Here is a 144179-nt window from a genome sequence, read left to right as displayed (position 1 = left end):
AGTTATAGTGCGAAAACCAAGAAAATGCTTATTTGGGCCCTTTTTGGCCCCCAATTCCTAAAATGTTGGGATCAAAACTCCCAAAACCAATCTCAACCTTCCTTTTGTGGTCATAAACTTTGTGTTAAAATTTCATAGATTTCTATTTACTTTTACTAAAGTTAGAGTGCGAAAACTAAAAGTATTCGGACGACGCCAACGTGATAGCAATATACAACGAAAAATTAAAATGTTTGCGGTCGTATAAAAACTCAACACTGAGCAATGAACTGTCAAATGAGGTCAAGGTCAAAATAAAACCTGCGCGACCAACACCTAGATCATAAAAAAAATCATGAAAATAAGGTCACGCACGGTCAGATGACACCTGCCAGCTAGATATGTACATCTTCCAATCATTCCTTACACAAAATATAGACCTAATGCAAACAGTACAAGAAAAAAATGAGGTAAAAGTCAGATGACACCAGTCAGTTGGACATGTACACCTTAGTCATTCCATACACAAAATATACTAGGCCTATTGCTTATAGTATCTGAGATATGGACTCGACCACCAAAATTAACCTTACATGAGGTATCTATAAACAAAGTATGAAGCATACAGGTCTTCCACTTTCTAAAATATAAAGCTTAAGTTAGCTAATGCCGGCAGATTACTATCACTATGTCCAGCTTTCTGCAACTTAAGTTGCAGACTCGACAAAAATCCAAACACAAATACTACTTTGACCACTGAACCATGAAAATGAGTTAGACATGTTCATCTTACAATCATTCCATACACCAAATATAGTACCCGGTCACGACCACTTGTATTTTAGTCCATCTGATGCATTGAGCCTTTTAGAACTGATTTTTATAGTTCGTTTTTATGCTGTACTGTTACATCTTCGCTAGCCAAGGGTTACGATCCACTCCCGCTCTCTTCACCCTTGGCGGATTGAGAGAAAATTTCGGAGACACAAGGTAAGGATTTTTATTGGTTGCAGTCAAAACTCGCTGCATCAAATCAAAATGCGCATATAACATGATCACGTGTAAATGTAGAAAGTGTTTGTAAACAATTGCCACGTGTTTTTTGTGCAACAAGTCTTTACATTCCTAAACATACGACTATATTTAGTGCAAACTTGAATGTTTTTAATCAACAAATAGAAGTTCCTGTGTATGTTTCATGCACAAATGCATGAATGTTGACGTATGTTTTCATTTCCGGCTTTACCAAGTGTGTAGAATCTAGCCTACCGTGTTTTTACCTCCAAATTGAAGAGTTCAAGTGCTACCATTGGTCAAGAATAATGTATTCAGAATTGGCGTGATTTTTATCTTCCGATAGATGGCGCACCATTGTTATCACAAATGTTGGCTCAATCCGCCAAGGGTGAAGAGAGCGGGAGTGGATTGTAACCCTTGGCTAGCGAAGATGTACTGTTACAGCAGATTAGGAACCCCACTAGACAGATTAAACTCTCTCTTCAGGTTTATTTTCGAAATTTCATATTTCCTATTTATCATTTTTTTTGTGTCGGATAGCATTATTTTTGCAAAATCCTGCAAAATGAGGAGTGCTTCAGTTGGCCCCTTAACAAAAATGTGTACTAGTTCAGTGATAATGGTACCTATATATTTTTGCATTGCACAAGGTCATGTTGTTCTCGACTGTTCTAATCTATTGGATGTATACAGATTTATATTTAATGACTTGGACATTTTTTTTCCAATTGTTATTGGATTTGACTAAGCTCCAAGTAGCTGGGAGTACTCTCAAATCTGTTTTTATTTCTCGTGTTACTTGATTATGTGGTTTGTATCAATTTGACAATTCAAACTCTTTTCAATTGATTTTTTAGTCATGTTCAGTTACACCAGATATGTTCAGTTACTCCAGTCCCAGTAAACCTTGATAAACCCACCTCATTCTATGTGAAGCTGTCTTGGGTCAGGAATATGCAAGTATGTTGTTGTCAATTGAAGCTATATTTCATATTTGTTTTTAGTTTCTTGATTTGTACCTAAATCAGGCAGTTAGATTTCTCTCTTGAATTGTTTTATATTTGCCATTTCAAGTTTTTTTTGATAGCTTGCTATGCAATATGGATTATGTTTATTATTGAAAGCCATACAGTGACTTAAGTCGTTAACTTCTACAGCATTTGGTCTTTGATGAAGAAAAAAATCAATTTCTTTCGAGAATGGCAAACCGCCATTTATAGGAACTTTAAATAAAAGTATTACTGGTAAAGTATTTGACACATGAAATGAAACACCATATTTCCCATGATATTTAATAGTTTATGAAGTTTCCATAATAGTTTCTTCTGTGTGTTTGCCTTTGTCAGCGACTTGTCTGGATCGGGCTTTACGTTCCAGAATCCTTTTCCTGTCTTTATCAATCTTCAATTTGACAATTACTACCTACAAAATAATAATGCACAAATGTTTAAAACAAATATATATGTATTTTTTTTCATAAAGATGTTTTAAGAATCATCCATGCCAACAAAATAATATATTTAAATCAAGACCTGGAGAAAATATAAGTTATATATAGACAGGAGGATAAACAAAAGTTATTATAGCATATATAACTGCAGAATAAAGACATCTAGACAGAATCCAGCTGGTGCTAAATTCATATACATGCATTTAATAGCAAAATCAATACCAGTCAGCACTGTTAGCCACTAGTCTGAAGCCCCAGACTAGCAACATTTTATTCAGACCATTAAGGTGGTACCTAACACTACAGGGAGATAACTCTGTAAAATCAGCAGAACGTTTTAATGACGTTGTGTTGTTAAGGGAATATTAAGCTTCTCAATGATCAAAAGAAGTGTTCGTCAAACTGCTATATAACCAGTGTATTTTTTCTGATTAAACGGTTGGTTCAAATTTTTTGAAAATTTTATATTTTTGTCAAAGCATCAAAGTAAATATTTTGTCAAAATTTGAAGAAAAATAAACGAGCCAAATTAATTTTAGTTTAGGTGTTGGGTACCACCTTAAGTATTTGCAAAACTTTGTTTACACATAAGAAATTAAAACTGTTGGAATATTGTTCTTCAGACTAGTAATTGGAAGAGATTTTGGTGCAGACTGCAATACTGAACATACCATGAAAACAATGTATATTTTTTGACAGAATTACTGTCAATATGAATTACTGTCAATATCAAGTTAGGTGCATATATAAAACCGATTAGAAATAAGTATAATTTTTTTTTTTATTTGATTACCGGAAGGAAAGGAATCTTATTTTGAACATAAAATTTACCCCTTTAGATCAGTCACTCATTGGGAAAACCAGAAGTGATCTCTTTAAGTAACATTCCTTTGAAATAGGAACATAGTTCAACTTGGCATTTTTTTTTTTAAATATTAGGGATTCAAATCAACATGTTGATGAAGATGACAGTTGATCGAGGTGAGTGCATGGGAAGTTGTTACTGTAATACAATTAATTATTTAAATAAATGCAAAGATTAAATGTATTTGACTGTAAGGAACCCATCTAGATATGTTCAATATAGACAGGAGGGTTTACAAAAGTTTACTATAGCATGTATAACTACAGAGCAAAACCACAAAGATTGAACCCTGGTGCTAAACACATGCATTCAATTTAAAGGTAAAATTTGTGTTTTAAATCATTGCAGATAATTATACAATCATGATAATAAAGGCTTGGAAGAAGATCTGGTGGTCCTCTCCATTCAATATTTATATTGCAAAATATCCATATTGTGTCTATTTTTTTGCAAAACTTTGATGGTCAAATCTTTCAGTTCATAACTTTTTGTGATCTCTGTAAACTTTGGAGGTACTTTTAAGTTATACTATGGCTTGTTTTTCTAGTTTTGGAAGTTGTGTAAAGACAATAGGCTGTTCATTTCTCCAAAACCAGAATAAGGTACATTTTCACAGCAGACTTAAGCTTGTTTTATGTTCTGGTTAAGACATACTGTGGAATCATTTATTATCATAGGGATCAATTTTTGTAGCTATTTGATCAGCATATACAAGCCAACAAAACACTTGAACTTTGTTGAGACATTAAAAATTGTGTGTATAGTACTATAGAGCATAAGGATCTATCTTCCTTTAATCCAAATGGTGTGTTTAAATCATCAATAATTGTTTAAAGCAAATTTGTATTACAGTGTAAAGTATTGATGAACTGAGTTTGATACCATGATACAACTTTCTATGTTCTTATAAACACAGAAAATATTTGGGATTAAAATTAATTGCTGAGGAAGCTGACAGCTGATTGAGGGGAATGCATGGGTACTAAAATGTTACTGTATTTCAATTAAATATGTTTACAAAATGCAATGATTAAATGTATTTGACTGTAAGGAACCCATCTAGATACATAAAATATAGACAGGAGGGTTTACAAAAGTTTACTATAGCATGTATAACTACAGAGCAAAACCACAAAGATTGAACCCTGGTGCTAAACACATGCATTTTATATCAAAGGTAAAATTGTCAACTTCATATATTTTATACATGTATCATTGCAGTTATTAACTCTTTGAAAAAGTTTGATTAATGTGGAAATTTTTCAATTCTGGCAAGGGAAAAATAAATAATATTGATACAGCAGGGCTCTTGTTGTATGTTTTGGGTATACTGGGGATTCATTTATTATTTCGTGGGTACCAATTTTTTTTTTGGGGGGGAATTCAATTTCATGGTTTTGCCAAAGCCAATGAGAAATTAGTACCTAGTGACCTATTGGCATGTTGTGCTTTTACATTGGATTTTGTTTTTCAATTATGTCATATGGTGACATCAAATCAACAAACAATATAAACAGATGACACTCCCGTAGGCCTACAATACTTTTTTTTTTACTTCAGGCAGTCTTGAAAATCTTTGTGATTGAGTTTCATATATTCTGTAAATGCAAATATTTGGAAAATACTAAAATGCAGGCAATTTTTGATTACTGTTTGAAATATGTGTTTTTTATGGTTTTCAGTGAAAATTTAAAATACAATTGTCTATCAAACTTCTATTAATTTAATAAATGGTTCTTCACCAACTTAAATTAAAATTAATGATAGATTGTTGTTTTCTTTATATCATGCGGCAAATATTTCAAGCAAATTTACGACAATCCTTAAAGGTCTGGTGACTGCATTTGTACAGGGACCTAGAGAAGTTTTTGAAATTTTTTTTAAAAATATTTTAACAAATGCAATGTTTAAATGTATTTGAGTGTAAGGAACCCATCTAGATATGTAAAATATAGACAGGAGGGTTTACAAAAGTTTACTATAGCATGTATAACTACAGAGCAAAACCACAAAGATTGAACCCTGGTGCTAAACACATGCATTAATTATTCTACTTATTATGTCAGTTAACAGAAAATTGTTTCTGTATCCAATTTTTATATTTAAATTACAACGTTCCTGTGTACAACAGGTAATCCAGGACATCAAAGATATACATATTTCTTAAGCACCCACCCTGTTTTGATTACTTTCCAATCAGGTTTACAATACCCTTCGCATTTTCAATTTAATTTGGCTATCAAGATTATTTTAAATCAAATCTGAACTGTTAATGTCATTTATACAAAAAAGAATTCATTTGAGATATTTACAACTTCTAGTAATATCAGACTAATTGAACAAAGAGAAGACCCTGCTTCTTACTTGCAGTGAAAGTGTAACATCTTCAGCAGTACTCTCGTCCTGTTTCAATTTCAACTGATGTAAATTTATCATTTTTGATGATTAGTAGGTTGCACTTTGTAAATACAGCTGTTTCTCAAACCACGCCTCTTTTGGGGAGATTTAGAATATTCATAGAAAATTAATTTTGTTTACATACTGGTTCCCAGTTATGATCTCTGTGTTCCATCTCATAGAGACATAACTTGGAAATGTTACCAGTAAACATACATGTGCAATTGTTTATATTGAAATCTGTGGTAACCTTTTATTCGAGGTAGGGGAAGTTAAGAAAATTAGTGTTAGTTTAAACTGTGAGAAGTTCAGGGCATATAAACGTTGAAAATATGCCGCACAGCCCTATATTTTGACCTTTGAAAAAAATTGTAGTGCATATGAACTTTCAATTCTAGGATCAGATTTTATTCAAAACTTCATAGTAAAAGTGGTACAGTTTTAGCTGTAAAAGGAGTTCCTATGGGAAATTGCATTGTCAATATTTACAGAAATGCAACCTAGTATTATTTTTACCTTTGATGGGTCAATTCCTACATGGACAGAAGCTCCATTGGCTTTTTCTCTCTGAATTCTTTCAATGTATATCACAAACTTCTTTCTGTATACTTGAACAACTTTGCCAACTTGCTGTCCTTTATAATGACCTCTGACTACCTATAAAGTAATGTAATATATACATGTATGCATTATGAAAAGGCACATTTGTAGCAATAACTTTGTATGTGTCAGTAATGACAATTTTTACACAAAAAGCAACAATAAAATGTAATTTCCTCACCATTAATAAGAGGTTCTCAAAGTAGTATAAGGATCTTCATAAGTTGCATTGGAGGTCCAGAACGATTTAAAAAAATTATATTCCACTGCACTTTTCTGATTTTAGCATATACAAATATGGCATGACAAGAACTAGGTACAGACTTGGGGTAATTGTAATTGTAATCGTTAATCAGCTGTAATTGATTACAATTTTTCAAGTAATCATTGTAATCATTAATCAGCCAAAAATCTGATTACATGTAATTTAATTTAATCAATTACTTTTCAAAATACCCTGTAATCCTGATTACTTTTGGTTTACATTCTGATTACAATGAAAAAAAAATCTTAAACTGTGTTTATGGTCAATAAATGAACAATTTTGTTATTCTTATTTAATTAATATTTGCATGTTAAGATAGTTTTGTTTACTTTATAAAGCATGTTTATTAATTTGTATACTTCAAAAAAAATTAAACTGTTACAGTATTGAAAAGTCTTCATTTATAGCCCAAGAAGAGACATATGATACAATTAGTAAAATATATTGTACTGGCCTTAGTAAAAGATATTGTACATATATTCACAATTTAAAGATGTACATATATATTTGATAATAACTGTTATATTTAAGTAATATTATACTTTTCTTTAATCCTGAATTATGATCTTTTGTTAATATTGTGATTTTTGTCAACTTTGAATAGGAAACCAATTAAGGTTTGTTTTTATTGCAATTTCCAATTGAGTATAGCTGTAGGACAATGTAAATGATAAAAGATTAATCAGACATGTGAAAATTTATCTAATTAGCACAAACTAAATTAAAAGTTGGACAAATATCTTGTTCAAGATAAGCAAATTTTTGTATTTTCTTAAACTAGACATGTAAAATGCAATGATTTATAGGACTTGTATTTTGTTTACAATTTGATTAAACAATTCTATTAAAATTTTACATAGTTTTTAACTGGTAACTTTATTTCATCCATATTTTAACTTCTGTAAACTGCACCTTGAAATACATATAAAGTCTCAAAGAGGTCAGATGACAAACAGCAAACTCTTTATAATGCCATATTCAATTGAAGTCAAAATAATTCAGAGATCAATGCAGATAAAGTGTAATAGGTCATAACCAGTGACACAATGTTCATGTATGTATGTTGTGAACTTTTGTGGTTTATTAAATAGATGAAGTTTTAAGTTATCATTTTCTAATATATACAAAAAAAAATCCTTTCTAAATTGTGCTTTAGTTGTATCAAATGTTAATTCATTCATATCATTCAAAATGTTGTTTTTTTTAAATTCATTGTAATCAGATGTAATCGTGATTACTTTGCTAATGTAATCATTAATTTAATCAGGCACTTTCAGAAATGATGTAATCATTAATTTAATTTAATCGTACAAATGACAAAGTAATTTTAATTTAATCAATTACATTGAAAGTAATCGGACCCATCTCTGACTAGGTATAACTTTCTTTTATTCTCTTCATTTTTTCATCACTGTTGGCGTTTCATACTTTCCACACAGTAATACTTTCAATCTTCTATTGTAGTGACAACTTCTTTAATTGACAAAAAAACTCATTACATCTTCATTACATCTAAGAGTTTTTTAGTTTTAGTGACACAAAATGTTTTGATATATTGCACTTCAGTTCTGCCAATGCATTTAAACATTTTTAGTCTGTACTACATGTAGTATACATTTTGATGTGTCAACAACTATTTTTACGAAAACATGTGTGATGAATCTTGAATAGATGAAGTTAATGTCTATTTCTACTAGACCTCCTCCTCTGCATAGGAAGCAAATATTGGACTTACCTGAACCTCGTCATCTTTTCGAATAGGTACACTTCTGACATTGTATTTCTGTCTCAAGTCTTTTGACAGAGCAGAGCTCATGATCTTCCTCCTTACATGGGATGGTGCATTAAAATGGCGCTTCCTATTCTTCCTACGAGAGGACGACACCATTTTGTTGAACTTCATCTTGGCCTTTATATCTAAAAATATATATAAGATCATGACTACATAGAGCATCATAACACCAAAATTGAATTATTAGAGACTGAGCATTTTTTAAGTGTAATGGATCTCCCTTCCCCAAGACAGTTTAATGGTTGGTGAAAGTAAGCTTGATAACCACTCCTCACATTACGTATGATTTCGCTGAAAACTTTAATTTGTGACATAGCCTATTATATTTTCTCTTATCTTACAGCTTATTAGCTGCGGACCATAGAGCTACAGATTTTTCCTATTTCTAAAATTCGGAATTCCGACCCATGTTCAGGTCGCACTTATTTCCCCAAAAAATATTGTTTATAATCCATGCAAAACTTGTCAATATATATACATGTAGTTCGTTTCGTTAGACATTTTTCTAGGATATGACGTACCTATTTATGTTTGAATATTCATTTCCTTACCACAATTATCTAATATTAAAACCATTTGTTTACATTCTCCGCCTATTGAATCTTGTCGTGACGTCATAAAAAACAAGAAAAGATAACTCAAATATCCTTGATCTCCTATGTTGGAGGTGAGGAACGCCTATGAAAAACAAGAAAAGATAACTCTTATAGGAAAACATGTGTAAGCTTGTTCACTTATTTCTTAGCGAGAATCGAATGTTTTTAAGACTTTACAACATAATTCATACGAAATATTTTAATTGCAGGGAAGAATGATTATTTCTGTTAGCATTTAACTTTAATTAAAGTTAAAAAAGTCATGAAATTAAAATAAAAGACAACGTAAGCACAATAACACGTTTTTACGATAAGAGTTATCTTTTCTTGTTAATCGTGACTCACGAGGAGATTCAATAAGGCTGAAAAAAATAGGCGGAGAATGTATACAAATGGGATTAATTCGATAATAGTGGTAAGGAAATGAATATTCAAACATAAATAGGTACGTAATATCCTAGAAAAATGTCTAATGTAACTAACTATATATATTGACAAGCTTTGAATGGATTATAAACAATATTTTTTGGGGAAATAAGTGCGACCTGAACCTTGGTCGCAATTCCGAACGTTTAGAAAAAGGAAAAATCTGTAGGTCTATGGTCCGCAAATAGTAAAAAAATAACATAAGGACCTAAAAGCTACGGTTCCGCAGCTAACAGCTTACATACTAATATAATAAAGCAGCTGAGCATGTCCTTAGAGACTCATGTAAAAGACAATATTGTGTAGCCTAAGCACATTCTATTACTACAATGTTTGGGTCAGCAAATAATTGTTTTGATACAATGCATATGGTGTAAAGTCTAAACTTTAGACTTTTTAGTAAAGAAGTTAAGGTCTTGACATTCAGAAATTTAATCGAGAAAAGGCTGTCGGACGCAGAAATACATCATGTCTATACTTGCAAGTCCAGTCGAACTCGTCATGTTTCAGAACTTGTTCTTGACATAAATGTGTATTCATATAATTTACTAATTTTACTTCATTTTTACAGAAGTCAAACATTATACACTGCCTGGTCACCTGCATATTTCGAATGCCTAGTACGAAGGGCATGTTGTATATCGTTAATACTGTGCCAAGTCGCTCAACTAGAAGTTTACTGCAAGTTGTAAAGTTATTTGCAGTTTCTTCAAAAATTTCGTTACCCATAAAAACAAATATAGAATTATGAACACTATGTATAAAGCTTAGCCAATTTGATGGAGAGAGGTTTGAGAGTTTCTTTTATTTACTGTAAAAAGCAATTTAATTTTGCTAGATGATGAATGTGTTGATTAGAATAGGGCAGGATTTAAGTCTATGGTAAATATTTTCTACCTTTCACGTTATGGCCAAAACCGGAAAAGGAAGTTGTCTTTGTTCAAGTATGACTAATAACCAAATACTGTACTGTTGAGCAGTTTACAACCACGAACCTTTAGAACTGAAATACGTGATAATATTAGATTAGTCTTTCCAACCCTCTTATTCTGCTAACGTCTATTGATAAATAAAATTAACCATTCAGTTAATGATAAATGACGGTATGTCGTCATATTTAGGACATTCTATATTAAAGTCATTCAAAACTGTCAAAATTTACACAGGTTGAAGAAACACTTTATTATAAATATAAATGGAAAGAAACCTATGAGATAGGATATTGAAATGAAATGCAAGAAAATAGGTTTTAAAATTTGTTTTAATAAAATAAAACAAAAAATGTTGTCACCGACCTTGTTTTCTTGCAACAGGTAAAAAAATAAAATTTCTCTTTCATCCTTTCATAAAAAAATATCTTCTTCTTCTACTTTAGTTACGGAATACCATCAACTTTTTGAGGATAACTTTCTGGCGCATGCTTGTATGAGGTCGCTTTAAGTTAATTTCATTTTTTTTTTATTACTTTTATTTATTTATGAAATTTACATTTTTTTAAGTTTCAATTTTTACATTTTTTATATATATTTTTTTTATAACTAAAAGATAAAAACAATAAGCACATTTAGTTTAGATGAGAGTATGTTTTAAGGAGCACCTCATGAGTGAGTGCATCCTTAAAGTTGTCTGTAGAGGTTTGGTTTGAGATATCGGGTGGTAATTTGTTCCAATCTTTGATTGTTTGGCGGAAAAAAGAAAATTTAAAGGTGTCTTTATTACACTGAAGTTGTCTGTATGTCTGTTGATGGGTAGTTCTTGTTTTAAACTGGCTTTTTATGAGTATATCTTGCGATGGTATTGCAATTTCATTGTTGATGACTTTGTGCAACATTTGGAGTCTGGTTTTTAGTCTGCGTTCTTGTAAGGATTGCCATTTTAGATGTTCTATCATTTCAGATACACTGCTGGTATTGTGGTATCTGTTGCAAGTATATCTTGCAGCTCTTCTTTGTACTTGTTCCAACTTATATATATTTTCTGAGGTGTATGGATCCCAAACTGTACAGCAGTATTCTAGTTTTGGTCTAACTATTGTTTGGTAGGCTCTTTCCTTAACTAAGGCAGCAACCATTTGATTTTCTGGGGGGGGGGCTATGGTTTTTTTTGGAAAAAAAAGTTTGTTTCCAGTTTTTGGAGAAAAAAATAATTTGTTTTTGATTCTGAGAAAAAATTTGTTTGTTTCACCCTCAGCTGCCACTATATGTAATGCTAAAATTGAAAGAAAAAAATTGTTTTCGACTTGTCGCGAAAAAAATAGATTGTTTTTCGCCGCAGGCGAAAAAAAAAGTTTGCACAGAAAAAAAAACCATAGCCCCCCCAGAAAATCAAATGGTTGCTGCCTAATTTATAATTAATTTTTAGATTACGTCTGATGAATGCTAATGATTGGTTTGCTTTTGCTGCTGATTGTTGAATATGTTTGTTCCATTTGAGGTCTGAAGAAAGAGTAATGCCTAAATATTTTGCAGATTGAACTTGTTCTAAGATATGACCATGCATGTTGTAATAACAATGTTTTTTCTTTGTTGATACTCTAAGGATGTTACATTTGTCTGATTTGAGTTATCTCCCCTCAAATGAATAAGTTGACAATATGATTTGAACGAACACAAATAATTAGTTTTTTGATAAATCAGTCTGAATAATGCAATTAATCACACATTTTGTTTTATTGCAATCAACAGTATTATTTAGCCATCAACTGCTTATCTGTCTATATTTTGGCAATTTAAGGAAAGAACTAGACCTATTGTGAGCTTCTAGTTTATAATGCAAGATGAAGTCTACCAACTGTGCAAGGGCGGTACATATATAGCCAGTCAAAGTCGTTAAAAACTTCAATATATAATCTATAATTACCTAATGGTAAAAATGAAAATATTTAAAAGCCCATTAAGGGGCAAGCCTGGGCCGACCATGTAGGGGCTGTATAGCCAATTAAGGTTGTTATATGGCTTTTTATGTTTCTTTGGCACATATAGGATGTGGCTCTACTTAAACATCCCGTCAATGTGTTATTGTACTATGGTTAATTTGTGCATTCTTGTTTTTAAATTTTGCTAATAAGATTGGTCTATATGCCATTTTGAGATTCTTTGTTACATATTAGTTTGTTTTTATAGCGATTAAGATTATAACACAATGTTGACTGCTGTACCCCTATTTTTGACATTTTTACCTATTATGTTCGTTTGTTTTGTTCACATATATTTTTCAATATAATGGAGTTTGATGCGTCTGTCATACAAGTGAGAGGTTTAGCTATCTTTAATCAAAGTGCTGGATAGCACCTCTGGGAAGTTTGCAACTGTAGATGTGTATTATTTCAAATACGTATTTACATCACAGCTTTGATGTTTTAACTAAACCATTTTCTTTTCAGCAATTATCAATTAAATGCCTCGCTGAGCGCAGCCTGAAACAACCGCACAGGTTGAACCCTGAACAGTTGGGACCAATTTGGACACAATATACAAACTTGCTACTGACTGAATTTGGATTGTTATCAAACTTTTTACATAATAAAGGTTTCTGACACAAAAAAAATGTCAAGGTCTTACAAATCTATTGCACAATACTGTGCAATTAAAGATTTTTTCTTGAAACTTTATAAAAATTGAATTTTGAAAAAAAATTTGAACCCCTTAAAAATTGGAACCCCTAACACTTTTTGAATCCCTCCTTGGATCAATTACCCCCACCCTCGATCCCTGCCTTTCATTTGTAGTATGGAACCTTGTAGTACAATTTCAGAGAGATCCATACACTTAAACAAAAGTTATTTCTATGTCTGGAAACTAGATTTATGCTTGTTTTTAGCCCTAATTCCTGCATAAATGGAGCAGATTCCTAAACGGTTGGGACCATCATCCCCAACCTTCCTTTTGTGGTATTGAACTTTCTCATTTAATTTCAAAGAGATCCATTCAAGTCAAGTTATTATCCGGAAACAAATGTGTCTTCGGACCACACAGACGACGACATCATAGCATTATACAATAAAAAAAAAAGATCTGGAGAAAACTACAGACATTTAGCAGGAAAGTGGAAACTGGCAATATTAAGATCAGTCAAACACACTGAAGGGTAAAAACTAGCAACCTCAATGAGTTGACAGTCTAGAAATCAGTCTAGATAAACAAATTTAATCAATCAGCCTCTAGAGATACAGTTCTAATAGAAAACATTAACAAAATAAAAATGTTTAGTCAGCCCCTATGCCACTGAACAGAGTTGTTGTGTCTTATAGGATTGTTATTGTCATTGTTAGTCTAATAGAGTATATTTTAAAAGTAGGACTTCCTAAATCTGGAAAGATGTACAAATATATATCAGATGGATAAATTAAGAGTGGTGAATTATACTTACACGCTCATACTTAATTCTATAGAAGTGCACTTGTAAAGGACTCTTTTGAATGCTGAATAAAGTTTAAAATCATAGGCAGGGAATTTGCTATAAAACTTGCAATATCTTGAAAAACTCACAAATTGTTGAGAAACATCTTTTTGTGTTACAATTGCATCAAAGATTATTTTAATCCAGGTGTAATATGCAATTCCAAATTTATTCCCATAGAGACTGTTTTATTGAAAATAGGAGAATTTTTTTGGTCTTTTTATTTATGTTTAAGAAAGCATACCATGGGGAATATATTTTTGAAAGCAAATTCTTAATAGAAATTAACAGAATTGCATTACAATTTTTTACAGTTTTCGTGCTTCATAATGTAGATATGCATATAATTTTCACATCTTTTTATGGATGTGGTAGGATTTCATCAAAATTTAATATATAGGTATAATATGCTATTCCAAATTGATCCCTTTGCTAAACATAATCAAACTCCATTACGGAAATGGTCACAAAAAAAAAAACATTTAAAAAGTTGTATGGCTAGGATCTTAACCTACACTGAACATGACATCTAGAATTATTTTTGTTGTTAAACTTTCTTCATTTCCAAAATATCCATTGGCCAAATTTTTCAAAATGTTAAGTTTATTGGTAATACATGTCATCAAACCAGTAGTAATAACATTTTTAAATTAATGTACATTTCTCATGATTTCAGCTCCATTCTCCCAACCAAATAACAGGGCAACTCATAATATAAAGCAGAAATAAATAAATGGAATAAAGTCATTTTTCATATTTTATTGATGATTTAACATTGACCTGCATTAACTTTGACCAAAGCATGTGTTTGCATTTGACAGTATATAGTAAATCACCAAAGCACAATACATTATTTTGACAATGCTACATTTGATTTTCAGGAAAACAACTGTAATTTTTAATTTCTACTCATAGAGGCAAGATTAAAATAATAAGTAAAATCCACTCTTAAAACAGATATATTAATTATCTAGAAGTTGTATAAATCAGATGTGTGTCACTTGTTTATATCAATGCTTATTTTTTTAGACTTAATGTAAATATGCTGGCCTTTGGCTGTTTTCTGCTCTTTGGACAGGTTGTTGTCTCTTTGACACGTTCCCCATTTCCATTCTCAATTTTATATAAGAGCACATTTTTTTATTATGAAACTATCACAAGAGCTTTACTGATTTTTTTCATCAAAACACTTTTGTTTAATTGTTACATAGGCACATAAATAATTTCACTTGGGTCTTCTGTAAGGTAATTGTGCATTACTTTCCTTATTGCATACCAATATTTTTATATTTCATTAAGATGATGAATGTTTACCAGTATACAAAGATTTGAAAAACATTATTTTGCAAGAAGCATTCAAAACTGACAGACTAAGATCTGTCGAAAAAGGTTCCTACATGTATTTGTTACTACTTATATGGAAATTGTTTGTCTTGTAAATAGATTCACATCTAAACATAATAGTTATTTTCTGCTCAACTTGAAAATGTATTATTAAAGTTTGTCAAAAGGATTTTTTTCTTGTTTATTACAATATAATTTCACACAAAGCACAAGACATTACTCCTATTGGTCTTTCCTTAAAAATGCAGTTGGTCAAAACATGGATGTATAATATTTCGGGCATGTATTAAGGAGTAAAGCATATCTTGAATGTGAAAACATTTTTATGTTTAATAATGTTTCTAGATATAAAAACAAAAGTTAATCTAGGTTATGGTGTGACGTTGGTATAATAATATCTCTACATATCCCCAAAACTAAACAAAAAGATATCATTCCTACATATCCCCAACCATTCTAGATGATTTTTTTCTATGTAGCCAATGTATAATGTTTATTGCACTATTAAAAATTTAAGCATTTGTTTCTTAATATTGTTAAATGTTAATGAATTTAACCACATAATTGTAATAATAAATAAACAAATATAAATATAAAAAAAACACTAATTTTCATTCATTTCCAAAATACTTGAAACATGAACTTAATAACATAATACACTTATATCTAAACATGCATTATTAGTTTTAATCAGATTTTGAAAATTTGAAATTTTTTATTTTTGATTACAAATATTCAAACTTTTCCATTCAAGCAGTACAGTTAAATTGAATCGACTATTTAATATAAATTTTCATTAACATACTTTTTGGTACTAAAACAGCGTTTCGCTAATTTATATCTCAAGTGAAGCGAAAAGATGAAACTATTGAGACATTTTGTCTTCCTGAACAATTCACTGTTCAGAATCTACTTCTACCAATACGCGGCTACCTATAATTGTATACCTATAGTTTATATAGACTTTGGTAATAAAGATATATATTACCATCAATAAGTTGATTATTTTGCCACTTTTGGATGCACATTTAAAATTCAGATAAAAATTAGAATCAAAAGGACTATGGGTAAATCTTGCCATTATTCATCAATCATAATGCTTGGGTGTCTGTTTTATTTTTTTAAACTTGAATAATGATGAAAATTAGTGTTTCACAATTCATAAACAAATGTTTTACATATAAGCACTAATCATGTGAATAATAAATGTATTTTCTGTAATTGATCTGATGTCACATGTATAGGTACACGTTCTCCATGGCAGCCTTTCACAGGTATACAGATCTTTGCTACTAACATACTGTCACCAATCTTTTCATGCAGCATCTAGAAAAACAATATGGTAGTTAATATTTTTTTCTAAAAAAAATAACTAAACCACTGGCCTTGAAGTCTTTTTATAACACCTATTTTGAGTTTATTCTGTATTCAGATTAACTGTAATTCTATCAAGTGAAAAAATACCTGAAGCGGTGATTGTGTGGTAGGGTAAAAACGATTCAGATAAGTCAAGTTCCATGGTATAAACTGTTTTGATGGAGATAAGTTCATGTAGAGAAGACATAAAACAGTTAATTTTTAACCAAAATTTCACCTTTAAATCATCAGAAGATAAAATGGAGCTTCTTAATACTGGCATTTTCTATTTTCTGAGAGGATTGGAAAAAAATCATAAATAAACGTCACCTTAGCAAACTGTGGAGTAGGAAATGTAGAGAAATCTGCTCTGACTTGTCCTCCTGGTCTATTAGCAGCTTGTACTGTTGTTATATTGGCTTGTAACTGGAAACAAACAATGTTATAATTATTGCTCAGGTAAATACTCTGAAGGCATAAAACTTTGCTCAGTGCTCGGAGCACAAAAATCATGCTCGAAACATGAAATCCAGCAATTGGATTGGTTGATTTTCGAGTCTGAGTACAAAAATCATGCTCGAAAGTTTTATGACCGTGAGGCCAGGGGACATAATCTGAAGTCCACACTTCTGGTTAGAACAAAAAATATTGTAAACATAGCTATTTTTCAGAATTTTTTGCAATTAGCACTTTCAAGTCTACGTGCATCATTTTATTTTTTGGCAAAATTTGATCATGTTTTCTTTAAAAAAAAGATCTATTTTTTTTTACATGTTTGCAACAATTTGTACCTTTGGTAATTTTTCTACTTGTGAGAGTCATGTAAAGTACTAGGTCCAGTAAGGGCCCATTTTGGTCTCAAACTTTAGGTTCACCTGATGAAAGATTTTGTACACTTTTTAAACACTTAAGTGTATACTTCAGTCGATTCAATTAGTTTGTGTGAAAGATTTATGAAATCCGTCTAAAATTTAACTAAAATGCTAAAATTGTGAAGATTTCAGCAATTTAGCACAACTTAATGATGCTAGTACACAATATATGTGCATTGTATTGTCAAAACCGACAATATTTATGTAGCAGAAGTATTCTACTTTTCAATAAATTGCTAAAAGTTAATATTATAACAATTTTGTAAAACTGATATATTTTGGTGCCAAAAAGGGGTCTTACTGAACCTACTCCTCTGACAGTTAGCAAAAATAGTTGGTTACAGTATCTAAATAAATGGGGAATGTGTCAACGGGACACAGTTGATGCCCCCACTTGCATATATGTTACTAAGGGACATAACTCAAGAATGATAAAAATAACGCTACCCAAATTCTTCCTTGATCTGAGTTTTGTGGTAATAAGCATTGTGTATAAGTTTCATAATATTTGGGTAAGGCAAACTAAAGTTAGAGAACCGAAACAAATTTTGGGATGCTTAAATAGATCAGGATAAAACTTAATGCCCCTTCCGCTAAGGCTAGAGCATGAAAAAAGTAAAAAGAAATTCCAACTTAACAGCTTTATATAATGATGTTAAATTCAATTAATTTTCTCTTAGGATTTTAAAATGATACAATTCTGCCTAATGTTTTCTTTCTCAACATGCTATAATATTACCTCTTGCATCTTTTTCTCCAGTAACGTCAGTAATGTTGTTCTTGCTATCAATTCTTTTATAGGATCTACACTCTGTGATGCTGGTTCTAAACCTACAACAAAGTAATCAATGATATCAAAATATTTTTAAAATCATAATATTAAATTTATAGTTATAAACCTTTGCAGATGGACTTTGTGATTTAAAAAAAAATCATCCATAACTATAAAAACAATTGAAATGTTACAGAAAATTTGAAGACAATTTCTAATGTTTGAATTGGATTCATCTATCATCTTCAAATCAATAGTTATTTATAATAGTTCAAATCAATAGTTATTTATAATTAGATCTCTGACAATATATAACAAGAATGTGTCCAAAGTACACGGATGCCCCACTCGCACTTTCATTTTCTATGTTCAGTGGACCGTGAAATTGGGGTCAAGTCTTATTTGGCTTAAAAATTAGAAAAATCATCTCATAAGCAACAAGTGTACTAAGTTTCAAGTTGATTGGACTTCAGCTTCATCAAAAACTACCTTGACCAAAAACATAGACCTGGACAGACGAACGGAACCACAGACGGACGGACGGACGAACGGAGCCACAGACAAGAAAACATAATGCCCCTCTACTAGTTTAAACATATTTATTTATAGTGGATTGGGAAACAAGTTTTGCAACTTATACTAATCCCTTTCCACTTTGCAGGTGCGAGTTTTGCCTTGTAGCGGCATTAGCCTACTCTTTTTCGAAATCTACAAGGGTCGTAGGTGGGGCATAAAAATTGAATACATTTGAGAAAATATTTGTTTGACTTATGCATTCATTAATTTAAGCGTTGTAGATTAACTAAAATTAAAGTAAAGAAGATTATGTATCCATAGGTCACCATAACCTATATACCAGATGCAGAGCAGATAATGTAATGCCCCCTTTAACTATCAAAGTTGAGCATACACTATAATAGACAACTTTCGAGTTCGATGCATTTCCGTCAAAAACTCTGGTTTTAGTGAACGTCATTTGTGCGTTTAGGGGCGTCGTCACTTCCGTTTCAATGTTGAGCTAGTGGTTGGAAAACTATATAATTCTATATTGTACGAATTATTCAGCAAATTAAATTCTCAAAATTGACAATCAGCACTGCTGTCATTAGGGAATTGTCATTAAGTACCTACAGAACAACCATTATTTCTAGTTTATCCTGCACAACGACGATCACTAAGACGCTTGATGAACGTAAATAGTGCAGGGATACAGGCGATCCCCTCTATCTGGTAAATGACGTCATAAAGGCGCGCATAATTGACGAGTTTTTGCCGGTGACGGATGAACTCGAAAGTGGTCTATTGCATCTTGTGTACTTTAAAATTCAATATAAACATTTAAAATTTCCCATAGAATAGAAAAAAAACATACCAGGTTTACGCTTTGTAATATCAACCACTCTTGGATGTGAACACAAATTATTTACTTCCTGTAAAAAGAAATGAGGAGCAATCAAATTAGAATAATCATTTTGTGTTTAAAAAGTAAAATGCATAAATTCAACAATCATTTATTACTGTGAAGCATGACATATAATGCAATTTCTTATTAAAGTGTTAAAGACATTTTTTCCAGTTTTCTCAAACAATAGGAATATATAGCTAATTTTCTTACACCTAAACAGAATAAATTATAAAACCTGAATATTATATCAAGGAACTATTTTAGTTTGAAAATGCGTGCCTGAATAATGTGAAATAACTCTAAGGTAAACCTAATAACAAACTGAAAATAGATATAAATATACAGGGAATATCTGAAAAAACATATTTACATTTTGTAACTCTACTGTTTGTTTGACAAGATTCTTTAAATCAGCAGCACCAGGAAAGCCATCTGGGATCTCTCTAGGTTTATCTGGTTCCTTATGTCTATTCATCCATGGAGCTCGTTTTGGTACTCTCAAGGGAGGTAATTTAGCCATTTTCTCCTGTTGTAAAAAAATCATTTATATGTATTGTAACTGATTAAACCTTTTATTAGTCAACAGACTAATTCACAAAATTAAGGACCTTAAAGACAAAATACATTTTTTGTTTCGTTTTAATTCATAACATCTCAATATCCCCAATACTTTGAATTATGAAAATTTGACAAATGTATTTAAAGGAAAAATCTGTGAGTTAACAGGGAAGAGTAGTAGAATCTTTATTAATACATGTAGTACCTTCATTTGATCTGCTTGTAATCGTATATTCTCATTCTTTGTAAACTTTAATGCTTCTTTCAGAGTAACAATCTGCAATGGGAAATTTGAAAACACACATCAATATAATTTATATAAAATGGAATTCATTGTCTATGTTATTGACAGTTTATTATCAAAGCTCAGTTTTTTTTCTGTGTTAAGTCCAATGTTTTATAGCATGAAAACTAACAAAATAACATTCATCATTATATTACAATTATGTAATGTTAAGTTTACCTGTTGTTGAAGGACTGGTGATTCGTGGATAGCTGTTGGCATACCTCCCATTGGTGATAATGGACTAGTAGCTGAAAGAAAAACAAAGAAGGTGTATAATACTGTTAATCATGCTAAATATAAGCAAAATGAAAGAACAAATTTCAGACTGTGACAGGGATATTTCAAACAACTTCAAATATAAATATGTAATAGTTAGTCAAGACTAATATTTATGATAAACATGTATAAATTTTCTACCATTTAACCCCATTGATAACAACTTTTATTCACTCAAGAACAGTAATGATGATAATGTTACTTTAAAATTTATTTGATTTATTTTTTTGTGTGATTTTGTCCATCTCACATGGTCTGTAACATAAGGTTCTATATACAATACATGAAAAATAAAGTGATACATGTATCAAAAAATACCTGAAGCTTGTCTTGATATGCCCTCCAGCAATGACTTTTTGGACAACACTTTTAATCTTTCTTTCAGCTCATATTTCTCTTGTTCTAAAGCATCAATGTCTGCTTGTAATGAATCCAATGTTTCTTCATATTGCCTGCAAATATTGTAAAATTACATTTCAACTGCTATGTTTTTACGCATATCCTTGTACAATCTTTAAGACAAACTTTTTAAGCCTCAACATTACATAGGAAAATTGAAGTATATGTATTCAGTTAAGATTTAACCAATAAGCTTTTACTAACATGCAGAACGCATACTATGTATTATCTGGGGAAAAAACAATTTAAAAGTCTATTTTACTTTGTTCCCAATCCATATAACATGAGGAAACTTTTTATCAGAAATGATTTCAGTTTAATATTTTTGTACATTTCAAACTAGCTTTTTGACTGACATCATATTAGCAGCTGCAGCAATACAATAAAAAAGTTATCATACTTTTCTTTTTTCTTGAACTGTGCCAGCTGATCGTCCATTTTTCTTTGCATTTGGTCAGTACGGTCATCACTATCTCTTGTAGCATTTTCAACCTTTTTCTCTAACAATCCTAATCTGACTTGCTGACTGCTTAGTTCTTCTTGCTTTTGACAGAATAAAACATTAAATCATATAAGATGTTTCTCATCTCTTGTAAGGAATCTGTTTAAAAACTGTTCATCTTATCTTTTAAAAATTTCAAGATCACATAAGCAACTCTCAAGATTTGGACTTAGGTTAATTAAAAAACTATTGAAGGGTTTATATTACTGTGACTGATTGAGTATCTCAATAATAGAACTTGCATTCTGATATCTAATACATATATCAGTTAGGAACTTTTCCTGAAATTGCAATTAATCTCAAGTTTGTTGTTTCTGTCTTCAACACAGTAATTATAAATGCATGCAATAATAACTGAATTTACAGCAACTATGAAAAAATCCAATTTCAAGTGTTCAGAGTTTAATTGCTTTTTACATCATTGACATGGATTTCAATTAGAAACAGAAACGAGAAATATGTTTCCATGTCCCATGAATTTATGTCAACTGTAGACTACAAGTTCTTACTATTTTGATAAAAGGAAGCTCTTTCTGGCATGAGAGTTAACACCAATGTTATGATGTCAATCTACAGTTATTTCTTTATATCATGTTTATCACAAAATACCTTCATAAGAAGTTTTTTCTTCAGTTCTATAATCTCTTCATCCTTTGTTGCCATTCTGTGTTTCATCAACTCAATGTCAGCAATTTGTGTCCTTAACATATCTGCTCTAACTTTAACTGGAGCAAGAGGCTGTAAAATAATATAAATAAACTATAAATAAAAATTCTGTTTTAAAATACTATTTTTGACATCATATTTCATTAAAAATTAAACAAATATCTGATGGAGGAGTAATAAGTACACTGTAAATCATTCCTTAAATAAACTTAAATTAATAAAGTATATTACTTTTTAATTATCAATTGTATGGTCATGTGTTTTTATTATGACATAAGTGAATACAAAATATAGTTCTTCGTTGGTCCTAGGGAACTATATCATGTATATAGGGAATTGCAAGTGCTTAATAGCCATTCATAACAATATGAAACAGTTGATTTTAATAACGATTCTACTGTAATAATCATGTTTGAATACAATTTTCTAACAATAAATGCAAATAATTATTATGGTTTTGAAATAATTAAAATGTTCTTCACATGGATTTTTAAAAGTATTTATGCTTTACATACACATTTCAGTATAACCAATTTTCTAGTAATTTGTCAAGTGTCTATCTTTAAGCTGCTGGAATAAAACATTTAGGCAGAAACAGCTTCATTTAAAGAGACTTATACTCAGATTTGCTTATGAAACTATTCCAAACAAAATCTACAACTTGCAAGAAAATGAGTTAATAGATACTGTAGACCAACTTATTTTCGTGAATACTTTTATTTCTTGTTACACCTTTTCTAGACCACTTTGTGGCTATTTAATTTTGGAAGTCACGAAAATAAATTGGTCTACAGTAAATGTTCACTGCCATAAATAAGTTATACCATTTTCTCATGTGTTCCATCAAAATCATATTCTCCATTCTCCATAGCATTGGCTAACTTGTTCATGGCCCCAGCTACCATTCCAAAAGACTTTCTGTAAACAATCAAACTCAACATATCATAGATTGATTTACCATTTACAAAGAACAGTAGCTTTTTCTGAGGTAAATATTTTGTCACCATAGCAACGATGTAGTTTTTCATAAATTTCAACATTGTAGACTCCTGCTTGTTTTTCAGAAATTTGATAAATTAATTTATTGTCTCTTTTGCCAAAAGTATTTGGTATTAATCATTACTTTAGGAAAGTTGCTTGTGAGCTTCAAAATAACAAGGTTCCAGAAGTATCTTTATATTCTGTCAGAAATTTGCCATAAAAGATTTATTCAGCCGTAAACAAATGTGTGTCAATGCAATTGTTTTAGAATATACATAATTAAAAAATTTGAAGGCTCTGGAGTTCTATTTGTCTATCAGATATCTAGTACATGTATAGAGGTATTTATATTGTCAAAATCTTTCATGAAATAATAACGATTTCACCAGGTTTAACAAGTGTACAGTTTTTAAAATGCATCTTAAAAAAAATATGTTAAGAAAGTGGTAGCTACTTGGGAAAATTTTCTGATGCTATTTGGCAAACAAACATCTTTAATGGGAGTTTAATTCAATTTTCTACAAATTTATTTTAATATCTATATATCAATTATAACTAACTATTTTTACAATAGTTTGTGCCTGTTGAAAACGTTCAGCATGTATGCCTGTCCCAAGTCAGGAGCCTGTAATTCAGTGGTTGTCGTTTGTTTATGTGTTACATAATTTGTTTTTCGTTCATTTTTTTACATAAATAAGGCCGTTAGTTTTCTCGTTTGAATTGTTTACATTGTCTTATCGGGGCCTATTATAGCTGACTATGCGGTATGGGCTTTGCTCATTGTTGAAGGCCGTACAGTGACCTATAGTTGTTAATGTCTGTGTCATTTTGGTCTGTTGTGGATAGTTGTCTCATTGGCAATCATACTACATCTTCTTTTTTATATGATGGAACACAAAAAGCAAATATCAAATACATAAAGTTAGGCCAGGATTTTTTAATTTGTTGGTTTATGGATACGCCGACCCGATTTTGCCAATTTGCAAAATAAAAATAAAAGACTTTTAATGCTTTTTTATTCCCGCCAACCCAAAAAAACAATTATCTCTAAAAAAATAAATAATCATTTTTTATGAAATTAAATGCATTAAACAATGACGGAATTGACAACACTTTCTATCTTGAAAATTGAAACTTCCAATTTACGTATCTAAAAATAGACAAATCAATAATAACTGACCTTGAAATGTCGTTTGCGCAAATAATTTTGTGGAACGAAACCTGTGTTTAAAACTTATTACACATTAAGTCTGTTTCCCGTATTTGTCATCATTGCGTAATATAGAAAATGGAAAATGAACTTGTCCAACAGGTGAAGACGTCAAGTTGAAGAACTTAATCAAAACAAATCCTTTGGAATTTCCTTCAGACTTTTGTCGTTAATAATTAAAAAAAAAATATCGTCCAATTAGATATAAACCAGATGCTCCGCAGGGTGCAGCTTTATACGACTGCAGAGGTTGAACACTGAACGGTTAGGGCAAGTATGGACACAACATTCAAGCTGGATTCAGCTCTAAATTTGGATTGTGATTAAATAGTTGACACAGCACAGGTTTCTGACACAGAATGAATGTGGTCTAATGAACTTAATTTTTTTTTTGCTTATGAGCAATTTACTATGCTGTTGAATATTTATCCTTTCAAAAGAATGTTTGAAGAAATTTTCTTCTTATTTATTAAATCTGAAATGAGAAAAATTGACCCCCCCTCCTCCGCATTTTTTTTTCACATCCACTTTTCCCTTATTCCAAAACTGATCTCAATTCAAATTTCTAATGGAGTTTGCCACAATAACTGCTCATTTAAATACATCATTAATATTAAAATGTAAAAAAAAGTGCTTGTAATCACTGAATGGTAAAGATTGTTTTAATTTATTAGTTGGTAGTAAAAGTGAATATACATTGTATATTGTATAAAACAATGATTTAAGTTGATTCAATAACTCCAATTTTCAAAGAATATTTCATAAAAACTGTGCAATTAAAAATTTCTTGCTATTGCGCAATATTGTGCAATTAGATATTTCTTGCTATTGCGCAATACTGTGCAATTGAAGATTTCTTGCTATTGCACAATACTGTGCAATTGAAGATTTCTTGCTATTGCGCAATACTGTGCAATTGGAAATTTCTTGCTATTGCACAATATTGTGCAATTGAAGATTTCTTGCTATTGCGCAATACTGTGCAATCGAAAATTTCTTGCTATTGCACAATACTCAATATAATAATTTTGGACCCTGATTTAGACCAACTTGAAAACTTGGCCCATAATCAAAAATCTAAGTACATGTTTAGATTCAGCATATCAAAGAACCCCAAGAATTCAATTTTTGTTAAAATCAAGCAAAGTTTAATTTGGACCCTTTGGACCTTAATGTAGACCAATTTGAAAACAGGACCAAAAATTAAGAATCTGAATACACGGTTGAAATCAAACAAAGTTTAATTTTGGACTCTTTTGGCCCCTAATTCGTTGGGACCAAAACTCCCAAAATCAATCCAAGTCATAAACCTTGTGTTAAAATTTCATAGATTTCTATTTACTTATCCTAAAGTTATTGTGCAAAAACCAAGAAAAATGCTTATTTGGGACCTGTTTTTGGCCCCTAATTCCTAAACTGTTGGGACAAAAACACCCAAAATCAATCCCAACCTTCCTTTTATGGTCCTAAACCTTGTGTTTAAATTTCATAGATTTCTATTTACTTTTACCAAAGTAAGAGTGCGAAAAACCAAAAGTCTTTGGACGACGACGAAGACGACGACGCCACTGTGATACCAATATACGACCAAAAAATTTTCAATTTTTGCGTTCGTATAAAAATCAACCCCTGATCTGCAGACATTGGAAAACTCAAAGATTATTAAGATCTCTTTAGAGCATGGGTCTTTTACCTCAATGTATTTGTATCTTTAACAATGGACTACAGCCTAAAATTAAATTCATGACAAAAAACACTTTTTTGTTGATCTTGTACTGCCTATCATTTTTTTTTCTGTTTTCATTTTCTCTCTCTTCTATAGTTTTTGCCAAGAACACATAAAAGGGTGAATAATAGTTCTTTTAGGGCAATAACTCCTAAAGAGAATTTTTGTGATTTGGGCTAAATTCAACTTTTAAGTACAGTTATGGGACAAAAGTGAGTTCTCACTCAGAAAATGTCCTATCATTTCAATTAAAATCGATATTTTTCAAAAAAATATTACCAAGTAACTGTATGATTGATTTTAATAAAATAGATACCAAAAGATGTAAAAATGTCTGAAGTTTTATTGTTTATTTAGTCATAACTTTCTGGAGTTTAGTTTTCATCATCTGATGAGTTGAACACAAATGCAAATTTTTACGATTTTAATTTGGTTAGAATAATAGCAAACTTTTCAAGAAATATTTTTCTTTGTGTTCATCTCGTCAGAAAATTAAAATGAGCATGAATAATATTCTAACCAAATGAACAATAAAACTTGAGACATTTCTACATCTTTTGGTATCTATATTATGAAAATCGCTCATACAGTTACTTCGTAATAATTTTTTGAAAAATATCGATTTTAGTTGAAATGATAGGACTTTTTTGGACTGGGAATTCACTTTTGTTCAATCACTGTAAATCTTGTCTAGCTTATCATTTTTGCTTTTTTGAAATGTCTATGTCTTTTATAATTTTAAAAATAATTATAAGACAAAAACACTAAAAATGGGCAAAGATTGTCATTAAAGAGTACAAGAAATATAGATTCTTACACTGCAACAAGTGTTTTACGATATTTCTCCACTCGAGACAGTTAAATTTTATTATTTAAAGCGCGAGGCTTGCAGAGCCCTTTAAATAATAAAATTTAACTGTCGAGAGTGGAGAAATATAGTAATACACGAGTTATAGTGTTGGAATCTGTTTCTCTAATGCTTTTTATCGTTCTTTTTCAAAGATTTTCAGAAAATTGTGCTCTTTATATGCGACGTCATCAGCCGCAAGGTCGCCTTTTTTCATGACGTCACAATAGGAAAATTGAGAAGAAAACAAAACATTTTGACGTCATAATCAAATTTCGACTAATCATTTGCCGAGAACAGATTTTTCACTAGTGAGGGGAAATATTTTTCTCACACCAGTCAGGAAATGTGAAAATAGCACAAAAATTAGAGAAAAGGTCTTCTGGCAGTTCTGATGAAAATGGAAAAATCCTAGATTTCAACATTATCAACATTTAGCCGTCTCACATTTTGTTTAATATCTATAGCACAATTTTCAAAATTATCGACAAAATTTGTTTTTTTACCCCTATGTTGCTACTTTTCAGCCATGTGGTCCATACCAGTTGGCTGTAAGGGTCTTTCTAACATTATTTAAACAAAATAACCAAAATGATGATTGTGGCCAAGTTTGGTTAGATTTGGCCAAGCAGTTTCAGAAGAGAAGATTTCTATAAAAGTTGACAACAGAAAACGAATGCCAAGTGATGAAAAATTTAACTTGGCCCTGTAGGCAGATGAGCTCTGAAGAAAAACAACTCTTATATCCGATTACTTTGAGCCAAATTGAACAGATTAATAACCATATAATATAATATAATATAAGATTGTAAGTTCACAGTGACCTATTAATTGTGTTAAGAATACTGCTTTATCTCTTTGTTCATTCATGAATTAAGTAATGTAACTTATATCTCTTACAGTTATAATCTTCCAAATAAACTAAGATGTTAAATTTAGGTAGACAATATAGCAATGGTGTACTGACATAAGAGGTCTCTAAACACATCAGCTCCAATTGGAGGTTTGGTTAGTAGCCATATTAATTTTATGTATCAGCCGGGAAAATTGAAAGCATAGAAATATAGTATTTGCCAATACACAAGCTTTTGGCAAATACTACACTGTGGATTCATTTAATATCGTGGGTATCAATTTTCATGGATTGCTGAACACTTGCATATTCAAGGATATTTGAATTCATGGTCTTGCTTATCTCTGTATATATGGCCTATTGAAAATATGTTGTTTTTTGAAAATTGGTATTCAACGAATAATTATGAATCCACAGTATCTGATGTCATATTTAGCAAAGACAATGAAGAATGACAAGATGTTCAAAGAATGATTGACCTATTTTGGTGGAAGGTTATAATCCCCCTTGGATATTCTTCAGGTTATGTGTAATGTGTACGAGGACATTATATATTTGGATCCAGACTTTATATATGTTATTGAAGAATATGCATGCAATAGGTCATTTGTCAGACTCGCACATTTAAATAAACACATTTATACATCAAAACCAAAACATATGGTCAGGGTTTGAAAAGTATAAAATTTAAGTAAGAAAGTAAATAAATAGTTTATTATAGTGTCAAGTGCCAAGGAAAGAAAAGTGTTTATCCACCTCAAAATTAAACATAAAATAATATAGTCTAATTCCCTGAAATGTAGATCAGAATGACTATAGTTGGTAGGTAGGTGACATATCTTTAATATACCAAACATGTTCAACAGTATTCAGTTTGCCCTCCCCTTATCTCTGTTCAGAGTGGCGTATATCAAATAATGCATTTTTTCATTAAACTAATAACCTTCATATGATATTAATATATGTATAAAAACTTTGAAAAACATTTAGAAAAAGAGGGTTTTACATATCATTATTCGACCCTAATATACTTCAATTAAAACCAAGTTTTTGTTAAGTTACATTAATATCAGATTATTTACAATGATTAAAAGGGGTTCTACAGGAATACCTGTAAACATACCTTTTATTTGGCATAACAAAGTATTACTCTATCAAGTCACACTTTAACCAGGTGCTCCGCAGGGCGCAGCTTTATACGACCGCAGAGGTCGAACCCTGAACAGTTGGGGCAAGTATGGACAAAACATTCAAGCGTGATACAGCTCTGAATTTGGATTGTGATCAAATTTTTGACATTACATGGTTTTTTTTTTACACAAAACAAATGTCAAGATTTTACAAATCAATTAAAAATTTCTTCTTCAAACTTTTTAAATCTAAAATTAAATAGTTGACACAGCATAGGTTTCTGACACAGAATGAATGTGGTTTAATGAACTTAAAAGTTTTTTTTGCCTTTGAGCAATTCACTATGCTGTTGAATATTAATCCTCTCAAAAAAATGTTTGAAGAAATTTTCTTTTTATTTATGAAATCTGAAATGACAAAAATTAAACCCCCCCTCCTTTTTTTCACATCCCCGTTTCCCTTTTTCCAAAACTGATATCAATTCAAATTTCTAATGGAGTTTGCAACAATAACTACTCTTTTAAATACATCATAAAATATTAAAATGTAAAATAAAGTGCTTGTTATCACTGAATGGTAAAGATTGGTTGGTAGTAAAAGTGAATATACATTGTTTATTGTATAAAACAATAAAAAAAACTTCATCAGCAACATTTTATATTGGCAAATTTCCAATGAAGTTATTTACATAAAGTTATTGGCAAATAAAAATAGAAAATGACATCATAGTCATGTCTGGCAAATGTCCAACATACATTATCTAAAAACATTTTAGATAAGATAAGGAAAAAAAGCTTCATCAGCAACATTTTATATTGGCAAATTTCCAATGAAGTTATTTACATAAAGTTATTGGCATATGAAAATATAAATGACATCATAGTCATGTCTGGCAAATTTCCAACATATATTATCAACTACTATTCTATACAAAGAAAGATAACTCCAATTGAAAATTAATTGCTATTGCACAATATTGTGCAATTAGATATTTCTTGCTATTGTGCAATACTGTGCAATTGAAAATTTCTTGCTATTGCACAATACTTGATATGGAATCCTGATTTGGACCAACTTGAAAACTGGGCCCATAATCAAAAATCAAAGTACATATTTAGATAAAGCATATCAAATAAGCCCAAGAATTTAATTTTTGTTAAAATCAAACTTAGTTTAATTTTGGACCCTTTGGACCTTAATGTAGACCAATTTGAAAACTGGACCAAAAATTAAGAATCTACATACACAGTTAGATTTGGCTTATCAAAGAACCCATTTATTCAATTTTTGATGAAATCAAACAAAGTTTAATTTTGGACCCCCATTTGGACCAACTTGAAAACTAGGCCAATAATTAAAAATCTAAGTACATTTTTAAATTCAGCATATCAAAGAACCCCAAGGATTCAATTTTTGTTAAAATCAAACTAAGTTTAATTTTGGACCCTTTGGACCTTAATGTAGACCAATTTGAAAACGGGACCAAAAATTAAAAATCTACATACATAGTTAGATTCGGCATATCAAAGAACCCCAATTATACAATTTTTGATGAAATCACACAAAGTTAAATTTTGGACCCTTTGGGCCCCTTATTCCTAAACTGTTAGGACCAAAACTCCCAAATTCAAACCCAACCATCCTTTTATGGTCATAAACCTTGTGTTTAAATTTCATAGATTTCTATTTACTTATACTAACGTTATGGTGCGAAAACCAAGAAAAATGCTTATTTGGGTCCCTTTTTGGCCCCTAATTCCTAAACTGTTGGGACCTAAACTCCCAAAATCAATACCAACCTTCCTTTTGTAGTCATTAACATTGTGTTTAAATTTCATTGATTTCTATTTACTTAAACTAAAGTTATTGTGCGAAAACCAAGAATAATGCTAATTTGGGCCCTTTTTTGGCCCCTAATTCCTAAACTGTTGAAATCAAAACTCCCAAAATCAATCCCAACCATTCTTTTGTGGTCATAAACCTTGTGTCAAAATTTCATAGATTTCTATTAACTTAAACTAAAGTTATAGTGCGAAAACCAAGAAAATGCTTATTTGGGCCCTTTTTGGCCCCTAATTCCTAAAATGTTGGGACCAAAACTCCCAAAATCAATACCAATCTTCCTTTTGTGGTCATAAACCTTGTGTTAAAATTTCATAGATTTCCATTCACTTTTACTAAAGTTAGAGTGCGAAAACTAAAAGTATTCGGACGCAGGACGACGACGACGACGACGACGACAACGACGCCAACGTGATAGCAATATACGACGAAAATTTTTTCAAATTTTGCGGTCGTATAAAAAATTGCTAGTCATCTAGCGTTTTGCATTTGTACAGGTACGGATAATATCATAATCATGTTACAAAGTTTAACATTTATGAACAATAACTTTTTTCACTTCATTTTCAATAGAAAAAGTATAAGATTCATTTCCTTTGTTGCTCAATTAAGATACATAATTCTTTTGCTAAGGAAGAATAGTTTTATTATCAAGAAGAACTTTCAACTGTTTACACTACTGTAATAAACTTGATCAAGATATGGTACCTTAAATTGTATAAGGTACATTTAAATTTATAGATTTTATATACCTGTTCTGGTTTATCTAGTAGTCACCTGAATACAAACCAGGAAATAGAATAGCTTCAATAATGGCGTTTTCTAAATCAGTAATTAGAAGCCAGATCCCCATAAACTGTAATCTATGTGAAACCGAGAAGAATATCAAATGGAAATGCCTGACCTGTGGAGTTTTAATGTGCAGTACATGTAAAGATAAAATACATCTGAGAATAGCTAAAGATCATAAGGTAGTGGACATCAAGAATGTAGGGCTGCCTGTTGAAGAATTGGATTTTACCAATATCAAATGTAAAGAACATTCAGAACAATCTTCTTGTCTTTTTTGTACAAAATGTGACAAACTTGTTTGCCCTACTTGTGTTTCCAAGGTTCACAAGAAACATGATCTAACAGAAATAAGTGATGCATATAATTTGAAGATAGACAAACTGAAGAAAGGACAAAGTAAGCTGCAAAGGGAAAAATATGAAATTATTGCGACCAAGGATCAACTGAACCAGTTTCAAAAATCTGAAAATTCAAATTATGCCAAAGTAAGCACAGATATTCTTAACCATGAAAAAGTATTGAAACTAGCAGTTAAAGAACATATTGCAAAACTTAGAAATGAGTTAGACCAGAACCACAAAGCTTCTTCCAAAGTGAATGAAGAAAGTATCAAAGCCATTTCCAAAAGCGAGAGACAAATAGAGGAAAAGTATAGTGATGTTCAAGATTTCATGGATTCCACAGACATTTCTAAATTTTTCCAAAATGTCAACAAAATTGAGAAATCAACAGAACTATCCATCCCCAAGCCTGAAATATCACATAGTAAAACACTACAATTTATTCCTGGGGTGGTAACTCAGTCTAACATTGGAGTTCTACAAAGTGTAGACATACCATTACCTGAAGTAAAAGTTTCTCTTAGTATTGTAAATCAATATCAGACTAATCTTTCTGCGGTTACCTATTTATCTCCATGTCCTGATGATTCACTGTGGATAGCTTGTAATCCAGATGTAGTGTTACAGAAAGTTAAACCTGAAGGAACCAATCTAAAGACAATATCAACCTTCAACATCGTGATCTATGGTATGGCAATACTTGCATCTGACAATCTACTTATAAAAGTAAAAGGTAAAACAAGACTACAAATGATCAGCAGTTCCACTGGTAAAGTAACAGACTGTGTGTATGACATTAAGCCTTTCATTGCTACAGCCATTCATATCACCAGTGGAGGTCAGGTCATAGTAGGAGGTGGTACTACAGAAGGAGGAGGAGCAGTATTTGTAATAAATAAGAATGGAGACCATGAAGCTGTGTATGAACATGACAAACATAATCAACCTATGTTTAGTTATCCCAGGAGTATTACTACAACTAGTAATAGTAATATACATGTGGCAGACTTAAACATTCATCCAGATCGCGGCAGTGGTAGAGTGGTAGTGTTAGGACAGGCAGGTGATGTAATAAACATTTATGATGGGGATACAGATATCAACAAGAAGAAACCATTCAGACCAACAGGAATAGTGACAACACCAAGAGACAATGTCATTGTAGCTGATCTTAATACAGATACTCTCCACATCCTAAACAACTCTGGACACCTGATTACATACATAAAGACAACAGACAATGGAATAGAACTTTCTTATTCCCTTGCCTTCTCTCAAACAGGACAGCTCTTTATAGGATGTTCTAAACATGTCAGAAGTACAGAAAAGGAAGCAAAGATATATCAAGTGAATATATCAGGGTGCTAAAGTAATCCAAACAATAAATTGGACCACTCATATGTCAACTTTGGGTCAACCCAATTCAGTATCTTTATATCACCAAAAAGAAAAAGGAAAAGGTTCTTATTTTATGTTCATCTGTTGAAATACTGACTAATCAGACTGATAATCAAATCAATACTTGAATGCATTCTAAATCTCTATGATTACAATAAATTATGTCAAACTTGTGGTCTACCTCATTCAGTTTTATACCATCAAAATTAAAAAATACAAAGTTCAGATTTTTTAAAGTGATTTTTTTATTTCTTAAAAATAACCATATATTTTGCACAGGCTAAACTTGATTCTGCAAAGGAATACTAAAATTGCATAAAGGCATCATATATGTTGGTCTAATATGTCCGTCTGACACATTATGATTATGTATATGTACATAATGTAGTCTCTAAACTAGATCATTTGCACAAATTCGGTAACTTCCATAATACTGTTACAGTGCCATTAAAAAATAAAAAGATAATATTACTTAGATGGAGAGGTTATATAAACTCTTAAAAAATATATGGAAAGGACAATCAGTTTAATAAAAATTCACTGTCAATACATGGGGATCAAATTGCAGTCAAAACTACACAGTAAAACAGCATCACTTTGTTCAATGGGTTTTGATGATAATGGTATGTTTTTAGTATGTTTTTTATATCCTGTACCAAGTCAGGAATATGGCCATTGTTATATTATAATTTGTTTCTGTGTGTGTTACATTTTAACGTTGTGTTTCAGTTTTGTCGTTTGTTTTCTCTTATTTTTGAGTGTGAATTCACATTACTATAAGACGTGTCACTGTACTTATCTATCCCAAATTCATGTATTTGGTTTTGATGTTATATTTGTTATTCTCATAGGATTTTGTCTAATGCTTAGTCCGTTTCTGTGTGTGTTACATTTTAATGTTGTGTCGTTGTTCTCCTCTTATATTTAATGCGTTTCTCTCAGTTTTAGTTTGTTACCCTGATTTTGTTTTTTGTCCATTGATTTATGAGTTTTGAACAGCGGTATACTACTGTTGCCTTTATTTATTAAATGATTTGATTTTTAAGTTCAAAACAATAATAAGGTTTAAAAAGTTTAAAGCTATGGAAAATTATGATTTTAATTTGACAAATGTAAATATTCTGCATCACATAAATTTTATCTTGTTAAGGAAATACTAGTACATTAATGGTAATGCTGTAATCTTACAAAAATGGGGAATGTGTAGTTTAACTATCATGCCAATTTACCTGATTTACCAAAAATATAAATCCTTAACATGAGCAATGAAAAACAATGAAAAAATGTTGATAAAAATATTGATAAAAATATTGATATAAAAATCTCAAGTAATAGGTCCAAACTCCAGCTCAAAATGTTCAAATCTCCAGTTGTGACAATACAACACTGTCGCTATATGACCTCCCATACAAGCATATTAGGTGCTGTTGTACAATTCAGTACATGTATTGAGATTTCTGATATTTAGCCATTTTTTTGTAATAATTGTCTCTATATTAGACTGAGACCTATAAAAATAAGAAGATGCAGTATGATTGTCAATGAGACAACTATCCAGCAAAGTTAAAAAAAAAAGTGGATGCAAGAAATTATGGGCAACCAGTACAACCTTTAAGAATGAGAAGAAACAATCTGTCCGCTATAAAGGCCCAGACATGAAAATATGCATCAATACAATTAAGAGCAGAATGCACAAAACTGAAATGTCTCGCCTGCTTTATTGACCATTGATTTTAATCTGATAGTCCTAAATATAAAATTTAACTATGAGTTTCTCATAAACTAAACATGATAAAACAAGAATGTGTCCTCAGTACACGAATGCCCCACTCGCACATCATTTTCTATGTTCAGTGGACCGTGAAATTAGGGTAAAATCTCTAATTTGGCATTAAAATTAGAAAGATCATATCATAGGGAACATGTGTACCAAGTTTGAAGTCGATTGGACTTCAACTTCATCAAAAACTACCTTGACCAAAAACTTTAACCTGAAGCGGGACAGACGGACGAACGGACGAACAAACGAACGAACGAACGGACGCACAGACCAGAAAACATAATGCCCCTCTACTATCGTAGGTGGGGCATAAAAATGTGGTCAAGGTCAAATAAACCAAGCCAGAAATATATGATACCTTACAATCATTCCATACACCAAACATAGTTGACCTATTGCTTATAGTTACCAAGAAACATACCAAAACATGAAAATTTTGTGTAAACCAATGAACAATGAGGTCAAGGTCAGATGAACCCTGTCAGACAGACATGTACACCGTAAGTACAATCTTTCAATGCTTTAATTATAGTTGAGCTTTTGCATATAGTATCTAAGAAACAAACGTAACCAGAAAAAACATAACATTGACCAATGAACCATAAAAATTAGATTCCTGTCAGATGATAACTGCTAGACAGTCATATACATTGTACACTTTACAATCATTCAATACATCAAATATAGTTGACCAATTGCGTACAGTTTTAGGAAAACATACTGAAACACAACAAAAATTACATTGATAAATGAATTGTAAAAATGAGGTTTTAAAGGCCTAATAAAACCTTCCAGAATGACAGGTACATCAAAAATATTTCCATGCACCAATTATAGTTGATCTATTGCATACAATATTAGAAAAAAGACCAAAACTCAAAAGCTTAATTTTAAATACTGAACCATATAAATGAGATCTAGATCAGATGACACCTGCCAGTTGGACAGTTACACCAATTGTGGTTGACCTATAATTGCTTATATAGTATCTGAGACATGGATTTGACCTTGTTCACTAATCCATGAAATGAGGTAAGGATGATATTAAGGTCAACCAGCTGTTCCGCAGGGCGCAGCTTTATACAACCGCAGAGTTCGAATCCTGAACATTGGGCAAGTATGGACACAACATTCAAGCTTGATACAGCTCTGAATTTGGATTGTGATTAAATAGTTGACACAACACAGGTTTCTGACACATAATGAATGTGGTCTAAGAACTTAAACTTTAAATTTTAAATTGGACATTACCTATTATGGTCCAATATCCAAAATCTAAATACATGGTTAGATTCAGCATATCAAAGAACCCCAAGAATTCAATGCTTGATGAAATCAAATAAAAGTTCAATTTTGGACCCTTTAGTCCTCAATATGGACCAATCTGATAACCGGTGTCATATGGTATTTTGAACCCCATGGTAAATTGACCCCGGGGTCAAAATACCGCTATGGTAAATTGAACCCCCATGGTAAATTGAACCCCCCTGTTTTTTTCATCCTAGATGATTATTAGAACATTTTACATTATTCTAAAGCTTATCATAGATTAAAAACTTATTCAAGACAAGTAGGGGAGGTACATTTTCCATGCTTAATTAAAAGAAATATCTTTGCTTGGTATAAGTGCTCTGAAGTCTTTACCAACAAAATGTCATTCAAAATACTTATTGACACATTATAACTAGACCATATGTAGCTTGAATGCTTTAATTATTTGTAATTATAACATATGTATATATATATATAAGGGTAGTTTTGATTTTCCATGGTAAAAAAGGGGGAGGGGTCAAAATACCATGGCAAAGTAAAATTTTTAAAATATCTAATCCAGCAAGTTAAATACATACAAACTACTAATTGGTGAATTCTAACTACATAAAAGAGTTACAATTGCCAGATTTTTTGGAAATTAAAGGCCTAGAGTAGGGGGTTCAATATACCGCAGGGGGTCAAAATACCATGGCAAAGTAAAATTTTCAAAATATCTTTTCCATCAAGTTTAATACATACAAACTACTTGTTGGTGTATTCTAACTACATATAAGAGTTAAAATTGCCAGAATTTTTTTAATTGTCTAGAGTAAGGGGTTCAATATATCGCAGGGGGTCAAAATGCCATGACAAAGTAAGATTTTAAAAATATCTTTTCCAGCAAGTTAAATACATACAAACTACTTATTTGTGTATTCTAACTACATAAAAGAGTTCAAATTGCCAGAATTTCTGAAATTAAAGGCCTAGAGTAGGGGGGTTCAATATACCACAGGGGGGTCAAAATACCACAGGGGGGTCAAAATACCATGGCAAAGTAAAATTTTCAAAATAACTTTTCCAGCAAGTTTAATACATACAAACTGCTTATTGGTGTATTCTAACTACATAAAAAAGTTAGAATTGCCAGAATTTTTTTAATTAAAGGTCTAGAGTAAGGGGTTCAATATACCGCAGGGGGGTCAAAATACCATGGCAAAGTAAAATTTTCAAAATATCTTTTCCATCAAAGTTAATACATACAAACTACTTGTTGGTGTATATTAACTTCATATAAGAGTTAAAATTGCCAGAATTTTTTGAATTGTCTAGAGTCAGGGGTTCAATATATCGCAGGGGGTCAAAATACCATGAGAAAGTAAAATTTCAAAATATCTTTTCCAGCAAGTTTAATAAATACATCTACTTACTGGTGTATTCTAACTACATAAAAGAGTTAGAATTCCTAGAATTTCTGAAATTAAAGACCTAGAGTATGGGGTTCAATATACCGCAAGGGGGTTCAAAATACCATGGCAAAGTAAAATTTTCAAAATATCTTTTCCAGCAAGTTTAACACATACAAACTACTAATTGAAGAATTCTAACTACATAAAAGAGTTACAATTGCCAGATTTTTTGGAAATTAAAGGCCTAGAGTAGGGGGTTCAATATATCGCAGGGGGGTCAAAATACCATGGCAAAGTAAAATTTTCAAAATAACTTTTCCAGCAAGTTTAATACATACAAACTGCTTATTGGTGTATTCTAACTACATTAAAAAGTTAGAATTGCCAGAATTTTTTGAATTAAAGGTCTAGAGTAGGGGTTCAATATACCGCAGGGGGTCAAAATACCATGGCAAAGTAAAATTTTCAAAATAACTTTTCCAGCAAGTTTAATACATACAAACTGCTTATTGGTGTATTCTTACTACATAAAAGAGTTCAAATTGCCAGAATTTCTGAAATTAAAGACCTAGAGTAGGGGGTTCAATATATCACAGGGGGGTCAAAATACCATTGCAAAGTAAAATTTTCAAAATAACTTTTCCAGCAAGTTTAATACATACAAACTACTTATTGGTGTATTCTAACTACATAAAAAAGTTAGAATTGCCAGAATTTTTTTAATTAAAGGTCTAGAGTAGGGGTTCAATATACTGCAGGGGGGTCAAAATACCATGGCAAAGTAAAATTTTCAAAATATCTTTTCCAACAAGTTTAATACATACCTCGCCATGGTATTTTGACCCCCCTGTGGTATATTGAACCCCCTACTATAGACCTTGAATTTCAAAAATTCAAGCTATTATAACTCCTGAAGGTTGCATTTCTGTAAATATTGACATTGCAATTTCCCATAGGAACTCCTTTTACGGATAAAACTGTACCACTTTTACTATGAAGTTTTGAAAAAAATCTTATCCTAGAATTGAAAGTTCATATGCACCACAATTTTTTTCAAAGGTCAAAATATAGGGCTGTGCAGCATATTTTCATATGATCCTGAATATGTTTAATTGTCATTTGTTCCATGTTTGCATTGTGTTATGATTCTTTGTAAATATTTTTCGGGTAAATCGATTTCTGTTTGATGTGATGCTGTTCTAATCTTATTTTAATTGTCTGTTATTTATACTGTATCTTTTCTTTGGTAATCTGTTATGTAATAGGGAAATGTGTGTTAACACCTGAGCAAACATCCAACCTCATATCTTTTGCAAATTCTTTGACCTGACAATTAAACCATCCTGATGCAACTTTCTGCCCTATATTTCAATTTTGCGAATAAATGTGTCAGTGAACAAAATCCTCAAAGTCACACATAATGAGTTCATAGTAATTTCATAGTAATTTAAATAATTTAATTACCCCTGATTTCTTCCAGAACACACCATTTGAACTTATGATATGTAAAATTAAGGATTTAGTGCTCACATTATTATCGACCTAATTTTTCCTGCTATAACCTATCTTGTAAATAAACTCTTGGGAAATACTGTGTAGCAATGCCATTGGTATCCATGTTTGAATTAAACATAAATCATAATTTAAATACAACTTTTATTTTATATATATACATCACAATTATAATTTGGCCCTTGGGGAAACTACTCAGCTAAAAAAATTAATATTTTGCTCCATGCCTAAACCAAGAGCCTAGCTATGTGCATACTGAAAGTAGCAAAGTATAGACCCCTGGCTTGACATCACACCAATCAAATTGGAACGATGGTTCAAAATAAATGCATGAGGCTATCAGGAAGCCTATGAGGCTATCATTCCTAGAGGCTATCATGCCTATGAGGCTATGAGGAAGCCTATAATGAGACAATGAGGAAGCCTATAAGGAGGCTATGAGGAAGCCTAGTAGTGTTGATGTTTAATTGGTGTTGGAATGAATTTGTATGAAATTTGACAGTTTATCCCCAGAAATTCTTGGGGGATGAGTGAAATTTTTGAAACAACCAGTGATAAAATTTCATAAATGTCCATAACACAGATGGTAACAGCTGAGTGTCCCCAAGGATTTGTGAGGTAAGGGAGGGGGTACCTTCAATAAAGCCATGAAAAGAAAGAAAAAAATAATAATAATAAAAGTTATCACATAATAATAACACAATATCAAAATCAATTGTCAAACAAAAACAATATCATCCAGAAACTCTGTAAAAAACATGCGTATGGAACATTTGAAAATAATCATTCCCTTAAATTCTACCTAACCTACTTTGAGCTGTTTTAATAGATGCTGGAGTTACCCTAATGTATCTGGTGTAACTATCTGAAGTCCAGCGCCCTAATGTTTTTATCAAGTGATCTTCTATTTTTGCCTTACCAGCACCAGTAGCTGCCCCAATTCTAAAACTATGACCATTATAATGACTTGAGTTGAAACCACATATATCCAGTTCTTTTTTAATACAAGTGATGAAATATTGTCTCTCCAGAGGTTTCTTATCAATGGTTATGAAAAGTGGATCAGTTTGATTAGTAGGAGATAATTCTTTCCTTATTTGTATATATTCTAACAAAATTGTGTAAGGGCAGATAATCTGACCTAATTTATGTAGAATCCAGATTTAATATGCAATTCCAATTAATTTATTCCCATAGTGACTGCTCTAGTGAAAATTAGAGATTTTTTTTCCTTTTATTTAAGAAAACATACTATGGGGAATAGTTTTTGAAAGCAAATTCTTAATAAAAATGAAAAGAATTGCATTACAATTTTGTTCAATTTTCGTGCTTCATAATGTAGATGTGCATATAATTTTCCAGTGAAACTGTCATTCTGCACGTATTCACAAATTTTCACATCTTTTTGTGGATGTGGTAGGATTTCAATAAAATTAAATTTATATAATGCTATTCCAAGTTGATCCCCTGTGCTAAACATAATCAAACTCCATTACAGAAATGGTCACAAAAAAACATTTAAAAAGTTGTATGGCTAGGAACTTATGGTGACTTGAAAAACACCGGTATCACTCAGATTACAATTCTACCTTGACAGGTAAGTTTGTATTTAGCATATAAAATACTTATTTAGCCTTGAGAATTGAAAGGTCAGTTTCCCATTCATACAATAGAGTTGATAAATTTGGCTTCATGCCATTTACCTTGTCCAAAATTAAGGTCACTTTATTGTTATTGTGATATTGTTAAAGTACAAAGACAAGACAAGATTCTTTATTTCTTATAAAACCAAGCAAATGGTACAAAGAAAGATATTTTTACATACAATAACATACAGATTTTGCGCATGACAAGTTTGCACAAAAACGAGCAACAAGAATGAGAGATTATTGTTCAACCAGGAGAACATACTTCTACATTGATAATTCTAATTAATTTACACAAATTTTTCAATACACGAATATTTTTTGAAATAAATAAACTGCCGAATTTCAAAACATTTACTCGGCTTATATAGTAAGGTTTAAGAAAAGCTCTTCTACTTTCTGTTAGAGCTGTACAGTTTAAAATATAGTGAAATTCATCACCTATCACATGAGAATTACAAAGTACACAGTACCTTTCCTGTCTAATAATTTTACGCCATCTACCGGTTTCTATAGGTAACCGGTGATTTCCAGTTCTAAACCTACATAGCGTTATTTTATCTTTATAAGGTAATAAATCTAAATATTCTTCAAATTCAAAGTTTTCTTTAAATAGTTTGTAACATAATGCTTTTGGAGAATTCTCCATTTCTGATTTCCAAGTCTGCTTAAATTGGTCAAAAATTCTTTGTTTAATGCTTAACTTTAACCATTTTGGATTAAAACTGTAGTTACCCTGATTTAACCAAATATTTGAAAATCCATATTTATTTAAGATATTTTTTATACAAATCAACCATTCGAAAGTAAATCCACCATCTACGTTAAGTTTATAAATATATCTATATCTATACAAAAGAACCCTATATTCTGACCAATACTTAAAACTTTGTGCATCTTGATTTAATTGTTAAAAATCTGTTAATGTTGAATTTAGGGGTTATTTTAGGCCTTTTAATTGCATATTTCTTTACATGGTAGTTTTTTTTTCAGATATAAAAAAAAACTATCTGCTTGACTGTTTAATAGAAATAGACTATGCTTGCAGGGTCTTGTTTTTTGTTTACACCAAATCTGACAGATTATTATTAAGTTGCAAAATATTTTAAATGAGAGCTGAAATTTTTTCTATCTTTAAATGTGCATTGAACAATGTTGAAGGTTAAAATAATCATAATGAGAACAAGAATGAAGAAAACATCTTGGTCCCAAAAAAAACCATCATCAACCAGGATATAATATTCCAAATTTTAATTTATTATACTTATATCAGTTGAAATCTCAAGCCACTATTTTGCATGTTTACAATGTAGGTCATGTCCCAACAGAAAATCAATGAATTTGACAGTACAATGTACTCTTAGCACAAACATATAAGGTCACTGTGAAATAGACATCTAGGGCAAGAAACAGTCAGTTATACCAAACCAGTTTGACTAGATGTCTAGTTTAAAACCAGTTTGACTAGATGTGTCCTATATTTTGACAATGTAAATGACATGAGGACCTGCATGGGTTTTTTAATATGAAATTATCTGTATTCTTTAAATTTTTAGGGCATTTTTCTTTTAATAGCCTTAAAAATAACTCTCATTCTGTAAAGCAAATTCTCATGAAAATGATTTTACTATATAGTCTTTCTGTTACAAGATTATTTATCAATTATGCACATTGATCATTATATTATCGGAATTGATTTACAGTTACCTAAGTTTCCTTTTTATTTTGCACATTTATTCTTTATACTTTTGCACCGCATTATTCTCTATTCTTTATTTTGTTGTTCATTTTCTCTATTCTCTATTTTTTTGTTGCTATTACATTTATTCTCTATTCTGTAAACCCCATTCTGACCCTTATAGGTAAACTTCTATTGTATGAATGGGATAAACTGACCTTTCAATTCTCAAGGCTAAATAAGTATTTTATAGGCTAAATACAAACTTACCTGTCAAGGTAGAATTGTAATCTGAGTGATACCGGTGTTATTCAAGTCACCATAACCTACACTGAACATGACATCTAGAATTATTTTTGTTGTGAAACTTCCTTTATTTCCAAAATATCCATTAGCCAAATTTTTCAAAATGTTAAGTTTATTGGAAATACTTGTAATCATACCAGTAGTAATACCATTTTTAAATTAATGTACATTGCTCATGACCTCAGCTCCATTTTTCCCAACAAAATAACAGGGCAACTCCTAATGTAAAGCAAAAAATAAATAAATAAATAAATGGAATTAAGTCATTTTTCATATTTTATTGATGATTTAACATTGACTTGCATTAACTTTGACCAAAGCATGTGTTTGCATTTGACAGTATATAGTAAATCACCAAAGCACAATACATAAGTTTGACAATGCTACATTTGATTTTCAGGAAAACAACTGCAATTTTTAATTTCTACTCATAGTGGCAAGATCAAAATAATAAGTAAAATCCACTCTTAAACCAGATATATTAATTATCTAGAAGTTGTATAAATCAGATGTGTGTCGCTTGTTTATCTCAATGCTTAATTTTTTAGACATAATGTAAATATGCTGGACTTTGGCTGTTTTCTGCTCTTTGGACAGGTTGTTTGTTGTCTCTTTGACACATTCCCTATTTCCATTCTCAATTTTATATAAGAGCACATTTTTTTTTATTATAATTAAACTATCATAAGAGCTTTACTAATTTGTTTATCTAAACACTTTCAGGTTTAATTGTTAAATGTGCACATAAATAATTGCACTTAGGTCTTCTGTAAGGTAATTGTGCATTACTTTCCTTATTGCATACCAATATTTTTATATTTCATTAAGATGATGAATGTTTACCAGTATACATGTATGTGTTACTACTTATATGGAAATAGTTTGTCTTGTAAATAGATTCACATCTAAACATAATAGATATTTTCTGCTCAACTTGAAAATGTATTATTAAAGTTTGTCAAAAGTTTTTTTGTCTTGTTTATTACAATATAATTTCACACAAAGCACAAGACATTACTCCTATTGGTCTTTCCTTAAAAATGCAGTTGGTCAAAACATGGATGTATAATAATACAGGCATGTATTAGGAGTAAAGCATATCTTGAATGTGAAAACATTTTTTGTGTTTAATAATATTTCTAGATATAAAAACAAAAGTTAATCTAGGTTATGGTGTGACTTTGGTACAATAATACCCTACATATCCCCAAACCTAAACAAAAAGATATTATTCCTACATATCCCCAACCATTCTAGATGATTTTTTTCTATGTAGCCAATGTATAATGTTTATTGCACTATTAAAAATTTAAGCATTTGTTTCTTGATATTGTTAAATGTTAATGAATTTAACCACATAATTGTTATAATAAATAAACAAAAATAAATATAAAAAAACACTAATTTTCATTCATTTCCAAAACACTTGAAAAATGAACTTAATAACATAATACACTTATATCTAAACATGCATTATTAGTCTTAATCAGATTTTGAAAAGAGAATTTTTATTTTTGATTACAAATATTCAAACTTTTCCATTCAAGCAGTACAGCGTTTCGTTAATTTATATCTCAAGTGAAGCGAAAAGATGAAACTATTGAGACATTTTGTCTTCATGAACAATTCACTGTTCAGAATCTACTTCTACCAAACAGCGGCCACCATCAATAAGTTGATTATTTTGCCACTTTTGGATGCCAATTTAAATTCAGATAAAAATAAGAATCAAAAGGACTATGGGTAAATCTTGCCATTATTCATCAATCATAATGCTTGGGTGTCTGTTTTATTTTTTCAAACTTGAATAATGATGAAAATTAGTGTTTCACAATTCATAAACAAATGTTTTACATATAAGCACTAATCATGTGAATAATAAATGTATTTTCTGTAATTGATCTGATGTCACATGTATGGGTACACGTTCTCCATGGCAACCTTTCACAGGTATACATATCTTTGCTACTAACATACTGTCACCACTCTTTTCATGCAGCATCTAGAAAAACAATAATTTGTTAATATTTTTTTCTAACTAAACCACTGGCATTGAAGTCTTTTTATTACACCTATTTTGAGTTTATTCTGTATTCAGATTAACTGTAATTCTATCAAGTGAAAAAATACCTGAAGTGGTGATTGTGTGGTAGGGTAAAAACGATTCAGATAAGTCAAGTTCCATGGTATAAACTGTTTTGATGGAGATAAGTTCATGAATAGAAGACATAAAACAGAAAATTTTTAACCAAAATTTCACCTTTAAATCATCAGAAGATAAAATGGAGCTTCTTAATACTGGCATTTTCTATTTTTAGAGAGGATTGTAAAATAATCACAAATAAACGTCACCTTAGCAAACTGTGGAGTAGGAAATGTAGAGAAATCTGCTCTGACTTGTCCTCCAGGTCTATTAGCAGCTTGTACTGTTGTTATATTGGCTTGTAACTGTAAACAAATAATGTTATAATTATTGCTCAGGTAAATACTCTGCACCAGGTGACAAAATCTGAAGTCCACACTTCTGGTTAGAGCAAAAAATATTGCAAACATAGCTATTTATCACAATTTTTTGCAATTAGCACTTTCAAGTCTACTTGCATCATTTTATTTTTTGGCAAAATTTGATCATGTTTTTTTTTTTAGAAAAAGATCTATTTTTTTTTTACATGTTTGCAACAATTTGTACCTTTAGTAATTTTTCTACTTGAAAGTCATGTAAAGTACTAGGTCCGGTAAGGGACCATTTTGGTCTCAAATTTAAGGTTCACCTGATGAAAGATTTTGTACACTTTTTAAACACGTAAGTGTCTACTTCAGTCGATTCAATTAGTTTGTGTGAAAGATTTGAACTGATTCAGTCATTTCAGACGCTCATATTCAAGCTTAAATATGGAAAATCTATCAAATCTATATGCCATAATATGTCACTTTTCAGATAGTTTTTTGTCAAAAATGAAAGTGGCCGCATCGGTGTTCACTCTGAACCTTTATATATATGATATGTATTATCATCAAATACAACTTACATTTAAATATTAGAATGAACACAAATGTGGCCACTTCCTTTAAAGACGAAATCTGTCTAAAATTTAGCTAAAATGCTAAAATTGTGAAGATTTCAGTAATTAAGCACAACTTAATGATGCTAGTACCCAATATAAGTGCATTGTATTGTCAAAAACAGACCATATTTATGTAGCAGAAGTATTCTACTTTCCAATAAATTGCTAAAAGTTAATATTATAACAATTTTGTAAAACTGATATATTTTGGGGCCAAAAAGGGGTCTTACTGAACCTACTCCTCTGACAGTTAGCAAAAATAGTTGGTTACAGTATCTAAATAAATGGGGAATGTGTCAACGGAACACAGATGATGCCCTAATGTTACTAAGGGACATAACTCAAGAATGATAAAAATAACGCTACCCAAATTCTTACTTAATCTGAGTTTTGTGGTAATAAGCATTGTGTATAAGTTTCATAATATTTGGGTAAAGCAAACTAATTTTAGAGAACTGAAACAAATTTTGGGATGTTTAAATAGCTCAGGATAAAACTTAATGCCCCTTCTGCTAAGACTGGAGCATGAAAAAAGTAAAAAGAAATTCCCACTTAACAGCTATATATAATGATGTTAAATTCAATTAATTTTCTCTTAGGATTTTAAAATGATACAATTCTGCCTAATGTTTTCTTTCTCAACATGCTAAATATTACCTCTTGCATCTTTTTCTCCAGTAACGTCAGTAATGTTGTTCTTGCTATCAATTCTTTTATAGGATCTACACTCTGTGATGCTGGTTCTAAACCTACAACAAAGTAATCAATGATATCAAAATATTTTTAAAATCATAATATTAAATTTATAGTCATAAACCTTAGCAATTGGACTTTGTGATTTAAAAAAAAAACATCCATAACTACAAAAACAATTGAAATGTTACAGAAAATTTGAAGACAATTTCTAATGATTGAATTGGATTCATCTATCATCTTCAAATCAATAGTTATTTATAATTGTTCAAATCCATAGTTATTTATAATTATTCAAATCAATAGTTATTTATATAATTGTTCAAATCAATAGTTATTTATAATTGTTCAAATCAATAGTTATTTATAATAGTTCACATCAATAGTTATTTATAATTAGATCTCTGACAATATATAAAAATTGAATACATTTGAGAAAATATTTGTTTGACTTATGCATTAATTTAAGCGTTGCAGATTAACTTAAATTAAAGTAAAGAAGATTATGTATCTATAATTCACCATAACCTATATACCAGATGCAGACCAGATAACGTAATGCCGCCTTTAACTATCAAAGTTGGGCATACACTATAATTGCATCTTGTGTACTTTAAAATTCAATATAAACATTTAAAATTTCCCATAGAATAAAAAAAAACATACCAGGTTTACGCTTTGTAATATCAACCACTCTTGGATGTGAACACAAATTATTTACTTCCTGTAAAAAGAAATGAGGAGCAATCAAATTAAAATAATCATTTTGTGTTTAAAAAGTAAAATGCATAAATTCAACAATCATTTATTACTGTGAAACATGATATATAATGCAAATTCTTTTAATGTGTTAAAGACATTTTTTCAAGTTTTCTCAAACAATAGGAATATATAGCTAATTTTCTGACACCTAAACAGAATAAATTATAAAACCTGAATATTATATCAAGGAACTATTTTAGTTTGAAAATGCATGCCTGAATAATGTGAAATAACTCTAAGGTAAACCTAATAACAAACTGAAAATAGATATAAATATACAGAGAATATATGAAAAACATATTTACATTTTGTAACTCTACTGTTTGTTTGACAAGATTCTTTAAGTCAGCAGCACCAGGAAAGCCATCTGGAATCTCTCTAGGTTTATCTGGTTCCTTATGTCTATTCATCCATGGAGCTCGTTTTGGCACTCTCAAGGGAGGTAATTTAGCCATTTTCTCCTATTGTTAAAAAAACATTTATATGTATGGTAACTGATAAAACCTTTTATTAGTCAACAGTCTAATTCACAAAATTAAGGACCTTAAGCACAAAATACATTTTTTGTTTTGTTTTAATTCATAACATCTCAATATCCCCAATACTTTGAATTATGAAAATTTGACAAATGTATCAAAAGAAAAAATCTGTGAGTTAACAGGAAAGAGTAGTATAATCTTTATTAATACATGTAGTACCTTCATTTGATCTGCTTGTAATCGTATATTCTCATTCTTTGTAAACTTTAATGCTTCTTTCAGAGTAACAATCTGCAATGGTAAATTTAAAAACACACATCAATATAATTTATATAAAATGGAATTCATTGTCTATGTTATTGACAGTTTATTATCAAAGCTCAGTTTTTTCTGTGTTTTATGTCCAATGTTTTATAGCATGAAAACTAACAAAATAACATTCATCATTATATTAAAATTATGGAATATTAATCTTACCTGTTGTTGAAGGACTGGTGATTCGTGGATAGCTGTTGGCATACCTCCCATTGGTGATAATGGACTAGTAGCTGAAAGAAAACCAACAAAGTTGTATAATACTGTTAATCATGCTAAATACTGTTAATCATGCTAAATATAAGCAAAATGAAAGAACAAATTTCAGACTGTAACACAGATATTTCAAACAACTTCAAATCTAACAAGAAGTAATTGTAACAGGATGCTGTTACGAAGTCTCCCAAACAAAGCTCCGATAACTCCCCATTCATATGGTCCCATGTTCATTTAATTTGATTTTTTGTCCCATACAAGAATATATATGGCTTACGAGTAGGGATCTCCACCATTTACAAGTTTTCAAACAGGAGGGGGTGGTGGTGACCCCCAGGGACTTTACCTACATTTCAGTTGATTTGTTTTATTGTCCCCTACAAGAAAATATATGGTTTAGGGGTGGGGATCTGGACCGTTTACAAGATAATAGTACATTCTCAAATTGAACGGGGTGGGGGTGACCCCCAGGAACTTCCATCTAATTTTATGTGATTCGTTTTATTGTCCCATACAAGAATATATATGGTTTAGGGGTGGGGATCTGGACCGTTTTCAAGTTTTCAAACAAGAGGGGTTGGGGTGACCCCCTAGGGACTTCCCTTTTATTTCATTTGATTTGTTTTATTGTCCCCTACAAGAATATATATGGTTTAGGGGTGGGGATCTGGACCGTTTACAAGTTTTCAAACAAGAGGGGGTGGGGTGACCCCCTAGGGACTTCCCATTTATTTCATTTGATTTGTTTTATTGTCCCCTACAAGAATATATATGGTTTAGGGGTGGGGATCTGGACTGTTTACAAGATAATAGTACATTCTCAAATTGAACCGGGTGGGGGTGACCCCCAGGAACTTCCATCTAATTACATGTGATTTGTTTCATTGTCCCATACAAGAATATATATGGTTTAGGGGTGGGGATCTGGACTGTTTACAAGTTTTCAAACAAGAGGGGGTGGGGTGACCCCCTCGGGACTTCCCTTTTATTTCATTGGATTTGTTTTATTGTCCCCTACAAGAATATATATGGTTTAGGGGTGGGGATCTGGACCGTTTACAAGTTTTCCAACAAGAGGGGGTGGGGTGACCCCCTAGGGACTTCCCTTTTATTTCATTTGATTTGTTTTATTGTCCCCTACAAGAATATATATGGTTTAGGGGTGGGGATCTGGACCGTTTACAAGATAATAGCACATTCTCAATTTGAAGGGGGTGGGGATGACCCCCCAGGGCATCCCCCTATATCTCATGTGATTTATTTTATTGTCCTATAATCATTTCTGAAGACTGCATGTATCTATCACTTATAGTTTTCAAGTTATATTCATTTAAAAAAATTTGAAAATAAAATCCCATAGGGTTCTATAGTAAAACCCTCCCTGCTTTCTACCCCCCAAAACACCCCTTAATAGACCCCAATGCACAAACGAAAGATTGATGGCTCACCTAGACATATTAGTCTACCATTTTATGAAATCCTAAGTCAATCTGACAAGCGGTTTTGGAGAAACGCTGCGGACAAGTTCATTTTTTAAAGCGGCGGAAGAAGAAGAAGAATAATAAAAATAATAAGAACTGAGCAAAAACAATAAGTCTCCAAACTTTGTTTGGGAGACTTAAATATGTAATAGTTAGTCAAGACTAATATTTATGATAAACATGTATAAATTTTCTACCATTTAACTCCATTGATAACAACTTTTATCCACTCAAGAACAGCAATGATAATGTTACTTTAAATTTTATTTAATTTATTTTTTTGTGTGATTTTGTCCAACATAAGGTTCTATATACATAAATAAAGTGATACATGTATCAAAAAATACCTGAAGCTTGTCTTGATATGCCCTCCAGCAATGACTTTTTGGACAACACTTTCAATCTTTCTTTCAGCTCATATTTCTCTTGTTCTAGAGCATCAATGTCTGCTTGTAATGAATCCAATGTTTCTTCATATTGCCTGCAAATATTGTAAAATTACATTTCAACTGCTATGTTTTTACGCATATCCTTATACAATCTTTAAGACAAACTTTTTAAGCCTTAACATTACATAGGAAAATTCAAGTACAGTCAAACCTGATTAAACCGGACCCTGAATCAAGTCCCATAATTTTCCATTCAAAGTCTTTGTTAAAATACCCTTTGTAAACCGGACCCTGTGTATTCCGAATTCCGGTCTAATTATGAAGTCCCAATACTCTTAATTACATTAATTATTACCTGTCAAAACCGGTTTGTCTAATTAATTTCAATGATCGATATGCAATCAAAACATATTTGTTGATACAATATAACTTTTCGTGATAATCAATTAGTCAGGTGTCAAACTGTGAACCTACAATCGTACAGTAGTGAGCTGTATTATTTATTAAAACATTATAAACGTGTCAATTAAACGAAAAGACACACCGAATATATATCTCGGATTGAACTTACGTTTTAACTTGGATAAACAAATTAAAATCGCGAAGTAAAAAGTTCACATCGTAATTTCGAAATCCTTGGTTCCTTGTTGTGAACCCCTAAACAAATGACCTTGATAATGAAAAACACCCGGATGACAACAATCAATGGATATTGTACACTGTACGACAACGTTTCGAAAGTGATGACATTACGTTTGATAATATTCTGGCTTTTTAATCGGCCATTCCAACATTTCAAATTATTGATCATGGGAGTAAATCGAAACTCTTGTCTTACAATCCAAACAATGAAAAACTAAGTGAAGTATTTTAATTTATCAGATATAATTTACAATCAGAGAGAATTTTTTCATGCAAAATGTCGGACATCACAAGTCATTAACTTCCGGTCAAAACAGAAACCAGAATAAACCGGCTCACTGTCCAAACCGGCCCTTTTTCATGGTCCCGTAGCCGGCCGGTTTATACAGGTTTTACTGTATATGTATTTAAAGTATATGTATTCAGTTAAGATTTAACCAATAAGCTTTTACTAACATGCAGAATGCATACAATGTATTATCTGGGGAAAAAAAAACAATTTAAAAGTCTATTTTACTTTGTTACCAATCCATATAACATGAGGAAACTTTTTATCAGAAATGATTTCAGTTTAATATTTTTGTACATTTCAAACTAGCTTTTTGACTGACATCATATTAGCAGCTGCAGCAATACAATAAAAAAGTTATCATACTTTTCTTTTTTCTTGAACTGTGCCAGCTGATCGTCCATTTTTCTTTGCATTTGGTCAGTACGGTCATCACTGTCTCTTGTAGCATTTTCAACCTTTTTCTCTAACAATCCTAATCTGACCTGCTGACTGCTTAGTTCTTCTTGCTTTTGACAGAATAAAACATTAAATCATATAAGATGTTTCTCATCTCTTGTAAGGAATCTGTTTAAAAACTGTTCATCTTATCTTTTAAAAATTTCAGGATCACATAAGCAACTCTCAAGATTTGGACTTTGGTTAATTAAGAAGATATTGAAGGGTTTATATTAATGTGACTGATTGAGTATCTCAATAATAGAACTTTCATTCTGATATCTAATACATATATCAGTTAGGAACTTTTCCTGAAATTGCAATTAATCTCAAGTTTGTTGTTTCTGTCTTCAACACAGTAATTATAAATGCATGCAATAATAACTGAATTTACAGCATCTATGAAAAAAATCCAATTTCAAGTGTTCAGAGTTTAATTACTTTTTACATCATTGACATGCATTTCAATTAAACAGAAACGAGAAATATGTTTCCATGTCCCATGAATTTATGTCAACTGTAGACTACAAGTTCTTACTATTTTGATAAAAGGAAGCTCTTTCTGGCATGAGAGTTAACACCAATGTTATGATGTCAATCTACAGTTATTTCTTTATCATGTTTATCACAAAATACCTTCATAAGAAGTTTTTTCTTTAGTTCTATAATCTCTTCATCCTTTGTTGCCATTCTGTGTTTCATCAACTCAATGTCAGCAATTTGTGTCCTTAACATATCTGCTCTAACTTTAACTGGAGCAAGAGGCTGTAAAATAATATAAATAAACTATAAATAGAAATTCTGTTTTAAAATACTATTTTTGACATCATATTTCATTAAAAATTAAACAAAAATCTGATGGAGGAGTAATAAGTACACTGTAAATCATTCCTTAAATAAACTTAAATTAATAAAGTATATTACTTTGTAATTATCAATTGTATGGTCATGTGTTTTTATTATGACATAAGTGAATACAAAATATAGTTCTTCCTTGGTCCTAGGGAACTATATTATGTATATAGGGAATTGCAAGTGCTTAATAGCCATTCATAACAATATGAAACAGTTAATTTTAATAACGATTCTACTGTAATAATCATGTTTGAATACAATTTTCTAACAATAAATGCAAATAATTATTATGGTTTTAAAATAATTAAAGTGTTCTTCACATGGATTTTTAAAAGTATTTATGCTTTACATACACATTTCAGTATAACCAATTTTCTAGTAATTTGTCAAGTGTCTATCTTTAAGCTGCTGGAATAAAACATTTCATCAGAAACAGTTTCATTTAAAGAGACTTATACTCAGATTTGCTTATGAAACTATTCCAAACAAAATCTACAACTTGCAAGAAAATGAGTTAATAGATACTATAGACCAACTTATTTTCGTGAATACTTTATTTCTTGTTACACCTTTTCTAGACCACTTTGTGGCTATTTAATTTTGGAAGTCACAAAAATAAGTTGGTCTACAGTAACTGTTCACTGCCATAAATAAGTTATACCATTTTCTCGTGTGTTCCATCAAAATCATATTCTCCATTCTCCATAGCATTGGCTAACTTGTTCATGGCCCCAGCTACCATTCCAAAAGACTTTCTGTAAACAATCAAACTCAACATATCATAGATTGATTTACCATTTACAAAGAACAGTAGCTTTTTCTGAGGCAAATATTTTGTCACCATAGCAACGATGTAGTTTTTCATAAATTTCAACATTGAAGACTCCTGCTTGTTTTTCAGAAACTTGATAAATTAATTTATTGTCTCTTTTGCCAAAAGTATTTGGTATTAATCATTACTTTAGGAAAGTTGCTTGTGAGCTTCAAAATAACAAGGTTCCAGAAGTATCTTTATATTCTGTCAGAAATTTGCCATAAAAGATTTATTCAGCCGTAAACAAATGTGTGTCAATGCAATTGTTTTAGAATATACACATTTAAAAAATTTGAAGGCTCTGGAGTTCTATTTGTCTATCAGATATCTAGTACATGTATAGAGGTATTTATATTGTCAAAATCTTTCATGAAATAATAACGATTTCACCAGGTTGAACAAGTGTACAGTTTTTAAAATGCATCTTAAAAAAAATATGTTAAGAAAGTGGTAGCTACTTGGCAAAATTTTCTGATGCTATTTGGCAAACAAACATCTTTAATGGGAGTTTAATTCAATTTTCTACCAATTTATTTTAATATCTATATATCAATTATAACTAACTATTTTTACAATAGTTCGTGCCTGTTGAAGACGTACAGCATGTATGCCTGTCCCAAGTCAGGAGCCTGTAATTCAGTGGTTGTCGTTTGTTTATGTGTTACATAATTTGTTTTTTGTTCATTTTTTTACATAAATAAGGCCGTTAGTTTTCTCGTTTGAATTGTTTACATTGTCTTATCAGGGCCTATTATAGCTGACTATGCGGTATGGGCTTTGCTCATTGTTGAAGGCCGTACGGTGACCTATAGTTGTTAATGTCTGTGTCATTTTGGTCTGTTGTGGATAGTTGTCTCATTGGCAATCATACTACATCTTCTTTTTTATATGATGGAACACAAAAAGCAAATATCAAATACATAAAGTTAGGCCACACCAATTTAATTTCTTGTTCTACGGATTTTTGGACTCCAAAATTTGGGGCGAGCGAGCGATTTGAAAATTTTAATAAAAAAATATTTAATTTGCAAATTTTTGAGGCGAAGCTTGAAAAGTAAAGGCGAGCGATTATAATTTTTTTTTGTAAACATAAAATAGTAGGTTTTGACAATATTAAAGCTTGATTTATCACTTGTACTTTTGACATTCCTTTAATTTCTGAAGAATTTTTTCCCTGTTCACCAAGAAATAATTAAATCTGGGTTATATTTATGTGTGACTGACAATGAGACAATTCTCCTTCCAAGTCATAATCAGTTTGGGGACAACCCTTTAATGTTATAAATATCCCTTTTACATGTTTTATGATGGATCAATATAAGTTATAATATATTTGTTTGTACAAAAGGCTCATATTTTCTCAAAGAACTATATATCTATCTGGTATTAAATGGTCAAAACATGTCCAAGAATTTTGTAATATTCCTGGACTTTAACCATGTTAACACATTTACTTTAACAGTTTAATATTATTCAAAATAAGTGGACCCCTCTTTTAGAAAAAGTTGTTTAAAATATGATGTAACTCTCCTCTTTTTGAGTACAAAATTCTAAGTTTAAAAGGTTTTGTATAGAAGAACTATACAAATCCTTGGTATTTCTATTTTCTTTTCTACATCAGTAAAATGACCCCTTGTCTGAGGGAGGGTTGTTCTCAACCTGATAATAACAAACACAGGTCAAAGTATGGCCTTTTACACAGGGCTTTGATCCAGTCCAAACAGCAGGCTATAAAGGACCCCAAAATTATTAGCGTACACAATTCGAAGAGGAAAACCAACGATCTAATTTATATATCATGTATATCCAAACGGGAAAATACCAATGAACGACATCAACAAACGATAACTGCTGAACGATAGGCCCCTGAATCAATCAGGACAGGTGCATAAACATGCAGCGGCTATGGATAGTTTTGTTTCGCCAGCATACAATATAATTGCAGTTGAAGGCAAATCCTTCAGAAGTTCTTTGTACTTTATTCTAAAAAGGAACATTTTTTAATAGGGAATATAAGTAAGGGGGAAAGTAACCATTTTTTTGTTCTTTTTATAATATTTACAAAAAAAAAAACAGTGCGGGAAATGGACATGATTACATTTCCGGATGCGGGAAGCGGGAATATAAAAAAAATTAAAAAATTCTGTTTTGAAAAAAATAGGTGCGGGCGGGTCCGTCGAACAAGGAATCAAATTGGTGTGGCCTTAGGCCAGGATTTTTTAATTTGTTGGTTTATGGATACGCCGACCCCATTTTGCCAATTTGCAGAATAAAAATAAAAGACTTTTCATGCTTTTTTTATTCCCGTCAACCCAAAAAAACAATTATCTCTAAAAAAAAAAAAAAATTATCATTTTTTATGAAATTAAATGCATTAAACAATAACGGAATTGACAACACTTTCTATCTTGAAAATTGAAACTTCCAATTTACGTATCTAAAAATAGACAAATCAATAATAACTGACCTTGAAATGTCGTTTGCGCAAATAATTTTGTGGAACGAAACCTGTGTTTAAAACTCATTACACATTAAGTCCGTTTCCCGTATTTGTCATCATTGCGTAATATAGAAAATGGAAAATGAACTTGTCCAACAGGTGAAGACGTCAAGTTAAAGAACTTAATCAAAACAAATCCTTTGGAATTTTCTTCAGACTTTTGTCGTTGATAATTAAAAAAAAATATCGTCCATTTAGATATAAACCAGATGCTCCGCAGGGTGCAGCTTTATACGACTGCAGAGGTTGAACATTGAACGGTTAGGGCAAGTATGGACACAACATTCAAGCTGGATTCAGCTCTAAATTTGGATTGTGATTAAATAGTTGACACAGCACAGGTTTCTGACACAGCATGAATGTGGTCTAATGAACTTAATTTTTTTTTGCTTATGAGCAATTTACTATGCTGTTGAATATTTATCCTCTCAAAACAATGTTTGAAGAAATTTTCTTCTTATTTATTAAATCTGAAATGAGAAAAATTGACCCCCCCCCCCTCTGCAATTTTTTTTTTCACATCCACTTTTCCCTTATTCCAAAACTGATCTCAATTCAAATTTCTAATGGAGTTTGCCACAATAACTGCTCATTTAAATACATCATTTATATTAAAATGTAAAAAAAGGTGCTTGTAATCACTGAATGGTAAAGATTGTTTTAATTTATTAGTTGGTAGTAAAAGTGAATATACATTGTATATTGTATAAAACAATGATTTAAGTTGATTCAATAACTCCAATTTTCAAAGAATATTTCATAAAAACTGTGCAATTAAAAATTGCTTGCTATTGCGCAATATTGTGCAATTAGATATTTCTTGCTATTGCGCAATACTGTGCAATTGAAGATTTCTTGCTATTGCACAATACTGTGCAATTGAAGATTTCTTGCTATTGCGCAATACTGTGTAATTGGAAATTTCTTGCTATTGCACAATATTGTGCAATTGAAGAGTTCTTGCTATTGCACAATACTGTGCAATCGAAAATTTCTTGCTATTGCACAATACTCAATATAATAATTTTGGACCCTGATTTAGACCAACTTGAAAACTGGGCCCATAATCAAAAATCTAAGAACATGTTTAGATTCAGCATATCAAAGAACCCCAAGAATTCAATTTTTGTTAAAATCAAGCTAAGTTTAATTTTGGACCCTTTGGACCTAATGTAGACCAATTTGAAAACAGGACCAAAAATTAAGAATCTGAATACACGGTTGAAATCAAACAAAGTTTAATTTTAGACTCTTTTGGCCCCTAATTCGTTGGGACCAAAACTCCCAAAATCAATCCAAGTCATAAACCTTGTGTTAAAATTTCATAGATTTCTATTAACTTATCCTAAAGTTATTGTGCAAAAACCAAGAAAAATGCTTATTTGGGACCTGTTTTTGGCCCCTTATTCCTAAACTGTTGGGACCAAAACACCCAAAATCAATCCCAACCTTCCTTTTATGGTCCTAAACCTTGTGTTTAAATTTCATAGATTTCTATTTACTTTTACTAAAGTAAGAGTGCGAAAAACCAAAAGTCTTCGAACGAAGACGACGACGACGACGCCAACGTGATACCAATATACGACCAAAAAATTTTCAATTTTTGCGGTCGTATAAAAATCAACCCCTGATCTGCAGACATTAGAAAACTCAAAGATTATTAAGATCTCTTTAGAGCATGGGTCTTTTACCTCAATGTATTTGTATCTTTAACAATGGACTACAGCCTAAAATTAAATTCATGACAAAAACCACTTTTTTGTTGATCTTGTACTGCCTATCATTTTTTTTTTCTGTTTTCATTTTCTCTCTCTTCTATAGTTTTTGCCAAGAACACATAAAAGGGTGAATTATAGTTTATTAGGGCAATAACTCCTAAAGAGAATTCTTGTGATTTGGGCTAAATTCAACTTTTAAGTACAGTCATGGGACAAAAGTGAGTTCTCACTCAGAAAATGTCCTATCATTTCAATTAAAATTGATATTTTTAAAAAAAATATTACCAAGTAACTGTATGATTGATTTTAATAAAAATAGATACCAAAAGATGTAAAAATGTCTGAAGTTTTATTGTTTATTTAGTCATAACTTTCTGGAGTTTAGTTTTCATCATCTGATGAGTTGAACACAAATGCAAATTTTAATTTGGTTAGAATAATAGCAAACTTTTCAAGAAATATTTTTCTTTGTGTTCATCTCGTCAGAAAATTAAAATGAGCATGAATAATATTCTAACCAAATAAACAATAAAACTTGAGACATTTCTACATCTTTTGGTATCTATATTATGAAAATTGCTCATACTTTGTAATAATTTTTTGAAAAATATCGATTTTAGTTGAAATGATAGGACTTTTTAGGACTGGGAATTCACTTTTGTTCAATCACTGTAAATCTTGTCTAGCTTATCATTTTTGCTTTTTTGAAATGTCTATGTCTTTTATAATTTTAAAAATAATTATAAGACAAAAACACTAAAAATGGGTAAAGATTGTCATTAAAGAGTACAATAAGAGGTCTTCTGGCAGTTCTGATGAAAATGGAAAAATCCTAGATTTCAACATTATCAACATTTAGCTGTCTCATATTTTGTTTAATATCTATATTACAATTTTCAAAATTATCGACAAAATTTGTTTTTTACCCCTATGTTGCTACTTTTCGGCCATGTGGGCCATACTAGTTGGCTGTAAGGGTCTTCCTAACATTATTTAAACAAAATAACCAAAATGATGATTGTGGCCAAGTTTGGTTAGATTTGGCCTAGCAGTTTTAGAGGAGAAGATTTCTATAAAAGTTAATGGGTAATGGCAACAGAAAACGAATGCCAAGTGATGAAAAAAGCTAACTTGGCCCTGTAGGCAGATGAGCTCTGAAAAAAAACAACTCTTATATCCAATTACTTTGGGCCAAATTGAACAGATCAATAACCATATAATATAATATATGATTGTAAGTTGTAAGGTAATTCATCAATGAAGGATTGAAATGTTAAGTTCACTGTGACCTATTAATTGTGTTAAGAATACTGCTTTATCAGCGGGAAAATTGAAAGCATAGAAATATAGTATTTGCTAATACACAAGCTATTGGCATATACTACACTGTGGATGCATTTAATGTTGTGGGTATCAATTTTCGTGGATTGCTGAACACTTGAATATTCAAGGATATTTGAATTTTGTGGTCTTGCCTATCTTTGTATATATGGCCTATTGAAAATATGTTATTCTTTGAAAATTGGTATTCAACGAATAATAATGAATCCACAGTATCTGATGTCATATTTAGCAAAGACAATGAAGAATGACAAGATGTTCAAAGAAAGATTGACCTATTTTGGTGGAAGGTTATAATCCCCCTTGGATATTCTTCAGGTTATGTGTAATGTGTATGAGGACATTATATAATTGGATCCACTTTATATATGTTATTGAAGAATATGCATGCAATAGGTCATTTTTCAGACTCACACATTTAAATAAACACATTTATACATCAAAACCAAAACATATGGTGAGGGTTTGTGAAGTATAAAATTTAAGTGCCAAGGAAAGAAAAGTGTTTATCCACCTCAAAATTAAACATAAAATAATAGTCTTATTCCCTGAAATGTAGTTCAGAATGACTAAAGTTGGTAGGTAGCTGACATATCTTTAATATACCAAACAGGTTGACATGGATGTTCAACAGTATTCAGTTTGCCCTCCTTAACTCTGTTCAGAGTGACGTGTATCAAATAATGCATTTTTTCATTAAACTAATAACCTTCATATGATATTAATAAATGTATAAAAACTTTGAAAAACATTTAGAAAAAGAGGGCTTTACATATCATTATTCGACCCTAACATACTTCAATTAAAACCAAGTTTTTGTTAAGTTACATTAATATCAGATTATTTACAATGATTAAAAGGGGTTCTATAGGAATACCTGTAAACATACCTTTTATTTGGCATAACAAAGTATTACTCTATCAAGTCACACTTTAAAAAATTGCTAGTCATCTAGCGTTTTGCATTTGTACAGGTACGGATAATATCATCATGATCATAATCATGTTTATAATACAAAGTTTAACATTTATGAACAATAACTTTTTTCACTTCATTTTCAATAGAAAAAAGTATAAGATTCATTTCCTTTGTTGCTCAATTAAGATACATAATTCTTTTGCTAAGGAAGAAAAGTTTTATTATCAAGAAGAACTTTAAACTGTTTACACTACTGTAATAAACTTGATCAAGATATGATACCTTAAATTGTATAAGGTACATTTAAATTTATATATCTTATATACCTGTTCTGGTTTATCTAGTAGTCACCTGAATACAAACCAGGAAATAGAATAGCTTCAATAATGGCGTTTTCTAAATCAGTAATTAGAAGCCAAATGCCCATAAACTGTAATCTATGTGAAACCGAGAAGAATATCAAATGGAAATGCCTGACCTGTGGAGTTCTAATGTGCAGTACATGTAAAGATAAAATACATCTGAGAATTGCTAAGGATCATAAGGTAGTGGACATCAAGAATGTAGGGCTGCCTGTTGAAGAATTGGATTTTACCAATATCAAATGTAAAGAACATTCAGAACAATCTACTTGTCTTTTTTGTACAAAATGTGACAAACTGGTTTGCCCTACTTGTGTTTCCAAGGTTCACAAGAAACATGATCTAACAGAAATAAGTGATGCATATAACATAAAGATAGACAAACTGAAGAAAGAACAAAGTAAGCTGCAAAGGGAAAAATATGAAATTATTGCGACCAAGGATCAACTGAACCAGTTTCAAAAATCTGAAAATTCAAATTATGCCAAAGTAAGCACAGATATTCTTAACCATGAAAAAGTATTGAAACTAGCAGTTAAAGAACATATTGAAAAACTTAGAAATGAGTTAGACCAGAACCACAAAGCTTCTTCCAAAGTGAATGAAGAATGTATCAAAGCCATTTCCAAAAGTGAGAGACAAATAGAGGAAAAGTATAGTGATGTTCAAGATTTCATGGATTCCACAGACATTTCTAAATTTTTCCAAAATGTCAACAAAATTGAGAAATCAACAGAACTATCCATCCCCAAGCCTGAAATATCACATAGAAAAACACTACAATTTATTCCTGGAGAGATAACTCTGTCTAACATTGGAGTATTACAAAGTGTAGACATACCATTACCTGAAGTAAAAGTTTCTCTCAGTGTTGTTAATCAATATCAGACTAATCTTTCTATGGTTGGTCATTTATCTCTATGTCCTGATGATTCTCTGTGGATATCTTGTGATGAAGATGAAGTGTTACAGAAAGTAAAACCTGAAGGGATCAATCTAAAAACAATATCAACCTTAAACATCATGATCTATGGTATGGCAATACTTGCATCTGACAATCTACTTATAAAAGTAAAAGGTAAAACAAGACTACAAATGATCAGCAGTACCACTGGTAAAGTAACAGACAGTGTGTATGACATTAAGCCTCTCATTCCTATAGCCATTCATATCACCAGTGGAGGTCAGATCATAGTAGGAGGTAATAAAGAAGGAAGAAGAGCTGTGTTTGTATTAAATAAGAATGGAGACCATGAAGCTGTGTATGAACATGACAAACATAAACAGACAATATTTAGTTACCCCTGGAGAATTACTACAACCAGCAATGGTAATATACATGTGGCAGACTATGATATAGTTGAACGCAGTGGTAAAGTGGTAGTGTTAGGACCGGGAGGTGATGTGATACACATATATAAAGGGGATACAGATATCAACAAGAAGAAACCATTCAGACCATCAACAGTAGTGACAACACCTAGAGACAATGTCATTGTAGCTGATCCTGAATCTCATACCCTCCACATCCTGAACAACTCAGGACAGATGATTACATACATAAAGACAACAGACCATGGAATAGAACGTCCATTTTCCCTTGCCTTCTCTCAAACAGGACAGCTCTATATAGGATGTTCTAAACATGTCAGAAATACAGAAAAGGAAGCAAAGATATATCAAGTGAATATATCAGGGTGCTAAAGTAATCCAAAAACAATAAATTGGACCACTCATATGTCAACTTTGGGTCAACCCAATTCAGTAACTTTATATCCCTAAAAAGAAAAAGGAAAAGGTTCTTATTTTATTCATCTGTTGAAATACTGACTAATCAGACTGATCATCAAATCAATACTTGAATGCATTCTAAATCTCTATGATTACAATAAATTATGTCAAACTTGTGGTCTACCTCATTCAGTTTTATACCATCAAAACTAAAAAATACAAGGTTCAGATTTTTTTATATTTTTATATTATATATTTTGCACTGGCTAAACTTGATTCTGCAAAGGAATACTAAAATTGCATAAAGGCATCATATATGTTGGTCTAATATGTCCGTCTGACACATTGTGATTATGTATATGTACATAATGTAGTCTCTAAACTAGATCATTTGCACAAATTCGGTAACTTCCATAATACAGTGCCATTAAAAAATAAAAAGATAATATTAGTTAGATGGAGAGGTTATATAAACTCTTAAAAAATATATGGAAAGGACAATCAGTTTAATAAAAATTCACTGTCAATACATGGGGATCAAATTGCAGTCAAAACTACACAGTAAAACAGCATCACTTTGTTCAATGGGTTTTGATGATAATGGTATGTTTTTAGTATGTTTTTTATATCCTGTACCAAGTCAGGGATATGGCCATTGTTATATTATAATTCGTTTCTGTGTGTGTTACATTTTAACGTTGTGTTTCAGTTTTGTCGTTTGTTTTCTCTTATTTTTGAGTGTGAATTCACATTACTATTAGACGTGTCACGGTACTTATCTATCCTAAATTCATGTATTTGGTTTTGATGTTATATTTGTTATTCTCATAGGATTTTGTCTAATGCTTAGTCCGTTTCTGTGTGTGTTACATTTTAATGTTGTGTCGTTGTTCTCCTCTTATATTTAATGTGTTTCCCTCAGTTTTAGTTTGTTACCCCGATTTTGTTTTTTGTCCATGGATTTATGAGTTTTGAACAGCGGTATACTACTGCCTTTATTTATTAAATGATTAGATTTTTAAGTTCAAAAGAATAATAAGGTTTTGAAAGTTTAAAGCTATGGAAAATTATGATTTTAATTTGACAAATGTAAATATTTTGCATCACATAAATTTTATCTTGTTAAGGAAATACTAGTACATTAATGGTAATGCTGTAATCTTACAAAAATGGGGAATGTGTAGTTTAACTATCATGCCAATTTACCTGATTTACCAAAAATATAAATCCTTAACATGAGCAATGAAAAACAATGAAAAAATGTTGATAAAAATCTCAAGTAATACTGTGGATTCATTATTATTCGTTGGATACTAATTTTTCGTGGATTTCGTGGTAACAGGGGAACCACGAATTTTAAAGTTCAACGAATTACAAGTTTTCGAAAGGACTGTATGCAGACTTTACCAAAACCACGAAATTAAATATCCACGAATATGCAAGTTTTCCTCAATCCACGAAAATTGGTACCAACGAAAATAAATGAATCCACAGTAGGTCCAAACTCCAGCTGAAAATGTTCAAATCTCCAGTTGTGACAATACAACACTGTCGCTATATGACCTCCCATACAACCATATAAGGTGCTGTTGTACAATTCAGTACATGTATTGAGATTTCTGATATTTAGCTATTTTTTTGTAATAATTGTCTCTATATTAGACTGAGACCTATAAAAATAAGAAGATGCAGTATGACTGTCAATGAGACAACTATCCACCAAAGTTAAAAAAAGAAGTGGATGCAAGCAATTATGGGCAACCAGTACAACCTTTAAGAATGAGAAAAACCAATCTGTCCGCTATAAAGGCCCAGACATGAAAAATATGCATCAATACAATTAAGAGCAGAATGCACAAAATTGAAATGTCTCGCCTGCTTTATTGACCATTTGTTTTAATCTGATAGTCCTAAATATAAAATTTAACTATGAGTTTCTCATAAACTAAACATGATAAAAAAATGTGGTCAAGGTCAAATAAACCAAGCCAGAAATATATGATACCTTACAATCATTCCATACACCAAATATAGTTGACCTAATGTTTATAGTTACCAAGAAACATACCAAAACATGAAAATTTTGTGTAAACTAATGAACAATGAGGTCAAGGTCAGATGAACCCTGTCAGACAGACATGTACACCGTAAGTACAATCTTACGATGCTTTAATTATAGTTGACCTTTTGCATATAGTATCTAAGAAACAAACGTAACCAGAAAAAACATAACATTGACCAATGAACCATGAAAATTAGATTCCTGTCAGATGATAACTGCTAGACAGTCATATACATTGTACACTTTACAATCATTCAATACATCAAATATAGTTGACCAATTGCCTACAGTTTTAGGAAAACAAACTGAAACACAACAAAAATTACATTGATAAATGAATTGTAAACATGAGGTATTAAAGGCCAAATAAAATCTTCCAGAATGACAGGTACATCAAAAATATTTCCATACACCAATTATAGTTGATCTATTGCATACAATATTAGAAAAAAGACCAAAACTCAAAAGCTTCATTTTAAATACTGAACCATATAAATGAGATCTAGATCAGATGACACCTGCCAGTTGGACAGTTACACCAATTGTGGTTGACCTATAATTGCTTATATAGTATCTGAGACATGGATTTGACCTTGTTCACTAATCCATGAAATGAGGTAAGGATGAGATTAAGGTCAACCAGCTGCTCTGCAGGGCGCAGCTTTATACAACCGCCGAGTTCGAACCCTGAACATTAGGCAAGTATGGACACAACATTCAAGCTTGATACAGCTCTGAATTTGGATTGTGATTAAATAGTTGACACAACACAGGTTTCTGACACATAATGAATGTGGTCTAAAAACTTAAACTTTAAATTTTAAATTGGACATTACCTATTATGGTCCAATATCCAAAATCTAAATACATGGTTAGATTCAGCATATCAAAGAACCCCAAGAATTCAATGCTTGATGAAATCAAATAAAAGTTCAATTTTGGACCCTTTAGTCCTCAATATGGACCAATCTGATAACTGGTGTCATATGGTATTTTGAACCCCATGGTAAATTGACCCCGGGCTCAAAATACCGCTATGGTAAATTGTACCCCCCCTGTATGGAAAATTGAACCCCAATGGTAACTTGAACCCCCCTGTTTTTTTCATCCTAGATGATTATTAGAACATTTTACATTATTCTAAAGCTTATCATAGATTAAAAACTCATTCAAGACAAGTATGGGAGGTACATTTTCCATGCTTAATTAAAAGAAATATCTTTGCTTGGTATAAGTGCTCTAAAGTCTTTACCAACAAAATGTCATTCAAAACACTTATTGACACATTATAACTAGACCATATGTAGCTTGAATGCTTTAATTATTTGTAATTATAACATACGTATATACAAAAATGTATATATATATATAAGGGTAGTTTTGATTTTCCATGGTAAAAAAGGGGGAGGGGGTCAAAATACCATGGCAAAGTTAAATTTTAAAAATATGCAAGTTAAATACATACAAACTACTTATTGGTGAATTCTAACTACATAAAAGAGTTACAATTGCCAGATTTTTTGGAAATTAAAGGCCTAGAGTAGGGGGTTCAACATATTGCAGGGGGTCAAAATACCATGGCAAAGTAAAATTTTCAAAATAACTTTTCTAGCAAGTTTAATACATACAAACTGCTTATTGGAGTATTCTAACTACATAAAAGAGTTCAAATTGCCAGAATTTCTGAAATTAAAGACCTAGAGTAGGGGGTTCAATATATCGCAGGGGGGTCAAAATACCATGGCAAGGTAAAATTTTCAAAATAACTTTTCCAGCAAGTTTAATACATACAAACTGCTTATTGGAGTATTCTAACTACATAAAAGAGTTCAAATTGCCAGAATTTCTGAAATTAAAGACCTAGAGTAGGGGGTTCAATATATCGCAGGGGGGTCAAAATACCATGGCAAAGTAAAATTTTCAAAATAACTTTTCCAGCAAGTTTAATACATACAAACTACTTATTGGTGTATTGTAACTACATAAACTAGAGGCTCTAAAGAGCCTGTGTCGCTCACCTTGCTCTATGTGACTATTAAACAAAGGAAGCAGATGGATTCATGACAAAATTGTATTTTGGTGATGGCGATGTGTTTGTACATCTTACTTTACTGAACATCCTTGCTGCTTACAATTATCACTATCTATAATGAACTTGGCCCAGTAGTTTCAGTGGAAAATGTTAGTAAAAATTGTTGAAAATTGACTATAAAGGACAATAACTCCTTAGGGGGTCAATTGACCATTTCTGTCATGTTGACTAATTTGTAAATCTTACTTTGCTGAACATTATTGCTGTTTACAGTATATCTCTATCTATAATAATATTCAAGATAATAACCAAAATCTGCAAAATTTCCTTAAAATTACTAATTTGGGGGCAGCAACCCAACAACAGGTTGTCTGATTTGTCTGAAAATTTCAGGGCAGATAGATCTTGACCTGATAAACACTTTTACCGAATGTCAGATTTGCACTAAATGCTTTGGTTTTTGAGTTATAAGCCAAAAACTGCATTTTACCCCTATGTTCTATATTTAGCCATGGCGGCCATCTTGGTTGGTTGGCCGGGTCACGCCACACATTTTTTAAACTAGATATCCCAAAGATGATTGTGGCCAAGTTTAGATCAATTTGGCCTAGTAGTTTCAGAGGAGAAGATTTTTGCAAAAGATGACTAAGATTTACGAAAAAATGGTTAAAAAATAACTATAAAGGTCAATAACTCCTAAAGGGGTCAATTGACCATTTCTGTCATGTTGACTAATTTGTAAATCTTACTTTGCTGAACATTATTGCTGTTTACAGTTTATCTCTATCTATAATAATATTCAAGATAATAGCCAAAAACAGCAAAAATTCCCTAAAATTACAAGTTCAGGGGCAGCAACCCAATAACCGGTTGTCGGATTCATCTGAAAATTTGAGGGCAGATAGATTTTGACCTGTTGAACAATTTTACCCCATGTCAGATTTGCTCTAAATGCTTTGGTTTTTGAGTTACAAGCCAAAAACTGCATTTTACCCCTATGTTCTATTTTTAGCCATGGCGGCCATCTTGGTTGGTTGGGCAGGTCACCGGACACAATTTTTAAACTAGATACCCTAATAATGATTATGGCAATGTTTGGTTAAATTTGGCCGAGCAGTTTCAGAGGAGAAGATTTTTGTAAAAGTTAACGATGCCGGACGACGACGGACGCCGGACAACAAGTTTAATACATACCTCGCCATGGTATTTTGACCCCCCTGTGGTATAATGAACCCCCTACTACAGACCTTGAATTTCAAAAATTCAAGCTATTATAACTCCTTAACATAGTAATAATACTCCAATAAGTAGTTTGTATGTATTTAACATGATGGAAAAGATATTTTGAAAATTTTACTTTGCCATGGTATTTTGACCCACCTGCGGTATATTGAACCCCCTACTAAAGACCTTGAATTTCCAAAAATCTGGCAATTCTAACTCTTTTATGTAGTTAGAATTCACCAATAAGTAGTTTGTATGTATTTAATATACTGGAAAAGATATTTTGAAAATTTTACTTAGCCATGGTATTTTGACCCCCCTGCAGTATATTGAACCCCCTACTATAGACCTTGAATTTCAAAAATTCAAGCTATTCTAAATCTTTAACATAGTTATTTTACTCCAATTAGTAGTTTGTATGTATTTAATATACTGGAAAAGATATTTTGAAAATTTTACTTAGCCATGGTATTTTGACCCCCCTGCAGTATATCGAAACCCTACTATAGACCTTGAATTATAAAAATTCAAGCTGTTCTAACTCCTTAACATAGTTATAATACTCCAATAAGTAGTTTGTATGTATTTAATATACTGGAAAAGATATTTTGAAAATTTTACTTAGCCATGGTATTTTGACCCCCCTGCGGTATATTGAACCCCCTACTATAGACCTTGAATTTCAAAAATTCAAGCTATTCTAAATCCTTAAGGAGGCTCGAGGGTATACAAATTTCAGAAAAAAATTAAACATTTGTTTTCATTACAAATTTTATTTATTACCTTTTGTAGTTGTTACTATATAATATGGTACAAAAAATATTCAAAAAAATTAATTCGTGTTGGCCCCAGATGACTTTTAAAATGTAAACATCATTTAAAAAGTTCCAAATTATCTCCCTTTGGTGGAAAAATGCCATTTTTTGGTTTTAAAATTGAAATATCTCTTTTAACTCATCGGTGACCTATATTTTTAAATATAATTTCGATATATGCTGTACTTAAACTAAATTATTGTAAAATCTGAGCGATTTCTGTAATAAATTTCTTTTTTATTTCGATATTACCTTTATTTCTCCTATTAATTCAACAACAAAAAAACACTTTTGCAAAGATGTATACTTCTTTCGAAGGCAGATTGTGAGCGAAAATGAACGGTGACCCCATTTTTTAATTTTATTTTTCTATTAACCATAAGATAAAGTTCATTTATAGAAAAATATAGAGAAATCCTTTATAAATGATTTAGACCTGCGAACCCCCTTAACATAGTTATATTACTCCAATAAGCAGTTTGTATGTATTTAATATACTGGAAAAGATATTTTGAAAATTTTACTTAGCCATGGTATTTTGACCCCCCTGCGATATATTGAACCCCCTACTACATTTTGTACTATACAGTGGCGGATCCAGAACTTTTCATAAGCGGGGGCCCTTTGGTTGACCTAAGGGGGGCTCGCTCCAGTCATGCTTCAGTGATTCCCTATATAATCAACCAAATTTTTCCCACAAAAGGGGGGGCCCAGCCCCCCCTGGATCCGCCTAGGCTATAGACCTTGAATTTAAAAAATTCAAGCTATTCTAACTCCTTAACATAGTTATAATACTCCAATAAGTAGTTTGTATGTATTTAATATACTGGAAAAGATATTCTGAAAATTTTACTTAGCCATGGTATTTTGACCCCCCTGCAGTATATTGAATCCCTACTATAGACCTTGAATTTCAAAAATTCAAGCTATTCTAACTCCTTGACATAGTTATATTACTCCAATAAGTTGTTTGTATGTATTAAACATGCTGGAAAAGATATTTTGAAAATTTTGCTTAGCCATGGTATTATGACCCCCCTGCGGCATATTGAACCCCCTAATTAAAACCACAAATAAAAAAAAAATAGTAGCCAATAAGTTGTAAATAAGATTATCTGCAATACTATTTACCAACAAGAGGCTCTCAAGAGCCTGAATCGCTCACCTGAATTTTTTTGGTTTAATCTCTCATCAATGATTATTTTGGCTTTTCAATTTATTTAAATGTTCTTTGAATCATCCTATTTTCTTCAAAAGCAAAAAAAAATCATTTTCTCCTATGTTCTATTTTAGCCATAGGAGCTATGTTTCTTGACATACAAGGAAATGAAATATAAAATTTATACTAGATACTCTGAAACTGTAAAACTCATTTAGCCTAAGTTTGGCTGAAATTGATACAGCAGTTTCAAAGGAGAAGATTTTTTAAAGTAAGTCAACATGATGAACAAATTGTGAAAAAAGTCTTTAAAGGGCAATAACTCCTTAAGAGGTCGATTGACAATTTTGGTCAAATTGACTTATTTGTAGATCTTACTTTGCTTAACATTTTTGCCATTAACAGTTTATCTGTATCTATAATAATATTCAAGATAATGACCAAAAACTGCAAAATTTCCTTAAAATTACCAATTAAGTGGCAGTAACCCAACAATGGTTTGTTTGATTCATCTGAAAATTTCAGGGCTGATAGATCTTGACCTAATGAACATTTTTACCCCATGTCAGATTTGCTCTAAATGCTTTCGTTTTTGAGATATAAGCCAAAAACTGCATTTGACCCCTATGTTCTATTTTAAGTAACGGCGGCCATGTTTTTTGACGGATCAAAAATCGAAGCACACACTTTGTGCAGGATAATCTAAGGAACAATCATGCTAAGTTTCATCCAAATCCATTCAGCAGTTTCAGAGGAGAAGATTTTTTAAAGTTAGCAAATATAATGAACAAATTGTGAAAAATTGTCATTAAAGGACAATAACCCCTTAAGGGGTCAATTGACAATTTTGGTCATATTGACTTATTTGTAGATCTTACTTTGCTGATCATTTTTGCTGTTTACAGTTTATCTTTATCTATAATAATATTCAAGATAATGACCAAAAACTGCAAAATTTCCTTAAAATTACCAATTAAGTGGCAGCAACCCAACAATGGTTTGTTTGATTCATCTGAAAATTTCAGGGCTGATAGATCTTGACCTAATGAACATTTTCACCCCACGTCAGATTTGCTCTAAATGCTTTCGTTTTTTGAGATATAAGCCAAAAACTGCATTTGACCCCTATGTTCTATTTTTAGTAACGGCGGCCATGTTTTTTGACGGATCAAAAATCGAAGCACACACTTTGTGCAGGATACTCTAAGGAACAATCATGCTAAGTTTTATTCAAATCCATTCAGTAGTTTCAGAGGAGAAGATGTTTGAAAAATTGTTAACGACGACGACGACGTCGACGACGACGACGGACGCCAAGTGATGAGAAAAGCTCACATGGCCTTTTAGGCCAGGTGAGCTAAAAACAGGGGGGTTCAATATACCGCAGGGGGGTTCAAAATACCATATGTGAAAAATGACCCTGGAGTCAAAATACCATGCGGTATAATGACCCCGGGGTCATTTTACTGCATGGTAATTTGACCCCGGGTTCACTTTTTAGGGGGTTCAAATTACCATATGACACCGGGCCCAAACATCAAACAGTTGCTTCGCAGGGTGCAGCATTATACGACCGCAGAGGTTGAACCCTGAACGGTTTGGGCAAGTATGGACACAACATTCAAGCTGGATTCAGCTCTAAATTTGGATTGTGATTAAATAGTTGACACAGCATAGGTTTCTGACACAGAATGAATGTGGTCTAATGAACTTAAACAAAAAATTTTGCCTTTGAGCAATTCACTATGCTGTTGAATATTAATCCTCTCAAAAAAATGTTTGAAGAAATTTTCTTTTTATTTATGAAATCTGAAATGAAAAAAATTGACCCCCCAATTTTTTTTTCACATCCCCCTTTCCTTTATTTCAAAACTGATCTCAATTCAAATTTCTAATGAAGTTTGCAACAATAACTACTCATTTAAATACATCATAAAATATTAAAATGTAAAAAAAGTGCTTGTTATTACTGAATGGTAAAGATTGTTTTAATCTATCAGTTGGTAGTAAAAGTGAATATACATTGTATATTGTATAAAACAATGATTTAAGTTGATTCAACTACTATTCTGGACAAAGAAAGATAACTCCAATTGAAATCCAATTGGAATTTCTTGCTATTGCACAATATTGTGCAATTAGATATTTCTTGCTATTGTGCAATACTGTGCAATTGAAAATATTTGCTATTGCACAATGCTGTGCAATTGAAGATTTCTTGCTATTGCACAATACTGTGCAATTGAAGATTTCTTGCTATTGCTGAATACTGTGCAATTGAAAATTTCTTGCTATTGCACAATACTTAATATAATAATTTTGGATCCTGATTTGGACCAACTTGAAAACTGGGCCCATAATCAAAAATCCAAGTACATGTTTAGATTCAGCATATCAAAGAGGCCCAAGAATTCAATTTTTGTTAAAATCAAACTTAGTTTAATTTTGGACCCTTTGGACTTTAATGTAGACCAATTTTAAAACGGGACCAACAATTAAGAATCTACATACACAGTTAGATTTGGCATATCAAAGAACCCCAATTATTCAATTTTTGATGAAATCAAACAAAGTTTAATTTTGGACCCCGATTTGGACCAACTTGAAAACTGGGCCAATAATCAAAAATCTAAGTACATTTTTAGATTCAGCATATCAAAGAACCCCAAGGATTCAATTTTTGTTAAAATCAAACTAAGTTTAATTTTGGACCCTTTGGACCTTCATGTAGACCAATTTGAAAACGACACCAAAAATTAAGAATCTACATACACAGTTAGATTTGGCATATCAAAGAACCCCAATTATTCAATTTTTGATGAAATCAAACAAAGTTTAATTTTGGACCCTTTGGGCCCCTTATTCTTAAACTGTTGGGACCAAAACTCCCAAAATCAATCCCAACCTTCCTTTTATGGTCATAAACCTTGTGTTTAAATTTCATAGATTTCTATTTTCTTATACTTAAGTTATAGTGCAGAACCAAAAGTCTTTGGATGCCGACGACGCCAACCTGACACCAATATATACGACCCAAAAATTTTTGTGGTCGTATAAAAACTGGAATGCATGACAACTGATGAACCCAATATCCTTATTTTTTTCCAGTGGACGAGTCTATAAAGTTTTTGACATGCGTGTTGAAACTTATTTTCGTACGACGTTTTTTTTTCTTTATCAGTTTTTGTGTTTGAAGATAATTAATCACCAAGTTTCCTGAAATTTGTTTTAAGGCTACGTTTGTGAAATGACGATTTAATTTCGTCTTTGTCCATGGACACAACCCCCCTTTTTTCACTAAAAATTATTAGACGATGTCATTTGATGTTTATGGCGGCTGAGCAATAATGTTTCATCAAACTAGTATATATGAAATGATGATAAAATAGTAAACCAAACATATTGTTAGAAAAGTAAAAAATAATTTTTTTTGCATATTTTTCTGTCTTGAGAGATATTTTTTTCTTTTTTTTTCTGATCGATTGATCCAACTTTTTCATGGGTAAAATCTGTAAACTAAAAAATTAAAAAAAAACCTGGCCTTACATAAAATACAAGATAGGGATATGAAGCAAAATATTGAAATTCTACTAATCTTGCATAATTTTACCAGTTAGAGGGTCATTCAATTGAGTGCTTTTAAATTATATAATATACCTTAAAGTATCATAGGGTCCGTTATCTTCTTTACCATACACTTTGTCTGTAGCTTGGTAAGCTATCTCTTCTATCTTTTTAGGCAGCAATCCTTCAGTATCTGCAAATAATTTATATAATTGGAAATATAATTCAAAGATGTACATTGTACCATTTTATGTCAAAGCTTCTCAAACGATTCAAAATTCATAAGGTTTTAACTTAGGAAAAATCAGTCTGTTATAATACTAATTTCCAATAAACACACATATACAAGGAACAAAAAATGTGATTTTTCAAACAATGTATCAGCTTTCAACAAAAACTGCATATATCCTTAGAATTTTTAATCTGTGATTTCATGATGCAGGGGACAGTTTTCAAAACATGAATTAAAATCATATTCTAGCAAGTGGTTTATTGTATAAATAATTTAAAATGTCTGTTCAAAGAGATGTTTTCACATTTTTTTTGGTAATTATATCCTGGAAAAAGAACTTATCTTCCGTCCATTTAATTTGAAAACATTCATTCATGGTAGATGACATAAATACAAAATTTTTCAAAGTTGAGAATATAGATAGTGCGTTTTCAGTTTGTCTTTGTGATTATTTTCTTTAAATGTTTTTATTTCTTAAATAGCTTTGTTAGAAAGGAGAAACAAATGTTACCATCTATCTTGCCTCTTTTTTATCAGTATATTCCATAAAATAGGGATGTATTACCAGTTTACATTATTGTTTAAAATATGAAACTTTTAATAACTCTACTTTTAATAACTCTACACTTCTCATCTTTTTGATAAATTAACTTCTACACATGTACAGAAAGTAAAGAAAGTTTAAGTATCACACCACTCATTTTAAAATTCATGCCAGTATTAGTTACATAAAAAGAAAACATTCCATTCTATATTAAAATGTTATCTTACTAATTGTCACTATCATATTAAATTCACTGTAAACAATTTAAAATTCAGCCTACCAAATAGGCAAAACAGTTAGAACAGTATGCCTGTTTAGTGAAATTTATCACAGCTTATCAGTCGTTCCATAGAAATATTTCTCTGGTATACAATTTAGGTAACACAAGGAAATTTAAAGTACCGATATTGATAAACATTTTCAAATACAACTAGGCTCCAAGGCGGTTGTATCAATCATGTGGCTTTTGTGCCTAACACTGATTCAACAAAAAACTAGCATTTAAATAGTTGCCATGCCAAGTTTATTTTTCTAAGTTTTACTGCATTTAAAATGCATTTAAGACAGGGAAAAGTTTTCATAGCAAAAATATTGCGATTTTGAGTACAGGACAACAAATTTACATGTCCATGGACAAAAAACAAAAAGCTTACTTACAATCAATGATCAATGATAACATTACTCTAGGTGATTTCAGTAGCTTATATTAACCCTCTAGAATATTTCAGCTAAAAGTGCCATTAATTTTCTAGCTGTGTCAACAGTTAATTGCTCCTTATTAATACAGTAAGCTGCACGATGATTATTCAAATGAACCAATTCTATGTAAAAGCACCACAAATTACCCAGTGGTTTAAGCCAATTGAGCCTCCATGATAATGCTACTGTATCTAATACAAGCAGATAATTGGGTATTTAATGTACATTAAAGAAAATACATTCACGAATATATACTGTTTATATGATTGTTTCAAAGTATATAGTTTTATGGTACTCGAAAGTGAGTAAAATGTGGGTGTTTGTTCAAAAATTTTAATTTGCATAATGTTGATTTCTCTCAAACATTATTAGTCCTCCATAATAAAATTTTCCATCATTATTTGTCCTTGTTAAATAATTATCATGAAGAAATAAAAAACAATCGGGTTTCATACAGCTTGAGGCTTGACACACATGTAAACATAGTCACTAAAATATGAAATAGGGCTATCAAATTGTACAATAATTCCACTGTTCTACATGTACGTAGCTTGAGACTCGACACACATGTAAACATAGTCACTAAAATATGAAATAGGGCTATCAAATTGTACAATAATTCCACTGTTATACATGTACGTAGCTTGAGACTCGACACACATGTAAACATAGTCACTAAAATATGAAATAGGTCTATCAAATTGTACAATAATTCCACTGTTATACATGTATGTCAATTCTTATTTCATTGTTGAGGTCATGGCAACCAAAATGTGTGTATACATGTATAAGCCAGTTTCATGATGTCTCCATATCATATTGAAGTCATTAGTATCAAATGTTAATTTCATAGGGTTTATTCATGTGTATAATAAGCCATTCACTAAAAAACTTAACTTGACTTTATTCTGTTTTTGAATGAGTTTTGTTTGATTTAACATTTTAAATAATCTCCTTCAAAATAACGTTTATTTCTTTAATATCATATGACATCAACAGAGCAATCCTATGATTCACAAATATCTAATTTGCAAACCTAAAATTAAACAAAATCTAACATCATAAGTTTTAACTAGTAAAACAAAAACTGAACATTTTAAACTATTTCTAACTTATATTATGGTTTGATTATTGGTTTCTATTGTATATTTTTACACAACATGAAATGATGCAAGATGGTTCAAAAAATATATGCAGATGAGATATAAATGATATAAAAAAATATGAAGGTAATCTGACTGCAAGTATATGTCTGAAAAAATAAAATTAAAGCCATAAGCAAGGACAAGCCATGCCAAAAATAATCAAACCCACATGATTCATACATAAATGAAAAGGAAACATTGCCACTGAATGCTATCTTGATTCTCTTCAATTGTGAGAAATTTCGAGGATTCTTTGAAGTATAGAAGGTTAGTTGTTGAAAAGAAAACCAGAAATGTAAAATTCCAAAGGAGTTATTAAAATTTGTCAATTTGTTACCCATGCAGTTGGAAAAGAGGATAATTTATGCTTTTTATTGTAATTTATTTTAAAGTTTCTTTAAATCAAAAGAACTTTGACTATTTACATAACAGAAATCTACTACAACAGAATTTACTGATGCAATTTATTAATTGCCAAATGTATGTTTATACTTATTACTGCTTTTAATACACCTAATTTAACAACAAAGTAACATAATAAAGAAATGCGTCAACAGAGTCTTGAACTTTTCCAGTCTGTTTTAAATTAAAAATAAAGTGAACAGAAGATACTATTTAATTTTCACAGTTAAAAGAGGAGCATTCAGCAGCAATATATCATTCCTTTACCCTTTTTGATGTTCTCTATGTCCATTCTTCCACCTGGTAGAAAGCAGGGTTCACACATTATAGCAACAAAAATGTACAAAGGCAAATAAAATTCTGGTCTGTTATATAAAAAACTTTTTATGAAAATATGAAAGAATGCATTTTTCATGATTTTTTCAAACACATTTTTTATATGTATTCATAACATAATCTGATATGATACAAGTGTCATTTTTATATTGAAACTTAATCAATTCTATGAATTGCAAAACTTTATAAATGATAAATTCATAGTACTTTTAATTTATGATAAATGCCTACCACTCAATATCATAGGAGCTAGCCACTACAGTATAAAGTATTGTATGCAGTTATAATTAATTGTAACAAAATTCTGGTCATGCTGGATATTTTCACTGAAAAAGATCTAAAAACCTTTTCTCCTTGAAGTTGTTGTTGATTTTGTAAATGATCACAAACAACAAAAAGACCATGAGTACTATATATAGTTCTGTTTATATATTTATTGAACTAAAGATAGATCAATGCATACTATGTTATCCTAGTTAAGGTTGTATTATACTGGAGATTAATTACAAGCATATTTTACCTGTCAGTAAAGCAGCTTGTTGCATGGCCCCTGCAGCTGTATACTGTAATGATCTTACTACATGGGTGATATTCTTTCCTGCTTCAGACAATAAAGATTGTATCTAAAATAATACAATTAAAGATGTTTTAAAATATTTATTACAATATCATAAAATCCAATACAGATAGGAATTTAAGGTGGTACCTAACACTACAGGGAGATAACTCAGTAAAATCAGCAGAATGTTTTAATGACGTTGTGTTCTAAAGGGAATATTAAGCTTCTCAATGATCAAAATGAGTGTTTGTCAAACTGCTATATAACCAGTGTATTTTTTCTGATTAAACGGTTGGTTAAATTTTTTTGATTTTTTTTATATTTTTGTCAAAGGGTCAAAGTAAATTTTAAGAAAATTAAACAAGCCAAATTAATTTTAGTTCAGGTGTTAGGTACCACCTTAATAGAGTAGAAGTATGATGTGTTTAAACTTTTGATGTTGCCATTTTATAAAGAACTTTCTTTTGCATTTCCCTTGGAGTAAGTTTTTTTTTGTTATTTAACATTTGATTCAAATTGTCAAATTATTTAAACTAATATTGAATTATTTCATGTTACAAACTGCACAACCTTAATCAATGTTTTTATGTTTTCATATATATCTGTAGCGCGAGATGTGGTTTAACAGAAGAGAGCAATTCTGAAATTCATCAACACATGATGTAGTCTATGTACTATGAAAAATCAACTTCTTTTAGCTTTATACTCTTCTTTCACATTTTAATGTAATATTATCTGATCTTCAATAAGAACTAACATTAGAATCAATTGATCCATATTATAAAACCTCTTTATTGAAAGCCCTGAACATTTTTAATTTAACAAACAAAGACTGATTTATCCGAATAGCTCTGTAAGCTAAATAATTTACCTCCTTTCCGAAGTTTAAAGGTGTTGCTGGGCCTGTCTTCTGTGGTAATCTTCTCTTTATCTACAAAGAAAAACATATTTTTTTTATCATTTTATCTGTTTTGAAATAATTCTAGAAATATACAATGAAACAATGCACTTGTTAAAACTTTTAACACAATATTCAAAGCAGAACAATACCAAATGTTATATATTTTTGATAAATCATAAATGAATTAAAAAATGTCAACTAATTACATTTTGTACTAAAGTAAATTAAGCTAATAGGAAATGTTTTAACATGTAATAAAAATTCCACCTTTCTTGCACAAGTTCTGCTATCATTACAACATGTTTCCAAATCTCTCATCAAGATAGATATTTCTGTTTGCTCCTGTCCAGCCTGTAAACATATATCAAATCAAATATGTTAAAAATATGAATAAAGCAACTAATATAACTAACATCAGCAAATTTTCATGTCTTGTTGATAAATCATCTATTAGCTTCTTTAATCAAAATATGGATGACTTAACCTGGTTCCAAATTTCAAGGGCCATTATTGCTTATAAAGGAGGTCATCCATAACAAAAGTCAGAATTGAACTGTAGCTCACCATTCCACATATAAAAATGAAGAGTTAGTTCAATATATATACAAATATAACAGCACTTTTCTTGTTACTAAAAAAAATCACATATAACTTTTGATTAAAATAATTTGGGCAAATAAGTTACCTTTAAACATAAATAAATAAATTTGGTGTATTTACTGTCTTCTGATTGGTTAAAAGTATTTCTTTTATTTTCAATGTTGTCAATTTTATTGCGACACTCCCACATAGAATTATTTATATTGAATGGCAATCATTTATTTTGAATTTATTGACCATAAAATTAAATTTTGACTCTTCACATTTTACATAATCTGCTTCGCCGATTATTCAATGTGAAGAGTCAAAAATAATTTTATGGTTCAGTAAATTCAAAATGAATAATAGCCATTCATTAAATAAAATATTGGTAAAATATTTTTTTACAACATAAGTGATATAAAAAACAAGAATGTGTCCAAAGTACACGGATGCCCCACTCACACTATCCTTTACCATGTTCCATGGACCGTGAAATTGGGTAATAATCTAATTTGGCATTAAAATTAGAAAGATTATACTATAGGGAACATATGTACTAAGTTTCAAGTTGATTGGACTTCAATTTTATCAAAAACTACCTTGACCAAAAACTTTAACCTGAAACTCCCACTTTCATTTTCTGTTTAGTGGACCGTGAAATTGGGGTCAAAAGTCTAATTTGGCTTAAAATTAAAAAGATCATATCATAAGCAACAAGTTTACTAAGTTTCAAGTTGATTGGACTTCAGCTTCATCAAAAACTACCTTGACCAAAAACTTTAACCTGAAACTCCCACTTTCATTTTCTATGTTCAGTGGACCGTGAAATTGGGGTCAAAAGTCTAATTTGGCATTAAAATTAGAAAGATCATATCATAAGTAACAAGTGTACTAAGTTTCAAGTTGATTGGACTTCAGCTTCATCAAAAACTACCTTGACCAAAAACTTTAACCTGAAACTCCCACTTTCATTTTCTATGTTCAGTGGACCGTGAAATTGGGGTCAAAAGTCTAATTTGGCTTTAAAATTAGAAAGATCATATCATAAGCAACAAGTGTACTAAGTTTCAAGTTGATTGGACTTCAGCTTCATCGAAAACTACCTTGACCAAAAACTTTAACCTGAACAGACGAACGGACGCACAGACAGATGGAGCCACAGACCAGAAAACATAATGCCCCTCTACTATCGTAGGTGGGGCATAAAAAAAGTAAAAACACAAAAATACTGAACTCCGAGGAAAATTCAAAAAGGAAAATCAAAAATCAAAAGGCAAAATCAAAAGTCCAAACACATCAAACGAATGGATAACAACTGTCATATTCCTGACTTGGTACAGGCATTTTCTAATGTAGAAAATGGTGGATTGAACCTGGTTTTATAGCTAGCTAAACCTCTCACTTGTATGACAGTCGCATCAAATTCCATTACATTGTCAACGATGCATGAACAAAACAAACATACTCAAAGAGTAAAAATGTCAAAAATAGGGGTACAACAGTCAATATTGTGTTATCATCTTAATATCACTACATAAACAACAAATGTAACAAAGTAGCACAAAAAGGCATACATCAAATTTAACATTCTCATTTTGCTTTTCTTATACGGCTGAATTTATCTATGTAAAGTCTACCCATAAATGAAAGAAGGTTTTCATTACTGGTGTAAAACTGCGCGTTTGAAATTCGCACAGGTAGACATAAAAATAATTTTGTCGTATGACGGCATACATAAATGCAGACTCACGTAAAGTAGATATAACAAAAAACAGACTTACAGTAAAAATAATAAATAAAATAATGGTGTGGTTCAAAGTATGACTGGACACATAAGTACAGTTTCACGTCAAATACGGCTGAATTTATCTATGTAAAGTCTACCCATAAATGATAGAAGGTTTTCATTACTGGTGTAAAATTGCGCGTTTGAAATTCGCACAGGTAGACATAAAAATAATTTTGTCGTATGACGGCATACATAAACGTAAAGTAGATATAACAAAAACCAGATTTAACAGTAAAAGTAATAATAATAAATAAAATAATGGTGTGCATAAAATAATATACTGCAGCGGCTTCTTCAGTATTGTTTTCATGTCCTAAAGGAATTATTTGAAAAGCATAGTTTATGTATATCTGTACCTGGAGCAGTACTCTTAGTCTTGCAATATCAGTGGATATACAGTCACATGCATTGGTTGTCATTCTGATTTTATCTGCCATCATAGAAGTACAGTCAACTTTCTCTGAAGACAAATGGACCGTGTAGAGTTGCTATAGAATAAAAAGAATACAATATCAAAATAATGTCAAGTATTGAAATTAAGATGACAATTGAAAAACTGAAAAAAACACACAGAAATTTCTTTATTTTTACATCTTTTAACATAGAATATATCTAAAATTGTTGGTACAGTCAGTAACTTTAAATTATAATTGGTTGCTAGTTTCCTATAAGCTTGATAACCAAGAAATTGGAATGAAACCTTTATCAACAACCTTAAGGTGAAGAATAAATAGGTAACAGTAAGTGAATTACAGGATCCCTGAATGGTTGTTTCTATCGTAATATATTTTTTGAGCTGCAATATATGTTCAAACATTCAACTTTTGTGCACAAAGATTTTTCAGCAGTGTTATGTACTATGGATTCATTATTATTCATTGAATACCAATATTCATTTCTTTGGTACAGGTAAACCAAGAAATTAAGGTGGTCCCCAACACTTTAACTAAAATTAGTTTGGCTTGTTTAATTTTCTTAAAATTTTGACAAAGTATTTACTTTGACCCTTTAACAAAAATATAGAAATTTCTAAAAATTTGAACCAACCGTTTTATCAGAAAAATTACACTGGTTATATAGCAGTTTGACAAACACTTGTTTTGATCATTGAGAAGTTTGATATTCCCTTAACAACACAACGTAATTAAAACGTTTAGCTGATTTTACAGAGTTATCTCCCTGTAGTGTTGGGTACCACCTTAAATGATCAATGAATAACTAATTTTACATGGCTTATATGTAGCCTGCTGCAAAACCACAAAATCAAATATCCACGAACATGTAAGTTTTCCTTAATCCACAAAAATAAGTACCCACGAAAATAAATGAGTGCAAAATATTACAAAACTGTACATGTACTATCTCTGTACAGAACAAAATAATATTTACCTGGAAGTATGCAATTGACTTCTCTAGTAGATCTAAAGATACTGTCTCATCCAACTGTAAGTGGAAACAATGTAAAATAACTACAGATATACTATGCAATGCTGAGTAGTAATTCCTATTTCTCCATAAGTAAATATACTGATGGAGTGTCAATAAAAATAATAGACTCACCCTACAAATGAAATAACTATGCTCGATTATTGAAAATGAAGAGTAAAGGTATAAGACATTTTAACACACTTAATGTATCATACTAACTATATACAATAATGGCCCATAGAAAAGGTGATTATCCATAATTATAAACACAATTAGTTTATTTCACTGAGTGAAATAATTTTTAACAGTTGACAATTTTGGATATTCAGCACTTCTTAGGGGCCACAATTGTTTTATTATACCTAAACTAACTATGAAAGGGCTGTTTGAAGCATTGAAAAAATGCTTTAATACCTTACTTTATCAAACTCAAACACTAGTTGACATTTGAAAATACATGTGTGTCTTAGAACTTCTCCTTTGTACAACAAAAGTAGAATCTTTTTGTAAAATATTGATAGCCCTGAAAAGGACCGTTTATCAGAGATATCATCAGCACTAGATGTATGTTAAAAGCCTTATTGTCTCATTTCTCAATGGGTTTTCTGTAAGGTGAACAGTGCTCTTTTGTTTATTTACACATGTTATGTCATTTTCATGGGAGATAACTGGTGTAAATTTTAAGGGTTATTCATCCTTTCTTGCAATTAAATGGAAATTAACTCAATCATCCCATGTCACTTGATAATGTATTACCCAATAGAATTGTTTGTAATATATGTAAGATATAAAAATTAATTAAATATGCACTATCTTTCAGGGTACTGTTTTTTGGCAAAAGATCAGTCAACTTACAGTGTCTTTCCTCAGTAGTTCTACAAAATAATCCATGGACTTCTCATGGGCATTCATTTCTGGTAATAATGTTCCTATCTTCAATAAAAGGTCTGTACTACAAGTGTTAAGAGCACTGAAATATATAAGGGAAGTTTTATGAAAAAACAAACAAATAATGCTGTGGTATTGCATGTATATCTGATTGAAAAATCTTTGAAAAAGCAAAATTCCTTTTGAAAATCAGCAATTACCAACAATAAATCCTTATATATCTAATGATTTAAAAAAACCATGATGCTTACCTTTCATACTGTCTAAGAATAGCCTGTAGTGTACTCAGCATGAGTATAACATTGTTACCAAAACTACTCTGTTCTGCTTTATGACTTTTTAGCACTGTTTCTCTATTAATTCCTTCTGTCAATTCAAACTGAAAGTAAACATTGTGGTAAAATTAATCATTCTATATTTAATATATATAATATATTTAATAACCATTTCTATATCATATTAAGATATTAAGTTGTTTTTTCTAGAAGCTGGAGGTTGAGAGAATACTCAATAATTGTTTGCAGTATAATCAGATACTTGTATCATAATTTCTACCCATTGGGATTGATATTATATCATTCTTCTGCATCAGGGTAAAGCTATCAACAGTGCCTCAGGCTACTAATAAAACAGGGGCGTAGCTAGAATGAAACGATGTGCAAGCATATACCGAAAAATTTTGGGACTCTTTTATGCAGAAAATGGTTTGTTTTTCGGGTTTTGGCCATAGGACGGTTAATTGAGAAGTTACATGTACATAGGACTTATTCATAATTCATGAATGCAAAACTATTCAAAAATCTTCTAATAGAACATCTAAATAGAATAAAGCATGGTTAATTGAATACATAAACAACACATTTTTGTGTTATGGAATTTACTAAAAATTGTCAAAAATCTGCCCTTCGGGTCTTAGCAGAAACGATCTTCTTTATTACTTTGTCAATATTCACACAAAATAATTCCCGATGAATATGCAGCAATGCTAGCGATGCTAAACCGTCATTGTTCGTTGTTAATCGTACATATGTTTTCAACAGATCTCTCTGCGGTAGAACCCGCGAGATGTAATTCAGCGTGTTCGCCATCGAGCGACCTCCCGATTGAATTTGTCAAAATTACATGACAAGTCAGTTTCGTATGTTTCAAACAATGCTGCGATTTTTTCGTTTGTTGTATTTCCTACAACACGAGGAAGCAGATATGTGCAAAGCAGTGATTTTTCTGAATTCTCAATTAACCGTCCAATGGCCAAAATCCGATAAACAAACCATTTTCCGGTACCACAATTTCCCGAGAAATACAAGAAAAACATTATACCCCCAAAACAAACTGATATATCCCGAGAAAAAGACTTTTTTTTTTACTTCTAATGGCCGATTGGTACATCGCATTCCAAACAGATAAACCGTACTCTGTAAAATGTTCTCCGAAACTACAAGAGTATAACAAATCATAATCTTGTAATAGATTCAAGTTACTGTCCGTCTTTGTCATCTGCAATAAAACTTTAATTTTAAAACCAAATGCCGATATTTAATGACATTACATCATTTGAAAAAGTGACAGCATATACTCATATGTGTATCCTTCAAATTTTTATTTTGCATTTTTTTTTGCATGCCGAATTGATGTGCACGCAACTGCGTGTTGGCTTATAGGGAGCTACGCGCCTGGAAAACATAAGTAGGTTACCAATACCATACACAATACCTCTGTATAGAATGTAAGATATCATTTTTTTTCATTTTATAGGATTTTCCATCATATTGGATCTTTGATGCTGTTAATTATAAACAACACCATAATTGAGAGCTCTATAGGAAAAGGAAAAGATACATGTGAAAAAATAACTCTGTTCAAAGTCGGGGCAGTATCTTTGGGAGTAACCAACCATAATGTCTAACAGTTTTAATGTTATGTTTCCTCAAAATTCTGCTGTTATACTTTGTATTAAAAACTAATCAATGTAAACATAATTCAGTTTTAAAAGTTCTTAAAACTACATGAAAAAACTTTGAATTCAATTGAAAATTACTGATTTTTACATTATCATTGCCAATCAGTGTTCATGATACATCATTGCTGTTAAGATATAATCTGGCAAAAAATAAAATTGTGTTACATTGCTTGCTTTTCATTCAGTTCTAGAACTTTTTAAAATAAATTAGATTTTTGCTCATATTTACCAATACATGTACTATTTTTCATGAGAAAGAACAAAAAATACAATACTTGTACCTTTTCTTTGACCTGTGATGACAACATTTCAGCTTTACCAATGATCCTCGGTATCATAAGTAACACCAGTACAGCATCATGATCACCTGTATGAGAAAATATCAAATTTTATCTTATGATCAATGCACCACAAAAACTCCTTAACTTTGTATATTTTTCTTACAATGATTAAGCTCAATTCAACAAAGAGCAACAAAGTAAATATCTAAATTAAATTTCATGTTACAAGGTTTGGTCTTATCTATAAAATGTAATAAGAAAACCAAAACATACAGATTTTTTTAGAACTGAATAAACTTATGCCTTAAATGAAATAATTGATCATATTTCAGAATTAAACATTTATTTATGATCCTTCATTGAATATCCACTTATTCTTTTTAACAAATGCAAACACAAAACAGTAGCTATAATTACCTCCCCTGTTGACAAAGAATTCCGGCATAAAGGACTGTAACATGGCAATATGTTTATTGGCTTGTGCTACCTCTAATTTTCTCAACTCCATGTCTATTGTCTGAAGATATCAAATATATCAATTCATTATGCAAATGATACAATAATAACTTTATGGTTGCTAAAAATTCTGAAATCATTTCAGATCATAGATATTTATGTTTCAGTTGATGCATCTGTACAAACTTTTGTGAATCAATGCTTTATTTGACTCTTAATAAGCTGTAACTTTTCCATAAAAAGACATATTAAAAAATAAAATGTATGTCAGAATAAATCTTCCTTGCTTTAGATATATACACCAATGCATGCACCATTGGACAAATGCAAAATCCCATTCTCAATTGTTTGAAGAGGGTTTAAAAGGTCATTTTCATCATAAAACTGGGGTTTTCTAGGGTTAATATTTACTTGTAAAATGTAGTGGCACATTGACAACTATATTTAATCTGTATTCATTTCGTTAACCTGTAACCTGAAGCATTGGTAAGTTCTTGTCTCTCCAAATAACAAAGAATTTACAAATTCTGATTCCTTTTGTAAAATTTAAAAGATTAAATTCCAATAATCATTACACAGTATATCTGTTGAAATATGAAAATGCATTCATAAATTGTAAAACAATTTCAGTTTTGATTGTAAAATGTAAAATTCTAATTCATTTGGAGATACTCAAGATAAAGGAGCATGTTTTCCCATTTAAAAGCTGTCCTATCAGCTACATATGTTGAGGTATTGTTTCAAAGCATGGACCTTTACTTCCAAATTTACCTTTGAAATGGTTTCATGTTCCTAGGTGGCAAAATATACACAGTAATTCTTGATTAATATTATATTTGCTTGCAATATTTTCTAATTGTCAAATCAAAGTTCATACAGTAATGCAGATAGCAACAAATAGTGAGCTAAAAGTATATGTTACTAGCTTCATATAACTTTTTTTCATAGAATTATATTGTGAATAAAAGCTTAAGATTACACACACAAACAATCACACTGTGCAGTGAATTGAAAATCAACATTTTAGTAAATTAATATGCAGTCAACTGGTTGTTTGGTAAGGGATTATTGTCAGACTCATTAAATGGTCCCCAATTTAAATGATCAACTATATTAATTAATTTTTGTATTGCCTTATTTCTAATGAATTTTCACTCTATCATGTATTTAGCAAATTCTAAACATAAAATTATAAGATTATTTATTAGAAATATTTTGTTTTGATGGTCCAAACAGCACTGCATCAAAAACAGATTTAAATTCTGTTCTTATTATGTTGATACAAAATATAGAAGTAAGAACCTATAGGTCACCTTACAGCCTTTGATAATTAGCAAAACCCATAACATAATCTAAAAGTTTGTCTAGTTTGAAGAAATAATATATTTAACTACTTTTTACTTCTAATCAAACACCCTACTCTTAAACATCAGCATTATTGTAAACAATTTGTTTATTAAAAAATTACGTATTTTAACAAAGTATTAGCATAAAACTATTATCAAAATGTTAAAATAATACCATCATATTCTTCTGTAAATAAAATAAGAATTAAGAAAAATAAACATTAATAAGTTTTTTCTTAATTACACCAAACAAACATACTATATTGATTTATATAAATATAAAAGTATAAATAAAATGAAATTACTGAAATTTAAAAACAAAAAACTTCAAGTAACTGTATAGCAGGTATAATAATGATTCATATCAACTGATTATAATGTTTGAAATGTTGTCAACAAAATGATAGATTGTTTTATATTAGCCAATCATAAAAAGATATGAAAATTAGTGTAAGTGTATATGCATGTTAAACATATTTTGACAAGTAAAAATACCAAATTTGAATACAAACCTTTGCATAAGCCTTAGTCTCTGCAAATTTGGCCTTGAAATCAAAAGTTTCAATGGTTGGTGTGGCTTCTTTCTGTCCAGCTTCAGCTTGCTTACTTTGTAATTCTCTGATTGATTCCTTGAAGTAAAACAAACATAAAAATGCATGTAAAGGTAATAGAACACTTCCAATTGCTACTGTTTGTCAAGGCTTGGTACCTTTAAACCCCCTTTTATATCATAAGTGATATTCATAAATTTTTGGGATGTTTGTATGTGATTTTCTAATTTTTTTTATAAACTGATTACTGAAAGACAAATATTGTTTTCAGTTATGTGAAATTCTCTGTAGTTTTATACTTGCATTAAGGTGTAATTTTTGGTGTATTATCAAAGAATGCTATCTTTGCTTACCTTTAGACTGGTAACTAATTCCCTGAATTTATTAATAGTTGCTAACCTTTAGACTGGTAACTAATTCTCTGAATTTACAAAAAGTTGCTAACCTTTAGACTTGTAACTAATTCTCTGAATTTATAAATAGTTGCTTACCTTTAGTCTAGTAACTAATTCTCTGAATTTACTAATAGTTACTTACCTTTAGACTTGTAACTTATTCTCTGAATTTATAAAATAGTTGCTTACCCTTAGAATGGTAACTTATTCTCTGAATTTACTAATAGTTGCTTACCTTTAGACTGGTTATTTATTCCCTGAATTAACTAATAGTTGCTTACCTTTAGACTGGTAACTAATTCTCTGAATTTATTAATAGTGGCTTACCTTTAGAATGGTAACTTATTCTCTGAATTTACTAATATTTGCTTACCTTTAGACTGGTCACAAATTCTCTGAATTTACTTATAGTGTTTACCGTTAGACTGGTAACTAATTCTCTGAATTTACTGATAGTTGCTTACCTTTAGACTGGTAATCAATTCTCTGAATTTACTAATAGTTGCTTACCTATAGACTGGTAACAAATGCTCTGAATTTACTTATAGTTGCTTACCTTGTAGTTGCTTACTCTTAGACTGGTAACTAATTCTCCGAATTTACTAATTGTTGCTTACCTTTAGACTGGTAACTAATTCTCTGAATTTACTAATAGTTGATTCATAGTCAGCAATAGTTTCTGATGTAGCATCCAGTTTTCTTTTGTACTAGAAAATAAAGTTGATTGAAAATGTAATCTTAAATCAGAGTCATAGCTTCCTTGACAATATATGCATAAATGCGGAAGTTAGAAGAATGAAAAAGTATGTGTGGTTCTTTCTCAGGTAAACAATAATGAGTTAAGACCAATGGGACAGAACAGATCTCATTTTTTTTTATATTTACAGGTTATTGAAGAAATATCTTTAACAGTGCTTACTTGAGATTAGAAGATTTTGGTTTTAGGGATTACACATAAATTTCAATAATACACCTTTGATTCTCAGATTGATATATGGTACTTTTGATGATATAGAAAATTAGATAATTGATGAAAGAAAAATGTGACAAATACATTTGGTAAAAAAAGTCAATACAAATTACATATTAGGTAAAGACATAAATTTATAAGTTGTTGTACTGACACTCAATATCATATAAATATATTAACCTCAGCTACTTTACCATTAGCAAGGTCCATGTCTTCTCTCAGTTCTAGCTCTGATTCTCTAGCATTCTCCTGTAATTCTTCATTCATTTCATGAAGTGCTTCCTGTAGGAAATAAAGGTGTAAATAATGATATCATATTTTGACTTTATAGTTATATTCTAAGACTCAAAGCAGAAATTATTACACCATTTAAGTAAAATTTACATTATCTTATTTATGGAATTGCCCTGAAATATATTAAGAACAACAAGAATGTGTCCATAGTACACTGGGCTCCATCACATGCCCTTTTATATGTTCAGTGGACTGTGAATTTGGGGTCAAAACTCTAATTTAGCATTAAAATTAGAAAGATCATGTCATAGGGAACATGTGTACTAAGTTTCAAGTTGATTGGACTTCAACTTTATCGAAAACTACCTTGACCAAAAACTTTAACCTGTTATCAGTTGAGCTGGAAAAAGTGATAAAAGAATAAGCTTTTCTAGGTTAAACATAGTTCATCTTACCAAATCTGCCATTTCTTCTTCAAGTGACTGTATCTTATCTTCCAACTTCAGATTTCTTTCTGTCAGAGTTTCTACCATTTCTTCTGCTCCCAAAGCAGCATCCACCTTGTAAAAAGTATTTTTACAGATTTTAGTGACTGCTACATTTATTACTTTTAATAATCACAAGTTCTTATTTTTCACTCGTACAAAGTTTAACAGAATACAGAAAGTTTCAGCTAAATTTCAATTTTAAACATTATCTGATATTTAGGATAACATCAGCAATTAATATGTGAAAAATAAAATAATATGCATTAAGTTATGCAGTTCATAAGTTTTAACGTTATTTCTTCACTATTCAACTTCAATTTTGTTTTAGTAAACATTTTTCTCCACCAAACAATTTGCATTGAGATTTTTGCAAAATTCAAAATGAACAGCATCTATATTAATGTGAATTTGATTATGACTATACTATACTATATACCTGATCTTTTAGGTCAATCATCTCAGCCTGGAGAGAAGCCACTTCAGTCTGCAACTTTTCTTTATCTTTCTTTAATGTTGTTAACTCTTTCAACATGTCTTCATTTAATTTGGTTTTTCTTGCAGCATCATTCTTCTCTTGGTTTGATAAATCCCTCATTCTGTCAAAATAATATATTAGTTGAACTTACATTTGATTCGTCTCTTTGTTAGGACTTTATAGCCAAATGTAGATGGTTCTGTTCACAGGAAATTATCTGCAAGTTTGCTGATGCTCAAATGCAAATAAATTGCATATGAGCAATGACAATTTTTCATTACAAAGTAGTTGGACACTTGTACAGTACAGATGACTTGACCCTATCAATACTACAATGGGTATTGAAGCCTGTAAAAATAACTTAAGATATGCCAAAATAGATTTTTCGCATTTACAAATTCCTTTAAAAAATTACTATGTTTGTATCATACAGATTTACAAATTAAAAATATACAATGCATTCAATGCTCTAGTCTAGTCTACACTAATCTGCATTTAAAATTCTTACTTAACAAGAGCATCTCTTAATCTCTCATTCTGCTGTTCTAACTGTTTTACTTGGTAGTCTGAGGCTACACCATCTGTTCCTAAAATAAAATTAGTTAAAATCAGTCTTCATCCATTTTTAAAAATACTCTCATGAAGTATCAAAAGGTTTGTACAATGATTTATGGCTGTTTTCCATAAAACATACATTGGACCTGGGGAAGGAACTTCAAAATTTCAAAAAGGGATGGACGTCAAGTACTTTTTTGAAAGTGAAAATGTAACTAAAATTGTTTCTATAGGGGGTTATCCCAATTCCAAAGTGCCTTCACCAAGTAACATGCATCTTTTAATGGAAAAGCCCTATGTTAAATATTTTGCTAAAATTTGGTTGAAATTTCTTTTTTTGCACACTAGAACTAAAAGTATTTTCACATTAGAAATGAAATAATTATTTTTCCTATCTTCATTTTTCACACTGGAACTAAAAGTATTTTTGCTTTAAATAATTGTATTGATATTTCATTTTAAAATGTAACTAGATTTAGAAATTTAAGTTATACATTTGCTACTTACCTTTTTCACTAATTTCACTTCTGAGTATTTCAAGATCCACTGTCAGTTCTTCTACTTTCTCTTTCAGATTTTCTACCTCCTGTTGTAAACCTTCAGACTGGACAAAACAAAAACAGTTTGGTCATTCAAAAGTGTGATATGATACGTAAAACATATACATGTATTATAAATAAACATAGAACAAATGTCATAGATGATAAATGACCTGAAAATGCCAATGAAATGTTTTATTCTGTGAACAGTGAAATGTTGGTTCAAAAGTTCAATGAATATCAATTTCACATTGCAACTTTACTCTCTCTCTATCTGCAAGGTATAGTATCAATGATTTTCCATTGAGGACTAAATATAGCATTACAATCTTTTTAATCATACAATTATTCGATGTCCATGATACTATTGGTTGGATTGCCTTTATTTAATACTACAGTAAAATCTGTTCTGACATTATAAACTTCCTAACTTACTTTCTCCTCAGCCATTTCTTTATCAAGTGTAGCAATTTCCACTGTTTCTGATAAGTCTGACATTTCATCTTTATAGGCATCAAAGCTCTCCTGTACATCTTTAGCTTCCTACGTATGAAAAAACAAGCGTGAAAATCATGAAATGTCTTTCAAGCTTTATAGATTATAATCAAAATCTATTTCAAATTCAGCCAATTAATCATTTGAAAAGGGACTTTACTCAAGAACAAGAAAGTGACACCACCCAAATTTGGACTTGATCTGTGTTTGGTGGTAACAGGCATGAAGTATAGGTTTCATAATACTTGGTTAACTAAAGTTAAAAAAGAAAACAATTTGCGATGTCAGGATGCCTAGTGGCAGGGGCAAAATAATATCCTATGAGAAAAATCATTTTTAAATCATGAACAATTCAGTGTAACTTACTACCAATCTTACTCTAAAGATTTTTTGAGAAAAAGCTGTTTACTTGTTGTGTTATGTTATAAAATATGTTTACCTTCTTTGCAGCTTGCAGGTGTTGTTGTGTCTCTTTGTGTAATTCTTGGGCTTTAACTTTGTACTCTTGCAGCTGTAATGTACAGAGAATTGATTTATAAACATGAAATTAATAAAATCAACACTATCATATTATCACTTTTCAATGCCCATAATACTATAAATTAAAAATCAAATACAGAATAATTAAATCATACAAACACTCACAGGTCAATCAAGCCCAGGGACTGGGTAACATTGAGAAAATCTATGTCAATCACTGGATCTGCAAGTATCTTTCACTTGAAACAAACTGTGTCTGTTTGATATTTTTAATTTTCAATGTGTTTAACCAAATGCTGACAATCCTTATTATATATTTGTATATAATAGGCTTGTTGAGAGTATCAACTTGCAAAATTCAATCATGTTAACTGAAAAATATGTTGAATAGGGTGCAAACATTAATCCATCATTCTGCCTCTGATGAAGGTCCTTTTCGGACCGAAACCGGTCAGGCTATAAAACATCACCAGGCGCTGTTAATTATGTGTATTGGTATATATTTTATATTTTTATGGAAATACTTTCAATTATTTTTCATTTTTGCAGTTACATACATACATGTGCATGAAATTCTATATAATTCATCCACTTTTTCAATCTAACTACTTACCTGCTGTAACTGTATTTTGACTTTTTCAAACTCTTTAAGTTTTGTTTTATCATCCCCACGCTTAATTTTCAAAGTTTCTAGCTTTTCATTTAGATCTTTAATCTCTGCCTTTAATCCTTCCATCTCCTGCAGTTGTTGGATGTTAGTTAGGCTGCCCTCTGCTGACATACTCATGCTCATACGTTTGGTATCATCAGGAGTAATGCTTGGACGTTTTGTGTCAGGAATAGCACCTTCCATTGACATGGCCATTCTACTTGTATCCATGACAACTTTCTCTGAAGAAAGACTTAATCTCTTGGACTCTTTTGTCATTTGCTGAAAGAATAAATCAAAGAATGTTATAGCAAGTTATACAGACCATGCTTTTATTTATTTTTCTTACACTACTGCATGAAATTAAAACATAACCATGAGACAAAAACTGGTAAGTATCGAAAGCAACATTCCAAGATGGCTGATAGATTTTACATCATGCTATTAATAGTAAATGGGTAGAAATAAATGAATGGTTTATTTGCAACATCCAAAATTAGCACTTGCCATATTAAATTTTACTACATAGAAAAATTATCAACTCTACTACATCACAACATTAGCATTTGCCACATCAAATTCTACCACATCACAAATTAAGAAGCACTTGCTCTATTACACTCTACTGCATCTCAAAGTTAGCATTTATCATATTATTCATGTTATTGGTAAATTGTAAGTTGACATTTTTCAGTTATTATAAGAAAAATAAAATTTAACCAATAGAAGATATAAACGTCGCCTATTAAATCTTATTCTATTTCTTCTAGAATAACAAAATGTTAAAAAGCATTAATCATACATATTATGAGGAGTTAGAATCTTTTGAATAAATCTCAAAACCTCTTGTTAGTAATATATGTTTTTAAATATAATAATTACAAAGAAAATGTTTATATTTTTTTTATGTCAATATGCTATTGCCAATAAAACAATTTAAACCAGCTGACTACAAAACTGTATGTCATAAGCTCTCGACTATAGCATTAAAAAAGTATTTTTAAATTTTGTCAAACTTGACCACAACTTATTTTCATTTTAGCAGAAGCAGAAGCAACCCTTCTGTTATCTTTGAACACTTTAATATATAGATATATAGATGGTATTAAACAGACATCATTTTTTTTTACAAAACCATAAGTTTATTTTAACAAAGAGTGTTTAATTATTTAAATAAAACTATACTCTTTACTCTAAGCATTCAGCAGGATGTGTAAATATTTAAATACAGTGTATATACACTACAGCTCAGGTGGATTTTGCTTTGTCCACCGGCCCACCATGGGAAGAGTGGGCATGTAATTTCTATTGTTTAATTCAAAGACTTGCAAGTACAATCACTTGAAAACAGCAGATAAGCATCTGTAATCAATATTTTTACAAAAAAAGATATCATAGCTAGAGTGGGCATGGGTGGGCTGCCCACGGTGGGCATGTGGAAAAAGCAAAATCCACATGGGCTGTTGTGTAACTTGCACTTCTATAAACAAACAAAAATAATTACTACTTTTATTATCTTAAAAGAGTACTATGCGATGAAGAATTAAATAGATATGAATATTATGGCAACTCATCAGGAACAGAAAAGAATAATTCATGATATTAAGAGGTCAACTTCAAATTTAATTTCATTTCCCAAAGAATATCAATAATTTCCAATGCATGTAATTCAACATATTTAGAGGTCAACTTTAAATTAAATTTCATTTTTAAAAGAATATCAACTTAACTGATTGCATTTATAATTTAAAACCCTGATTATCAATTTTTTGTCATCTTTTGTTACAGAAAAGGTAAAAGTGTAATGTTTTATCCCGAGTTAATCATTATTATTTAACTATATTTAGTATAACTTGGTGCTGTTAACAATATCCAATGAGAATTTGTGGTGAAATCATGCTAATTTCATAATAACATATCATGTTACAATTCTATTATCCATGCAGTATAGTTTTATCTGGTATTATAGTTAGTTAATAAGATGTTGTGTGATGTATTCAGGAATATATGCATTACTTCAAACAATGCATAATTTCATAGTTACCTAATAATGGAAGTATTTCAAAAGAGAGGCAAACGATACCAACTTTTGTATAATACAATTCACAGAAGTCTTCTCAAAAGTTTCAATTTAGTGCCTAACATCTGATCAGTCAAATGAAAAATTTGCCTGGCAAATATTGAAAATAGAAAGAAAAAAAATTGTCAAAAATATGGTCAGACAATTTTTAATACTTGTCTGATTGAACCTAATTTTCCGGACATGTAAAGCAGTAAGGCATATTTCATGACCTCTGCACACTGTATCTGGGAACCTGAATACAACACAGAAGAATACAGATTATAGGTACTTGTACACAATTTACCTTATACATTGCAGGTGATCTGTACATACCCATCTATTACACAAACAAAATAAACTTTACAAAATCACTCATTAACGGTGACATGCATTTACAAAGGCATTCAATTGGAACAAGATAGCATTAGTAAAAATTCTGAATTTTCCATTTCTATGATGGAAATGAAAGGACATAGTGTATCAGTTCATCATAAAATAATCCTTATCCCACTAGTAAAACCAGCAAGGAACAAGACTTTATTGATGTTCTCCATCTCAAAGCCAGTGAGTCTTTCAACACGTAATAAAAGTTCCCATATTGGACGCTTGGAAAAAAAATCGATTAATCAATCAATCATGAAAAAATTACTTGTTTCTGCATGAAATAAAAAAAAAATCTCTCATATTTTCTGAAATACATGCTATAATAGTCAGCTGTTCAAGCTAAAACTAACTTAAATACAATAAAAGCACATCTATCAAGTTTGGCGATTTTAATTAAATGTACGAATTAATCAATAAAATATGACCAACAAACTTTGAAATATGTGAAATTAGTTACTAAATGTTTTTTTTATTTCTCTTGTCTTTTTGTGATGGTATGTATTCTTTTATCTTTTTATTTCATATGTAGAATAGCCCATAAATTAACTTTTAATTGTTAACATTTAAGAAATGACCTGAAACCTACCAATTCCTTCTTTTATCATCAATGACCATGTCTATATCTTAAAATTGATAATTTTTCTCTTGAACTATGAAAACTGATGATTTTCACAAATCTATGATCAAAATTACATATGAGATTACCTTGGGTAATTCTGATGGTTTCTCAACAGTGGACAAAGTCTCTTTACTACCACCATGGCCACGCTGTGGTAATCTAGTCATAGAACCAGGCTTATCCTTACTTAAACCAGGAGTCTGTCCTACGCTAGACAAGTCAGATGGTACACTAGGTGCTCTCTTTGGTGTTGCCTCAGCTAAATTTTCTGTACCTTTAATAATAAAGCATATATCATTCATAAAACTAACTAAGGCCAACCTTAAAAATATGTTTGTTTGCAGTTTTCCGACTGTACCTTCAGACTGAAGGGTCGTTAGGTAGGAAAAATATTTTATTTTATCAGCCAAAATACAGTTTAAACAAGCAGTTACACTAAACCAAGTTTCTTGTGAAGAAAAAAACCCATTTTAAAACAACAAACACTGGACATGCTGAAAACCAACATCAAATGAACAGGCATTCTCAGATAAAAAAACTTTTTAACCAAAACTGAAACTTTAACATAGTGTCATTATCTAATTTATGACATAAAATATGGCATAATTATTAAATACTGGAACACTTATAAACAAGGAATGTCATTATGACTAGAACTGTTTTAAAGAAATATATTCAGACATGTATGCTTCTTGACTAGAATGTTTTCATAAGCATACTTGACTAGAATGTTTTCATGAGTAGAGTATTTTCATCAGAAAAATGTAGATATTAAAGATTTATAAGACAATGTATTAAAGAGTGTATTTTAAATTAAAAAAAATAACCATTGAATCTTCCTCAATTGAAAAAAAGGCAACTTGAAAAAAATGTATTAAGACATTCGACTGTTTTCATATTTCTAACAATATTTAATTATATGTGATAAGGTTATATTTTTGCCAGGCTTTAATGAAAACCAAAGAAATCTAAAGTTTGGGGTGAAATTCATAGCACCCCATTAAAAGTAAATGGTCTGTACTGAAATGTTTTTAATGCATAAAAAAAATTGGCAGCATAGCTCCTAAGGACATGTTTTAATTGAATTCACACAGGCCACACAGTTTGGGTATATTTAATATTGTAAGAAAGAGAATAATTGCAATGAGTGGGGCAGCCCCCTTATCCTAAAGGAGCATACTCATTGCAATCGAAAATAGATTTAATATAGAGAGAGTATATTTATTTTTCAAGCTAACTATTCATTTTCTCTACATCTTTGTGTAGTTAGGGTTGCTTCTTATTGATTTGGCATGTTCTATATCCATTAACATTTCAAATGAGCCCTTCCTCCGTACAGGCGTGTTTACAAATATCCATGAAGATTTAAGTCACGGAGGAGTGGTTTCATCTTTGTCGTCTTCACAGCGATTTGTAGAAAATATGCCATACTTCAAGCTGCTGTCGATTTATTTAACCACAGAAATTGGTTCCATAAAGTCAGGCTCCACAGATTCTGTACCCGATTTGTTTGAGACAGAATGGTTATCGTGTCAGTTATGAATATCAGCTGCATCATCGTCAATGATATCATCACACATCATTACATGTGCCTGAATCTGTATAAACAGTTTACTAATAAACTTTTTTGTTTGTTATTTGTCTTAAAATTGACACGAGACGACAGCCTAAAGTACTCCTCCGTGACTTCATGGATACCTGTAAACAATTTCCATGTGCTTTATCATGAAATGGTCACATGAACGCTTGACGGGAAGCTAAGAAAAACCGAACTTGAAATGCGTAATTGACCCAGACTTTAAATCATTTCCGGAAAGGACACAAAGTTCCGGATTGCGTCAATAGAAGTATTAAATAAAATTTCTTCAAATTTAAAGCAATAAAATTTTCACAGTCAGGAGAATTTTCAAGGGTCGGTCGGTAAACTGCAAAAAAACAATATTTTAATTTAAGCCCAAGCATAAATAAATTTTCCATAGTAATTAGTTAATTTCATTACCTGTATTATAACTTCAACAGTTTTAACTACATTGAATCAACTAATTTTAATTTTGAAAATATATTATCTAAAGAAAATTATTTGTGACTGATCAACATTGATGATAAATTCACTCAATTCAGGTGCTAAACACATTCCTGACATAATAATTTGTTCTGTCACTAGTTGAATATTTTTCTTTAAATGAATTCTTGAATAACTTATTCTATTCTTCCTTTTTTAATCCAATTTAACTAATTTGTATTTGATTTCTTACTTTTGCCAGCATAACTTGGTGGACGTAGACCAGATTTGCGTGCTGACTTGGGTATTCCCGTTGCCGCAGGCTTTGCTGGAGTCTGATGAGGTTCAGGTGCTGGAGACTTACTAGTATCATCATCAATTGATACAATCTGTAATATTCAAAATACTATTTGTAAAATATGATTAACAATCTAAAATATTTACCATATCAGACTTTAATATTGAATTTTGTATTTATGGAGAGAGTTTATACTGCTCTTTATGAATGATTTGTATGCCTACATTAAATTCTGGTTGTTATTGATGTTTGCTGTTATCAAGGTCAATTTACAGTAAATGATTTTGGTTAAATTTTGAATACTTCTTAAGTTTATTTAACTTTAACTTATAAAATAATGCATTAATCTCTTTTATTATCAGTAATATTACTGAATAAATTCTTTCAAAAATAGGCGAACATTTGAATAGAGAGCACATAAAATTGATAAAAATTGTTCAAATCATCAAATCTCCAATTTCAAATCAACAGATTTTCTTAAAGGTCAGAGATAACTAGAACTAATACTGGATTTACAGATATGTGTTTTAATCTGGTTTTGGGGTCTCCCAAACCTCTTGTTATACACATTCTCTGGTTTACCTATTGAGATCAATTTTCATGAATGTAATACAGTCACCAACCTATTGACCTCTAGCTTGAAATAATAACAAATCTACTAGAAACTCTGAGATGCCTGAATCTAACACTTAAGTTACTTTTGTTGAAAAAATAAAACAACAGCAGCAAGTCTTGAGGAGGATCTCAAAGTTATCAATCCTTGTTTAGTTCAAATATATTTTGAAAATTGATCTTGAAATGGCTTACAACAGAGATGATTATTAAAAATTGACTCAAATGGCTATGCTTTTCGTATCATGACATTATGAAAATATTCTATAATTGTCTTTCAATACATCATTCATGCAAAGCTTATTATACCCCACCTTGAGGTATTAAGTAATTCAGCATTTAACATGTCCATACAAGGACAGTTCAAGGACGACAATGACTCCAAGTGATGGCAAAAGCAAAAGGACAAGTGAGCTAAAAATTCTAACCTAAAAAAGCTTCATTAAAATTCAAAGCAAATAAAAAATCGAAGAACTTATCAGAAGGCAAACCATTTAAAGAAGACTGAGGAAGTTTTAGAAAGCTTTATGACAATGCAGGGAGAGGAAAACACATTATTTCTGCGGAAAACTTACATAGAATCATAGAATTGCCAGTCCAAAAGTCTTAGTGAATTTTTTTTGGTTATAATATTCAAATATTTTAACATCTTTTTCAGTATCCAAGGGAAAAAAAGATGCAATTGAATGAATCAAGTATAAGTAGTATAGGAATATATAAACAACAAATATATGTTGCAATATGTACATGTCCTTTTGAAAAGAAAATAACAAAATACTTGGGAGCCAGCAAAATGTCAGACACAAATAATAAATATATATATAAATGTAGAAGAAACAAGTTACCATATATTATAAATACTCTTATTATTTTCTTTTTCAATTTTTACCATTTAGAATACATATTAATTTATAATGAAAACACATGAGATACTTGAAGGACTGAATAATAGAAGATTTATATCAATAATTTTTAGTTATTTCCTTATATTATTAAACTTACTGTTTTTTTTCATAAAAAATCTAAACTGAATTAGCAGTAAGCACTGAAAAGCTTTTCAATAACAAAATTTGATCATTTTCATACAGCAATGGAAATGATAGCTATGATGCCTTGCAATATTATTTAAGAATTACAAACCTGACGTCGTAACTACAGTGCAAAATCTTAATATTAAACTTAATTTGAAACAGTCATTTCTTGCCTTAAAAAAGATGGTGTTATACATGTATAAGCCACAACAAGTTCTTACAAAATTGGAATTCATTTCATAAAATTAAAAATACAAATATATTCCATGTGCAGCATATATATATATTGTCCCAAAAAATGTAAGCTTATGTGTGTTAAGTGTAACTCGCTAGGAAAAATATACCATTAAAAATAAAGTTCCATGATATAACACAGTGGATGAAGGGAAAAGTATACAGCTTATCAATTTATCGTTTTTTTTCCTCTTCAGTTTATAAGTATTTTTCCTTTATAAATAGTTCAAACTTTACACTCTTGAATTCATATATTTTCCTTTAAAATGCTATATTATAAATTTTTACCTGTGACTGTCTCACAAATATTCCATGGTTATCTTCACAGGTAAAATAAGTCTTGCCTTGTACTGTACCATTGTTTTTACCTTTGGCCCCATCACAAATAACACCAATCCATTTCCCTAACATAAACATAAAGACTTTGAAAACACTACACAAATAACATAAATCTTCTTCCCTAAGATAACAAGAGTGCACACGCTGAAATGTCTCGCCTTCTATACTAATCATTGATATTATGTTGATAGTCCTAAGTAAAAAGCTAAGCTTTATAACAACTGTACCATAAACTTAACATTAACCAAGATAACTAAACAAAGACCAATGAACCTTGAAAATGAGGTCAAGGTCAGATGAACCATGCCAGGCAAACATGTACAGCTAACAATCCTTCTATACAACATATTTAGTTGACCTATTACTTATAGTTTAAGAAAAATAGACCAAAACACAAAAACTTAACACTGTGCAATGAACCGTGAAAATGAGGTCACGGTCAAATAAAACCTGCGCGACTGACATAAAGATTATTAAATATTTCCATACACCAAATATAGTTGACCTATGGCATATAGTATTAGATAAAAAGACCAAAACTCAAAAACTTAACTTTGACCACTGAACCATGAAAATGAGGTCAAGGTCACATGACATCTGCCCGCTACACATGTACACCTTACAATCATTCCATACAACAAATATAGTAGACCTATTGCATATAGTATGAGAACAACAGACCAAAACACAAAAACTTAACTATAACCACTGAACCATGAAAATGAGGTCAAGGTCAGATGACACCTGCCAGTTGGACATGTACACCTTACAGTCCTTCCATACACCGAATATACTAGCCCTATTGCTTATAGTATCTGAGATATGGACTTGACCACCAAAACTTAACCTTGTTCACTGATCCATGAAATGAGGTCGAGGTCAAGTGAAAACTGTCTGACAGACATAAGAACCTTGCAAGGTACACACATATCAAATATAGTTATTGTATTACTTATAATAAGAGAGAATTCAACATTACAAAAAATTTGAACTTTTTTTTCAAGTGGTCACTGAACCATGAAAATGAGGTCAAGGACATTGGACATGTGACTGACGGAAACTTCGTAACATGAGGCATCTATATACAAAGTATGAAGCATCCAGGTCTTCCACCTTCTAAAATATAAAGCTTTTAAGAAGTTAGCTAACGCCGCCGCCGTAGCCGCCGTAGCCGCCGCCGGATCACTATCCCTATGTCGAGCTTTCTGCAACAAAAGTTGCAGGCTCGACAAAAATGTATTACGTTATAAAACAATCACAAATTTATAAACCCATTTCCCTAATACAGAAAGCTGTCCTTACATACATATTTGCACATTTTAATATTAAACTTGCTTAAAGAGAAATTACTTTAAAATGAAAACTTATATGGTAAACAGCAATCATGACAACCACTGGAATACAGCTTGGCTCCTAACTTCAACTTCACAATAAGAATGTGGCAGGGTTAATCATGCTGGTGAGTGCTCAAAGTCCCCTAACCTGGGAGAACAGTTTCTTAGTTCAGAAAATCAACACAATGCAAGATCACTTACAATTCTGTGAAATCTATGCAGTATATCTTTTATATAGCAGCAATTTTATCATTGTTTACTTTTTACACATTGTGACTTGGATGGAGAGTTTTCTCATTGGCACTTGTAACACATCATCTTATTTCAATGTAACAAAATTACTACATTTATGTACAAGTAAAAACATGATTTTTTGGTGATTATTTGTGTAAAATATGTTCATAATAAACTTACCACTGGAAAACAAAGTAGAACCAATATAAGCAACTTTACCAGTAACTCCCTTCCCTACTACTTCCACTCTAGTTCCAACCTTAATAGGTTTTTCATCTGCCATGTTTCCTATTAATCATAATGTCTCAATAAATACATGTACATGAAATATAAATACTGAGTACATGTTCATCATTCAAAACATTATAACACGCAAAATAATAATAAATTAATAAAATTTGCAAACTAATTGAAGCTGAATTCATTGAAAATTCATGTTAATATTTGTTTTCAATATATGGTAATTTTTGTAACCTTAAAATCTATTGAAATTGTCATGATTGTATTCTTTAAACAAGCAATACAATAACTGTGTTATAAATAAAGGATGAGACTTTATCCTGATGGAAGCATAGATGTCAGAAGGGCTGATTTAGGTCTATTACTCTACTGAAAGATCTTCAACAATTGGTGACTGATAGAAGTATTACAGTGGTAAATTTTTCTGGATTTTACATAAAACATATGATTTCCCCCAAATTTGAACATCTGATAACCAAAAAGTATGACGATAAATAAAACAATCACCTTCTTATCGTCTTTTGTTTCAATGTCTTTATTTTTTTTAAATCTATTGTGACATGTAGTGCAAGGAATTTTTACTGTCTAGACCCAAATATTTTGTGTCCGTAAGGTTAATGCAGCATCTGTCACATATTATTTTTACATAAATCTTGAAGTATGAAGCCAAAAGAAAAATACTGGCATCATTTTGATTCATGAGGGGGCAACACTTTCAAATTCTAGGGACAGGGTCATCTTTTACAACCAAAACCTTTACTTACATGTTCAGGCAAATCATTGCACAATTTTTTTCTCCAAATAGCTGTTTGGTACTGCCAAATATCCTTACACATGCGGAATAATCATTTACCCCCTCCTCCCCAGTGACCCACCCACCAACATAAAGTAATGTTATGGATGTATGTGCCTGTCCCAAATCAGTAGCCTGTAATTCAGTGGTTGTCGTTTGTTTATGTGTTACATTTTTCTTTTACTTTTTTTTTTGTACATAATTAAAGGCAATTAGTTTTCTCCTTTGAATTGTTATACATTGTCATTTCGGGGCATTCATAGCTGACTATGCGGTATGAGCTTTGCTCCTTGTTAAAAGCCGTACAGTGACCTATAGTTGTTAATTTCTGTGTCATTTTGGTCTCTTGTGGGAAGTTGTCTCATTGGCAATCATTCCACATCTTCCTTTTTTTCGTATGAAACTTAAATGTGAAACATCTAAATGCCTTAAGCTTATTACAACATGTACAAAATCACGAAATTTAGAATGTAACAAAATTATCAACACTGTTACCAGTATAGGAAACAAACAAAATCCAGAATTTTTTTACAATCAAGTACCCCCAAAAAATGGGCAGGACAATTTCAGAGGGGCGGGCGGGGATGAAAATACAGAATTTACTAAACTTTTAAATTAATTGGTCTAAATGGATTTGTTCGACATATTTTGTTTTCAAATATAGGAAGGCAACACATGTAATACAAATTCTAGACTTTAAAGATTGGAAATTAAAGAAAAATAAGATACACAAGTGTATGTCTGATAGCTGATCATGACTGCACTGTCTGAGTGTCTGACAAGTGAGCATTCTGTAAATTGTTTGTTGTGGACTGGTGCAGAAGAAATGTTGCAAAATAAACTACACTGACCTATAGATGCAATCTATTCGTAAAATGTTTAGTGTTGATAATCATTGATCAACCACCTCAGCTGTCACATCTTGCATTGGTCATAATTTATTTTAAGACCGCTTACATCATACCAAAATAGATGTCAACTATCATTTTGTAAGCCTTTTTCTATCACTATGACAACAGTTTTAACTTATAAAGGCAAATTAATAAGATAGTTTTATTTATGAAATAATCTTGAATAAATAAAGAGATAGTTTAAAATAAATTTCCGGGATCGATATACTTATTTTCTTTTTCTAAATCACTTAAGCGGCAAAATGTCAAGTCAGCAGGAAGGTGTGAAAATCAAAAATTATCCTATATACACACATACATTACATATAAAATACTTTACATGAATTACTCAATTTGCTTAGAATATCTCTGAACTTATATTGTCATAACTGATATCGAACCTTTAAAAAAATGACTTTTGGTAGGCTGGGTTTTTGTTTTTGTTTCCCAAACCAACACTGTCTCTTATCTCAATCATTACAGTTTAACTAAAAGATATAAGCAAATAAGAATCTGGAAAAAAACCCAGTTCATTATGGTTTCTTTAAGTTATTTTGATTGAGTTCAGCCATTTCAAATTATATTTATAATGTTTATAGTGTGTCTTTCTACATGTTCTACATGTATGTTGTGCACTTTTATTTCAGGTTAGGGTGAAGGTTGGCACCCGTTAAAATGTTTAAACCTGCTGCACTTGTTTGCACCTATCCGAAGTGCGGAAGCTGTTGTTCAATAGTTGTCGTTTAATGATGTGGTTCTTAAGAGTTTCTATTTTTTTTGTAGATCAATGTAGATTATACCGTTGGTCTTCACCATGCAATTCCTAATATATACATTTTTTTGGGTAAATAAAGATATAATAAAAGCCATATTGTGAGCTAGTCATTTTGTTATATATCTTTTGTTATTTGTTGAATGTATGAACCAAAATGTGCCCTACACTCCACTGGTATACTGTCCTATTCTATTTCTAGCAGAAAAAAAAATTGTTTTTTTATTTGAGAATCTGGTGTGGAAGGCTGATCTTTGATAATATTTTTGTATTCATTCATATATTGTGTAGACTCCAGACAACTTAAAGCTTGACATTTTGTTTATGCAACTGTTTATTGTGGCAGGCTTTATTTAGCCTCTAGGCATGCTAGGTGTATTGTAGTAATTCTTATCTTAGGATTGCTGTCTCATTGCACTGCTACAGTGTATCTTCTTTTATTCATTATGATCATATCCAATACATGCAATGAGTATATTTCCTTCAGTGGACTGCAGCATATTTTTTAAATTTCTTTCCATTCATTTAAAAACTAGAAGATATGGTATGATTCCCAATCAGACACTTTTCCACTACAGTTCAAATGATGAAGATAAGTGCAATTTATTTATTTTCTGTCTTTGATCATGAAGAAATACTTTTCTGTTTACAGTAGATGATGGAGAAACTGAAGGAAGTAAGAGAAAAAGGCATGGTATGCTCAAAATGTATTATGGGATTGAAAAGTCAGGAGGGGCAACGCTTGATCCATGTGACATTAATGGTGCACATTTTGAAGCTGATACTTACCTTTCCAACTTAATTAAGCAAAGATCTCTGACAGAATTAATGGATGAAGAGACAAAGATGGTGACACAGATTCGTGCTTTAGATAGTGACATGCAAACCTTAGTCTACGAAAATTACAACAAGTTTATTAGTGCTACAGATACTATTAGAAAGGTAGGCAACTCATTTGAGAGGATTCTTAATGATCATATACTTAATGAATGGCCATTATTTATTTTGAATTTATTGAACCATAAAATTAATTTTTGACTCTTCACATTGAACACTCCGCTAAGCGGATTATGTAAAATGTGAAGAGTCAAAAATTAATTTTATGGTTCAATGATTTCAAAATAAATTATTGCCATTCATTATAAATAAATTTCTATCAAAAATGAAGCTAAAAGTACTTTTTATATTATCTGTATTACCAATAACAACGTACACACATGTTGGCGTATCAATACACAACGTCAGAGTGGGCGTGTCGCCATAAAAATTGACAACATTGAAAATAAAACTAATAATTTTAGCCAACAAGAAGACAGTAAATACACCAAATTTATTTATATGTTAATAAGATACATAATTCAATATGTATTTGAGAATGCTATCATGATCATGATGATCAGTTACTGTAAATTGAGAAATTATTGCAAAGATTTTATTTATGCAAAAAATGTGACAGCATCAGGTTTGCAATTATAAAAACTTATATACATTGTTTGAGAAGTGATTTTCCTTTGTAAAAATTTTGAAATCACATTATTAAAGATTTCATAATGATGATAATGAGTGTGAATTAGATATTGCTTGATACATGTTCATTTATCATCATACTTTAAGGTTATCAGATGTACAAATTTTGGGGAAATCAAGCTTGATCAACTCTGAAAGTTATTTGATTTCAATTTAAAAGTAAATGAGCCTGTAATGAGTTTATTCAATACTTTATAAATTAAATGATACATTCAAGAGAAAGTAACAAGCGATATCATATTTTCATGAGTTGTTTAACCTATTTCTTTATGACATGTATGGTCAACTATTCCTTTGTGTAAAATAAAAAAAAAACTGAATTGTTGATCTAGTCTTTTATATCCTATATGAATGTCCTGTTCCAGCTTCACACTTTAACATACAACAGTTTTTATGCTTCAGAATGTAATATAATTGACAAAATGAACATTTTTAGGTGAAAGTTAGTGTTTTGTATATTATCAGAAAAAATATGTTTGTAACCAAGGACTTAATTATGTTCATCATCTTAACCTTTGCAAGTCATCATTGACATTAAGAATAACCAATGGAAATGTTGTAATATAGGCTAATGATGCATTCAATTAAAGTTCGATTTCATTCTAGATTGTTATATATGTTATAGATGAAAAATGACTTTAAAAAGATGGAAGATGAAATGGATCATTTAGCAAGTAACATGGCAACCATCACAGAATTCAGTGGAACTATAAGCAACACTTTACAAGACAGGAGACAGCATATAACAAAGTTGTCAGGTGTACATGCTCTTCTTAAAAAGGTATTAACTTAAATTTCCTTATGAAAGCTGCATTAGTGTACACGTATATTAACATTAAAATTTTGTCATTTTACCTCTGTTGTCCACCCCATGAAATTTTGTCTTATTTTGCTCAGGAACTACAAATTAGAGATTCCTGAATTTGGCATCAAGCTTCGTGTGAGCATGATTTATGATATGATTAGTAAGCAAAAGCTCACAGTACATCCAGTTAATTTAAATCATGATGACATACACCCGTTGTTTTTTATTATGTACATGTATTATAAGTAAGGTTACATAAACAGTTGAGAAAAGATGGGAATATTATACTGGTATGCAATCAGAAGATATGCATGACACTTAAGCTTCTTTATTAAAGCGGAAACCATATAAATTGAATATGTATAAGATGATATAGGGTTGAAAATTCAACAGTTACAAATGCATTGATCACTCCAAATCTCAGCAATTACTCTGTAGCAAGCTGATTCATTCAACTTAAGCATTTTGCAAGTGACTTGAACAGAATAATATTAAGTGCACTTAATATGAATGATGAGTAAAATTTGTTTTGAGTGAACCAAACACCATTATGATTCAGTACTGGAATGTAATTAAAAATATAACAGAATGTCAGTTGAAAATTTTGTCTTTCCTAATTTTCTGCATTTTACTATTATAGCTACAGTTCCTTTTTGAGCTCCCAGCAAGATTAAACAAATGCATAGAAATGAAAGCTTATAGTGCAGCAGTCAGGTTAGTGTTCTATGTCACACAAAAAAGTTTGAACCCTGTTTCTGACATCCTGTAATAATAAAATAATAAAATGTGGTATGATTGCCAAGGAGACCAAGTTTTTTTAGGGTAGAAAATACCTAGTTACATACTTACAACAATATCAAAAAGAAGAAAGTTGATAAAAATCAGTATTTACATTTGTTAATTTGTGTTCCATGACATGTTCTGAAGGGTTCATTTAGTTACAAGTTACATTTAAAAATCATTACAATAATGAAAAAAAATATTATGAGAGAAACAAAATAGACATATACATCTATATCAACAATATTAAATTCATTTGGTGGATAGATGTCCTTACATTAACAAACTGGTTCTTACCGTAGATATTATACTAAAGCAAAGAGAATCTTACACCAGTATCAGCATATGGCCAGTTTTCAAGGAATAAATGAGGATTGTAATAAGATTATTCATCAACTTTGTGATCATCTGAGAGAACAGTTTAAAGATAAGGAGGTAAATAAAATTTCACAGATATTTTATAACTATGTCCTATGCATCTATAGGCTATTTATCCATTCCAAAGATTACAGACAATTTTAATTATGGTGGGCTGACATTTGTACACCTGGTATGCAAATACTTAATCTCTGTCACATAGTATAAGAAAAAAAGATAGTTTAAAATAATAATACTGTTATAGTTTTGCAGTATTAATCTAGTAAAAAGTAATATATCAGAATGCAAGTAATTAATGCAAAACTCTCTTTTTGATATTTTGAAGAAATTGTATTTGTATTTGATGCCCTTTTATCCGATAAAGTTGCTGTTTATTATCCTTACAGTCCTCAGCAAAGGACCTGGCACAATGTGTAGATCTATTACTACAGCTTAATGAACCAGCGGAAAAATTATGTGAAGAATTTTTATCACAGTAAGTTATTGATCAATGATAATTTGTTTTTCCAGTTTCATAGAATATTTGCAACTTTGAAAAATGAACTATTTCTAAGGATATGTCAGACGGCAGTAACCAATTATTAATAAAATTAACATTGTTTTGAATAAATCTACTATTTTTGCAATTTTATTGTCAAAATAAATACTCAAATCATACCTCATCCTTTGATTTGGAAATGTCAAACATGTATATTGTATTAACCTTATATTATAAATTCAGTGCACGACAGAAGATAGATGAAGATTTACAATTGTTAGACAGACAGATAAGGTTACAAAGTGGAGAAGAGATCAAGTCTGAAGGAGAAACAGCTGCCCAAGCTTACCTGGCTACCCCTATGGTAATACATATGTTTCTCTAAATTAATTCATAAAAATATCTAAGAAATAGACTGGTAGGGAAAAAGTAGCTTACAACAGCCTATTTCATTTATTTTAGCGTAAATATATGTTATTAAAGAATTAATTATGTTTAGCTACAAAAATAAATTAATACAAAACATACGAGTAATTCAATAATTTAGATAAGGAAACAAGAGCAGTGCTCTCATATAAATTTATTTATTTCAACTGTTTGATTTGTATAACTTGGTTTAAGGATGCTTTTAAGGGGCTATAACTTTTGCAAATTTAAATTCGGAGATATTTATGATATATGAAAATGTTTATTCAGTTAAATTTTGAATGTTAGAGATTTAACCTTTAAAGAAATGTATTGTATAAAAGTTGATGCTATTTTTTTTTTTATATATATAAATTTCACTTTCTTTAAAATTTCTTTGAAATAAAATTGTGAATGGAAATGGGGAATATGTCAAAGAGACAACAACCAGACCAAAGAGCAGATAACAGCAGAACCCCACCAAATCGTATTTTCAGAATCTAAAGGACTATGGGTAATCTCATTGTTGTACACCAAATTGACAATAACGTCAGGTAATGTGGTTGTAATTGTTTAATTGAACTTTTTATAGTGTACGCTTTTGAAAATATTACCCAGAATGCATTAAATTCTGAAACAGCAGACGGGCATGTTATATTGACAGAATCAATAAATTTTATTTTTTTCAAAAATTATATTTTTCCACTCTTGCAAAAATTAAAAAAAAAAAATCATAGAAAGATCAACACATTATTGATTACATGGTAATTTTAGAAAATATATTTAATTTCAGGATGTGTTAGAGTTTGTAGATACTGGATGTAATGGTTTCCTTAGTAACATATGTTTAGTTATAGCATCATATAATGACATGTTCCTGTCTAAACCACAAGAAGAGTAAGTTGTATAAACATCCATTAGATATAATAATAAGAAGATGTGGTGTGATTGCTAATGAGACAACTCTCCACCAGAGACTAACTTGCAAATGATCCAAAATAAGAAAAAAAAATGCAAACTTGCTTTTGTCATTAATTGGAAATGGAGAAAGTACAAAGTAAATTAATATGTGGTGTAAATCACAACCTTATTTCCTGAGGATTATCTAATTTTCAGTAATCAGTAGGTACATGTTTTACAAAATAGTAATCATGTATTTTTATAAATACTCTTTAATTTATTCAGTTCTTTAATATTTGAAGGAATTTTAGCTAAAAGAAAACACCAGCAGCTGTGTGAAGCACAAAACCTTTAAAAACGCTGAACCATTATGTATTGATCAATAAATGTATGACTTTTTTTTAAATTGCAGAATAGTATATATTGACTTAGGAAAATAATTAAAATAGTTAAAAACTTGAAAAACTTGAAAAAAATCTTCTTTTTCAAGAAAAAGTTTATTGATATACACTAAAAACAGTTGGAAATTACTCTTTCTTTTATTTCTTGCTTCTACTACTGCATAATCTGCACGACTACGGGGTTAGTTGAATTATGATGTAAAAATCCACAGATTTTATATACCTGAGTTCAATATCTACAACAGATTTAACCATTCTCCATTACTAAAATATGTTTATTGAATTTCAGTGAAAATATGGATGCAATTGCTCTGAAGAAATTAGTCTTTTTTGTTAATGAGTTAATGGAAAAATATTTTGATTATGTGCAAAGAAGAGTTAGGTTAGAGGTAAGAATAATTTTTTGTTCATGTTTTTAAAATGATTGTCAGTAACTGCAGCAATGTTTTATTTTGTGATAAATGAGTGAATGATGGTGTGAAATACAGACCTCTGTTTTATAGCAGATCTTGGAGAACTTAAAAACATGGGTAAAAAAATTGTATTAAGCTTTTGATACAAGATATAAAAAGAAAGATGTAAACTTTCTTATCTCATGTAATTGAAAGAAAAGTTTACAGATATAAACAGATAAAAAAAAAAGGTTTTGATTAAACATATTCTGATAGTAAATTGACACCACAGTTAATTTCAATAGTTTTGGTATTCCTGATTCGAGATTGTTACTGAGATTGAAATGAATTAAGTTTTGGAAGGCACCTATCTTGAAATATTGATAAATTTTGTAATGTATTGCTAAATTTATGTTAAATTAAGAATAATTCTTTTCTCATTCTAATTGAAAGAAAATAATGTTTTTGTAGAGAGAAACAGGTGATAATACCATACTTGTCAGATCTTTGGACAGATTTCACAGGAGACTGCAGGCCATGAATAAACTCTTACCAGACACTGACTTTTCAAGGTACACATGAGGAATTATAAATTTTATTTACTAACAGAAGTTCACATCATGTTTACTTTTGCAGCTATTTGGATACATAATGTGAAACTCTTAAATTTAAGAAAACATGTTTTACTAAACACTAAATGTTATGAGAATTGAAATTGCACATATTTTTCAGGAATGAAAATATAGCTAAAGAAGGTCAAAAGCAATTTAATTGAACATTAACACTATTGTCATTATTATTATTTTATTTTTTGCAGAGCGGGTACAGATATAGTTTCTAAAGCAGCTAAAGACAGAGTTTACCATTATCTCCAAAGTTTAAAACAACACTTTTCAGGTAAAAGGTTGCAAGAGCAATGACATGTTGTGAAGTCTTTGTCACCATTTCTTTTTTTCTTTTGGTACTGTTATACCCCACATTGAATGTACAAGGATCTAAAGCATTCCTATGTCAATCCTTTCATTGTATTTTCACATTTACTTACAGATTTGTAAAGTTCATGATTTGCCAATCAAAAGTTATACCTTTTGTTGTTGAAAAATATTGAGTTTTTATACGACCGCAAAATTTGAAAAATTTTTCGTCGTATATTGCTATCACGTTGGCGTCGGCGTCGTCGTCGTCGTCGTCGTCGTCGTCCGGCGTCCGAATACTTTTAGTTTTCGCACTCTAACTTTAGTAAAAGTGAATGGAAATCTATGAAATTTTAACACAAGGTTTATGACCACAGAAGGAAGGTTGGTATTGATTTTGGGAGTTTTGGTCCCAACATTTTAGGAATTAGGGGCCAAAAAGGGCCCAAATAAGCATTTTCTTGGTTTTCGCACTATAACTTTAGTTTAAGTTAATAGAAATCTATGAAATTTTGACACAAGGTTTATGACCACAAAAGAACGGTTGGGATTGATTTTGGGAGTTTAGGTTTCAACAGTTTAGGAATTAGGGGCCAAAAAAGGGCCCAAATAAGCATTATTCTTGGTTTTCGCACAATAACTTTAGTTTAAGTAAATAGAAATCAATGAAATTTAAACACAATGTTAATGACTACAAAAGGAAGGTTGGTATTGATTTTGGGAGTTTAGGTCCCAACAGTTTAGGAATTAGGGGCCAAAAAGGGACCCAAATAAGCATTTTTCTTGGTTTTCGCACCATAACGTTAGTATAAGTAAATAGAAATCTATGAAATTTAAACACAAGGTTTATGACCATAAAAGGAAGGTTGGTATTGATTTTGGGAGTTTTGGTCCCAACAGAATAAGGGGCCCAAGGGGTCCAAAATTAAACTTTGTTTGATTTCATCAAAATTGAATAATTGGGGTTCTTTGATATGCCGAATCTAACTGTCATGACTGTGTATGTAGATTCTTAACTTTTGGTCCCGTTTTCAAATTGGTCTACATTAAGGTCCAAAGGGTCCAAAATTAAACTTAGTTTGATTTTGACAAAAAATGAATCAGTTAGGTTCTTTGATATGCTGAATCTAAAAATGTACTTAGATTCTTGATTATTGGCCCAGTTTTCAAGTTGGTCCAAATCGGGGTCTAAAATTAAACTTTGTTTGATTTCATCAAAAATTGAATAAATGGGGTTCTTTGATATACCAAATCTAACTGTGTATGTAGATTCTTCATTTTTGGTCCTGTTTTCAAATTGGTCTACACTAAAGTCCAAAGGGTCCAAAATTAAATTTAGTCTGATTTCAACAAAAATTGAAATCTTGGGGTTCTTTGATATGCTGAATCCAAAAATGTACTTAGATTTTTTATTATGGGCCCAGTTTTCAAGTTGGTCCAAATCAGGATCTAAAATTATTATATTAAGTATTGTGCAATAGCAAGTCTTTTCAATTGCACAGTATTGCGCAATGGCAAGAAATATCTAATTGCACAATATTGTGAAATAGCAAATTTTTTTTTAATTAGAGTTATCTTTCTTTGTCCAGAATAGTAAGCAAGAAATATCTAATTGCAAAATATTGTGCAATAGCAAGATTTTTTTTTAATTGGAGTTATCTTTCTTTGTCCAGAATCAACTTAAATCTTTGTTATATACAATATACAATGTATATTCACTTTTTACTACCAACTGATAAATTATAATAAATAACATTCAGTGATAACAAGCAGTTTTTTTTACATCTTAATATTTTATGATGTATTTAAATGAGTAGTTATTGTTGCAAACTCCATTAGAAATTTTAATTGAGATTAGTTTTGGAATAAGGGAAAGGGGGATGTGATTAAAAAAATTGGGTTCAATTTTTCTCATTTGAAATTTCATAAATAAAAAAGAAAATTTCTTCAAACATTTTTATGCCCCACCTACGATAGTAGAGGGGCATTATGTTTTCTGGTCTGTCCGTCCGTCCGTCTGTCCGTTCGTTCGTTCGTCCATCCGTTCGTCCGTCTGTCCCGCTTCAGGTTAAAGTTTTTGGTCAAGGTAGTTTTTGATGAAGTTTAAGTCCAATCGACTTCAAACTTAGTACACATGTCCCCTATGATATGATCTTTCTAATTTTAATGCCAAATTAGAGTTTTTACCCCAATTTCACGGTCCACTGAACATGGAAAATGATAGTGCGAGTAGGGCATTCGTGTACTGAGGACACATTCTTGTTTTGAGAGGATTAATATTCAGCATAGTAACAGCATAGTGAATTGCTCTAAGAGAAAACAAAAATTTTAAGTTCATTAGAACACATTCATTCTGTGTCAGAAACCTATGCTGTGTCAACTATTTAATCACAATCCAAATTTAGAGCTGAATCCAGCTTGAATGTTGTGTCCATACTTGCCCCAACCGTTCAGGGTTCAACCTCTGCGGTCGTATAAAGCTACGCCCTGCGGAGCATCTGGTTTTGTTTTTTTTCAACGGATTTAGGATAAAAAACCACTAAGTCATCTGAATTTTTGTATGATATTATGGGACATAAATAACATTTTAAATATTATCTCTTATTTCTTTTTTTCTAATTCCGAACTATTTTAATTCAGATTGTATGACAGATGTGAGACAGAATCTAGCTGCTCCAAGAACTGTAGGAAAACATGACAGTAACAGTTATCTGAATGATTTACTAAATAATACACAGACTGCTGTGGTTGACCAGATCAAATCTGTGCTCAATAACTTGCAGGTAAATTTACTGACTAATACACAAGACTGATGTGGTTGACCAAAGAGCCAATGCAGGATAGCCCCAACATGTTAAATTGTTATTGTTGTATAGGAACCTACACTGGCTACAGTATTTGACAAAATCATAATGATTGCTTGATTGTTTACTTAAACATTCAGTTGCAAAATAATGACAAATATGTCAGGCAAAGTCATGATAGGAATGAACTTTATACCAACAAAAATCATTTAAATAATTCTTTCAAGCAGGACACTCAGGGTATAGGGCAGGAACATTTTACTACCATAAGAGGAAGGGATATCTTCCATGAAAGTTGTCAAAATCCCTTTTGGTACGCAGAGAGCATAACATTTTACCAACTCTGGGCTGCAAATGGGGCAGTGATTTGATAAGTATAAATGCATAATGTTTTTTTGCTTCATGATTCTGAATATATATGTATATATATATATATATATATATATATAGACTCATTCTTTTTACTATTTTTCTTTTGTAGGCATTCCTTGACTCAGACATTACATTTGCCATGAAGCCATACTTTAGAGGACCATTTTGTGTTCAGGGTGTACGAGAAGGTTTGATTGTGGCATTCCTTAATCATGTCTCTTCAACCTGTCTTGTAAGTTTGTTATAGTTTGGTATCACACATGTATATGAAAATAATGTTATGTCACATTTTATTCAGTATAATGTTGTGATTATGCAGTCAGAGGTAATTTTTAAGGTCCTTGTTGGTGTTCTTAAAGTTTTTGCTAATATAAAGAATAGCAATTAAAACCTTTTTGTTTGATATACAATTTATACTTTGTGATATCCATTCATATATTTTGTTCTTCCATTCCACCATTATTCTATTATTTACAAAAAAGACACTATTTTCATGGATCTTATAAGACTTATATAGAAAAACAACAGTATCTGAAATAAAAAGACATAAAAAATTTATCTGTGCTGTGACATAATTATATAGCAATAAGAGCACTACCGATTAAAATGGAAATTGTTATTTGTATAGCTGTATATTTTTATGATCTATAACTGGTAACATACTAGGTTAATATTTATAGGAATTTTGTGAAGACAAAGATAAAGGATCAGCTCCACCAGCCTTGTTGTTAATTTTGTCCAAGTTGTGCATAGAATTTGAAGCTTCTACAATATCATATTTGGTAACGTAAAAATTTTCTGAAACACATTGTGTATTTTCTTTTTTAAATTTATGTATTTTATCAACATGATAGTTTAGTGAAAGTTTAGAGGTTTTCTTTATTGATATTTGGGTATTTTCCTGACATTTTCCCCAATTTTGGAACGTCGTTAAACTTGAGCAAAAAGTTTGAAATAGGATATTTTGGAATATCATTTAAAATATACTTAGGGGCCAGCTGAAGGACACCTCCTGGTGCGGGAATTTCTCGTTGCATTGAAGACCTGTTGGTGACCTTCTGCTGTTGTCTGCTCTGTGGTTGGGTTGTTGTCTCTTTGGCACATTCCCCATTTCCTTTCTCAATTTTATTAATGACCAAAATTAAGCCAATGTTATTCTTAAATGGGAATCTTCTATCAATATAACAAGGTGGTTATCACTTATGTAATATTTTAGTATTTATTTACAGCTAACACTGACAGAAGAACAATTTATGATGACAGAAAGATTTCCTGTTACCTCGGTTACAGATCTGTGTAATAATGCTAAAGATGCAGCACAAAAATTACTGAATCATTTTGTCAAAGTTCAAGGGTTGTCAATTTCACAGGTAAAATTATGTCTTCTTTACTGATCGCCAGTTTGAACAAATTTGTCAAAATTTTCTTAAAAAGTGTATATAAAACAAATGGGTTGACCAAGCAAAATTGCTATTTATAAAATATCTTACTCAATGTTTGGTCTCAAAAGGTTAACCTCCCTTTTAATTTTAGATGTATTTTATCAGAGTTATGGTATTTTATTAAAAAAAAAAAACGTTTCAAAGCATATCTAATAATGAGTCAAGTATTTGTTTTTTTTAAACTGTTGCTCCTAATTGGGTACCATTAACATGTGCTTTGTTGTTTGTAATTTTAAATCTAAATCTTCATAGAAAAGATTGCATTTATTGTAGTCAACACAAATATGTCATCAATTTCAACCAAATATATATTTGAATCATAATTGCAGATGTTACGCAAGAGTGTAGAAACCAGAGATTGGTTAAATACAATAGAACCTCGTAATGTACGTGCTGTTATGAAACGTGTCATTGAGGATATAACAGCTATAGATGCTCAAGTTGGACAGCTTTATGAGGAGGGTGTTAGGAAAGAAAGAAGCAGTGATTCTAGTCGAAGGACACATCCACATAGTTATATGGGATCAGCTGCCTTGAGGAAAGGGGGACAGTGGAACTATGCTCCTAGGTAAAAAACAAGTCTTCCATCTAGGATATATTTAGAGTTAATCATCCCTAGAATAAATCTTAACATTGAAAGGAAGTCTACCATACTCTAATTTGGTTGTCTGTCATCTCTTTTATGAGAGGATATTTCAAAATAATTTTAAAGACCTAGCTTTATTTTAAAGTGTAAAATTAAGTGCTGTAGTGACTAGTCCATGCATGTTTAAATACTTAAAGATACACTACAACATTTAATGCTCCAGCTATTATCTCAGCTTTCTGTTGAAAGAAGAAATATAAAAATAAGAAGTTGCAGTGTGATTGTCAATGAGACAACTTTCCATCAGAGACTAAATTACCTTAGAAGTTAGCAACTAATATACAGTATATTTTGAGCTTATTTGTCCTAGAAAATCACCAAAATTATGAAATTTTGTAATACAGCATTACTTTACTTTAGGGAATATCAGAATAACTACTTTCTGAAAATATTTTAATATTAGTTTAGACTTTATAACAGTTTTTTACTGTGAAGAATTTAAAGTGATTTTAATATGTCTATCACTTACGCCATTAAAACTTTCAAGAACCTTTATTATATAAAATAACAAAGAGCAGAAGCATTAACCAGTTTAAAGATTGAACTTTAAATACATATCCAAGTGAATATCTTCTTTGGTGAGCAGAATGATCATTATGCTCTATAGCATTTTTTACCATTTACTGTCATTTTATGACTATGAGAAATGAAAACAATTTATATGAAATGAAAATAATATACATGTAACAAAACCGTAATGTTATATCAAAAGAATATAAACCTCAGAGTATGTAGATTTATATGGACAAGGGTAAAGTTGGAAGTTATCTTTCTCTGTCACAAAGTAACTTTTAGTATTAAAATTAATAGCATAACTACAATACAAAATCTTATGAGTCTCCAAATGTTAAGATTGTAATTGTATTTTCCTCTTACATGCATATCTAAGCTGCTTTTCTTCTTTTTCCAGTATTGATAATAGTTTGATGAGTAATATACAGAAGCTGTTCTCTGAGAAGATAGAGATATTTAGTGCTGTAGAGTTCTCTAAGGTATCAGTTCTCACTGGTATTATAAAGATTAGCTTGAAGGTAATTAAAAAACAGTAGAATTAAGTATGATGATTGTTTTGTATAACAGACTTTTGAAGCGCATTGTCAAAAAATTTATGACATCTTTCATGTTCGAGTGAGTGTTTATATTTTTTATAAGATGTGCATGCACTTCACACATATAACTCTTCTATATTGATAAAGACACACAGCAAAAGACTTCAGCGAAAAGTTTTCTAAAACACAAAAAAAAAGTTTAATGAAAATGATTTGATAATGGATCATATAGTCTAAAATTCATAAGTGAATCAATGGTGATAATAAGTAATTGATCTGTATCATATCAAACAATATTTTGTAAGTTGATGCCTGTTTTACTAAAGTTTTTGTGGGAAAATTTAGAAAAAAATAATAATTCAACAATTAAACTAATCCATACTCTTCAACAAAAAGGCAAAGGAGTATGGGCAATAAGGCCCTTTTGTGGCCCAAAAATCACTGCAAATTTAAAATTTATCATACATATTTTTAAATTACTGTACACTATCTAAGGTACAAGGTATTCAGAAAAACAAAACAATTTTGGACATTGAACAAGTTACCATGGCAACGAATCATGACTTTATTTGCATATTTTGTAAAATGTCATGATTTACATTGTTTTTCATCAGATTTTTAAGTATATTTTACATTGAAAAAGTATGTGCGCACCCAAGAAACAACTTTATATTTAGTGAGATTTTGTCAATAGTTATAATAAAGCTTCTGTTAAATTATTTTATTGTTTCTTGGCTGCGCACGATGTTTCCACAACTGAATTAAAGTAAGAAAACTGCATAAATTCTGTATTTTTCATCATTTTTGTGAAAACAGTACATATTATGACGTATATTGTGACGTCATCACATTAAAATCTTAATGTTTTTCATTGATATTTCTTGACCCTATGCATTTCTAAACATTATGTGCCAATTTGAGAAAGTTATCAAACATTTTATTTTCTTGGGCCAAAACCAGGCCTTAATGCCCCATCTCCTTTGATTAAATAGGAATATTCCCAAATATTGAGATACAGAATATGAAATCATTTAAAACTAATGTGTTTATTTATTATTTCAGACATTCCTTGAATGTGTAAGGTTAAGAACATTTGGACGATATGGTTTACAACAGATACAAGTAGATACACATTACCTGCAATTATATTTATGGAGATTTGTATCTGATGAAAAGTAAGATTTTATATTATTGGTAGTTTGGTAATTGATAGATCAGAAGTTGATTTTGTAGTAAAAGGTTTTGAGGATTTTTTATAAAACATGATCATTACATGTACAAAAAATGGATATCATCTTTCTGGAATGATTCTAGGACAAGGAGTGATTATGTCAATTTTGTCAAGTTAAAATCATATTATATCACAATTGTGCTTGCTGTTAAAATCGTGCTAAATTTAAGTTTAATTGAATGAATTGTTCAAAAATATGAAATGACTTTGAAAAAATTAAAAAAACACTATGAATTTTATTTGTTTAAAGCACTTTTCTAGATTTACCTTCAACAGGACCTGCTAAAAGCCAAACATTTGAAAGCCAAGGAGTTATTATAAGTATATAAACATGTGATGAGCTATATGTCAAAGGGACCTAAGGTAAATTTTCTGTGAAGCAATTGGAATCTGAGTTTCTTTAATAATAATTTCTAAATTTATGAACAAACAAGAAAGGTTTGTTATAAATCATGTTAGTACCAAAGGGGAACTGCAGGGAATTTATGTCAGAAGTTTAAATTTATTTAGTTTTTCAGCCTTGTACAAGTATTATTGGATGAGATTGTATGTAGTACAGTACACAGATGTCTAGATCCAGCCATGATGGAACCTAGTGTTAGTATTTTATAAAATTATGTAATTTTATGAAAGCTGCTGCCAATTCATACTTAAATAAATAACTTGATGGGTTAACATCACTAGAAGCTACGCATTAACAAACAAAACTAGCAAGGACACCATGTCTTTCTTTCATTATCATATTTCAATGTTTTATAGTGAACTGCAAACATTAGGTGAAAACTTATTTGACATGTACTAAAGTAGGCACAATATGAAAATGCATCACATATATACAAAGATGTGGTATGAGTGCCAATAAGACAACTCTCCATCCAAGTCACAATTTGTGAAAAAAAACCATCATATTCATCTTCAATGGAATTCAGTATTATTTGGATAATATAGAATTTTATGGACACGGTTCATTTGACCATGTTTAAGTGTTGTTGTTAGTATATGTGAGACATAAGTGCTACCCATACTGGCATCACACACCTAATGTTGGGTCTTCTCCTTATGTCAAGTTTTTGGAAACTTGCACAATAGAAAATATTTTTTTTGACAAACTAAGCTCCCTTCTTTTAGTCATGATATTATGGCACAATATACCAACATAAAAGTTCTTCAATAAAATAAATTTATGATTATATACTTGGTACTAAGTACAATAACAATTAAGAATGAAAATGGGGAATGTGTCAAAGAGACAACAAACCGACCAAAGAGCAGAAAACAACCCAAGACCATCAATCAGTCTTCAACACAGCAAAAAAATCCTTTACCCAGAATCGAGCTTCAGCTGGTCCAGAAACAAAAATGTGTACGAGTTCAGCGAAAATGAATGTCACACTAAACTCAGTACCATTTGAATACTTGCAAACTCATTTTATGTGTTATACATGTGCAATTTTTCTGTATCATCCTTCCCTGATGATATCTATATCAGTTGCAGTTTCAAAGGCTTTATCAAAACTCATAATCTGTATTACTTTATATATATAAAAGAATGTGTTTTAATTATATAATAGAATGTATATGATATGGCTTTTTCACTCTATCAACCCTAACAATAGCAGAGCCCTAGGGATTATATTGGTGTCGTAGGTTGATACATGTGTGATTTTAAAAAAAGGGCTGTAAACTCTTCTCTATCTATTCCATGCTTTATTTTCAATATACACTTTATAGTCAATGTTAATATTATGCTTTATTTTTTATCTTAGGTTATTGACCTTATATGTGAAAGAGGATAGACAGAAGAATAAAGGAGAACTGTTGTGAAAATGGCAGAACATTTGCATTACTCTACATTAACTTATTACAAATAGCTGTTTTGTGATTCAAATGATATTTATTAACAGAATTCAATAAATTATTTTATGGAACTCTATGTAGGTTATATGGTATTTATCCCCTAGAAATCAGTAAAGAAGTTAAAGAGATAGGATCTGGCTGTCTTTCTGGAAGACTTTTTGGAATTTGAAAAATATGGTTATGCAACAGTTTGGCGAGACAGATGCAAATAGAATAACTGGTGGAATTGTAAACTGTTGTTCTGACAGCTATGATTCCCAAGATTTTTCAGAAAATTTTGGCAAACCAATTTGGAGTTATTGTACCTAAATTGTCTACTTTTATTTAGTAAAAATCTATTTAAAAAGAACAAAAAACCAAAAAAATAAACCAATGAGAGCAAATCTAACAATGGTCAAATTTGTCAGCAGGTTAGTGTCAATATCCTACTGAATTCTCAAGAAATCTGACCACATTTTATATAAAAGAGGGACGAAAGATACCAAAGGGACAGTCAAACTCATAAATCTAAAACAAACTGACAACGCCATGGCTAAAAATGAAAAAGACAAACAGAAAAACAATAGTACACACGACACAACATAGAAAACTAAAGAATAAACAACACGAATTGACCCTCAAATGACAATTTATTGCAAATCTCACAAAATTTTGCAGAATTTTATTGGACAAGATTTAGAAAATAAAAATTACATAGGCTTATTAATAACCGACAACATGTGTTTACCAATGTCACATAGATTAATTTTTTTATATACAAATCAAGATTTAAAGAAATTCCTGGAAATGCATTACCTCCAGATGGATTAAGACTGGATATTTCATCATGGTATGGATCTGCTCATGTCCACTCATCACCAACCTTGTAAATACAGACAGTCAAAATGCCAACTGAGTCAAACACAGTTTCCAATTGAAAATATATCTATATATTCATTTATTTTTGTTCAAGGAATATTGAATTTTGTTTGATTGCATTCCTGGTAGCAGTCTACTTTTGTATCATTTGCACAAAAAGTTTTTTAACAGATTCAGAGCTTCACACTGCATTTGGTACAATGCAAATAGTACAAGGACAACAATGAACTTATATTTAAAAAAAATAACATAAAAATGAGGCTAAGAAGATGTGAGGTACACATAAATGAGACAGAAACTCCAAAACACAAAAAATAAAATAAAAACAAACTATGATTTGTTTATGGCCTTAGAGTGAAGAGAAGACGAGCTTTCTTTAACAAAATTACCAGACTTTATAATCATCTTCATTTCTGTGATGCCACAAAGGAAGAACAGCATGCATAGCAACAGATGAAAATGAATAATTAATGTGCAAAAAATCTCAATGCCCCAGGCCTTAATCCAAATGTAAAATGAATGTCCCCTTATTCTGTTTTTATACGATCGCAAAAATTTTGTGGTTGTATATTGTTATCACTTCGTCTTTGTCCAAGGACATTTGGTTTCCAGACAATAACTTTTATAGTATAAGTGAATAAAAATCTATGAAATTGAAGCACAAGGTTTACAACCACAAAAGGAAGGTTGGGATTGATTTTGGGGGTTATGGTCTTAACAGTTTAGAGGCCAAAAAGTGGCCAAATAAGCATTTTTCTAGTTTCAAGACAATAACTTGTGGAACAGTGTATGGATTTCTCTGAAATTATACCACAAGTTTCCATACCACAAAGGGATGGTTATGATTGGCTTTGGGGAATTATGGCTCAAACCGTTTTAAAATGAGGGACAAAAAATGGGGGAAACAAAGGTTTCCTGGTTAATGGACAATTACTTAAGACATTTTAAAAGCAGAGTAAGGGAGGTAATCCAAACACAGTTTTAATTACCTCTCTTACACTGCTTTTAAATTATGTATAAAGAAATGTATTGGGTGCTATAGACAGTTTTGTATAAAAAAAACTAGGGGTTGTTCCACGACTGAAAATAACCATGGAGGGAAACCCCTGTTTATTTACTCAATTGGTGAAAAAGTATCATGTTTTTGTATTTGATTGTGAAAATTAGTTAATTAGCTTTCACATTGAATGATTGAAATAATTTTAAAAATTATATTAAATATACATGATTTGAGGAGAGACAACACTGTTAACATCCTGTTTTTTTGGCAGTGAAAATTGAAAACTTATTTGCAGCCGCTGTAGCTCTTTTCGGAGCAGGAGACTGTACCCTGAAACATGATTTTTTTGAAAGGCCACGTAAAAACCTACAAATTTCATACAGTTTTGATTATGTAAAATGTGCATGGATCATGTCTTCATGGGTGTGCACATGACCAGGTTTCAAGTTTTTATACGACTGCAAAATTGAAAATTTTTATACAATCGCAAAATTGAAAATTTTTTGGTCGTATATTGGTATCACGTTGGCGTCATCGTCTGCGTCGTTGTCGTCGTCGTCCGAATACTTTTAGTTTTCGCACTCTTACTTTAGTAAAATTGAATAGAAATCTATGAAATTTTAACACAAGGTTTATAACCACAAAAGGAAGGTTGGGATTGATTTTGGGAGTTTTGGTCCCAACATTTTAGGAATTAGGGGCCAAAAAGGGGCCCAAGTAAGCATTATTCTTGGTTTTCGCACCATAACTTTAGTATAAGTAAATAGAAATCTATGAAATTTAAACACAAGGTTCATGACCACTAAAGGAAGGTTGGGATTGATTTTGGGAGTTTTGGTCCCAACAGTTTAGGAATAAGGGGCCCAAAGGGTCCAAAATTGAACTTTGTTTGATTTCATCAAAAATTGAATAATTGGGGTTCTTTGATATGCCAAATCTAACTGTGTATGTAGATTCTTAATTTTTGGTCCTGTTTTCAAATTGCTCTACATTAAGGTCCACAGGGTCCAAAATTAAACTTAGTTTTATTTTAACAAAAATTGAATCCGTGGGGTTCTTTGATATGCTGAATCTTAAAATGTACTTAGATTTTTGATTATTGGCCCAGTTTTCAAGTTGGTCAGAAATCGGGGTCCAAAATTAAACTTTGTTTGATTTCATAAAAAATTAAATAATTGGGGTTCTTTGATATGCCAAATCTAACTGTGTATGTAGATTCTTAATTTTTAGTCCCGTTTTCAAATTGGTCTACATTAAAGTCCAAAGGGTCCAAAATTAAACTAAGTTTGATTTTAACAAAAATTGAATTCTTGGGCTTTTTTGATATGTTGAATCTAAACATGTACTTAGCTTTTTGATTATGGGCCCAGTTTTCAAGTTGGTTCAAATCAGGATCCAAAATTATTATATTAAGTATTGTGCAATAGCAAGATATTTTCAATTGCACAGTATTCAGCAATAGCAAGAAATCTTCAATTGCACAGTATTGTGCAATAGCAAGAAATTTTCAAATGCTCAGTATTGCGCAATAGCAAGAAATCTTCTATTGCACAGTATTGTGCAATAGCAAATATTTTCAATTGCACAGTATTGCGTAATAGCAAGAAATATCTAATTGCACAATATTGTGCAATAGCAAGAAATTTTCAATTGATTGGAGTTATCTTTCTTTGTCCAGAATAGTAGTTGAATCAACTTAAATCATTGTTTTATACAATATACAATGTATATTCACTTTTACTACCAACTGATAAATTAAAACACTATCATCTTTTGTTACATTTTAATATTTTATGATGTATTTAAATGAGTAGTTATTGTTGCAAACTCCATTAGAAATTTGAATTGAGATCAGTTTTAGAAAAAGGGAAAGGGGGATGTGAGAAAAAAAATAGGGGGGGGGGGGGGTAAATTTTTCTCATTTCAGATTTCATAAATTAAAAGAAAATTTCTTCAAACATTTTTTTGAGAGGATTAATATTCAACAGCATAGTGAATTGCTCAAAGGCAAAAAAAATATTTTTAGTTCATTAGACCACATTCATTCTGTGTCCGAAACCTATGCTGTGTCAGCTATTTAATCACAATCCAAATTTAGAGCTGAATCCAGCTTGAATGTTGTGTCCATACTTGCCCCAACCGTTCAGGGTTCAACCTCTGCGGTCATATAAAGCTGCGCCCTGCGGAGCATCTGGTTTATATTCATATTAGACATTTTTTTCACCATGTTCATTGGATGGCATTGACACAGCATTATAATTGTATTGCACAGATATAAAAAATCAAATATTAATTCTAGTCATATAACTCATTCTAAGTTCTTTGACTACAGTAATTCTGTGTCAGAAACCTATTATGTGTCAAATATTTAATTACAATACAAATTCAGACCTGTTTTAAGCGTGAATATTGTGTCCATTTATGCCCCAAATGTTCAGGGTTGAACCTCTGCAGTTGTATCTAGCTTTGAAGCAATTTTTAAATCAATGTTTATGCCACTACTGAGGCACTCAAACATATACACAACACATATTACCACAAAAGATAGATCAAGTTTCAAATAGATTGTTGTTACTTTTTACTGTTCATGAGTTATGCCGCTTGTAAACATGAATATTTCTAAAATTTTCATTTCCATTTTCTTATTTTAGTTTGTCTCAACATAATTTTATAAAACTTAAAATCAATGCTTAAATTATAAATAGAAAACACATTTCAAGTTCGAAATTTGGTGGCATCACTTTTATGGTTCATGAGCTATGTCCCTTTATAAACATTTAAAATGATGAGTTTTTCGTTTCCTTTCTCCAACTTAATTTTCCTCGACCAAATGTTTTTAAACTTATACACAATGCTCATAATTAAAAAAAGTTTTAACTACATGAATCTTTCATCTGTATGTGGAAGTTGACTTGTGCATATATACAAGCAGGCGCATCTGAGGCCCATTGACACAATCTCCATTTATCTAAAATTATTCATTTATGATATAACATACCGTTTTTGTATGAACTTATAATAATTATATCTCTTTTAAAGATTTTGTCAAACAAACATTGAAGATTTTTTTTTCTCTGTGTTTGTAGGTGAGACAAGTGATCCTGTAATATAAGATATATAAGATAAGATAAGAACAATTTATTTTGATTGAGCATTAGTCAAATATACAACACAAGCTCTAAGGAGCATTTCACCAAGTATAAAAACATATAAATAACATTAAAACAGTCTAATATGTAAACAGCCTGTAACACAATGTTGAATCTCACACATAGCATACAATAAAAATTGAGCAGCAAATTTAAAATGAGGTATAAAAGCATGTTTTGCAGATTTATATAAAAGTGTGGGTTTTTTTTTTAGATTAAAATGTAGTAAATATTTAGATAAATATATTACTTTTTATAAAAATAAAATAAAAAAAGTTTGGAACTATGGTATACGCTTTGAGATCTATAAATTTCAAAGAAAAAGAAATCAACATGCATTGATTCACCAATTTTTAGAAATATGAGTCAGAAACTAAAATTTCAATATATAAAATTTCATGAAGAAATGATTTCAACAAAGAAAATTGTAGTTTAAATCTGAGACTAGTAGTCTCAGTTTAAATATTGCAAATTCATCCTAGATTCTTAGACGTTAAATCCGGAAATATTTCAGGGTTGCGGGTATCGGTTTTTGATTACCTATACACCTGACACATCCGTTCATAAACAAGAGGGTTCGTTTTTTTCACATTTTCAGAGATACAACTAATTAAAGAATGCCAAGAAGTCGATCTCGATCGCCAAGAAGAGGTAATTTTAACGTTGTCTACTCTCATCGCGAGAATCTCTACTGCGATAGCCGAGTTTGCCATATTTATACCTTGTTATTGCTAGGATTTCAAACTCCTGTGGCATGTGTAACAGGAGAGCATGCTTTTCAATACGTAATCACTTCGTCTCCTCTGTGACTTGAACCCAAGGCCTCTGTGTCCCAAGGCAGTGCTCTAACTAACTGAGCATTTGTCATTTGATAAGGGAAACAATCCTGTCACAACTGGGCATGCCAATTTTATGAAACCTTGAATCTGTGTTTTTTTTTTATCTTCATTGGATACAATGTCACATCCTCGGGCATTTAATCATATGGCTTGCTGTTTGGTGTGAGCCAAGGCTCTGTGTTGAAGACGGTACTTTGACCTGTGGCAAAATAGTCAACCAGTTGTCGGCTCATGGCCGCATACCAGAAGAAGAAGATGAAGAAGAAAGAGAAGACCAATAATAGTTTTTATATACCATTAATGGGCATTATGTTTTTCTGTCTGTAGTGTGGTTCTTTTCAATCCTCAAGCTGTCTATTGGTCTGTCCATCACTTCCCCTTCAGGTTAAAGTGTATGGTCAAGGTAGTATTTGATGAAGTATAAGTCCAATCAACTTGAAACTTAGTACTCATGTTTCCTTTGATATGATCTTTCTCGTTTGAATACCAAATTAGAGTTTTTGCCCCAGTTTCAAGGTCCACTGAGCATAAAAAATGATAGTGTGAGTGGGGCATCTGTGTACTGTAATGGGAATAGTTTTTCCCTGGTTCACGGAATATTGGATATAAATAAAGAAATGCTTTCAAGCTATAACAGGAGAAAAAATTATTCTATGTGAATAAAAATACATATATAATAACTAAAGCAATCAAATTTACAAGTATAATAAAATCTAGAGAAGTACAGTTTCTCACCTAAAGAAGTGAATTAATATCAACTAGAACATAGACAATCGATTCCGTTTTGTTGTTCTCTAGTTTTCGTCCAGTATGACGTCACAGTCAAGCACAGTCCAGGCGGCCTTGTCATCGTCAGAACAAGGGTGTCCCAGCCTGTCCTATCGGAAGTGGACCGACAAACCCAAATAGCAATACAACCATAAAGCCGAATAAAAGCTATACAAATTAAAGTGACATAAAAACAAATCCCATTACATTCCCCCTCCCTTAAGACATAAAGTGAAAACTTGGATTTGAAATGAGCAGACGCTCATACTTTGGCTTGTGAAATTGGAACCTTTATTCATACAAGTCATGCAAGTAGACAAGCCACCACTGTATAATATTTATTTATATGTAAACTTATGTTCAACCATATATATGTCTTCTAAATAATCATTTTGTTTATATTTTAATACATTGTTTTTTGTACGTGTTTTACATAGTTTGTCCAATATCCCAGAACTTGGGTAGACAAAGGGAAAACTAAGCCAGTGGAAATATATCCCGTTACAGTACTATGGACACATTCTTGTTTTAACATATATACATGTATATTCTTATGTGAACAACATACATGTATGAATACAACTACCAGGGTTCCTGCTGGCGGTTTCCATTTATTGCATCTTAAAATTCATTATTTGTGAAAGAAATATAACGATATTTGTCTTATCCATTTTGTTTATTTTTTTGGGGGTTTCTCTGATTTACCTAATCAGACAGTACTAGGACAATACTCAGAATTCACCTTGAACTTGTGATGATTTTGACAGAAAATCAATAATAAGCTGATTGCACTGTAAAGCTGTAGACAACATTGTATTATTAATAAAGGTGTTGTCAGATTGTAATATTTTACGAAATAATGTGACTGATTGTATTATTTTACAAAATGATTTGGGTAAATGGCGTCACATGTCACTGAAAGGATTTATTTACAACTTTGCAACACACATGTTGGAAGCAAAGTTTAATGACTCCTCTTTTTCAATCAACAATCGATGATCCAGAAAAGAAAACTGTTGTTATGAAGAAACTGTTCAAAAGCAAGAAAATTATCTGACTTTAAACTTTATCCTTTAATTTTGATAGAAATAATTGATTTGGAGTGGGTATTTAACAATTGTTTTGCTGACACATGTGTTTCAAGAATAGTTTGACATCTCATTTTTTTTCTTTAAACGTGTACGATTGTTCTGAAAAGAAAACTTTTGCTATGAAAAAATATATTCAATAGTAACAGAAATCTCTGGCTATATAGTCTTTATCCTTCAACTATGTTAGTTGGCGAAAATAAAATTGAAAGTGGTGAAAAATATAATGTTTTGGAGAAAGAGGTGGCAAAAAGGAAAATTGACCCAAGGGAAAGCCTTAAATACCTGTATGTAAATGTAGATGTAGCAAGGATGAAAAGTTGAACCATTACAAATAATGGCTGAACCGGCAGGATGGACTACTCTTGTTAAATTTACAACCTTTTTTATACAAATGTGTTGATAAAGTAATAGTAATTATGTCACTTAATATATATTGTTCTCACAAACATAACTGTGCCACACTTTTCATGTGCCTCTCCAAAGTCAGGAACCTGTTATTCAGTGGTTATTATTGGTTGCTGTCTGTCATTTGTTTTAACTATTTTTATGGCCCCGCAACTAAGTTGTCAGTGCCATATAGTTAATACCCTTGTCAGAAATTCTGTAATTCCGTAATTCATTCCGTAATTTTAAAAAATTGTGACATGTATGGCACATTGGATTACCCATATCTGTAAAAGTTAAACTGAAAATACTGACCTAATATATATATTAAGTTTTGCATATGTAACAAGGGAAATCACCCAATGAAATTTAAAGAGTATTGCATTTAATACTGAAGTTATTTCCCTTTTTCTGCTTATTTTATTTATTTATTATAATTTCAGAAAGAAAAAGATCAAGATCTAGAGACAGAGACAGAGAACGACATCGTAAGAATTTTAAGTTAATAAAAGTTAAACTGAAAATACTGACCTAATATATATATTAAGTTTTGTAAAATTGTAACAACCAATTGTGACATGTATGGCGCATTGGATAACCCATATCTGTTGTGCTCTGTTCTGTTCTGTTTTATTTGTGTTAAAAGTTTTTATATAATATTTAAAGCTCACAATTATATCTTTTACAGTAAGTATACTATCTATTAAATATGGAAAATTATTGCTCAGAGTATTTTTCGTGCCAGTCATGCTTCAGTGGTTCCCTAAATAGTAAACTAAATTTTTCTTTGAAAAAGGGGGGGAGGGGTCCAGGACTCCAGGCCTAAATTTGTCTCTGTTTAATACATTTATCCTGTACTTTGTGCAAACAGATATACTATAGCTATAGCTGTTAAATTCTGTGTCTTTTGGTCTCTTGTGAAGAGGTTTCTCATTGGCAATCATACCACATCTTTTTAATATGTCGTCAAACAACTTCAAACTTTTCCAGTCCCCAGATTATCAATTTTATTTTATATATGACACTGTTGAATTATTCCAGGGATAACAAATTTTGAGGCACATTATTATTATATCATGGCACCTTTCCAAATTAATATATTATACATTGTATAAGTATAGAATAAGTTGCATGGGAAGTGTAACTCCACCTCATGGTGCCTTTTAATTTTATTGTTAAATATGTACTGAAAAATTTTGTCTTTTCACTTTCATTAAAAAGCAGATGTGAAATGCACAGAATAGCCATAATTCATAATTATAAAATGATTGATTTAAATGTTTATACTTATAACGAAAAGACCACAATTAACTTTTGATATGCCTATCACCATGACTATAATTCACATATACATTTAATTTCAATGGAGTATTAAGATGAAGATCTCTTTAAGATATGCCTACTTTTGAACACCTGCCTCTCCCCAGAAATTACTAATTACACCATTCTATAAGATATATTTTTGTACTAAGCTGTTATTAATATATTTGATATGATTTATTGGTTTGTTTTAAATTTTATCATATGCACCATGTAGGTCTTATCTTCTTTTGTTGTTAGTTTAGTTTTATTAATTGTGTTCATTTCTCAATTAGAATTGCAGATTCATACAAAAAATGTGTGCACATTCAACACAATTACACCCTGTATCATTACGAAAAAGAAGCATGTCAGAAAAATAAAAACTTTTTTGTATGAGGTTGAAACTAGCATGGGGAAGGGCTAGGTTCTACAGAGTACAAAAAAGTTTATATTTTTATGACATTGACCTAATATTGTTTTTATACTGCAACTTAAACTAATACATTGATAGCTTTTCAATCATAACACAGATATCAAACTTATTTTCATCCTTTAATGAACCCCTGATTATGGAGCTAAAAGTGTTCCATGATGAAATTGACATTATACAAAATATAGCTATGTTACTATATTTAGGAAATAAACACAACTAGTTACAGTATACAACTTTTGTAGAGGCTAACCCAACCAACATTATAGAATTATATGAAAATTCTACATGATGTTTATATTTCTGTATAATATAGGTCACAGAAGCAGATCAAGGTCTCCAAGAAGACGATCACCAAGAAGAGAGCGAGAGAGACACAGATCAAGATCTGCATCACCTAAAAGGTTGATAAAAGATAGCTATGTACAGTATCAAGTTTTTAGGCAGTTAAGCTGCCTTTTGTGAGCACCCTAGATTTGTGTTCTACCCAATAAATTCTGAAATAAGTGCCATTGTTATTATCTAGCTGGATATTATGCTATTTATAACTAATTTAACAGTTATTTCATACTTTAAATTCTGGATTACAAAAAGTATGACAAAAAAAACCTTAAATGATTGTCGAATCACCCAAAAGTTTTGAAGTTGCACACAGGAAGTAGAGCACATTAGGAATCCTTAATGTAGTTTATTATCCCCTGAGCTTTTGGCTAAGATGTCAAAGAACAAATGTATGAAATATTAAAGCGCCGAAAATCTCTAAAGACAAGTTGTTTAGATTTCCCAATTGGCAAAAGTCGTAGGAATATTGTTTGTTGTCAATACGTAGTCAACTACGTCAGTAGTCTATTAAAATAAGTTCAATTGTTCATGCTGTTGGTGCAATTTAAAATTGAAAGACGAAATTTTCATATCTTTTCAATTTGGAGGCTAGGGGTTCAAATTAGCAGTGGTGCGAGGTCCTCCACCTTCCACTTTTGCAGTCAGACTTTCGTCTTGGTTACTAGCTACGCCCAGCATGCCCGAGGGATGTCAACTTTCCACTTGAAAGAAAATAAAAAATAAATTTGCAAACCTTTTTACCAATGTCTCCAAATAAACGATCTCAAAACTTATTTTCATCATTATTATTCATGACAGCGATGTTCATTTTGTTCAACCGCTAGCTTTATTCAGAAAATCGCCAACAAAAAATGTGTAAATTTGAGTAAAATCGTATCTGACTGATAAAAACAACATTGAAAACAAAATGGATGCCGTGAGATTTTTACAATATCGGATCCGATTCCGGAAGCGGATGAGGGTAAATCTGGTTTTGGCGATCAACTAAAAAAAATCCAGACAGGTGACAAAATACATCTATGCATGGTAAATAAATATAAACACTAGAATTGAAAACCAAAATATATGTAAAAGAAAGTAAAAGCAGAAAATATATATGTTTGAGAACTTGGAAAAGGTCAAGATCCCCACCCATAAACTATATATATTCATGTATGGGACAATATAACAAATCAAATGAAATATAAGGGTCTCCCTGGGGGTCACCCCAACCCCTCCTATTTTAGAACTTGGAAGCGGTCAAGATCCCCACCCCTAAACCATGTATATTCATGTATGGGACAATATAAAAAATCATATGAAATATAAGTGGAGTTCTTGGGGCAACTCTACCCCTTCCAGGGGGGAGTCCCTAAGGTCACTGTACACCATCCTGTTTGAGAACTTGGAAACAGTTGGGATTCTCATCTCTTAACCATATATACTCATGTATGGGACAATATAACAAATCAAATAAAATATAGGGGGAGTCCCTGCGGTCACCTCACCCCTCCCTCCTATGTTTGAGAACTTGGAATCAGTCGAGATCCTCACCTCTAAATTAAATGAAATATAGGGGAGTCCCTGAGGTCACCCCACCCCTCCTGTTTGAGAACTTGGAAACAGTCGATATCCCAACCATTAAATTTAACCATATATATTCATGTATGTGACACAAGAACTAATCAAATGAAATACAGGGAGAGTCCTTATGGTCACCCTACCCCCTCCTGTTTGATAACTTGGAAACAGATGAGATCCCCACCCCTCAACCATATATATTCATGTATTGGACAATATAGCAAATCATATGAAATCACTGGGGTCACCCAACCCCCTCCTGTTTGAAAACTTGATAACGGTAGAGATCCCCACCCCTAAACCATAAATATTCATGTATGGGACAATATAAAAAATCAAATGAAATATAGGGATACCGGTAGTCCCTAGGGTGACCCCCAGGGTTTCCCCTGGGTCAATTATTTTTTTCGCCACCTCTTTCGCCAAAATAATATATTTTTCGCCACTTTATTATTTTTTTCGCCAAGTAACAAAACTATATTTTTTATTTAGAATTTAACTTTTTTTACCCCCCCCCCCCCCCCCCCCCCCCCCGTCCCTTAAATAAGATGATTTTGCCCCATTGTGTCTATGATTTTATCACATGAAATTGATCCCTCATTTCATGTGTAGTCATTACATTGAAGGGTAACTCTCATTCGAGGGGTTGTTCGCAACCTTTTGGATAGATTTCTTCATAACGACTGTTTTCTTTTCTTGACCATCGTAAATGAAAAGGTTGATCCGTTAAACTATTCTTGAAACACGCGTGTCACTCAAACGACTTTAAAGTAGTCTCCCTACTCAATTACCTATATTAAAGTCAAAGGATAATCATAGTTTTAAATCGGAGATTAATTCTGATTTTGAATATTTTTCGTCACAGCAACAGCTTTTTTTTTAAAACTATCTTTAAAAGGAGAGGAGACGTCAAAAGTTTGCTCCAAACACGTGCGTCGCAAAGTGGTAAAACAATTCTGAATGTGACATTTATCGGAAACCATTTAACCATATCATTATTACAAACAATTCAATCAACACCTTTATTAATTAGTCCTTTGTTGTCTATAGCTATAAATGCAATCAGCTGATTATTGATTTTCTGTCCAAATCTTAATGAGGTCAAGGTGAATTCCGAGTATTGTCTGATCGGGTAAAGTCCGAGAAACTCGAAAAAAGTAAAGTAGTAGATGGAGGAAAATAAATCGTTATATATTTCTTTCGCCAAATTCTTTCGCAAATGACGAATTTTTATCGCCACAATTATTATTTTTTCGCAAATTGCGAAAATGGCGACCGCCAGCGGAAACCCTGGTGACCCCACCCCCTCTTGTGTGTGTTTTGAGAGCTTGTAAAAGATTGAGATACCAAATCCTAAACCATATTCATTCCTGTTTGTCATTTCAAAAAGATTGAAAGACATACAAGGTCAATCTCATAGGCGTCACATATATGCATATCACTTTGCTAGACCTAACCAAAGTGTACTAGACTTTGCCCAATGTCAGGTGACTATGAATGAATAATAATGGGAGCTTTGTTTGGGAGACTTTGTAACAGCATTATGTTACAATGATTTCTTGATTATAATTAAATTTTATTGATGGAAAATAATGAGTGGGTTTAAAGAATTTACCTTTATTATATTTTGAATTATTTCTAGTCCTATAAAAAATTTCATTTTAATATGGCTCATTTTAAAGAAAACATATCTTTCAAGCCCAAGAATGTTTGACCAACTGTTTTATAATTACCTGTCATTTTATTCCAAATTTAGACATCATGGACTTGGGGTGAAGGTGGGGGTCATTTACATTTACTATGGGCAGGTCAGTCAGACCTCACCTTTGATCCCTGTAGTAGTAAACATTTGTCTGATTTGTGTCTCATAACTTTTATGCTGTAGAACACAAACTGGGTTTTCTTTCCAGGGAAGCAAGTCCATTCATACTTTTACAAGCTTGTACTAAAGTCAACTTGAACTACCAACAGTCAACGAATACTATCAGATTATTACATGGCATTTTTCATATCGCATGTATTATCAGCCCTAGGTTCAATATCAGCCCAAGAGCCGCATGGCTCGAGGGCTGATAATACATGCGATATGAAAAATGACATGTTATGATCTTTTTATCATATGCTTCAACAGTAGAGAAAAATAACAGATTCATATATTGATCCTTTTACGTGGTTCCCGAAGTTTAAAGAGTAAAAAAGTTCACGGCCGTCGGACCCAAAATTTGATACATTCAATCTGAAATCTTTCTATCATATGCCTCAACAGAAAGAGAGAAAGAAAAAAAAACATATTAATATGGACGAATCGACAAAAAGATGTCAACAATATACATAATGATCGTTGTTTGGAAAAGTCAACTTTTTAAAGAAACTTTCTAAATTATGTTTCAGAAAAACTTAAACAATGCATTTATTAAATAATTTGTTTGTTTTGTTTTGTTTTGTTTTGTTTTTTTGTTTTTTTTATCATTTTAAACAATATACTTTCCAGTATTCAAGAAATTGTTTTGTACACTACTTTGTAATGTTTTTCACTGAAAACGTAACATTAAGGTGTATTTTCCGGAATTGGCCGAGTATTACCGGAATGCCATGTGATAACGTTACGGAAAGGCATGTGATAACAATCGAAGCATGTGATAAACTTTTCATATCAGCCCGCTAAGCACCAATTCGAAAAATATGGAATTTAATGTTATCATACGGTAAAATTTATATGTTATTTAGTCTAAGTATATGATAACAACGTTTACTATCAACTATAGAACAACTGCAATCATTGCGAACTTGTTCCACTGCAGACCATGAAAAAAATATAGTTGATATATGCATTGCTTTTGATAATATATGAATTATTTGCCTTAATGATTAATTCTTTAAATGAACATAAATGTACAATATGTTTAATGTTTGTTCTTTTAAATCTTTAAAAAAAATTTAAGCAACATTGCCACAGTTTCATAATTATGTTTGTCTTGGGTTTTTTGTTATTTGCCTACAGCGCTTACAGTGCTTGGAAATTTTTTTTTTTACAGTTTATCAGTACCCATTAAAGTCATAAAGCATACTTTGGTTGTGAAAAAAAAATCACATCTTTAATACTATTTACCAATAATTATATAAAGCTATGTACCAAATCTAAAATCAAGTTTAATAAACAGTTGCATTGAGATATGTCAGGATATTGTAAATCTAACACTCTGTAGAAATGTTGAGGGCATATTGTGTACTGTTATCCATGGACATGATGTTAGAATAAAAGCAATCAAAATGGATGTATAATACTTCAATTTCATATCTTTCCTACATATCTTTTAATCCAGTTTATAAGTACTAAACAGATTTATTTCAAGGAAAGAATGTAAATAATACAATACAGAACAAGAAAAGGAACTTTATATATTTTTAATTTGACATTGGAGTTTATATTTTGACATGAATTTAGCTAACAAAATTATATATTTTGACCTAAATTTATCTAACTATGCATATCTGTAATAATTTTATTTTATTGTTTATATTTTGAAGTATTCACAAACGAGAGAAAGAGAGACATGAACCTCCACCTAGTACTACTACTAGTAGTCATGGTAGAAGTAGTAGTCCTACTCGACCACCAAAACAGCCTCAAGCTCCAAAAGTAACAGGTAATACTTTATTCAATGTACATGATTATTTCTAGAACATCTAAGTTGACACCATTTAGAACTCTCAGCTCCACAGCTTTTTTTGGCATTTCTTGCATTATATATATCGTAGACCTATTTATAAAATATGAAGATATGAGACAACTACCCAACAGGGTCCAAATGACATGGACATCAGCAATTATAGAACAATGTAGGGCCTTCATCAATGAGCAGAATCCCATACTGTATAGTCAACTATGACATGAACAATTCAAATAAATAAAAACATCAATCAAATATAAAGAAAAGTTTTTGTACGTACAAAAAAAGGATTGCATCATTTATGGTTCAATATGTAAATGATCAGGTTTTTGTTTTAGCTTAATATGAATGAATTGACATGTGGATTACTTTGGTATAAATTATTGAGACAGGAATCGTGCAAGACAATAAAATTATTAAGTCTTCTAACTATTTAGGTTCACACTAAGCTAGTTGTAACTATATGTCAAGCTCTAAATTGCCTCAAGTTTAGACAAACTTTGAATAAGATTATCAAAGTCTACTTTAGATTTGAAATATAAACTTCGTTTTATTCCTTTTCTGCACTCACTTTCTACAGAAAGAGTTAAAATCATGAAATCTGCCTCTATTATCATGGTGACAAAACATATGTCCCATTATCATATATTCATATCCTTACAGCACAGGAATTAGAAGGGATGTCGGCAGAAGAGGTACAGATGGCCAAGTTAATGGGATTCGCATCATTTAATACAACTAAGGTACACTACATAAACTTAAAGCATTTTATTGCATTTCATAATATAGTTAAACAATATCTTTATAATAAGTTTACGTTATTATATACCTCATATTTTCTAGGTCCCCTTTGGTTACATAGATATTTATGTGTTTTGGTCTAAACATTCTGACTTTCAAATGTTTGGGTTTAAGGGTTTTTGACTGAAGACTGTATGAGGTTGAGTTGACATGTTTTGTGTGGAATTCTGAGAGATTTTTCCAAAATTCATGTCATTATCACGCACAATGTAATGACCTCTCTGTCAACTCTTTTTTTATCAAAACATTTTATTACTTCTCTATAAAATGAGTGCTTTAAAAGCACTGATGAACATTCTTGATTTTTTAAATAGTTTTCTCCCTTAACCCAGATCCTACACCTCAATATACACATTTCTATACAAATAATAGTACATGTTTCAAAATCTTTTTTCATGTAAATCATATTTTTCATAAGTGGATGATTTTCATGGGGAGGGCTACTTTTTAAAATATGAATTGGTCAATAAAGGGAAAATTGGAGTGAGATCTGATGATTGTCTTAATGGGAAAAAAAATCACTTAAGAATTTAAAAATTCTTTAAGCAAAATTGCTTAAACAATTCAAAATTATACAAATTAACAAAGGATAAAAGATATTAGGGCTACAACTCTACATGCATACATATTAGACAGTGAACATTACATTAATGTCAGCCTGAGAAAACATGAGATCCAAACAAAGACAGTCCATCAATTGAAGAACATCAAATAGAAAAATATGAAAGAGCATCAATAATTTACATCTGTCTGAAATGATGACCACTTCTACAAATGTAAGACACATATGTCAAACCAAATAAAAATTATCCACATCTAAGAAACTGTGATGTATGTACTTGAGTGCTTTGTTATGATATTTCTCTTTCTTTACATTACCATTTGTGGTTGTTATCTTGTATGCAGATACCTTATGTTACAAAGTTTCTGTCTGGGAATTGTTCAATGTCCTTGTGCTTATTTTTATTGTTCATTGACTGCTTAAAAATAAAATTGTTTTTTTATGTTTTGTGAATTTCTTACTTATTATGAATAATAAGGATAATCATATTTGGTTTATGGGTTACTTGTAACGTCTACATGTCCGCCAGACAGGGTTCATCTGACTTTGACATCATTTAATGGATCTTATATCAGGGTTAAAGTTAAGTGATTGAGGTGGCTTAGGTGTCTTCCTCCATCTTGGATTTTGAAGAAGCAGATAACTTTGGTCTAGATATTTGATGAAATGTGCAAATTTTGAGAGTTGTATGTAATTTATGTAAAAGGCTTTTGATATAAATTTAGAAAATTGTGTGTTTTATCATAATTACAGCTGTAATTTCTCAAAAACACCTTGTATGTGTTTGATTAGATTTTTTTTCAACTTGGCCAAATAAGGGGAGATAACTCAGATAAAGTAATTTTTATAATAGTAAGTGTTATGAATTTTACTAATTTGATATGTAGCAAAAAAACAAGTTTGGTGACCCCATTATTCTTTTTCTTATCTGAAAGCATGTTATAAGAGCATCTATTATGTGTTGTATGGAATGACTGTAATGGGTGCATGTCAGTCTGGCAGGTTTCATCTGACCTTGAATTATTTTGATGGTTCATTGGTCAATGTTAAGTTTTTTATGGTTTTGTCTGTTTTCAAATACTATAAGCAATTGGTCAACTGGGGCAATATGCGCAATTGTTTCTACATAGGCGTGCTGGTACTGTTTTCTTTTCTAGCTCAGTCCATATCGTAAACTTGGATATGTATGATGGCTAGTTTTGAAGCTGAGACATTTTCACATATGTGGTTAAATTTTCAGGGTACAAAGTGTGATTCATTTTTCCGTGATGCGGCTCCTTATGGTAAAAAATCCCTTTTTTGACACAATAATTTCTTTGAAAATTTAATACTGTGAATACATTTAATTGCCCCATAGTTTATACATATTTATTCTACTAGAACACACCCGTGATATCGCGGGTCCGTGACTGATATATTATTTTAGTATTGGTATTGTCATCTGATAAAGTCATGCCGATTATAACATGTATAAGGTGCACAGTTTTCTCTGCTTTCAAAATCTTTCTGTTTGAACCCGTTGACCTGGAATCTATCAATTATTGGTAATATTAATAATTTGGAAAACAAAAGGGCCTGGAATGGAATATTTTTTACTCAACAGTATACAGCAAAATTCTAAATACACTGTTTGATGGTGCGCCTATCTGATGCGGAACGTACAGATAAGTTAATAGGTAACAGGTGAATATACTATTGGTATCGGTGTCGGACTTGATCCGGAACTTCATAATTATTGGCAATATTAATTACGTGGAAAACAAATGGGCCTAGAGTGGTGTAATTTTTAATCAACACCATTGTACTATATTAGTTATATATAAAGTTGAATTCTTTGATTCATCTTTTTTACGTGATGACGGCTGACCTCGTAATTTTAGTATTATAGATGGTCCTCTACTTTCCAGATCAACACAAATGATATGGTTAGGTTCAGCCACTTGTAAAAAATTGAAACATGTCCAATATCACAACACGGACTGTTTTTCAATTATCATAAGCAATAGATCAATTGTAATTTGTGTTGAAAAATTGTTAGGTGTATATGTCTGTCTGACAGCATTTATCTGACCTGTTTCTAGTTAAACTTTTATTTTTAAGATTTTATCATAAATCAATGGTCTGTAAAGCAGGTGAGACATTTCAGCGTGTTCAATCTTGTTTAAAACTATTTTCTGTAAATAATAAGTAATCTTATACAAGACACTGGTGTCATGTGTATTGTAAAAGCTTCACTTCATAGAAAATATATACTAAAAGAAAATGTATTGGTGAATACAAGGAATGTTTCTGCTAATTGGCTATACATCTGTATCAGTTATCTCTATAGTGTGTATTTATTTTTTCAGAATAAAAAAGTGGATGGAAATGATTCTTATGCTGCATACTTACCAAAGAAAAGACGATATAGGTATGTTAATATCTTAATGTTAATCACTGTTATATTTATTAATAATGTGTTGAAACATAATGATGGGCTAAAAAGATAGCAAAAAAATTAAATTAAATTAAGAACCCTCATCCATTTCCTTATGGATGGAAAGAATATTCATGTACACTGATTTATACTTACCATAACCTTTTGCAAGGAGTTGAAATTTTCACCAGTTACTACTTTTCAGTGAATAAAGCCAAACTTAGAATCAAGTTAGCTATTTTATTCATGATGCATGTTTTAATATTAATTGAATCAAAATTTATCATTTATATTACAGACAGTATATGAATAGAAGAGGAGGATTCAACCGTCCTTTAGATTTTATTGCATGAGGAGTCCTTTAATTGTAAAGAAGGAATGCAAAGTCTGGTTCTTTGGTTAAAAGTGGTGCCAAGATCATGGATCAGAAAATAATTTTATTGTGACTTGTGTTGTAATACCATTGGGATTTTTTTTATCGAAAAAAAATGTAGAATTCAAATTGTTTGTAGATATACATTTAGAATTTTGGTTACTATTTTTTTTTATATACCTGTAAGGTTTGTGACCTACTTCATTTTAAGTGCAGAAATGCAAAAGGACTTAATAATAATTTTATTTATTAAAAGTTATGTGTGTGTATATATTTGTTGTGTTCAAGTTGTAGTTTTGTACTGAGTTTTGTTTTAAAAATTATCATACATGATTGTATCACTTGGAGAAAGAGAGCTAGTTTCAAAATAATAATATTATTTCAAAGAGTCTTAAATTAAAATCTGTACAAAATTATGACTTGTATACCACATATATATATTACAACTTTAACCTCCACATACTCGGCTCTGTATGAATGACAAATGTGTGAGAGATAGGAATGTTGTCAGAGACTGAATTTAAATACATCTTTTCATTGCTTTCACTGTTTCATTTATACTTTGGATAGTTGAAATGAGTTTTTTACAGAATATTTGAAATAGATTAAAGTAATAATGCCACTGTTAAAAAACACTACTATTTTCTTTTTAAGATGCCATGAATGTTATAATTTGTATATATTGTGATTTTCTTGGTAGAATTTTAAGAGTTGAGAAAGGATTTTATACCAACATGTACAAAACATGATAGTTAGAATAACTTGGATGTTCATTTTAACCCTTATTCAGGAAACTGCAATTTTAAAATCTTTTAATAGAGATTTATTCACAGGGGAAATCACATGTTTATTTTTTAATATCTATTCTGAGTCCCTGTCCAATGTTGATGTTTTCCTGTTGTGAATGCTTTTGGAACCTTTGATTGTCTGGGTACACCAAAGTTAAGAATGACAAAAGTGTGATGGATATTATGAATGAGGCATTGTATATGTATTGTGAGAATAAATACATTATTGTAAAGGTATTAGCTATTTTAATTCTTCAGTCTGTATTTGTGAACGCTCATAATAAGCTTATTATACTATATGTGGTATGATTGTCAATGAAACAGTTATTCATTAGAGTTCTAATACATTGATATATGCAATTATAGGTCACTGTATAACCTTTAACAATGAGAAAAACCCATACTTTATAGTTCAATAAAAGGCGCTTACATGAAAGTTCGAAAATAATTCAAACAAGATAATTAAGGCCTTATTTATTACAATACAATTTTAGAGAAACAATATGACAGACAACCACTGAATTACCTGCTCCTGTCATTGGAATGTAATGGGTTAAACATGATTGTAGGCGTTCAATTGTTCCCTAACCCTGATTGACTGTTTTCAATCATTTCCAATTATACTGTGTTTTGCAGGTGTCTTAAACATGGCTACAATTTCTATATTTATCTATTCATTTTACTATTTGCAAGTTTCATCAATTACAAATTTCCAATAACAAGTATATTCTTACTGTATAAGGTTTTTGGATTTTCAAATATTTTGGCCTTGCATCACTGAAGAGACATTAATTGTTGAAATGCACATCTGGTGCAGTAAAATTGGAACAATTCATGTTATAACCACCATTAGGTTGATACCTCTGCAGGTGGACTGTGAGCCCTCAATGGTATAACCAGTTCAGTAACCAGACTCCAGTACTTTAGTACTGGGATGCACATACAGATATTGTTCTGATAATGAATTCACTGTTATTATCTGTTATAGGCCCTTTTGGTTGATCAGTTTTTCAAGATTTGTATTAGGTTTGACCCACAGTATTACTGAAGATACACTAAAAAGTATAATAACAAAATAACCGAACTACGAGAAAAATTTAAAATGGAAAGTCCGTAATCAAATGGCAAAATCAAAGGCTAAACGCATCAAACGAATGGATAACAATGGTCATATTTCTGACTTGGTACAGGCATTTCTTATGTATAAAATTATTTAAATGCATATCTGTTAAAGTAACACTGGCAAGGTTTATGTTATTCAAGGTTAAATAAGAAATTATGTCCTTAAATTATTTACTCTCATATATAGGAGTTATACTAGTATGTATAAAAATAAGGAAAAGTGGCACTATTGCCAATGATTGCCTATAATTAAAGAATAACATATGGAAATCTTAAGTTTTGAGCTTCTAGATTGATCGTCAAAACGACACAAATTTAATTATTGTTCAAGCTACAAACCCTATTTTTTAAGTCACAGTCTTCCTTCATAAATTGTCGTAATTTTGTATCTAGAGTGGCAATACTGGACACATTCACTAGAAAACATATTTTGAACTGAAACAGTTTTTTTCGTATGGCATATCTTTGTATACTGAAAACTAATCATGAGGTCATTTTTAGTTTCTCAGTAAATTTACAGAATTATCCACTGCCGTGAATTCAGTACTGTTCAGATAATTGTAGTCAATTAGGATCTGTTAAGTCTATGTTCGGCGGATCATAAGGTGTTGTTACCTGTAAATATCAACATACTGATTTTTCTTAAAAAAACAAACTACTGAACAGTACTAAATTAAAAGAACAAAATGCATTGACAAAACTAAATTTACAACACAAAAATATATGAAAACTAAATGAAACTCTTTACAAGACAGCGTTTTTAGTTACAGACTTTTTGGATGATATTATGATCAAACTGACCGTTTAAGACAAAACTTCATCTTCTACTGATTGAATTCGGTAACATGTTATATAACTACTTTGTCGGCATCCTTTAGTGGATTAAATGTTCTCAAGGTAGTCATCCCCCAATAGACAGTGATTTTCTACTTTTAATTGCCTGATTAAAATGTTTAAGTGTGATGGTTAATTGGTTGTTAATAAATGATGCCGTAGTTGTTTTTAAAAATACGCTATGAAACCAGGTTCAACCCATCATTTATCTTTGAATGTCCTGTACCATGTCAGAAAAAAAATTGAAAACAACACGTTTAATAAAATATGACAGTTGTTATCTAATAGTCCGTTTTATGAATGTTGGCGTTTGGTTTGTTGCATTTCAGCGTTTCTGGCGTTCCGTTGTTTTCCTCTCATAGTTGATGGTTTCACTCGGTTTTGGGATGGTACTCGGATTTGTTTTCTCTTAATCGATTTATGACGTTATGCATTTTTGAGAATTCATAAGATATTTGAAGAATATTAAACTTGAGTTAAGAGTTGCAATCTAATTCATTCATCCCGCGCTTACATTGCAATGTTGAAAATACCGATAAATGACATTACGAGACGAGAATACAGTACAAATAAACGCTAGTATCTTTATTGGTATTTTCGAAAAGAGGCTAGATAAAAGGATGGTTTGACTTACATGTAAGTTCCTTTTTCTACCAATTACATCCGTCTATCATACCGTTTTGTTATAACTTATGCTGTTCAAATGTAAATATTGTTATTACTGAAATCAAAATGGAGGTAAATTTTGATATTGTCGATTTTTGATAATGACTTCACGTTTAGGAGTTACAGTCCTTGATAAATGGAAAAATTACACTTTGTGTCGTTTTCGTACAATAACATAGGAACTATAAACCCAATTCTGTTCAAATATTAATATGTTAATAATAATGACAAAATGAAATCATGTTTTGATATCAACGATTTTCTCTTTTATTTCATTCCGTACAATAATATGAATCGTCTAATCAATTGTTTACAAATTTTTATATGTTGTTACTGATCACCGAATGGAGGTCAAGTCTGATATTGACTATTTTCACGTTTTCTTTAAAATTGCCATATAAATAAACTCATCATCATACCTGCCAAGTTTTCAAAATGCCCATGGGGGTTTTGCGTGCAAGATGGCTGCTATACTCCCAAAAAACCATCAAGGGGGCCTTCAAATACAGTGTAATGTTGTTTTTTGGCTTCTTCATACTTTTATAAGCCTCAGTTCATTGTAAAATTAATTGTTTTGTTAAAATTGTGGACATAATTGCTCTTTAAAAATTTCAATTTGGGAGCCTCCATGGGGGAAATCCCCCGCAAATAGTGACAGTTGGCAGGTATGCATCATAGATACCAGGACTTAATTTTATATATACGTCAGACGCGCGTTTCGTCTACAAAAGACTCATCAGTGACGCTCGAATCCAAAAAAGTTATAAAAAAAAGCCAAATAAAGTACGAACTTGAAGAGCATTGAGATCCAAAATTCCTAAAAGTGTT

The 144179-nt window shown here is 30.9% G+C and overlaps 8 protein-coding genes across 15 annotated transcripts; 4 read left to right on the top strand and 4 right to left on the bottom strand.

Moving 5' to 3' along the window:
• Positions 1-2274: 2274 nt before the first annotated feature.
• Positions 2275-10408, bottom strand: LOC139520346 (large ribosomal subunit protein uL24-like). Its single transcript, XM_071312914.1, has 4 exons — positions 10285-10408; positions 8309-8490; positions 6225-6365; positions 2275-2418 (listed from the first exon to the last, which is right to left on the bottom strand). The coding sequence occupies exons 2-4, from the start codon at positions 8474-8476 to the stop codon at positions 2296-2298; spliced, it is 432 nt and encodes a 143-aa protein (XP_071169015.1). The 5' UTR covers positions 8477-8490; positions 10285-10408; the 3' UTR covers positions 2275-2295.
• A 543-nt stretch (positions 10409-10951) lies between these two features.
• LOC139521499 (uncharacterized) lies at positions 10952-11458 on the bottom strand. Its single transcript, XM_071314972.1, has one exon. The coding sequence runs from the start codon at positions 11456-11458 to the stop codon at positions 10952-10954; it is 507 nt and encodes a 168-aa protein (XP_071171073.1).
• Positions 11459-14529: 3071 nt separating this feature from the next.
• Positions 14530-23243, bottom strand: LOC139520371 (dynactin subunit 1-like). The gene is made up of 12 exons (XM_071312957.1): positions 23046-23243; positions 22165-22293; positions 21454-21596; positions 20973-21106; positions 20556-20626; positions 20298-20369; positions 19905-20060; positions 19502-19559; positions 18097-18188; positions 16816-16911; positions 16118-16455; positions 14530-16062 (listed from the first exon to the last, which is right to left on the bottom strand). Exons 1-11 carry the CDS (start codon positions 23226-23228, stop codon positions 16321-16323), a joined length of 1269 nt encoding a protein of 422 aa, XP_071169058.1. The 5' UTR covers positions 23229-23243; the 3' UTR covers positions 14530-16062; positions 16118-16320.
• An 8252-nt stretch (positions 23244-31495) lies between these two features.
• Positions 31496-33515, top strand: LOC139520345 (uncharacterized). Its single transcript, XM_071312913.1, has one exon. The coding sequence runs from the start codon at positions 31624-31626 to the stop codon at positions 33310-33312; it is 1689 nt and encodes a 562-aa protein (XP_071169014.1). The 5' UTR covers positions 31496-31623; the 3' UTR covers positions 33313-33515.
• Positions 33516-43190: 9675 nt separating this feature from the next.
• Positions 43191-103314, bottom strand: LOC139520368 (dynactin subunit 1-like). Of its 7 annotated transcripts, XM_071312949.1 has the most exons (39): positions 103204-103305; positions 101500-101607; positions 99701-99816; positions 97491-97626; positions 95322-95509; positions 94537-94569; positions 92135-92452; positions 91481-91552; positions 90982-91089; positions 90515-90611; positions 89961-90039; positions 89414-89573; positions 88945-89049; positions 88436-88537; positions 87903-87992; positions 86852-86968; positions 85765-85785; positions 84955-85054; positions 84538-84623; positions 82548-82675; positions 82264-82378; positions 81370-81423; positions 80337-80468; positions 77877-77960; positions 77580-77639; positions 76670-76772; positions 76081-76113; positions 72885-72984; positions 53213-53306; positions 52333-52461; positions 51625-51767; positions 50286-50419; positions 48404-48474; positions 48146-48217; positions 47753-47908; positions 47352-47409; positions 46650-46741; positions 45280-45375; positions 43191-44929 (listed from the first exon to the last, which is right to left on the bottom strand). In XM_071312949.1, exons 2-39 carry the CDS (start codon positions 101600-101602, stop codon positions 44795-44797), a joined length of 4020 nt encoding a protein of 1339 aa, XP_071169050.1. In that variant the 5' UTR covers positions 101603-101607; positions 103204-103305; the 3' UTR covers positions 43191-44794. The 7 variants fall into 7 exon arrangements, with proteins under 7 accessions (XP_071169050.1, XP_071169053.1, XP_071169051.1 ...); XM_071312952.1 differs by lacking the exon at positions 94537-94569 and having other exon boundaries at positions 103204-103314; XM_071312950.1 differs by lacking the exon at positions 85765-85785 and having other exon boundaries at positions 103204-103307.
• On the top strand, positions 60153-62112 carry LOC139520370 (E3 ubiquitin-protein ligase TRIM71-like). Its single transcript, XM_071312956.1, has one exon. The coding sequence runs from the start codon at positions 60229-60231 to the stop codon at positions 61906-61908; it is 1680 nt and encodes a 559-aa protein (XP_071169057.1). The 5' UTR covers positions 60153-60228; the 3' UTR covers positions 61909-62112.
• A 159-nt stretch (positions 103315-103473) lies between the features above and the next one.
• On the top strand, positions 103474-120471 carry LOC139520367 (vacuolar protein sorting-associated protein 51 homolog). 2 transcript variants are annotated; one of them, XM_071312947.1, is made up of 20 exons: positions 103474-103524; positions 104667-104956; positions 106167-106322; positions 106987-107060; positions 107429-107561; positions 107891-107979; positions 108226-108346; positions 109181-109284; positions 109978-110077; positions 110552-110652; positions 110898-110977; positions 113635-113777; positions 114280-114402; positions 114851-114952; positions 115400-115540; positions 115942-116180; positions 117169-117289; positions 118370-118482; positions 119057-119135; positions 120305-120471. In XM_071312947.1, the coding sequence occupies exons 1-20, from the start codon at positions 103506-103508 to the stop codon at positions 120332-120334; spliced, it is 2358 nt and encodes a 785-aa protein (XP_071169048.1). In that variant the 5' UTR covers positions 103474-103505; the 3' UTR covers positions 120335-120471. The 2 variants fall into 2 exon arrangements, with proteins under 2 accessions (XP_071169048.1, XP_071169049.1); XM_071312948.1 differs by having other exon boundaries at positions 103498-103524; positions 104670-104956.
• A 5442-nt stretch (positions 120472-125913) lies between these two features.
• On the top strand, positions 125914-140966 carry LOC139520365 (U4/U6.U5 small nuclear ribonucleoprotein 27 kDa protein-like). Its single transcript, XM_071312946.1, has 7 exons — positions 125914-126053; positions 128928-128972; positions 130533-130620; positions 135647-135765; positions 136453-136532; positions 139501-139562; positions 139867-140966. The coding sequence occupies exons 1-7, from the start codon at positions 126020-126022 to the stop codon at positions 139919-139921; spliced, it is 483 nt and encodes a 160-aa protein (XP_071169047.1). The 5' UTR covers positions 125914-126019; the 3' UTR covers positions 139922-140966.
• The last annotated feature ends 3213 nt before the right edge of the window (positions 140967-144179 follow it).

This window comes from Mytilus edulis, chromosome 4 (assembly GCF_963676685.1).
Source record: "Mytilus edulis chromosome 4, xbMytEdul2.2, whole genome shotgun sequence".
Lineage (NCBI taxonomy): Eukaryota > Metazoa > Mollusca > Bivalvia > Mytilida > Mytilidae > Mytilus > Mytilus edulis.
Note: the sequence above shows the minus strand (reverse complement) of the source record. Positions and strands in the feature narration are given on the sequence as shown.

What these genes read in the sequence shown, in the direction of transcription:
- LOC139520370 (XM_071312956.1), top strand. Translation starts at nt 60,229, where the DNA reads ATGGCGTTTTCTAAATCAGTAATTAGAAGCCAAATGCCCATAAACTGT.
- LOC139520345 (XM_071312913.1), top strand. Translation starts at nt 31,624, where the DNA reads ATGGCGTTTTCTAAATCAGTAATTAGAAGCCAGATCCCCATAAACTGT.
- LOC139520367 (XM_071312947.1), top strand. An exon ending in CTTACCTGGCTACCCCTATG is followed by an intron (nt 108,347 to 109,180) that starts GTAATACATATG and finishes ATTTAATTTCAG; the next exon opens with GATGTGTTAGAGTTTGTAGA. An exon ending in CCAGACACTGACTTTTCAAG is followed by an intron (nt 110,653 to 110,897) that starts GTACACATGAGG and finishes TATTTTTTGCAG; the next exon opens with AGCGGGTACAGATATAGTTT.
- LOC139520346 (XM_071312914.1), bottom strand. Translation starts at nt 8,476, where the DNA reads ATGAAGTTCAACAAAATGGTGTCGTCCTCTCGTAGGAAGAATAGGAAG. An exon ending in GAAAAGATGACGAGGTTCAG is followed by an intron (nt 6,366 to 8,308) that starts GTAAGTCCAATA and finishes ATTACTTTATAG; the next exon opens with GTAGTCAGAGGTCATTATAA. An exon ending in TAGGAATTGACCCATCAAAG is followed by an intron (nt 2,419 to 6,224) that starts GTAAAAATAATA and finishes ATTATTTTGTAG; the next exon opens with GTAGTAATTGTCAAATTGAA.
- LOC139520371 (XM_071312957.1), bottom strand. Translation starts at nt 23,228, where the DNA reads ATGGTGACAAAATATTTACCTCAGAAAAAGCTACTGTTCTTTGTAAAT. An exon ending in CACCAGTCCTTCAACAACAG is followed by an intron (nt 20,370 to 20,555) that starts GTAAACTTAACA and finishes TTCCCATTGCAG; the next exon opens with ATTGTTACTCTGAAAGAAGC. An exon ending in TACAAGCAGATCAAATGAAG is followed by an intron (nt 20,061 to 20,297) that starts GTACTACATGTA and finishes TTTTTACAACAG; the next exon opens with GAGAAAATGGCTAAATTACC.
- LOC139520365 (XM_071312946.1), top strand. Translation starts at nt 126,020, where the DNA reads ATGCCAAGAAGTCGATCTCGATCGCCAAGAAGAG. An exon ending in ATCTCGATCGCCAAGAAGAG is followed by an intron (nt 126,054 to 128,927) that starts GTAATTTTAACG and finishes TTATAATTTCAG; the next exon opens with AAAGAAAAAGATCAAGATCT. An exon ending in CCAAAGAAAAGACGATATAG is followed by an intron (nt 139,563 to 139,866) that starts GTATGTTAATAT and finishes TTTATATTACAG; the next exon opens with ACAGTATATGAATAGAAGAG.
- LOC139520368 (XM_071312949.1), bottom strand. Translation starts at nt 101,602, where the DNA reads ATGGCAGATGAAAAACCTATTAAGGTTGGAACTAGAGTGGAAGTAGTA. An exon ending in AAACAGTAGAGTTACAAAAT is followed by an intron (nt 47,410 to 47,752) that starts GTAAATATGTTT and finishes TTCTTTTTACAG; the next exon opens with GAAGTAAATAATTTGTGTTC. An exon ending in CTACTCCACAGTTTGCTAAG is followed by an intron (nt 44,930 to 45,279) that starts GTGACGTTTATT and finishes TTGTTTTTCTAG; the next exon opens with ATGCTGCATGAAAAGAGTGG.
- LOC139521499 (XM_071314972.1), bottom strand. Translation starts at nt 11,458, where the DNA reads ATGGTTGCTGCCTTAGTTAAGGAAAGAGCCTACCAAACAATAGTTAGA.